The sequence below is a fragment of the Ceratotherium simum genome, chromosome 29 (assembly GCF_057802395.1).
Source record: "Ceratotherium simum simum isolate JZ-2026a chromosome 29, ASM5780239v1, whole genome shotgun sequence".
NCBI lineage: Eukaryota > Metazoa > Chordata > Mammalia > Perissodactyla > Rhinocerotidae > Ceratotherium > Ceratotherium simum.
Genome location: NC_141928.1, coordinates 14,782,141 through 14,898,236, shown reverse-complemented (window position 1 = coordinate 14,898,236; position 116,096 = coordinate 14,782,141). Strand labels below are relative to the sequence as shown.

Sequence of the window (116,096 nt, the reverse complement as noted above, 5' to 3'; positions counted from 1 at the left end):
GGTGCCAAAGAAAGAATGTGGCTTTGGCATCATACACATGTGGGTTCAAATCCCAGCTCAACGACAGGTATCATGTAATCTTGGGCAAGTCACTTCACTTCTCTGAGCTCAGTCTCGTCATCTGTAAAATGGGTATAATGATGCTTAAACCATCAGAGTAGCTGAGTGGATTGAAAGAGACTATAGAAGTAAAGGAGCTGGCACTTAGCAGGTACTCAATATGTGCGTGCTTTAAAGAATAATTTGTTAGCGGTGCATACAAAGTAATTATTCCTCAAAATCACCCCCAAGATCACGTGTCAGCTGAAAACCAGAAGAGGAAGTGGTGACATGTTCCAGGGCCACACTTGGGCCACAGCATCCTGGATCATTGCTACATAAGTATCCCTCCTTAGAGGCTGCTGGATCCTGCAGCCACTCGGGCCCTGTCCCCTGGCTCATCAAGAGCTACCCAGGAGAGGGAGTCAGGCCTGGGAGGGCTCTGTTGGGATCCAGAGTTGGCATGCTGCGGCAAAGCCAGAGGGAGGCCTGGGCCGACTCAGCTGTGCCATGGAGGAGTCCTAGGGGGTCACCTCTCCCCTCCGAGGCAACAGTCACCTCAGCAGAATGATAGAGTTAAACTCCACTGGGGGTTTCCAAACTGTGTTTGCAAACAGAAGGTACATTCATGTAAAGAAACAGACAGACACAAAATTGAAACTAAACTATTTTCAAAGATACATGTATATCTAAACCAACACTTGATACATGGATTGGAAGAGTAGAGGGGGAGGGGCAGAGATGGGGGATGCAACATCTAAAAAAAAAAGAAAGATGGGCCCTGCAGGGGGGATGACCACGTCCACCGTGAGCTGAGGCTGCTGAGCTGCTCTGTGCAGGGCTGTGGGGCAGGGGGTGGGGGCGCTGCGGAAGCCTCTGCATTGGATAGGGCCACTCCACTCGCCTTCCCTCAAGCTTTGGCTTGAACGAACAGTTCTGCTGCTAACAGAAAATTTGGCAACCAGCAGAAAGATGCTCTCTCTCACTCCTCAGATTATGTGGTCGCTTTGGAACCCAGCACAGCCAGTATGAGACCCAGACTTGTGCTGAAGCTGGAGCCCTGTCTCCCTGTCTCCCATCCCATATTCCCTTCGCTTCACCATATCAAATTCTCCCCCATCTTCCAAACAGGCTCTCTGCACCTCCCTTCCTGGCCCACCAACATCTCCTCTTTTGCACCTATTCTGTGAATTTCTCATCTCATAGGATCCAGCTCAAATGCCCCCGAGCCCCGCCCCCACAGCATGTTGGAAGGATCCGTCTGTTTACAACCAGACTAAGAGTCCCCTAGGGCAGACTCCGGTGGGGGCCCTTCTCTGAGCCTGTGGAGCTAGCACAGGGCCCAGCGGAGAGCATGTGTTCAGGAGTGGGCCAGAGGACAGCAGCCCCCCTGATTTCCTGTGAAGCTTAGATTAGAGAAGAAACCTGCCACCGTGCCTTCACAACGCCCAGTTCACTAACTGGGAAAACAGTACCAGCTCTCCAGGAAAGGATGTACACTGTCCAGCAGCCCAGATACTCTGGGGGCCGGGGCCCGAGCCCTTAACCAGAGAGCAGGAAAGAAATGGAATCCCATCGCCTTCTGGATTTAAGTGCCAGCACTTCTACTTGCGTTAACTTTATTTATTACACAAATAAGACATTTACAAAGCACAACATGAAAGGTATGTAACAAAACAGACATTGGTTTTACAAAAAAAGTGCTTACAATTTTTTTTCCGTGTGTGTGTGTGTTTTCCCCTTTTGTTTTGTATTTAAATAAATAGTCTTGATGGCCTGTACATTCCCAGGCTGCTCTAACAGGCTAGTGGAGACATGTCTGAACTGCAACATGCTACGACCACGTGACCCACGCAAGGAACAGACCCCAGGGGGAGGCTCAAGGCAGAGTGGGTGACCCTGGGCAGGGCTCGGCTGGCCACTGACCACATGGTTGTGCTTGGGGCTTTGATCATCAGGAGCAAAAATAAAAGGAAGGATGAGAGCCCTCCAGTCACCAGGGATCAGGCTTAAGCTGCTCCTGTTACCATCAGTACCCAGCGCAGGGCCTGGTAACAGTATTCACTGGATGAGCCCTGGACTGAGCTGCACTGACCACATTGTGAGTGATGCCTTCTCTTTGCCCTGAGTCAGCTGGAACCGTCTTCAGAAGGGACAGGAAGCAGGTTCCCTTCTTGGGCTGCACCCCGTGCCTAGCCCTCCCCCTGGACCCAGAGCAAGAATGGCATATAGGTTTTCATTTGAAGTGCCAGCTTCAAGCATTTGGATTCTGAAACCTTATCCAGACTCAGTGAGATAGACGGTGCTGCAATCGATTAGTGATGTCTGCCACGGGTGAAACCAGGGACAGCAGATACATATGTACCATGACCTTGCTGTCCCTGTCCCAGAGTCTCCTTCCAAAAGCAACGTTATCAGGTTAACCAGAGCAGGAAGGAGGACTTGGGCTAAAACATGCTTATTAGCAGCCTCTAGTGGGAAATGCATTGGGACACCAAGTAATTCTAAAATTACAGGACAAGCTTGGGACAAATGGGCATCCCCTGAAAACATAAATCATGGTCTTGTGCAGCCCAAGCCCTTTTGTTTGAGGTGGAAGAGTTGCAGCAGTGTAGGGAGGATGTGAGCACAGCTGTGTCTGGCCTCCATTCTCAGGAGTGGGTGGGGCTGGCTCTGGGCAGGGCTGGTGGAGAGGCCCAGAAGCACCAGCTAGAATCCTGGGCTTGGCACACTCACCTAGGCAGCGGCACCCTCTCCTACTCAGAGATGGGTCCAGGATGAACATTCTGACTGCCATTTCCTTGGGCTCTGTTTCCAAGCCCCCCATGAGCGGTCCCCCCAAAGAAGACGTGGCCCAAGCACCCCTATCAGGAGTCAACAAGTAGCCAACAAGGGCCCCCGATTCTAACCTGCCCAAACATTCAGAAATGTCATCAAACAGATCAAACACCTTCTCTGCTGTGTCTCCAGTTATGTGCTGGATAACTAGGTGGGCATTACCCCACACACCCCAGGTTTTCTCTTTCCTCTCCTTAAAATGGCTAGTGCCTCTCCCAGCCCAATGTGCCACATCCTTCTCCTTGATCTCCAAACCAATGAGGATCTCTGTTCCCGCAGCCCCTGCCCATCCCCCTGCCTCTTGGTCTGAGCAGGCCTCCATCTCTGCCCTATTGGGCCTCTCAGGGTTGGTCACTGTCTCTTCTCTCTCTGAATTAACTTGACATAACCAGACAGATGGAAATGATAAAATTAGAACATAGCTTTCCTTTGGGGACATCCCACAAACACTGTAGAGTTTTCCAGACAAAAGCAACAGAGTGGATAACATTGGGGGTTGTCGCATATTCAGAATTCAGAGATGGTTCCAAGGAAGTAGTAAATAAAGGCCAATGGGGCAGGAAAGAAAACCTGTAAATTAGGAGGCTGTTGGCGTCACACAATTCAATTTCACCTTTTGCTATTGTAATCAGCTTAAGTTGAAGATGACTCTTGTCTACGTGGGAAAAAATGGGCTGTTCTTTTCACCCTGATTCCAAATTTCAGGGAGCTCTGCCTTCTGAGAGGAAGACTCTGCGGTGCTCCTGGTGGGTTCTGGTTCTCAGCAGGAGAGGGGAAGGCCAGGCCCAGGGGCCCAGCTGGTTGCGGGCAGGATGGCGGACGAGGGGTGGATGTGGAGCAGGTGATCCCTGGCAGCGGCTTGGACACTGGATCAGCGGCTGAGGGGGAGCTGTGAGGTGCCCATGGACAGATGCGGAAGGGCCGGCAGTGTTAGTACTGAAAAAGGATGACCTGCAAGAGGAGGGCATGGGAGGTGGCTGAGCTGGGGGCCGGCCCCACCCAGCAGCCCCCCAGAGGTCTTTGAAGGCATGGAGAATGAGGGTGGCTCAGGGCCCAGATCTGGGTTCAAATTCTGGCTCTGTCACTTACTTGCTGTGGGACCTTGGGCAACTCACTTCACCTCTCTGAGCCTGTTTCCTCACTGTAAAACGGGGATGACAAAACCTCTCTCTCAGAAAGGGGGGATTCAGTGAGATACAAGAGCAGCAGCAAATGTCTCAGGGGCACTGGACACTGCACCCGGCACCCGGTAAAGTGCCGTACGTGCATTATTTCATGGCAGCCTCATCTCCACTCCACGAGGGCATCCCACCATTATGTCCATTTTACAGGGGAGGACACTGAGGCTCAGGGAGGTGAAAATCAGCGAGCCCACAATCACACAGCTAGGAAGAGGTGGGCCCAGCACTGCAACGCAGGCCTGGCTCCAGAGCAAGCTCTCTTCATTACACCATATGCCTCTACCTCTCCAAGGCCACCACAGTCATTGACGCTTACTGCACACCAGGTGATGGGGCAAGCACTTCACGTGCACTCCATCTCCACAGAGTGGAGAGGCAGGTGGCTGCGACGTGCCAGGTGCCTGATGCACAGTGGGTGATCAGGGACGATCTGCCCCTTTCCCTCTCCCTCTTCCACCTAAAGCCTCTCAGCGCCGCCAACACAGCCAGTCCACTGAAGCTCAGGTCAAGGGTTACTGGCTGTCTGGTCAATGGGATGTGCCTTTTCATAGTAAAGTGTCAGGAGGAGGTTTCAAGTGGCCCAGGGACATCAAGTGGGTACAGCCGTATGGCTGTTCCATTTTCTGATCAGGAATGTAACTTGCCCACATCGGTTATCACAAGGAGGAGGCGGAGGAAAGCCACGAGAGTAATCAGAGTAATAACCAGCATCTCCGGAGCCCTTTCTGTGTACCGGGCTCTGTGTGAGGCTCTCTACATACATTATTGCATTTGCTCTGAACAACAACCTTTGCTTGTGGGAACTACTACTGTCCCCATTTTGTAGATGCAGGAACTGAGGCTCAGAGAAGCTAATTGTGTTCCCAGGTCTCAAAGTGAGAAGGTAGAGCTGGGATTCCAAGTCTTCCTGACTCCAGAGTGCAGTGCTCATAGCACATTGCCTCCCCACTCACCCAACCTTGGGCAATGCTCTCCTCTGGCCTCTGGGATGCCTGGCTTTGGGCTCTTATTAAGATAAGCTCTCTCGAGAGGGATGACTCTGGTAAGATCCTTCCCCTCTGTGGGTCTCAGTCTCTCCATCTGATCAATGACAGGTTGGCCCTGATTTCTAAGAGCCTTCCAAGTTCTGAAATTGTGGGATCAGGGGCCATGACCGGGAAGAAATGTGGTCTGGAAACTCACAGGCACGTGTGGCCAAATGGTGATGTGGCAGAGGCACAGGGTTCTACCCCTGAATGCTCAGAGCACCGTTCTCCTGGCCAGGCCAGCGCTGGTCTTGATGAGTGGGTTCAGGGGCCTGCCCGGGGGGCACTGAGTCTCCTCAGAGCTACGCTGGCTCAGGCCTGGAGGGACCTGGGAGAAAGCCCATGCAGTCCTGCACGGACACAGCCCAATAGGCCCCGATTGGTCAAATAGGTTTGACAAGATGTGGACACAAAAGGTTTCTGGGAGCCGGCAGGAAGGCCCGACAGTGCGAGGGCGGAAGGTCATGAAGAAGAGGGAGATATTTTTCTGCAGAGCTGCTGGATAGCAAGTTGGAAATGCAGCCCAGCAAGAGAGAACTCTGACTCAGCAGCCAAACCCAGGGCCAGAAACCTTCCACAGCCAAAGCTGCCAGACTCCAGACCAGCTCATCCCTCAGGCTGAACCAAACATAACCACAAGCTTAGCTGAGCAACCAGGAGACAAGGGCTCATCTGCAAGCGCTGAGCCCAGCCCCAGACACTTCCAAGGCTCCCTCTGCCCTCCAGATAATGGCCAAGCCCCTCACTCAACAGTCCAAGCCCTTCATTATGTGACCCCTGTCAGCTCCCTCCACCTCCCTGGGTCTTGGCCACACTAAACAGCCCGTAGTCCTTCAAAGCCAGGCTCCCCCATGCCTCTGTGCCTTGGCACGTGCTCTTCCCTCAACGCAGAGTGCCCTTCTTCTCTCTGCTGCGTCTCCCCTAGAGCTCGTCACTCCCTCTTCTGGGTCCTCGAAGGCCGTGCTCATCCCTCACCTCACCTGCCTTGTCATCCTGGAGTGTAGCCGCCTCCTGCTCTCAGCCACACACCTCCTGAGGACAAGGACTGTGCCAGTTTGTCTCCGCAGTCCCTGTGCCAGGTCTGACAGGACGAATGCCCTCCCGCAGGAGCGGGCAGCTCTGAGGCAGGTCCTAGGATCGAGGCCAGCTCTACCCACGCTCCCTGTGTGACCCCGGGCGAGCTACTGCTCTGTCTGAGCCCCAGTTCCTGCAGGTATGAAATGGAGTCAGTCATAATCATCCTCCCAGGGAGGCTGTGAAGGGTGAGGTTAGAGAGAGCACTGTGTAAACTGTAAAGTGCTGCAGAAAAGGAAGTGATTACTGAACTAGGCAGACTTCAGAGTCCAACAGCGCTGCATCCCTGGACAAGTCGTGTCACCTCTCTGAGCCTCTGTTTCCGTATCTTTACCATGAGGACACCATCCTCATATCCACAAAGTGACTGGGAGGCATCAGATAACATGTGTAACGTGCCTGCCGTGAACAGCAGCTCTCACTGTGAGCATGACAATCTCAGGCGGAACGTGCCTGGGGTGTGTTCACCCACCACTGGGTTCTGTGGGATTCTGCGCTGAGTCCTACCATTTACTTATAAACCTATCTGTCCAACTAGGCTCTCTGTACCTCCGCACCATATACTTTTTATACCATATACTGTGTGTCTTCCAGCACAGAGCCTGGCACACAGTAGGTGCTCAACCAGGAGGCAGAGTAAGAAGGGCTGTCCTGGAGGAGTGGTCCCCACCCCTGGCTGCCTGTCAGAGTCATGTGGAGTGGGTATTACACTCACAGATCCCTGGGCCCGATCCCAGACCTCCCCATCAGCTCTCTAGGAATGAGGCTGGGGAATCGGCATCCTTACAAGCAGCCCGGGTGATTCTGAGGCACACCAAGACTTCGCTCTGTTGGACTGGAGGGGCCTTGGGGGCCCTTCCAGCTCCAAGGCCCTGGCCCTCTCTCCCTGGTCCCATACCCACTGACTCCTGGGGGCTCCCTGCCTCTCTGAGAACCGCTACAGTGATGTTTCTGAAGGACGCTCCAGGGCCCCGCACTGCCCCAGGACAAAGTCCACACTCCTCCACCTGGCAGCCCGAGGCCCCGCCTCTCACTCTTCTTCCTCCCAAGCCTGTGCCAACGACACCAACTTGCTCAGGGTTCCCTAAGAGCCATGGTGGTGCATGCCTTCCCTGACGAACTCTGATTCGGCCTTCAGGCCTGGGCTCAGACCTTGCCTTCCTCCAGGAAGTCTTCCTTGTGTCTCTCCTGAGCTGCACCTGCACTCCCCAACTCCCTTGGCTCCCCTGTCACAGTTTAATCACACTGTGGTATAACTGTTGGGGTGTGTCTCGCCCTCCAGACTATGGCCTCCCCAAGGGCAGGGTCCATGCTTTCCTCACCTCTGTGCTCCTGGCAACTGACTCGGGGGTCCCGGGCACAGACAGTACATAGCAAATGTCAGCTGAATAAACGAATAAGTGGATGAACGAATGCACAGGTTCTCATTCAGGCTCTGTGACCTTGAGCCACCTGGGCCTCAATGGCCCCATTTCTAAAATGAGAGGGTGCCTTAGAGCAGTGGCTTTCAAGGCTGACTGCGAGGTATCTTGGAGCTGAGAGAGAGGTGGTGGTCCTGTCCCTCTGCGGTTTCACCCACAGCAGCTCCACTCTCCTTCATCTGCATTACGGGTTATGGAAAAGATGAAACAAAGGGTTCCAGTGCATAAAAACAAAGCTTTCAAGCCACTGGACTCGTGATGGCTAAGCACCCTTCTGGATGTTGAGTCCTGATGCTTGAGACAACTAGAGATCCGATTCCACAAAGGAGGCCTTGCCGGTTGACTAAGGTCACTTGCTGACCTGCTATCCCTGGGCCCCACTGGCTCAGGATATTCACTCCCAACAGACAGGAATAAAAGGAGGAAGCAGGAGGAACCAGTGAGACAGTGGGAGGCAGGGTGGTGCGTGATATAAGCCCTCCCTGGAACCGCAAAGTTTGAGCCAAGTAACTAAATTCACAAGTCTGAAAAAGAGAAGGCCAGCTGTTGGTGGGGGCACTGCCTCTGCAGCGGCCGCGCACACAGAACACACTGGCACCTGCTCCACTGACTGCCTCGGGGGCACAGTGGGGGCCCGAGTACGCTGGACAGAGGGGGTCTGTCACAAAGTGGTGTGGTGCCTGCTGAGTGACGAGGAATGCTGCCAGAAACCCATCCCCGGCAGGGTGGCTCGGACCCACCAGACCCAGCCTGGCACCATTTACCTTCTCACCCCGGTTGGAGAGCGGCCCATCCATATCGGCTTTGAGGTGGACGGGGGGCGCGGTGTAAGGCAGCCGGCAGTGCACCTGCCCGCACTGTACCTGACCTGTGGACGAGAGGACGCCTTGGAGCCCATCTCCCAGCCTCCATGCAGGATCCCACCTGCCTGTGCTCCACAGGCTGGAGCCCTGGGACCAGTTTCACCTCCGCCACTTACCAGCTGGGTGGCCCTGAGCACAACTTCAATAGGGTTGGTTGCAATGCTCTAGGTGAAAATCTTTGTAATCTATAATGTGCTGTATGATAACTGTCCAGCTCACTGATAAACACACACTCAGAAATGAATATGTACTGAACACCTCCTACGTGCAAGGCTGTACCCCACCTATGAAGATCCTCCCTTCGCGCCTTGTACCCTCTTATCTCGCAGGTATCACCAGGGCTTTACCCCCCCTACCTCCTCGAGGAATCTGCACTCATGTCACCTTCTTCATGACGCCCTCCTCGACCAGCCTATTTACAATCGCAACCCAGCACCCACGCCCACTCCCACTGCCCTCCTTCCCAGCTTTATTTTCCCTCCCTAGCACTTACTATCATCTGACTTAACGTATACTTTTATTGTTTATTTGATATCTGTCTTTGCCAACTAGATTGCAACTCCAATGAGGGCAGGAATTTTTGTCTGTTTTCTAGATTCTAGATCTTTGTGGATTTCCAGCACCTAGAAAGAGGCATGGCATCTAGTAGGTACTCTTTATATTTGTTGAACAAATCTCTGTACCCTATTCCCACACCTAAAACTGTGGGGGAAAGTCCATCCTTATATCTGACCCAAATCTCTCATGCATCAGCCTCTTTACCACTACAGTGGAGAAGTCCACGGCCTCTCTCTTCCCTGCACTTAATCCTCTTTGGTCACAGGGGAAAGAGCCCTGTACAGAGACTTAAAATTGATATGTAACTTGGGACAAGCCTCTGTGCCTTTCTGAGCCACAGTTACCTCATCTCTAGAACAAAGTGACTGTATAAGATTGGGGATTCTTAACCTGGGATGTTCTAGGAGTACGTAAACAGCCTGAGATTACATGGGAAACTCGATGTGTATGTACATTTTTCTGGGGTCTGGTTCCAATGCTTTTTATCAGGTTCCAAGCTCTAAGTCTCCAGGAAACTCAGCATCTTGTGAATTTAGTTAATTGCAAAGCAAACTGCTGAGGTGACCATCAGTCATGCAGCAAGAGGCAGCAGGTCCAAACACCCTTGACACCTCCTACCCCAAGCTGGGTTCCACCTCAAGGGGAAGAGGCGTTAAAGACAGCCCCTTCTCTAGGCATCAAAGACAGATCCAGGCTTGGTCAATAAAGTATGTGGGCAGAGTCCTGGCATGACTCTGGAGGCCACAGCCCTACTCCCAAGGAGGTCACCTAGATCCATTACCAACTCCACAGCAAGTGCAGGCTGGTAGCCCAGGCTCCTGGTACCTAGAGAGCCCCTGGTCCTTGGCACTTTTAACAGATGAACTAGATCTTCAACAGGCTCTGTGCAGCCTGAATATAAATCATTGTTTATAAAAGAAAGAGAGAAAAAGTCCTTTCTACTGAGCAGACAGTTCAGAAATGGAACAGAACCAAGAGACATGGTTTCCAACTGGCAGCCTGGTGCAGTAGGCAGGACTCTGCACTCCCAGCTCTGCCAACCAGAACCACCACCACCATCACAAGAGCAGCTAATTCTTACCCAGCACTTACTAAACGCTGAGGACTTTAAGTCAATGATCTCATTTGATGTTCACAGCACTGCTTTGAGACCGGTATTCTTATTGCCCTCATTTTTACTGAGGAGGAAACTGGTATTCAGAGAAGCTACGAAGCTTGCTCAATGTCACACAGCTAGTAAGCAGCAGGGATGGATTTGAAGGCCAACAGTCTGACACCAAAGCCCACACACACTTGATCGTTAAGGAATACTGGCTTCCGCTAACCTACTGTGGGCCCTTGGTTTCCTCCTCTGTGCAATGGGATAGCGATCTCTGATGTTTAGAAACATGGTTAATACAGTGTCCGGCCCGTGGCCGGGGCTCAGTACACAGCAGTGCTCTCTTTAACCTCCCTTCTCTTTCCCTTTTACTTGGAGCCAGAGAAGGGAGGATTCGAGTTTGTGGGTATGTTGCAGCCACTTCTAATTTTTCTGGTCATGCCTAGCTTTGAGGAAACAATCAATGGAAACAACCTCAAAGCAAAAGAAAATCTGTGATCAGCACCTGCTCAACAGCAAATTCACTGAATGCTCATCCCCCAGGAGGCACAAGGCTACTCCCTCTCCTCCAGGTTCCTGCTCAAAGGTCACTCCACCATGACCTGCCCCCCATCTCCCCACAGTGCTCAGTCCCCACTGACATGCCTGCCCTCCCTCCTTTATTAGTTTACTGTCTCTCCACCCACCTCCCATGGAACGTGAGCCCCAGGGGCACACAGGCTTTGGTCTATTGCGTTTTACGTTGTATCCCAATGCTCAGGACACAGAAGGTACTCCAAAAATATTTACTGAACACATGAGTGGATTCTCACAACCCTACGCGGTAGGCATTATTAATGTCCCAGTTCATAGATGAGGAAATTGAGGTTCAAGGAGGTTAGATGACCTGCCCACGGCCTCACAGCCCGAGGTACTCACTGTGGCCACATTGGCCTTCTGCAACCCCACATGCACCCGTGCCATCGTGCATTCTGTGGCAGGCTGTAGGTCTGCCTACATTCGGTTCCTCTGCCACCCTACTTCCCCACTCCCTGTGTCTCACCCATCCTACCCATCTTTCCAGTCTCAGCTTGCTGAGAGGCGGCATCTCCAGATCCTCCCATCCAGCACCTTTCCTATAGGAATCATCGCAATTCAAACCACACGCTCATCTATCTGGTTATTGTTCCATGTCGTCTCTCCCACCAGGACGCAGGCTCCACCAGGGCAGGGACTTTACCCATCTTGTTCTTTCCCTAGTCCTCAGGCCCTAGTACAGAGTGGGTGCTTGGAAAGTATTCTTTGAATGGCTGAATGGCTTGATTCTGTTAAGGATCCAGCCCCCTTGAAGCAGAGCCAGGGAACTTAACCCCTGTCTCCAACCCCTAGATCTGAGTGTCTGCGGAGCCCACATCTTCACCCACGAGGCTCCGTAAGGCCTCCCCACGCCTCCACAGCTCACGCGCGCTCCTCCGTGCTCCCCTCTCCCGCAGGCCGGGGGGCCTGGGTGTCGCGGTCACTTACTCTCAATGTAGCCGTGCAGAGTGACCATGCGCGCCCGCTCGGGGCTGCTGAACGGGGAGTAGTGGATGTCGTCGGACAGGGCGGAGGGGAGGCGGGACGGCGGCGCCCCGGAGGGCGGGACGGGATGCTGAGGTGTGTGCTTTTTATGACGCGCCCGGCAGTTTTGAAACCACACCTGGAACGACAGCCTCAGCAGCCTCAGCCTCGTGGACAAGGGCCTCACGCGCCGCCGGGGGACCCCAGAGCGACTGCCTGGTCGCCTCCCGAGGAAGGGCGGCCACGTGCGTCCTGGACCGGTGGCTCCGCAACCCCGCAAAGGCGCTCGAGGGCCCGCCCCCAGGTCCTTAGGCCCCGCCCCAGACCCGAACGCCCCGCCCCCCGGCCCCACCTGGATGACCCCCCGGCCCCACCTGGATGACCCTCCGGCTGAGGCCCGTCATGTCCGCAAGCTTCTGCAGCGTCTGCGCGTCGGGGTTGTTGTCCTGCGCGAACTGCGCCTGCATAACCTGCCGGCGCCGGGGGGCGGTGAGGCTCGAGCGCGGAGGTCGCCAAGGCCCCGGGCCAATCAGAGGCTCCAGCCCGGAGGCCACGCCCCAGACAGCTACAGCCCCTCCCCGCCACCCGCGGGTCCGGACGGAGGGGGCGGAGTCAGGAGCCCCTCTCAGCCGCGCCCACTACTAGGTCCCGCCCACCCTGCCCCTCCTGGCCCGCCCGGGTACCTGCAACTGCTCGGCGGTGAAGGACGTCCGCGCGCGCTTGGCCGGCTTGGGCTGACTGTCCTGTTCCGAGGGCACTGCCCCCTCCAGCGTGAGGCCATTCCCTGGGGGCGACAGAAGTGGCTGACCACGCGTCCCCATCTCTTCTAGTGGCAGCCTGGAAAGGACGGGGGTGGGGGGAGCTGGTCCCTGGAAGGGTCAGGAGCGGAGTTGGCTGGGGGCGGGGACCCCAGGGTCCTAGTCCCTGAGCTCAGTCTTTGGGGAAGGGGCTTCCACTTCTGAGGGTCCGCTCAGTACCAGACGCTTCTCTTTCGGTGTGCCCTTCATGTCTCACAGCCCTGAGGACGGGCGACATTATCCTCGTTTTACAGCGGAGGAAACTAAGGCTGAGATAAGCAACCTAGTATTCTCACAGCTGGCTGACGCTCGCGCCCCGAACTGGGCTCCCTCGTAGCTGAACTGGGGAAACCAAAGGCCAGTGGAGACAGAAGCAAGCAGGTTACAGAACTGTGATCCTAACTTTGTAAAAACAGGTGGAAGCAAAAAGGTTGAAACGATAAACACCAAAGTGTCAGCAGTGGTTACCTCTGAGGAGTGCCATTATGGACATTCTACTTTCAATATTTCTGTAACTTTTGAGGTTTTTACAAAAATCATATGTCATCTTATTTCCCTAAGGTTTAATTTTTTAACTGGAGTATGTTAGCTTTTCTCTTTCCACTTATATTACTATATTACTTTTGCAGTCACACTAAATATATTCCCATTTTATTTTTTAATACCTCATTTTTCTGAATACAAAGGTAATGTATGCTCCTTATCAAAAACTCATAAAACTCAGATAGCACAAAGAAGAAAATAAAAATCACCAGTAATTCCACCATGGTTCACAATTTTTTTTTTTAAATTAGGAAAAATACTATGTTGAAAGAAAAAACAAACACTCCAACACACATATATAGAACAACATCTGGGAGAATATATACTAAAATATGACGGGTGGTGGCATTTGGAGTGATCTTTATTTTCTTCTTTGTGCTTAACTGTCTTTTCTCAATTTCCTATAATGGGTATGTGTGTGTTTAAGTTTAAAAAGTAAAACAGTAGCCACAATTGAGGGCTGGTCAGTAAAGGAGATCTGAGGCCTCAAGCCTTCAAGCTCACCTGCATGGTAGCAGTCTGGGGTCTCACCTGGCTGTGAGAGCTAGTATAACTGACAAGGCTGTGCTAAGAGTGGTCCTGGTTGGTCCAGGTATTGAAGGAGCCTGGGGTCACTGATGGGTCATGGTGTGGGGGAACCTCTGACTCCCGGGTTTCCATCCAGGTCCACTGGGCTAACTTGGCCAGTTACTTGCAGGTAACTTCATAGTACCCCAGCTTCACTTGCCCCCCACCTAGGCCCACTTAGCCTTGATCCTGGCAGGAGAAAGTGGTGGCCCTGGTATGGCCATGGCCAAGAACACTATGGGGATTCCTGACTAGTCCCCAGGCTGGAAATTGAGGCAAGGTGGTCCATACTCCTCCTCAGAGGCACTGGGGATGGGACAGACACTTTGTGACTCAGCCCTTACAATCCCTGGAAGACCTGGACCCTGTGCCTGGGCCTACGTGTGTGGGGAATCACAGTATCAGAGCCAGAAGAGATTTAGGAATCTTTCTAGTCTAACATCCATCGGCTGAGGCCCAGAGAGAAAAGGAAACTTCACGTGCCAGAAGCAAAGCTCAGATCTCCAGACTCAAAGGCCTTTCTCCTTACAGTCCAGGATGAAACCCCCATCCTTAAACCTCTGGCTTGGAGCTGCTGGAGTGGGAGTTGGGAGAATAGGGTGACATCATCTCTCCAGGACTGGCCCAAGGCTGGTTGCAGGCAGCTGGAGGGGAAGAGCCCCCAGGCAAACCAGAGCTGTCCAAAGGTGGAATAGGCTGCCCCATTATGAGAATCATCTCTAGGGTTCGTTGAGTGTCTCCTGGCTTTACAACACATCGGCTCATCTATCTTTGAGAAGGTGTCCTATCATTAGCCTCATTTTACAGATGAGGAAACAGTTGCAGGGACAGGCAGTGACTTCTGACTCCGGAGCAAATGGTGGAGCCAGAAGCGCATGCTCCGTGCGCAGCCCCCACCCCCGCCGCTGCCTCCAGGCGATAAAGGGAGCGCTAGTCCCTAGCGGAGTGTGGACATTCCCTGGGGTGCTGGGGAGGGGTGGGGCAGGAGAGGGCTTGGGGCAGAGGTGAGGCAGGGTGCTGGGCGGGGCGGGTTGGGTACCGTTCTCGGCCGCCCTCTTGAGGTTCTCGATCATGGTGTCGTAGTGGATGCGGCACAGCACCTTCTCCTCGACCAGGCCAAACTCCTCGCCCGTGGACAGCTGGCGCTTGCACGAGAAACAGGCGAAGCAGGCCAGATGGTAGGCGTTGCCGCGCGCCCGACGCACCCAATCGCTGGCGTAGATCTGTCGGCCGCACCTTGCGCACTTGGTCCCAAATCGGCTGCGGAACATCGGGGCAGGGAAGGGGGTGGCGAGGCTCAGACAGGCCATCTGTACCCGCCTCCAAACCCCAGTGGCCCGCCCGTGCCCAGGTTCCTGGCCTCAGGGCCTTGGCTCGGGAATTTTCCTTTGTCTGGATCCACCACCCTCTACAGCCAAGTCCCACCTAGAAGGTGAGCTGGTGGATGGTTTTTATTTTCTTCTTGGTGCTTTTCTGAGCTTCCCAAATTTTCTGCTATGATCACTTACATTTATATAGAAGATTAATCTTCTCTTTAAAGCATATCACGTCAAGGGATAATATTAAAATACTAGGGAAAATATAAAAATATTAATAATAATAAGCAAATTGTTGAGCACTTTCCCCATGCCCAGCCAGAGTCTGTGTTTTATATTCATGACCCCAATTTTCATTTTGCAGATGAGGAAAATGGGGACCAGAGAAGGAAAGTAACTTGCACAAGGTCACACAGCTTGCAAGGATAGAAACCCTAGCCAGTCTGTCTCCAGAGATGAATAAACTGTATCCCCCGGTATAGTGAAGCTCTCAGTTTCTTGGAAGAATAGACAGCTATGTACTTCCTGGCTTTGTAACCCTGGGCAAATTGTTGAACCCCTCTGAGTTCTCATTTTTCCTGCTCTGAGCTGAACTAGATGACAACAGCAATGACTACCACTATTTGTTCAGTGCTTTGCAGTCTGTTAAGTAACCAGCTAGTCCCAGACTCTGGAGCCCTGTGATAGTCTAACAGTAAATGTCAAAAACACAAAAAAGCCCAAATCCAATGGCCCCTTCCCCCTTAAGCCTTCCTTGATTCTGCCTCTTCTCCTCCTTCCTCCTGCTTTGTGGTGTGGCTACTTGGGGGCGGCTCCCGCCACCACCAGACTGGGAGCCCCTCCAGGAAGCAGCAGAGTTTATTTCGCCCTGTCCCAGAAGTCAGCCCCAGGTCTGACCCCTGAGCACCAGGGAAGACTTGTTCTTTACGTGGATGACTCACCCTGTGACCCTGTCCCAACCCTCAGGACCTCAGTTTCCTCTGGGGCACACTCTTATTTCAGGGAATGGTGCCACCACTCATCCAGCTCCTCAAGCTTAGAAACCTAAATCATACACTCCTCCCTGTCCTCAACTCCACATCCAACCAACCATCAGGCACTGTTGGTTCCCTTCCCTAAGTATCTCTGGGACCCATCTCCTCCTCTCCTTCCATACTGTTGCTTTCCTCAGCCAGGCTCACATTATGTACCCCTCACTGCCAGTCTCTACCTGATCTCCCAGTGCCACCCTTGCCAACCCATCCTCTACACAGTGGCCACAGCGAAGTTTCCAGCATGCACACTGAATCCTGTCCCTGCCCTGCTTAAAATCCTTTGGTGGCTCAACTCTACCCTCAGGATCTGGCCCAAGATCCAACAGACCACATCCTCTCAGGCTCATCATCCTCCCTAACCTTCCTCCAGATCCCCCACCCCACACCCAAGCGTGAGTCCCACTCAGCCTCAATGGAAGTTCATTCCCCAGGTCTTTATGGCCCCCTCTGAAGCACTTTCTCACCCCGGGCCTTTGAGGGGCTGTTCCCTCTTCCCACGTGCTCTCCCGAGAGAGTCCCACGGCTGAGCACCGTGGGAGCTGGGAACCAGATGGGGGTCTGGTTCCTTGGCTCTCCTTTCCATCCCTGGCATTCCTGGGAGAGGACCAAGATTTGCCTCTGTGAACCCAGGGCCGGCACACTTCCACCCGGAGGAGAATTCCGAAACGCCTGTGAGTACGTGGAGGAACCAGACCAGCAAACGCGCTCTGGTTACAGCTTTGCCTGCCTTGCAAAGGCAAGCAACTGCCGGTTGAATAAACGGTCTTGAGTTGAACTGAGCGCGGAGCGCGGAGGCCTCGGCCAGCCCCGGCTCTCAAACGTATCCCCGACGCCACTCTCTCCGACAAGGAGTGAAGAGAACCCTGCCGCCCACGGCGCGGTTAGCTTAGGCAGCGCTGCGCGCCTTTGCCGGTCAACCGTCCCCTAAACAGAGGCAGTTCCCGACCTCGGAAACTCAGCTCCCCTAGGGGAGAGCCCCGCACAGCCTGTGGTCTCTGTTCCCAATGTCTCAGTAAAGGGTAGAGGAAACCGCTTTGCCCACCTTAGCCTACTCCCGCCGCGGGGCCTATCCCGGGTTCCGATGCCCAGCTCCCGATTGTGAGCGCTTTCTGGCCTCCCAGAGGAGGAAGAAGGGCCAGCTGTATGCAGAGCCCTCGCTGCGGTCCGGGATCCTGGGGTGGAACTCTTTCATTGCACCGCCCCAGTTTCACCGCAACCGCGCGAGGTGGGGACACTGGCACCCACTTTGCGCACGTGGAATCAGAGGTTCAGAGTGGAAAAGTGACTTGCCCAGGACCACACAGAGTGTGGGGCCGGGGTTGAGGTTTTTTCCGAGGTTCAAAACGGCCCTAGGCCCTGCGGAAGCAGCCGGACGGGAGACGAGTAGAGTTGAGTACTGGATGTATGAACAGGCAAGGGACCTGGTCTGATCGCGTCGCGTCTCCTCTCCCGACCGCGGATCCTGGAAACTCCCGCGGGCAGGGCCTGGGACCCAGCCGGCTCAGGAAGGTGGGGAATGCGTTCCCAAGGAGCGGGAAGAGCTGGGGAAGGGAAGGTCCCGGCCTTCAGAGGCCAGGTGAGAACGGCTGCGTCTCTCGCCTGTGGTCTCCGCGCGGCCAGGGCCTGTGCGCTGCGCCAGAGTGTACGTTCCCGAGTCCTTGGGCTTGGCTCTGCAGGATTCCTCGTCCCTGGCCAGGAATGCGTCCAAGACTCCCCGCGCACCCCTGATCTTCCCGCTCCACGAGTCCCGGACGCCCGACGTTCTGCGCCTACACTGGCGTTCACAGTGCTTCCATCCCCTTGCTCCCAGGCGGGAGCCGCTAGTGATCTCTGAGCAACTTTGTCACTCTCCGTGCGTCATCCCAAATGCGAAGAGCTGTCCCCAGCCCTAGGATCTCCCTGCGCTTGCCGTAGCTCAGCCCAGTTAACGAATTCACCCTCGCACTGGATCCTTGCATGGGGGTGGGGCGTCATTATGCAGTTTTGAATGCGTTGCGGGCCTCTCCTGAAGCGCGTCCCCCACCCAGGGCAGGAGTCAGTGGCACAAACAAGGGGCAGGAGGAGGATTACGGATCGAGGCTCTGACAAACCGACAGACTCCTTCCCAGGCGGGCCGCGGGGTCCGAGCCGCCGGATTCCGGAAGCAGCGAAATCGGCGGCGGAGACAACGAAACCTCAAGAAAGGGGTGTTCGGGAGCTGCGAAGGGAGGCCAAAGGGATTAGGGGGCGCCGATACCGCCCCTCACCCCAAGCAATGTGCGTGCCCTGAGTCCCGGCGCGCCGGTGGGGCCAGGGCGCAAAGGACAGAGGCGCTTTGGGGATGGAGAGGTGTCCGACAGATGCGCATCCTCGCAACTACTGCAGGGAGCAGGGTCGGCATCTCCTTGCTCTCTCTCCCCTGAATAGGGAGCAGAGATAACTGGGTACTCTTGGCTGTGCAGAGGGAACTGTGTGCCCTTGACCAAGTCAGGCTCACTCTGCCGGCCTCCTGCCGCTGGATACCGAGTAGGCGCTGAGTAATTATTTGTTGGATGAATGAGCCTCAACGAAAGAGCCCATCGGAGCTTCACTGCGACCTCTTCCCTTATTATTAAGCTACCCCTTTTCTGCATGAGGAAACCGAAGCTCAGAGTGGGGAGGCCAATGTTAGTTACGAAGCTAGTGAGCCAGAGTGCTAAAATTCAAACCAAGGTTCACTGTGTTTTGCGTTCAGGACGCTCACTTGACGGCCTTGGAGAGATTCTATGAGGCAAACAACGGGATCGCAGGTGGAGCCCTTCCTATCTCCTCTGCTCCTTCCCTTCCGGGCAAACCCTTAAGCCCAAAAAAACAGCACCAGCAATTAAGAGGTTAAAATGCCCTGTGCCTCGGAGGTCCCGGCCTGAGGCCCCTCCCCCGAACGCCCCTCTACGCTCTCCTCAACATCTGTCCCCCAACAGCTGGCGGCCGCTGGGCCGCTCTCTGCCGCGGTGGGGGGCCGCTTCCCAGCTCTGAGCCTCCCCGGGGACCCTCGCTTTGGGGGAGGGGGAGGGTTCTCCCGCCGGAGCCCGCGGTCGGAGCTTGGGCTCAAGGCGGAAGAAGGAAGGCTGGGGGCTTGCCCTAACTCACTTGGGCCAAGCAGGGGACAGGAACTTCAGCCGGCAGCCCCCGTGGCCCAGCCCAGGGCACTCTCTGAACCCCACCCCCATAAATGGGAGGAGAGGTAGTTAACCCTTTACTCCCCACTCCCGTGGCCAGGAGGCAAGTGGGCCAGGGACCATGGTGACCTGATCCTGGCACAGTTACTCCGGTCACAGCCTCTGAGGAGGTCACTAGTGCTCCCAGGGCCCACCTAGGGAGAGTCATATGTCAGAGCACACAGTGGGTGCTCCCTGTGTGAAGCCAACCAAACGGGGCAGGGAATCTTAGGGCCAGCAGAGGGGGTCTTTGCCATTCCATGGGCCCCACCTTGCAGAGGAGCTGCTGGCATATCTCACCTCTAGAAGAGTATTGAACGTTTAGACATGGAGATGGTGGAATCAGGCAGCCATGGGGCTTATCCAGACCCTGCCACTTATTAGCTGTGTGACCTCACCTTTGAGGGCCTCAGTTTCCCCTCCTATAATGTGGGGATTATGAGAGTATCGTACTGACTGGGTGGACCTGAGGATTCAATGCCATACAACATGTAAAGCGTTAACACGGTTTCTGGCTTAGAGAAGAGCCCCACACATTCTCAGGAAGAGTGTCCTCACCCCTGCCCAGCCCCTCTTCCACTCTCCCTCACTGTGTGACCCTGGGCACATCACTTGCCACTCTCCCAGACCTTGGTCTCCCCAACTATACAATGAGCACGGTGCTCCAGGAGGCTGAGGGAGCCAGGAGGGCGCTGCAGATCAGCCTGTGCCCCCTTTGGGAGCAGCAGCTGCAGGTCGGTGGATGGGGGGTAAGCTGTCTGGGGTTGTGATTGCTGAGGCCATGGAGATGCTCCCAGAAAGGAACACTATTTTTTCCCCAGGACTTTTCTTCACTTCTTGAAAGAAAATAAAAAGAAAAATGGTCTTAACAAAAAAAAGTGAAGAAATTAAAAACAATATCACATTTCCCTGGTGGTAATTTTTTTTCTGCTAGGACTCAGGGAGTGAGGGGAGGTGGGAATCTGGTTGAACCCATAAGGGCTGGTGAGGTCCCTGTTTGGAGGGAGAGTTGGAGAAACTGAGGCAGAGAGGTCCAGTGACCTTGCCAAGGGCACAGAGCCAGTAGAAAACCAACCCCTCTCAATAATGCAACAGAGCAGGGGCAGCCTGGGACCTCCGGACTCCCCCGACCTCCATGCTCTGCAGCCTCCCGCCCTGGAGAGCTTGGAGTGCCTTCCTAAACTTCTGACTTCCTGAGCCCCCAAGGCCGCCAGCTCTGCCAAGGGAGACTGAAGGAGGGTCTACAAGATGGTGTCAAGGAGGGGCAAGATGTGGGATAGAACTGAGGAGAAACCCTCCCTTGGGGGATAAGACCAGAGGCCACAGGACCAAGAGAGCCCTCAGTGCTTCCTCCATGGGGTCTTGATCACTCCCTCCCTCCCCCATCCCCATTGAGAGATCTTGATCTTGACCTCTTTTTGGACAAAGTACTCCAGTCCATATCCCATCAGAGTCTTGACCCTGGGCTTCAGGAAACAGAGGGCTGGAGAAACTCAGCACATGGGCCCTCCTTGAGCCCCAGCTCTAGAGAGGGGAACTCTGCCTCCCACACCACCATTCATGCTCTCTCCAGGAAGAGCTCCCTTATAGCAGCCACCCGGAGCCTGGGCTGCTGCTCAGAGCAGACAATAGTCCCCGCCTGGCGCTCTGCTGGCTTTTTCTTTCCCTTTTTGTGGGTTTTATTATTTTTGTTACAGGTGGGGCTGCCAGGGATGGGTTATGCCCGCAGGGAAACCTGGCTGGGGGAGAAATGTTCAGAAGAGCCACAATTCTTCCCTCATCCCAGGGAATGCGAGCTTTGATTCCCTTTATTTTCTTAAAATGAAGAGCTGTTTTAGTTTTGCTTTTGGGGCTCTCGTCACTGGAAAAGGATTAAGGCTCAGGGAGCCTGCAGCCCAGAAATGGCTTGGTCCCATCCCTGCTCCCCAAACTGCCTGAGGAAATGCCAACAGGGGATTGTGCCTGGAATCCACCGACAATGGTGAAAATGGGGATTATTGTGGCACCCATAGCACCTGCCATTTAGGGAGCATCTACTGAGCCTTCCTCCATTTCCTGGCCTCCTTGGCAGCCTAGAGAGATAACCCTGGAAGTAAGACACTGAGAGCAGAGAGATGCAGTGATCTGCCCAAGGTCACACAGTGATTCAGTGTTGGCCTGATGAGGCCCAGTCTCTGCCTCTCCCCATAACAGCTACACATCCCATCCTTCACTCCATCCTCCATGCTGGAAGGGGGGCTCCAGTGGAGGCTCTGAACAGTGGGGTCAGGATGTGAGTTTTGACCAATCCTTGAAGGTCTGGTGAAGCACAGCATCCAAGGAGGCTCGGTCCAGTCTGGGCATGACCTGGGACTGAAGAAGCAGCTAGGAATTGTGGTCAAGTGGCTCATAGGGCTGCCAGGTCAGTTGTCACCAGGAGAGCCAGGAGAGGGGTCCAGCCCCGCCTTGCTCTCCAGGAGAAGGCCAAGATATCATCATACTGGGTTCCCTAGGCTGGAGCCCTGTCCCTGGCTAGCTGAGGAGCCCAAAGAGCCCCTAAATGACAGCTGGCTTGTTTTTTACCAACTGGAGTCAGGCCTAGAGTAGGGAGGTGTCTAGATAGGGACTCTACCCTCCATTTCCTGCCCTGGCCAGCCAATAGGACAGTGGGGCAGGGGGAGGAGATCTCACACTCTGGTTACACACCACACAATGATAACCCTGCTCTGAAACACACACACACAGCAGTCCACAAATCCACAAATCCATGTTCACATCACACCCTTGAGCCCTGGGCGCCTAGGTTAAGACCTTAAGCAGGAATGCCCTCTGGGGGGTGGTGGGAATGACAGGATTTCAGAATCCTCACCCTCTCACCTCCAGATCCCTGTCCAGATGTAATCTCGTCCTGCCCACCTTGCACAAAACATACACACACACACCCCGAGTCCCAACATGCACACACAGACACACACTCTGGACACTCATGCGTGAACTAAAGGACAAATGCTGGTCATAAAGGAACACCACGCTGCCCACACACCCCTGACCCTGCTCAGTGATACATTTCCCCAAGGCCACTGCACAGATCCAACCACAGATCCATACACTCACACACACTCCTTGCACCCTGAGTCCTAGGCCACCTGGTAGACCCCCCCCATGCACACCCTTTCACACCCCTACACAAAAGAAGAGCCCACCTCTTGAACCATGTTTCCTATGGTTTCCCCAGAGTACCCCAGCCCAAAATGCTGCAAACTTCCTCCTAGATTCAAGGTCCTCTCTTTCCAAGTCCCCAGAGACTCAATGCCAGGGGGACGGGGCTGGGCATCGCCTTCCACCACAATCCCTGACTCTCAGGGGATCTTTCTGGGGCTCGAGTCTTCAGGAAGACTGAAGACATGACCTCTCCCGAGGCAAGGATGGGAAGGACGTCTGTGGGTTGGGGGGAGGCGGGAGTTAGGGGAGTAGCTTTCTCCATTTCCTGAGAAGCCCCTTGGGAACAGGCGCCCATCCCAGCAACCAATCCCACTCCACTTTCTTCGGACTCCGTAGGCCTGGTGGGCCGCATCAAGCCTGGTACACGCTTCCCGCCGAGATCAGAACAAGACGGCTGTGCCCCTGACCTCGCAGTGACCTCGACCCCATGACCGGGTCAGGCCAGAGCCGCGTGGTTGGAATCAAGGCGCGCGCAAGCGGCGGAGACCTCGGCAGGAGGATGAGCCGGGCTGCTGTCGAAAGCCGCTGGGACGCGGCACTGCAGCGCGGAGAGCGCAGCCCAGAGTGATCCCACTCAGGGCCCTGGCTGCGGCGCCCGACTCTCCCCCTTGCTGTCCCCACGGCCCAAAGTCCGAGCCTAGACCCAGGAGAGCACGAAGCGGGGACCTGAAGCCACGACAGAGCTGCGACTGGAACAGGCGCCTGGGACCCAGGCAGGACCCCAGACTCGAAATGCGACACTCGAGCGACGCCGGGATCTGAACTGAGGCGGAGCCGGAGAACGAGGTTGGGGCTTAGGACGAGGCGCTTGAATATGGGATTGGATCTGAGAGCGATGCGAGACTAGTGCTTGGGGCCGCACCAGACCCGAACCCAGAGCGGAGCCGAAGTCAGAGCCGGGGCAAGAGTCTGGAGCCCAGCTCAGGGTCCGGCCGGGAGAGACGCCGGCACGGCTGGAGTCGGAGTAGGGTTGGAACCCAGCGCCGGAGCGCACTGGAGATGCAGCCAGATCGCGGCTGGGAGCTGAACGGGTCAGGGCCAAAGCCGGGACATCAGAACTCGACCAAGACGCTGCAGGTCGGAACTGGAGCCTGAGACTCAGGCAGGACCCAAGACGGAGCCAGAGACGCGACCAAAACCGAGTGTGCCGCAGGAATCGGAGACGGATCTCGGGCCCGGACCGGTGCCGGCACCCGGGCGCGGCCTGGAGCTCCTCGTTCGTGGCGCTGAGAGCCGGCGGGCTGGGCCAGCGCGGCGCGCCGGGAGTGCACTCAGGACGCGGGGGCTCCGGAGCCAGAGACCACGCGCCGCAAAGGCGGCCTCCTCGCGCTGGGGGCCTGCCTGCGGCCACACCGCTAGCCTGGCGGCCGCAGCCTACCTGAAGTAGTCCATCTTGCAGAAGATTTCCTTGTTCTTGATGTAGCAGCTGTTCTGCTGCCTCAACGACGTGCGACACACGGAGCATTCGAGGCACCGCACGTGCCAGATGAGGTTGTTGACCTGGGAAGGGGGCGGAGTGGGAGGTGGCTCAGCGCGGGCCTCTTTTCACGCCCGGCCCCAGCCTCCCCGGCCCCATTTGCTGACAGAGACGCTGGAGCTCTGAAGGTGCGTGTGACTTCCCCATTTTTCTTCTGTAACACTGAGGCTTGGGGAGGTAGAAATAAACTCTTCCCATTTTTCAAACGGGAACCCGGGGGCGCAGAGAGAGGCTAGGACTTGCCCAAAGCCCCGGGGTCAGGCAGCCGCTGAGCCGGGACTCGGAATTAAGTGGACCTGGTCCCGGCGTTGCTTCCCTGCAGCCCTCTGGGCTGTAACCCACACCTCGCCAACATACACGCAACACCCCGCCCCTGTCTCACCTTGAGCAGATACCGGTCCAGGATCTCGAGGCCGCAGCTGGAGCAGATGTTCTTGCCGGCAGACGGCACGGAGGAGGCAGCAGAGGGCGGTGAGCAGACAGATGGCGTGCTGGGCGTACAGGGGGAGGCCCGACCCTCGTCCTTGTCCAGAGAGCCTGCCAGGGCCTCGGCGTCCGACTGAGCCTGCAGTGGGGGAGAGAGTGAAAGCCGAGCGCTAAGCCGGGTGCCCAGAGTTGCCGCTGCCTCAGAGACCGATCTGGGGCCCCACCGCACCAAATGACAACGAAATCCCCTCGAGACGCCGCGCCATGGGCTAGAGGACAGGAATGGAAGGGCCCTTTGGAGAGGAAGAGACGGCCCCAACTTTTAACACGCATGTCCTCGATGCCGGGAGCGGTCAAAGCCCACATTCCTGGCTGGAAAACCGAGGCTCAGAGAGGGGCGGCGCCCTCAGGGAGTCCCCCAGCTCATGGACAGCGGTTCGGGGCCCGAAAGCCGGGCCAGGTCCCCAGGACCGGGCCGCCGGGGGAGCGGGTACCGAAGGCAGGGCCGAACGAACTCACCATGGCGGGTGGCGCGGTCCCTTCAAGGCAGCGGGTGGTCGCTTTGCAGCCGGACCCTGGCTGGGCCATCACCTGGGGGAGGGGGGAGGGAACGCAGGCGGCGGCGGCTGCAGAACTGGCTCCGCGCAGCCTGAGCCCAGCGCCTCCCCGCGCCTGTTATATAAACCGGCGCGGAACAATGAGTCCTAACTTTGTAGTGGGCATTTAAAGCCCTTCCCCACAAAAGCGGTGTCTCTCTAATGAAGCAATTTGAATTTGGATTGGATTTTTTCCCTCTCTCTCCCCCTCTCCCTGCACTTAACCCGTGGCTCTTGAAGTAATCGCTTAGTTCCCTTGCAATCCAAGCCTCTGAGGGGGGAAAAAAAACACGCGCACACACACAAACTACCTGCAATTAGAAATTGTCGTGAATGCCCAAGATAAGAGGTAGCCAGAGTGTCAATTCCAACTGTCAATCAGTGAGATCCATCAGGCCGCCCAAAGAATTGCAAATTTGATTTTTTAATGGTAGTAATTAAAAATCGAATTTTTTCTCTCTCCACACACCCCCCTTCCTCGCTCCCTTCTCCTCCTCTCGGCACAAAATGCAAAAAGGGGAAAAGAGAGAAAGAAAGAAAGAAAAGAAAAAGGAGATGGAGGGGGGTCGTTTGAGGAAAATAAAACCCGGAGCGTTGGGAGCATCAGCCCGCGGGCCCTGCGCGCGCCGAGAAATTGATGTGGCAATATTGACACACATTCAGGCGCCTTTCGAGGGCCAGTCAGAGGGAAACCCGGAGCAAAACGGGGGCGAGGTTGGGGGCGAAACGCGACAAAAAACCGAAAACAGAGGCATCCAGGAGGAGGAAAAGGCACCCTCCAGAACCTCGGCGCGCCCGGGACCGGCCCCGCGTCGGGATCCTCAGCGTTGCGCCCGCACAACCCCCGGCGCCTCGGCGCTATCAGCGCCTATTCAGACGGACAATACCCGCCTCGCCTCCTCTTGATTCGCCTGTGTCTTTGCTAAATCGCTTTTTGAGAAATTCCTCCAACATTTGCATAATGTGTTCCCGCTTTCCTCGACGCCCCCCCTCGCGCTCGCGCGCGCTCACACACTCACATACACACACTCACAGGCGCACCCCCGCACCCCTCCTCCCTGTGGCTGCCCGCCACCCGGCCCGGCCCGGCTGGGTCCCGGCCCCTGCCCGACCCTGGCCCGGGCCGCTCACCCGCTCGCTCGCTCGCTCACCTGGTCGGTGGCGGGGCCGCCCTCGGCCGGCAGCCGGCAGCCCTCGGGCAGCGCCGGGGCGGCGTTCTCATGCTTCCAGTACATGGGCCGGGGAGCGGCGGGCTCAGAGGGCGCGCAGCGCGGAGAGCCGCGCCGAGGGGGGCCACGGCCGCAGTGGGAGCAGAGGCTGAAGCAGGAGCAGGAGGAGCGCGGAGGCGCCGGCCTCGCCGCCCCGGACCCGGCCCCAGCCCCCGCCCCCGGCCCGCGCGCAGCCCCGGCCTCCCTGGCTGCCGCCGCCGCTGCCTCGGAAGAAGGTCCCGACAAACTTGGAGAGGCCCCCGCCCCCTCCTTCTCCTCCTCCTCCCCCTCGTCGTAGTCCTCCTCCCCCTCTCCCTCCTCCTCGTCCTCCTCCCCCTCCAGCTGCGGCGGCGGCCGCCCTGCCGCTGGAGCCCCGCTCGGTTCAAGATGAGTCATGCGTGACCAATCCCCTCCCCGCCAAGGGAGAACGACACACACAGCGAGGCAGCGACCCAGAGACACACACACACAGACGTATAGACACACAGAAACTCAGAGCTGCTGACAGAGAGCTTCAGAGACACGCTGACGTACAAAGGCACCGACCGGCAGGCACACATCCACACAGCTCTCACTACTGCCACTTCCTCAAGGGGCACCCACAGCCCTCAGGCATAGCCCCACTCACAGGTACAAGAGGGACCCATGGGCACGCATCATCCGCCGAGATGGATTCCGTATAAAGTCACACATTATACTCTGTTGATGCAATCCCATGCCTGGTACATTTGTGTACATACTGATGTAAATGATGACCTGTTGACGTCATTTACAGGAGCATAAGGCTTCGGCACATGCTCTCACACATCTGCACCCATACCTCTGCTCCGCAACAAGCAGAGTGCACCGGATCCTAAGGACTGAATGGAATTGGGCTGGGTAGGAGAAAGCCATTACTGGGGATGGGGGGAGGTGTTTCCCTGAATTCTCCTGGGAGGGATTGCCTGGGACAACCCCCTCCCCTTCAGGATTTGCTGAGCTATCCAGAATAACGCCCGTCTCACCTCCTCTAGGGGTCCACTGATAGTGAGAGAAAGTGGGGAAGGCAGGGAGGCCCAGGCATTTAGATAAGAGACACAGCCCCCCAATACACAGACACTAAATTCTCAAACTCAAAGACAGAGCCCTATGTACAGCAACACCCTGCAAGTTACACACACAAGGGGTCACAGCCTCAGCCCTCTCCACCACACACAAATAGCCTAGAGAGACACATGTAAATATACATCCTCTTCTAAAAACAAATATGCACACTCAGACTTGGATCCAGCCCTATAGACACCATGAAACCCCACCTCCATGCCATCACACATACCATCACCTCCCTAATTGCCCTCATTTACAAATGTAAACACCCCCCACACTGTTCTTACACTTGTACACATGTCTAGACTCAAGAGAGCACAGGCTCCCTCAGAGCTCCAAACCTGTGTAAAACCTCGTGTCCTCCACTCAGACACCCACAGACATGCACACACATCCCTACAGATGGCGAAATAACCATTTATAGGCAGAAACAGCATACACACCACTGCAGACACAGGATTCCGATAGTCACAGCCTCAGACATGTGCACACACAGGCACATCCTAGTGGACACAGGCATACAAGGACGTCTGCACACCAACATAATACTAAAGACTCACACCTGTAGCCCTGATGGGTACAAATATCTGTTCCTTTACAGACACCGAGATGCACAGAAACAGCCCCAGCCCCAGCTAATAGCATCTCCCACCTCCTGCATTCCAGTCATTTATTGCTCTCAGACACAGAAATTCAGAGTGAAAAGTTTTTCTCTGAACTCTTTTACACTAAGAGAGCAATTGCAATGTGAAAGCTGGTGAGGTGTGTGCATACACACACACGTGCACGTACATACACATGCACCCTCAAACATCCACGCAACCACAGACGAACAAATATCCTCCTTCACAAATATCTCTTTTGCACATAATAAACCCAGCTGCTACTCCTGGGTACTTTAACCTCAGCGTTTTACAATTAGGGCTTCATTTTCTTTTCACAATAACCCTATGAGGTAGTGTCTCTTATTGTACCCAATTTACTGAAGAAGAAACTGAGGTTCAGAGAGATCGTGTAATATGTCCAAAATGGTGCCACATTGCTAATAATTGCCAGAGCCAAGAACTCAAAACCAGATTCATCTGACATCAGAGCTCATATTCCTGATTTCTAGGCTACATAACATGACCACATCCACTCTCTGCACACACACACACACACATACGCATTTTCCAGATTATCTGTCAAAAGTCCTGGATATGACTCCTGGCCTCACCACTTATGGGTTAAGCTTGTTTTCTCATCTGCAAAATGGGGATAATGATAGGATGACCTTTATCTCCTTCTTCTCCCTCTCTTCTGGGGGGCTGGAGGAAGTGGGAGGTCATTGAACATTGGACAATGCCGCACATATGTCAGATGTGGGAGTGCAGAAGGACTCCAGGAAAGAAGAAGCCCATGAGGATGGTACTGGCTTTGCCAAACTTCTCAGGCAAGAGATGTAGAGGAGGCTGGAGCTGAAAATGAAAGCACAGATGAAATTTGGGTAGATTTTGGGGAGAGAAGAAAGTATTTCAGGTAGAGAGATGACTGTAAAGATTCGAGGCTGGACAAACAAGTTGTTGCACTCCTATGAGAAGGAATGTGAAGGATGCGCTCCCTGAGTGATAATAATAATAGAACTACTGTTTATTGACATTGATGTGGCAAGCACTGTTTTACATGCATTATCCTCTTTAACCCTCGCAGCAGCCCTGCAAGGAGGTTATATTATACTTATTTTATAGTTGAGGAAACGAGCTTACAGGAGCCTCATTTCAAGCTCTAGCACTCAGACTTCAGGACCCAAACTCTTACCTACTATGCAACTCTGCTCCTGAATGCTGATTAGATGCTCAGAAAATCCAAACTGGAATAAGAAGCACTAAACCCAGTAGTGAACACAAATACTGGAGGCAGACCACCATGGTGCCAACCTTGGCATTGCCCCTTATTACCCGGGTAACCTTGGACAAGCTGTTCAGCCACTCTTCAGTCTCATTTCCTCATCTGTAAAGTGGCAATGATAACAGAGTCCACTTCCTGTGCTTGTGAAAATTAAGCAAGTGGTCCATGTAAAAGGGCTCAGAATCATGCCTGGCACACAGAAATCAGCCAATAAATATTAGCCATCATTGCAGTATGGACTGGCTGCATTTTCCAGTTATTACCCTACTAGGTGCCACACCAAATTTTTAATGAAGGAAGTCAGGGCATAAATTAACCAAATAATCAAATATTCTCCTGAATAACTTACCTAAGGAAGCTGCAGAACCATTATTCCAACCCAGGGCTTGCCTGACTTCAAAGAGGACAGAAGTGAAATTTCTTTGGAAGAGAACTCTCTCTTCAGCAGGAAAGAGAGTCCAGATAGGGGTGACCTTGGCAAAAACACGATTAGCAAATTTATTTCATTCCATCAGGATTTTCAATTTCTTCCTATGGGAGATTGTGGGCAAGTCGCTTAGCTTCTCTGAGCCTCGGCTTCCTTACTTGCAAAATGGGGATAACGATACTTACCTCTCAGGATTGTGGTGACAATTAACTATATATTAAAAACTAATATTTTAAAACTGTTACCTCTATTCCTGGCACTGTATAACCACCTTCCATGTATAATGTCATAAGTAGTCTACAATGTCATCAGCATCCTACATGTACAACGTCCTGAGTACCCTACATGTGTAACATCTAGTTCTCACCTGGTCACTAAGCAGGAGGTGGTCATCTCATCCTCTGAGTCTAGGTCCGAGATTTGGGTCTAAAAAGAGCCTTCATTAGTAACTGGATAATTCTGTGGGAGCGCCCCCAGCAGTGGTTCCGCCCTGCAGGGGAGTAATTCTAGGAAGGTAATGTGAGCTGGGGGAGGCGGGAGACCCGGCTTCACGTTTATTTACTCTGACAGCTAAATTGGTGAGCAAGGGGGAAAATCAGATGAAAGCCATTTCAGAGTAAATACTAAATGCAAAACTTAAACCCAGGTTGTGACAGATGGGAAGGGGGCAGTGGGAAGAGACACAGCCAGCATACCCCTCCCCAGCTCAGGACTCTGGCCTCACCTTGTCACCTTCCTGGGCATTTCCTGTTTGAGTAGAGGAAAGAGCACAGAGTGGGGTTATGACTGCATGACCCTAGGCAAGCAATTTACCTCTCCTGGCCTCAGTGTCCTCCTCAGTAAAATGTGTGTGTGTCGTTTGAATAGATAACTGGGGAAGTGATGGAGAGAGCATTAGCCTTGGAGTCAGATACACCTGAGGTCAAATCCCAAGCCAGCCACTTCCTGGCTGGGTGAACTTGGAAAAGTCACTTATCTGTACCCCAGTCTCCTAAACTATGGGAATAATATCAAACTCAGAGGAATAAATGAAATAATCAGTGCAAAAGGGCTTTTTAGACCTCAAAGTGTACTGCAAATGTGAGCCACTATGGTCACCCAAAGTCCCTTTCCAGTTCTGACATCCACCGTGTAAGTTCATGTCAGCAGACACTTAAGAAGCACTCACTCTGTGCCAGGCTCCAGGTGAGGCACAGGAAACACAAACTGTCCCGGTCTTTGCCCGTGAAGAGCCCAGTCTCCTGGGAGAGAAGAGAGCCAGCATTTGCAATGCAGTGTGACAGGTGCTACACAGTGGGGAGCACAGGTGCCAGACAGGCAGGCAAGGAGGAGGGGCATTTAACCTGGCTTACAGGGAAGGTATCAGGAAAGGCCTCCTAAAGGAGGTGACCTTTCAGTGAAGTCCTAAGGGATGAGTAAACATGAGGCAGGCCAAGCCTGAGGGGAGTTGGACCAGGAGGGACAGTGGGTGCCCCGTTAGTGGTTTGCCAGGGCAATGTCAGGAGATGAGGCTGGGGAAGTAGGTAGGAGCCAGTTCGTGGAGGGCTGAGCTCTGAGTTGAGGAGTTTGGATTCGTCTTGAAAGCTATGGGTCTACGAGCCAAGAGTTATACAGGCAGCAGCATCTATCTCTGCAGATGCACCATGGCACGGTGGCTAGGGATTTTGGGTTTGGAGTCAGGTAGGCTGAGTCGACAGCTGACTCTGGTTGTGGGACCTAAGGCCACTGACAAACTCTATGAGCCTTAGTTTCCTCAGCCACAAAATAAGCATTAACAGAGAACCCATTTACAAGTGCTGTGATGATTCCAAGAGACCAAGACGTATCTCCAAGTTAAGAGCTTGGCACTGGCCTGGCATCCAGTATGCACTCAGTCACTCAGTGCCATTGTCATCTGTAAGAAGAGGGTGTAATAGAGCACAGGAAGCATGCACTAAGTGGGGAGTCCTCAAGGGGCCAGATGTCCCTTCCTTAGAGAATTCTGCCCTGACCACACTATTTGAAGTAAATCTCTCCTATTAATCTTTTTCCAGCAGAGGGTAGATAAGACTTAAGAATAGGCTGGACTGGGATAAGCCTGTATAGCATGCTAAGGAATTTCAACTTCAAAATATAAACTCTGATGGGCCATCAAAGGCTTTTAAGCTGAAGATGACATGGTCAAATCGGGGGTTTGGAAAGATGACTTAAGCAGTGGCTTGAGGATAGATTTGAAGGGGATGAGTCTTTCACTGCAACCTGAAGATATTGCAGTAATTTAAGGGATAGGTGATGAGGGAGCTGCAGGGACAAGAATGATGGAAAGAAGGAATCTAATGAAAAGTTAATTATTATATGTCACTTTACTATGTTATATATGATCATATATTATACACATTCATAACTATATATATAACACATCCAGTCTTCTAAATAATCTTTACATATTAAAGCTATATATATGTTGTTATATAGGTCATATATTACATATAATATACAATACTAACATATAATATATGTATAATATATACATATATAATACTAATATATAATATGTATTATATAATATATATGTAATATATGATTCTATACAACATTGTATATAATTCTAATATATAAAGTTGATTATTTAGGAGACTGGATATGAGGAGTAGGGGAGGGAAAAATGTCAAAGATAACTTGCAGGTTTCTAATTTTTTATTTACTTTTTCTTTGTTATGTTGTTCCCAAAGACATGGAACCTGGGAGCAGTTGGGGAGGCGCAAGGGGAGAATAATGAGCTCAGTTTTGGTTCAGTGTACCAGGTAATATTCAGGTGGGATGCCCAGGAGTGAACTGGATATATAGGTCTATAGCTCAGAAGAGAGGCTGGAACCGGAGGAAGGAAATTCTGGGATCTCAGTGCAGGGCTGGCAGTTGAAGCCACGGGAGTTGAGATTTTACAGCGTCTAGGATTAACTCCACATTCAGAAGAGAGTTGACTTGTTTGCTTTCCGATGTCAGGGAAGCAACTTGTCTCTGAGGTTCATCTTATTTTCAATGAGAATCATTTTTTTAAATTATAAATTAAATTATAAAGCATATGTATACAGTGATAAGTTAAGTTCTAAAACAGTCAGGTATTTAAGAAGCAGAAAGACAATTAACTGTCTTGGGGGAATGAGGTTGGGTAGGAAGATATCTCTTAGACAAATGGGTGGAGGTGTGCAGAAGGGACTTTCCAGGTAGAAGGAACATCTTGGACAAGGACACGGGGAGCTGGGAGATTGGATCGGATTTGGGGTGTACAAGTCCAGTTGGGGGGGAATGTATATTGGGGCAGATGGTAGAAGGGCTCACACGCCTGGCTTATCCTGTGGGTACAGGTATTCTGAAGTGTCTTAACTCCTCTTGTGATCAGCTCTCTCACCTCACTGGGCTTTGTTCTTCCTCCAACACTTTTCTTAAACCTTTTGTCTGGTTTGTGTTTAAACATCCTTCAGCGCTCAGCTCAGGTGTTGCTTCCCCCGGGAAATCATCTATACTCTCACCTCCATTTCCAGCTTGGTTTAAGTGCCATTGCCTGCTCTCCCACAGCTCCCGAATCTTCCCTTTATCATGGCACATGGTGGTGCACAGGGACCACGCCTTAACATATTTACACCCCCCACACCCGGCACAGGGCAGATGCTCAGTATGTGTTTGAGGAATGAATAACTTTCCTTTTGATGAGGTCACCCACCAGAAAGCTTCTCAACAGGGAGAAGCCTGTTTTCAGAAGAAGAAAGCAATGTGTTTTATTTTTTAGGGCTAAACTTTTAATTCTGTTTCTAGTTTAGAAAGGTCACAGGGCATATCAAAAATAAAATGCCACTCTGTATAATCGGTAATCCCAGCCAAGACTGACTGACTGCAGAGGAAGGAAGATACAGCCCCATGTGCCGGGGTAAATTGTGACAGGTCTGCTTTTTTTACCTGGGATTCGAGTCTCTCTCCAGAGACCACTAAGGAGAGTCTGCCTGAGAATGAAACCAACCCAGAGGAAAACACAATCAAGAGACAGACAGATTCCTGACCATATATCCGAACACCTGGACTTTTCAGTTACGTGAGCCAATAAATTTCCTACTATAAGGTAGTTGGAGTAGGGTTTTTGTCACTTGAACTGAATCCTGACTAACCTGCTCACACAGCTTGGGCTAGAAGTCTAACTGAGGCATATCTGATGCCAAATCTCTTTGGGCCTTGGTTTCCTCATCTGTACAATGAGAGGATTCACTCTGCACTTGTATAGTTTTTTCAGTACAGTGATGCTACTAGGCTTGGAGAGCCAGCTCTCTACTCCAACAGATGTATAACGGGTCAGACATCTGATAAGGAACTGACAATACCCACTGCACACCATTCTATTGCCTGTGTTGCTTTCATTCTCTGCAGTTAACACCAGAACTTTGGACACCACAAAGATTTAGAAAGACATTTCCACTAATGGAATAGAGTTTAAAGCAGGGGCTGGCAAACTTTAAAGCGCCAGGAGGTAAGTATTTTAGGCTTTGTGAGCCACGCAGTTTTTGCTGCACTACTCAACTCAATTACTGTAGTGGGACAACAGCCATAGACAATAAGTAAATGCATACGCATGGCTGTGTTCCAACAAAAAATTTATTTATGGACATTGAAATTTGAAATTCATATAATTTTCATGTGTCACAAAACAGTATTCTCCTTTTCCTCAACCATTTAAAAAACGTAAAAACCATTCTCAGCTTTGTGGGCTATACCAAAAGAGGACACAGGCCAGTTTGCTGATCCAACAAACACCGCACTAGGTGTCTGCAGGCCTGAGTTCGACCTAATGCTCTCCCATTAACTGTGTGATCCTGGCCAAGTCCCTTTGTCTCTCTGGGTTTCTGTTTTTTTTCCAACTAGACAATGAGGGGGCTATATGGTATAGCCTCTCAAGGCCCTTCAACTCTCAAGTACTACAATTCTGATTTTTCACCAACAAATATTTATTAAGCATCTATTACCAGACCATTGTTTTAAATGTTGGGGATACAACAGTAAGTAAAAGTTTCTGCCCACATGGAACTTACATTTTAATGAAAACAAGAGAAAATAAATTTATATATAATGGGTAGCGAGAAGTGCTCTTTAGCAAACGCAGAAGGGGAAAAGGATTGGGAGTGACAGGGCTGTGACTTTAAGAAGGGAGGTCAGGTAGCCTCTTGATCACTGACATTTGCACAGAGGTATGAACGAAGGAGGCAGTGGGCTCTGTGGAAGAGCCAACATGAAGGCCTTGTAAAGTAGGAGCCCCCCTGTATTCAAGGAACAGCAGGGAGGCCAGGGTGGCCGAAGCACAGGGAATAAAGGGGTAACAGAAGGCTATAAGGTCAGGCAGGCAGTCAGGGACAGGTCATTTAGGGCCTGGCAGGTCTTTGGGTTTTATTCCAGGTATGATGGAAAGCCAACGAGAGGGGAATGACGTGCTCATATTTTAAAAGGATTGCTTTCGCTACTGTGTGGAAAATGACTCTCAGGAGGCACTAGTAGAGGCAGGGAGATAATTAGGAAGGTACTGCAATAGTCCAGGCAAGAGATGACAAAGCCTTGAACAAAAATGGTAGTGTTGGAGGTGGTGAGAAGTGATTGGATTCAAGAAGTATTTTGAAGGCAGAGTTGACAGGATTTGTCGAAGGACTGGATAGGAGCAGGAGAGAAAAAGAAAAATAGAGGACAAATATGATGGGATCAAACCATATTTTAGGAACATGATGATTACAAACAGGAAATATTTAACATTTAATTTATAAGGCAAGAATTAATCCTGTTCTTTTATATAGTATTTTAAAAACTCACAGATATATGTGCTGATTCAGAAATTAACTGTACATAGCTCAATAAACAAGGGACAGGGCTCTAGAACATTTGGTTTAAAAAAACTTTTTTTTTTTTTTGTGAGGAAGATCAGCCCTGACCTAACATCCATGTCAATCCTCCTCTTTTTGCTGAAGAATACTGGCCCTGAGCTAACATCTGTGCTCGTCTTCCTCTGCTTTATGTGGGACACTGCCACAGCGTGGCCTGACTAGCGGTGCGTTGGTGCGCACCCGGGGTTCCAAACCCGGGCCACCAGCAGCAGAGCATGCGCACTTAACTGCTATGCCACCAGGCCGGCCCCGGTTTAAAAAACTTTTGCTGTTGAATTTTGACATGCTTTGAAAAATCTTTCCTCATCTGATCCTCCTCCCCAGTACAATACTGCCAATTACAGAAAATCAACTGGTTAGGGTTACATTTTGCATTTGATAAAAAGAGGAGCTGAGATTAAGAAGATTGTTCACGTCTCTCTCCTGAACATTTCCCTCCATTCTTCGTGCTTGTATAAATCAAAATGATAAGTGACATAACTGTAGCCAAACAGTAAACCAACATATAATTTTAAAGTACAGGTAACTTCGTAACAAAGAGTCAACCAAGTTAACACTTGTATTTTACAAACCTGTCACTAGATTGCTTTCAGCTTATTAATGACACATTTACCTCTTTTGAAACCTCTACTTTGAAAGAGGGACGAAACACAGTAGGATGTTCTCAGGGACATCCATTAACAACTTCTTTTCAAATAGTTATTTGCAATGAGAACAGCTGGTCTCTTTTCTCATCTCTAATCACAGAAGTAGGCATGCATAGAGAGTGGAGAGAATTGCCTCTGAGGTCACCTCCAGCCAGAGCCTTCTGCAGAGAAGGCACTTAGGAACAGCAGCCCTCCTGGACACACTGGCCCGAGTCCTGGGAGGAAGCAAGCCTACCAGAGAGCTGCAGTCTTTATTCCAAGAACTGGAAGAGAGAAGACACAACCACACAGACACTGTCGTGCATTTATTCACACGGAGGAATAAGAATCAGTACAAATAATAAACATTGCTTTAAATACAAATAAATAGCTCTGGTTTCTAAAGGAAACAACTCTAGATAATTCAAAGTTAAGTATTTTCTAAGTTCCTATTAAAAATAGAAGACTATTTTGCATTAAGTAAGTCCTACTCCACCATAACCCTTTGAGGACTTAAGGATAAAATGGTGAATTCTATACTCTAAGAAGTCACCAGAAAAATGGGAGATAATGTTGCCACCTCCCTGATCTATCCCCCAAATGGAAGGAGAGTTACTTGTATCATAGACAGAGCTAATAAATGCAGAAAGTATTTAATATCTAAAGATATCTAAAAAGATTTACCTTGGGAAAGGTGATAAGAATTTCTCTGAACCAGTCCTGTGAATTCTGAAACCTCACTACGCTGAAGTTTGGGTTCCAGTGTCTTAAATTCATTTATGCTCATAGGAAGACTTACATTCCAACAAAGAAAGCTTCCTCTTGCTAGGAACAATAATGGTAAACAGTCTGTAACCACCAGGAATGGCCCTAGCCTAACACAATGATTTACCTGGTAAAGAAGCAACAGGGCTGCCCAATGTAACAGTCTGTCAACCTGGCACCAAAATGACCAAACTTGCTGACAGAAACACACTCCCAAGTCTGTTGATTTATTTTTCTCTCTCTATTGTTATACTTATAATGTTCAAAGTGGCAAAAAATATCTGGGGAGAACTATGTTCTACAAATGAAGGATCATTTTAAAGTCATACAGTCTTTCAAGCCTTTGTTAAAAACAACATAAAACATGAGGTCATTACAATCTTGGTGCCAGAGTAGTGCCTGCTCCATTGACTTTCTGTGTCCACTGCATGTCCCCTCCTCACCCCGCACAAGACAATTCAATTTCTTCTACTCGGACCCCTACACAATTATTAATAAATAATATGTTTGATAGAGATCAATATAGCAACGTTTAGGTTTTCAAAGAAACTTCACTTTTCTATTTAGATTGACCATGATATAATTCCAAATAGAACATTCTCATGCTATAAAAACAATCTCATGCAATAAGTGCAATTTTAAAAGTCCCATGTTAATAACAACATGTGGTATTATAGAAGGCAAGATTATTCAGGTTTTTAAAAAATGATCACTATAGAATAAAAGTTGGATTTCCAAACAGAACTTCCGTTGTGGTATAAAATGATAAATTTGATTCTACAGTTTTGTCTATGCAAACAATTTTAAGATATACACCATGTTTTCCTAATTGGGATTTTGAAACAATAAGCATAATTCTTAAACAGATTACCACAATATTTGCTCAAGGAACCGGCTCCTTTTTGCCAAGAATTTGTGTTTTTAATCCAGTTGGAGGGATTTCCATAGTAAATTCTGGAACAATAGTTCTGAACATGATTCAAAATCTGTCACTTCCCTCCCTGTCTCTTACTTTTTCTTTATGTTGTAAAGACACCTGAGCACAGAAAAATGCTTTTTTTTTTTTTAAGTCGGACATTAATAAATTTAGTTTCCTAATTTAAATAGTAACATTTTTTGATTGCCTTTCTCTCTGGCACACTATATAATGTTTCTGGAGTTACAAATCCAAACAAACCAGCCAACTAGAGCATCCCAGTGTTCAAATCACAATTTTGGATACAATCCTATTTATTCTGGATGATGCTCAATTCCACACATACTTCAGGGAAGAAATAGCCATAAGAACACCCAAAAATGTTATGTTACCAAACTTAACACGTGACTGTGCTCTGTTGGATAGTACCATTCACATCTATAAAGTACAAAGGCAGAGGATTTCATGTGTGGAGACCAATTTGCTTTTGCTGCTACAGTAATTCATAACCATCATCTTCGAGATTTCCAGGCTGTTCTAGAATAAGGAGTAGTCCTTTTTTTATCTGGTGGTTTAAAGTAGGAATAAACAGGTGCTGCCGGATACTCTGCATCAGGATTTTCTGCCATCATTTTCAGCTTTGCTTCAATGGCCTTTATCTTTGCAGTGACACTGGATAAAGGATAGCAGAGGATCAGAGTGGGCCGGGGTGCATTCAGAAAACACTTGTGTATTTCATCTTCCTTGTGCCTCTTATGCAAATCAGAGAAGCAACAAGATACTCAAATATGAACATGCAAACATTTCATATTAAACACACACAAAAATAACTAATGCTCTCATTTTAAGAAAGAGATCAAGTCTGAACCATCTACTAAGTTTTTACTGTAAGTCCAGACACTGTTAGGAGTACTTTGCACATCATTAGATTTAATCCTCAAACACAAACACCTTTCAGCACCTTAGTGCTTGGCAGATAGTAGGCACTCAAAAATAATTCGTGTAGGAATTGAAAGTAGGGTCTGGAAGAGATATTTGTACACCTATGTTCATATCATTAGTCACAATAGCTAAAATATGGAAGTAACCCAAGTGTCCATCGACGTATGAATGGATAAGCAAAAAGCGGTATACTGGAATATTTTGGAATACTATTTTGGAATATTATTCAGTGTTAAAAAGGAAGGAAATTCTGACATACGCTACAACATAGATGAACCTTGAGGATATTATGCTAAGTGAAATAAGCCAGTCACAAAAAGACAAATACTGTATGATTCCACTTATACAAGGTACTCAGAGTAGTCAAAATCAGAGAGACAGAAAGTGGAATAGTGGTTGCCAGGGGCTGGGGGGAGCTGGGAATGAGGCATTACTGTTTAATGGGTAGAGTTTCAGTTTTACAAGATGAAAAGAATTATGGAGACGGATGGTGGTGATGGTTGCACAACATTATAAATGTATTTAATACCACTGAACTGTATGCTTAAAAATGGTTAAGATGGTAAATGCTACGTTATACATTTTTTTTTTTTAAAGCATACGCCTTTTTTATTTTTTTAATTTAATTTTATTTATTTTTTCCCCCAAAGCCCCAGCAGATACTTGTATGTCATAGCTGCACATCTTGCTGTATGTGGGACACGGCCTCAGCATGGCCGGAGAAGCAGTGAGTCGGTACGCGCCCGGGATCCGAACCCGGGCCGCCAGCAGCGGAGCGCGCGCACTTAACCGCTAAGCCATGGGGCCGGCCCTGTTATACATCTTTTATGAGAATAAAAAAATTGGAAAAGATAATTTGTGTAGGATTGAAGACATTACCAGGTGGGTAATATTCCTCATTTTGCAGATGAAGAAACCAAGGCACAGAAAGGTTAACTTGCCTAATGTTACATAGTTAGTAAATGGTAGAGGTGACACTGGAATACAGTCAGACTCCAGAGCCCATGCTATTAACTGGTATACTACCACCTTTTGAATCACTAAATAATAATAGAAAAAACATCCTGGAAATCCTATAATACCTGTTTTTAATGACAAATGTGTGTTTATAAAGGCTATCATTTACAGAGTGCTTACAATGAGCCAGGCTCTGTGCCTGGCATTTTACTTATATTGTTTCTAATCTTTGCAATAATATTGCAGTGGGTATCATCTACATCTTATAGATAAAGAAACAAACGCAGAGAGGTAGTGATTTGCCCAAGGTTCACACAGCTAACAAACTGTGGAGCCAGGATTCAAGCCCTTGCTTTTCCCTCCCCATCAGGCTAGGAGCTGAGCAGTCCCGTAGCAGAGAGACATGCTGAGGAGACACTGCAGAAGTTGTGAGGAATTTCCCTCTGATGGAGGTCACTGCTATCCTTGGACAAGAATGCAAAACACAGGCAGTGGTATTTTTTGGCCCATGGCTCCCTTTATTTTCCATGCTTGATGCTGTCAGTGGTCTAACAGTCAGGGAGAGAAGCTTGGAAGGGAATGTATACATGGCCTTTCAGAGATCCTCAAAAGATATACATCTGCTGCACATACTCATAATTTTTCAAGGGCAATGTAAAATTAAAAAACTAAGTTATAATAAAAAGAACACTGAGGCATTACCGAGATGCAGTCCCGCACCTCTTCCATTAATGGGACAGCCAACCATTCATTCTGTATGAGTCACAGGGAAACAACCTTCCCTAATTAAGCATAGAAATTAACAGAAAGATGTAAGCTGAAGTTCTCTGAGTTAAAAAAATAAATGGAAAACACTAGGTTATCTAGTAAAAAGTGTAACATGAAGATCACCACGTATAAATGCAGTCGTCCCTTCCCAGCGGGAGTCAGATTTCATGAGAACCTCCACAGAGACCACTCTGTGATCAAGGAGCTTCAGTCTTATGGGGAAAATAGCATAGTGGATACAAGTACCCAGTGAATCTACAGAAATCATGCTAATGTTTTTTTTTTAATTTCCAGGACTCCAAACAATAAAGCACCGTAAAATTAAGAAATATCAACGATATTAAACTTAAATTAGTAAGTATAAAATTAATTTTATCAATTTTATCACTTCTGAAAACATTTCAGGATCACATTACCCTGCAGTTTAGTGAGATGTCTGTAAATCTGTTTTGTTTGGTGCAGATAACATATTAGAAAGGTTGTTTTTTGTTTTTCTGTCTGGCCCTCCATTCAAATAGGCGTCATTTTCCTGATTTCGTGATTGAGAGCTGACTTCTAATCCTTATAAAACAGTGAGGCTCCCTCACGTTTCTTTCCTCCTCCTCTAGAACAGGCTTCAGAACTGTGTTCCTGCATTTACAGCACGGAGTTTCTTTGAAGTAGTAACAAAAATGGGAATTCTGAAGTCCAGCAGACCTGGTTTTGAATCTGGACTCTGCTATCTGCCACCTGCGTGATCTTGGCCAAGACATTTTACCTCTCCAAGTTTCAGTTTCCTCATGTGTAAAATGAGTGTAACAGTACCTTTACCAGAATTTTTATAACTAAATGAAACATGGCATGTAAAGTGTTTAGCACAGTGCCTGCTTCATAGTAAGCTCAAAAAATCCTGGCTATTGTTATTGTTAAAATTTCTCCCTAAGCTACAATGCAAAAAAAACCCAAAAACCTCTAATTCTGCTCAACCATCCACTTAACTTCCTCTTTCTCTATCCCCTTAGTTCCTTCTGTTTTGAATTAACTCCAAAGAAGTAACTGACAATTTGTACATACTAGAACCAAAACTGTTATAGGTGCTGAAACAGTACATAGAATTAAAGTGCCGCAAACTAAAATCTGGTACAAAGGAAGTCATAGTTGGGGAGGAATTAGTGTATAGTGACAAATGCTGAGGAGACTCAAGGCCTTAAGAAAACGCCTGTTTTCAGGGTAAGGACCATGTCTGATGTACCTTTGTGTTCCAGTGCCAAGCACAATGGCTGCTGTGTGGTAAGTACGCCAGCCTTGTTTTGAGTGAATGAACTCTATAAACGGTAGTACACGATCTTGGAGGTATGGGAGGAGTGCAAATGTATCCATTCTGGAGATGAAGGGAACACATCTCTCAACATGTCAAAAGTTAGCAGATTCTATTCTAATTAAGAGTCTGAAGATTGACTAGAGAATGAATGAAGGCTTGGAATGAAGAAATGGTGCAAGCTCTGGAATACTGGTTTGTGTCTTTCTACAGCACACCATCTTACCTCAGGTTAGACTGAGTGGGCTCAGTGCTTGAGGATGGCTCAAGACTGATAGGAAGGATCTTATCATTCTTGTTATGATCGTATCTCTGGAAGAAAGAAAAAGGCAAATTACTTTCACTTGGAAAAAACCAGCCCTTTACTCTCGAGCATGGGTTCAGAAACTCCAGCCCCACCAGTGTATCATCAGCATATTTCTAGACAATTTTAGGATTGCTTTACATTTAGAACTAATGCAAAACTCCACACAATTTTGGCCTAAAAGCTCTAAATTTAGAAAAAGAAGTTTAGAAGAGGCTTCCTATCTAGCCATTAGTCGTCCTTATTTGGTAGGGAAAGAATCTCAACTTTCAAATTCACAGATGGTACAAATACACAGCAGGATTGTCCTCTTACATTCTTATTCTGTCACATATCACCTCTTACAATATCTATTTAGCTTTATTCAAAACACTTTAAAATTTTGCTAGATTTTTGCCAAGTACCAAGGATAATATTCAACTCTTAAGAGGCCTGAGTAGAGAAAAAAAGTCATAACAGCTTTCAGCCACTGATATAGAAAACATTCTTCCGTAAAAAAGTAGCTTAATTTGATGTCAGATAATTATATACTTCTTGTAAAACGTAAACATAATATTAAAGAGCAATCAGGAGCCTCTGGTCAAAAAGACTCGTAGGAGAGAACTGTGGGGCACAGAGATTCTCAAATGAAACACAGGAACGAAGGATGATTTCTCTTGTGTGTCTTTTCGGTGAGATGCAGAACAAGAAAACGACAGCCAATTTGGCAAATGAGCCTTGATTTTCTTTTGAGTAAAAAAAGCATTTGGTAATTCTCCTTGTTGTTTCTATTTTTAAGGCAATGTGTTCTAGAAATTGAGAAGGCTCTGTGATCACCTGAAATTCTCATAAGGATCCAAAGTATCTGAGCTCAGTTTGTCAGCTTGGACACTGAGCTCAAATGTTTAACTTCAGTGACTCTTTATTGGGAAGCTTGTTGGGTAGAGAGTGTCTGATCAAAAATCACGCTCATATAGCTCAAGATTGAGGCTCCAATTTTAACTGTCACAAATCTTTTTGCAGGCAGGTCTGTCAAGACCTCACCACAGAAGGAAGAGAATCAACTCTTTGGATTGCTCCAGTCCACATACTTCACCACCTCTGTGCTGGCTATAATAGAATGCCATTCATTTTTTTTTTCTAATGGTCGTAGCTTTTCCCGTGCATTTCCCAAGAGAACAACTACAAGATGAACAAGGCAGTTTGCCGCTTCTTGGTCCTTGGAAACAATACAGACACTGCAAAGTCCCACAAATTACTCTCGAAAATCTCTGTAGTAGGATGTCAGTGCTTTAAGCACTCACACAAACGACCCATTTCTCAAGCATTTAGAATAAACATATTCAAACTCTCTACTGAATTGAGAGGATGGGAAGAGTCTAATAATGCCTAAAGCAACTAATTTTTAAAATAAATACATTTTTTCCTCCAAAGAACCACCCCCACCAAAAAAATGATAGAGGTCTGAGTATACACATCAACCACATGGAAAAATCAATCAAAAACAGAATCTGTGCGTATGTGGAGGGAAACAACGAAGGAACTTAATCCCTCCTGAGATGTTTCTCAAAAGAAAAATCTGGCAACACACATGGTAAATACAAGTAGGAGACCTAAGCATGGCTGTTCCAGATGTGAAGAGGCTGGGATACAAATGGGTAAGTGGACAACTGTCATTTGGCAGACTCACGTAGGACAAGCTTGACGTTGTCTTTCTAACCTGTTAGACTTACCTTTACTTGAGCATGTGCCCATCGGACCACCAGCTTCTTAGACAGAGCCAGCTTGCCATTGAGACACTGGATGGCTTGTTCTGCTTCCTGTCCAGGAAAGGGACTAATGTTAGTCAAAAATTCAAATGCCTAACTAGCTACACGTATTCTCATAGGGCCTCACTAGCTTTGATGGCTGCGTTTCTAACCAAACTGCTTTTGGTCAACAAGTGGCGAAGAGTTTACAATAAAAAAAGGCCAAATTACAAAGATGGTATGTGTTTTGTAAAGTCAGTTAAACAAAAATTCAAATCCTGGCTCTGTCACTTACTGGCAGTGTGATATTCGGCAGGTCACTCAGTCTCTCCGAATATTAGCTTTTTCACCTGTAAAATATGGATAATACTACTTGTTCCTCATTGGTCGTTGTGAGGAGTCAGAGTGCATGCAGAGCATGTGGTAAGCACTCAACCAGTGATAGCTAGTAGTCTTGTTCTTCTTAGTGAGACCTTTCTACACACTTCTCTTAGTTAGGGCAGCACCTACTATGTCCAGAAGTTGTACTCCCCCCAGGGACTCTGGAACTATATCCTGGACTAGGGTTTATACTCCCTGGATCCAAAGCGAGAAACAGTAATGGTTTCAAAGGATATGGGAATGAAGGAAACTAGGCCGGAAAAAGCAGGAGTGAGTCAAAGAGACTGTGAGCAAGGTATTTGTGTGAGCCAATCCACGCACCTGGCTTTCTGAGCCAAAAGTTCCCTGACCCTTTCCCCATCAGATATAGGAGCAACAAGGTTGAAAGGAATTCCTGAAGCTGGATAATAGGTACTCTAGGACATTCCCAGGAAGCCTGGCTGTAGTTTTCCATCCTGCCAAACCTTCTCTGCTCCATTTGTATCCATGAGGCATTCGGCCAAGTGTAACCCACGTTTACTGCGGGTGAAGAAGCCCTTAAGGAACAGGAAGAGGAACAAGGAGAGTCTATCTGAGACTGCAGAGTAATGCCAGCAGGCACTCCAGTCTGGTTTCACTGGTGATTCTCTTATTCCCCTGGAGTTCGCCAGCATGCCATTGAGCAAATATTTACTGAATGCCCGCTGTATGTCAGGCACGAGATAGTGACCAGCATCCTCACCTCACTCTAGCACACAAAGTTGGAGGGACAGATAAGAGACCTTTTCTTCTCCTAAGTTTCATTTAGTGAGTGAGAATTTACATGGCACTCTCTATTAATTCTGTAGCATCAGAGTAATAAGATGCCAGCAGGGGATGTTTTAAAAAATAATTTCATATCTCAGTACATTGTTTCAAAGTTCACATATTCAACATTATTACTAAATGCCAACTACGTTTTCTTATGTACCCTCATCTAGTCTCTCAACTTCCTATAAGTTAAGGAGGGTGTGTGTTTTTAATCTCCATTTTTAGATAAAAATTGAGGCCAAAAGAGGTTAAGAGACTTGCCCAAAGTTAATAAATAAAAGAGCCAGAAATAGAAGCTGGGTTTTATGACTTCTAGTCCAATGTTTTTAAAACAACATCTGCCCCAACATGACCACTGATTTTAGATGTCTGTAAAAATCCTCATCACACACTATCATTAAGGAAGAATAAAGTATTTAAAAAGCTAACCATATGGGGCATTCTTTTAGTTCCCTCAAAAACACTTGAACAATTAACATTAGAACAGCAATGTATCACTTATTGCCTATGACATTTGCAAAAATTAGAGCAAATGAAAAAATCTCCAGCACTGGTAAGGACAAACAACCCTCTCATACTGATACATCATTTCTTGAAGGCAATTTGGCAGTCGCATTAAGAAAAAATATGCATGCCCTTTGTTGACACAACTCCATTCCCACAGATGTAGTAAATATGCACGTAGAGCTATAAATACATTCGCTACTGTACTATTTACACTTGTGAATCACTGGGGACATCCTAAATAGCTAACAATTGGAAATTAGTCAAATAACTTATCATATGTTCATATAATCAAATATTATGCAGTCATCAAAAATGATGTTGATTAGTTTTTAAACTGAAGTCTAAATTACATCTAATAAATGCATAAATAGTCAAGATACAGATCAATGAATTTTTACATATACATAAATATATATATAGCTACACTGGTGAAACCACTATATCATGATACAGAATGTCATCTTGATGTGTATGAGACGAGAGAAAAATTTTAATATACTTTGAGTGGCAAACAGGACAATAAGATCTAATTCATGTGTTATAAGCTGTACACGTGTTTAAGCGTGTGTGTATGTGTATGTGAACGTGAAGAAAGAAGAAGAGACTAGAAAGATATATAACTAAATATTAACAGTGATTATTTCTGGGTATTGGGCTGATAAGTGAAGTCACTTATCTACATTTTCATCTATAATTGACACGTATTACTTTCATAATAAGAAAAACATCCAAATACAATCATTATTAATAAAACAATAATTAGACAATGTTCTCACACATGACTAATAAAATTATAGAGAGTACTAAGCAGTGTCTATATTTAATAACATTCAAATGCAATTTATCAATAAATGTCCACTCCAAGGACTAAATTTTTAGTACAAGAAGATACATGTATATTTCACGGTTGAAGCTGAACATTCTCTTCTTCTACATATATTCAAATTTGTATGCATTTGTTCTGAGACATTGAGAAGAAGGGTACATTTCTAAGAAATCAAAATAAAAGAGTTTGTGGGTGGCTCACCACAGACAGGGAGGGCTTCTGTACCACAGGGCAGAACTACTGAAAGAAAAGGAGGCTTTGTTGGCCAGCCACTAAAGGAACAAACAAAACAGAACAGGGAGGAGGACATCCATGTGCTTAATGTGGGTATCCCAAAGCATCTGGTCAGAAAAGTAGGTCACTTGCCTCAGACCGTGAGCCTAGGGAGGGCAGATTTTGAAAACTGTTCACTAATCCATTTGTTTGCTCAGGATCTCCTTTAGGACCCAGAGTGAGGCACCCAGAGATGAATCAGACATGGCTCCTGCCCACAAGGAACTGCTATTCTAGTAGTCAAGAGAGATGTACGAGTAATCACGAGAGAGGATGGTAAGTACTGGGATGGCGGAGCTCAACTACCTGCTTAGTTTCGAAGTTAACGAAACAGTATCCTCGAGGCTGGCCCTCCAAAGCACCTGATTTGTGGAAGAGGAAGTCAAACTGCTTGACCGTGCCAAACTTCTGGAGGAGCTTGAGGAGGTGGTATCTGTGGAGAAAGAGCAGCCCATGAGTCCATGCTGGAAATCTTGTTGGCCACTCAGCCTGAAGTGTGAGATAAAAGCAGGAGATAATTTACCCCAGGGATAAAGCCTTGCACCCCCGCCCCCTGCCTTCCTCCATACTGCAGTCTTAGTTTATTTGGCAAAAAGAGTTGTTTGCCTCTATTTGGAATGGGAACTAGAATTGTCATGGCTATGCGTCTGTCCAGCACAAAAATACCAAACAAAAAACCACACCTAACAAACAGCTGTCTGGCCCACAAGCATCATTTGTTTTTCTTTGGAGAAAAGCTCAAAAATAGTGTTGATTTATTTATTTTTAATTTCTTGGCAATGAAATAGTATTCGTGAACAACCACAACTCCATCAGAAACACACACGCACTCCAAAAGCCAAAGCCTACCCTATCTCAAAAATAAAGTAACAAAACACATACACGTTCACACAAACAAACATACAACCCTGGAAGACTTCCTTATTAGATTGCATAGTTAATCATTAGCCCCAAATTGCATTTGTGAGAAACTCTGCCAAAACCAAACCACAGCTAGTAGCACTTCCATAAGTGCTTGCGAGTTTCCACCCCTGATGTGACTGAACGTTGGGACAATGTGGAGCCACAATGTGACTGAGGCTGGTCTCACACAGGGCAGGGGAACCTGGCCAGTCCTATAAATTATCCAGCCGTGGGTAACTAACCAATCTCAGCTGCTTTAACATAGTTTATACTCTGGAGCATGGAGGAATAAAGACTACAGATGGCCAAGGAAGAAATTTATTCCTGGCAGGGGAGGTTCACCCCAAGCTCTTGCTTGCCACTCTGCCCTCATCCCCTCCTTGGATTCCTGTCTCTAAAACTTATTTGGTTTCTATAGAGCTTCTAAGTTATTCAAACAGATGTGGCCTTAACAGGTTGCTGTGGCCAATCTCAACTCCGACTTCCTGTCATCTGATGTAAGGGTGAGACAAACCAACAGCTCTCCCGTTTCCTTTTCCTTTGGCCTTCCTCCTGGCATCCTCCACGCTATTCAAATGGAGTCAAGGCTTTCTCTAAACAATGCTGTCCCTGTGATACTAAAAAGGTATCAGCCCACATGCTAAATCTGTTATTACTGGGAATTCTACCCCACAGGGAGTCAGCAGAGCTGTCCTTACAGCCACATTTATATTCACATTGTTTTTTAGGAGAAACCCATCAAGATTTTATTCTTGAGTAAGAATCTCCTTTGGGAGGCAGAAAGATAGGAAATGGATCATATGCTATACTAAATCTGAAACTAACGCACATCAACACGAAAGCCCATTATCCTGGATCAGGTGCCTGACAGAGTGGAGCAAGGAAGACATAATACAGGTCTTGTACTTGGGCAGGATGCAAGGATCCCAAGGCATACTGTGGATATTAATCTGGTCTTTAGACCTGTTTTGAAAGGGAAAACAATCGTAATTCTCTAGTTTCCAAATTCTCAACTCCCATCAGGGGAACTCAACTGCTAGTGAGAATGTAGGAGGTGATTTTTCAGGGGAAAGGGAGACACCTCAAGTGCAAATTTCTGGTTTTACTTGATTTTTTGAATAGGCTTACAGCAAAGGTGAGTCTCTCAAATGCAGAGACAGATGAGCTGGAAGAGTCTCCCCAGGGTCTTTAATTCACAGCTGCATCTTCTACTTACTATACCCATTCAAACCTTAACACTGCGCCAGTTACCATGAATGGTGGGTCAAACCCGTTTTTTAAAAAAACAATCTAAAGGCTACCATGGGCTGGTCATCTTTTCATGCTCCATTCTGCTTAACAGCAGGAAGGTAAGGCGATTGGCATTTCCTAGGAAATGTATTTTAATTTACTCAGGAAAAAAACGCCAACACATTATTCTTTGAAAAGCTAACAAATACGTTCTGCCCAAGAAGTGCGACCTTAAGATTCCAGGAACATCTGCTTGGGTCTGTGTCTTTCAACTTCTCCAAGATTTCTTTTCTTGTTTGATAATTTCTTGAAATTATCGGAACACCGAAACAAAAGGAATGAAATGTTTACTATTTTGCTTCCTGGAGATGGGGACTGCAAGCTCTGATAGTGAAAAAAGCCTGAAGAATCTTGCTTTCACATCTGCAAGCACTTTCATCTGCTGCTTAAGGGTGGGAGAGCTCACTACTCGTCAGAGCCTCGCTTCACTTAATGAAATGTGGGCCCTCCAGCCTCCAGGAGCTAGAGAATTACTACACCAGAACCATACATATTTCTGCAACTTAATCAGTGTTTTCGGTAATGGGTCTTTAAAACGGCCTTCTTGCCTAAAGGCAGAGAAGTGATTAATCTACACAATTGGTAAAATGGACATCTATGTGCCAAGAACTGCATCAGGCACTTGGACTATCCAGATGAATACAACCAGGTCCATACCTAACTCTGGTGAAGGCCCTAGGTTCCTGCCTTCAAGGACCTCACATTCTGGTTAGAGGAGAGAGATATGTAATCAACTAGAAAACAGTGTGATGCTTGCACACAGAGGTATGTACATAGCACACATATGAAGAGGACCAATTGTGCAGGGAAGGTGGTGGTTAGTGAACATCATGGGCAAAGACATAAAGGTGAAAAAGAGACCGATCCAGTGGAAGAGAGTGGCGTAGGCAGTGAGAGATGAGGCTGAAAGGCAGGCAGGGGACAGGTGGTGAAGGATGTTGTGTGCTTACTGAGGGAATTTTAATTTGATGCTGGAGGCAATGGGAAGCCAATGAAATGACATTTAAGATCGTTTTTAGTCAAATTTGTTTTAGAAAAAATTTTCTTTATAAACTTATAGAAATTATATGTGGTGAGTCTTTATGTTCTATGCTCTGTACATTATTAAATGGTCTTACTGTGTTTCAAATTTAAGTAAGCAAACAGTAAAGGCTGTTTCATGCAAACCAAGGCATGAAAAGAAGCAAGGGCAACAAAGGAAAAATAAGGAATGGGCAGAGAGAGAAACAGGGGTTTCTTCAGGAGTAAACGCATTGTTCTTACATGCTCATGAGTTTACCCCCCTTGCATTCTAGTTTACCCCTGAAAGTCTGCATCAGAAGGACATTTCCACCTGGATAGCTCTCCACTGCTTTTAAGTTTCCTTAATACACCACAAACTGACCGTCTCCCCTCCACAAACTGATGCCCCTTTCCAGCTATCCCACTGGTCAGTGTGGACACAATTCTTTTACATTTCTCAGGCAAGAAACATTAGGATCATCTTCAGCTCTCCACTCCTCTTCAATCACTTTCTCCATCTCTCAGACTCAACGATGGTCTCCAAGTTCACTGTCTCTGTCCAGATGATACTAAAGGCAGGTCTGTAGCTTATCTTCGACTTCAATCTTTGCCCCTCCAATTCATCCTACATACTGATGTCTAATTTCCTTACTAAAACACCACTTTCATGATGTCAGTCTCCTGCTAAACACTCACAATGAGTCTCTTCTACATGAAATTCAAACTCGTCTGAATAAATTTTAGACTTTGTCTTAATCTGATTGTATTCTATCTGGCCAACTACTATTTTCATTATCATTTAATATGCAACCTCTCTTTTAGTCAAAAAGGTCTTCCTGATACTCTGCTCACACATAACAATCTTTCTTATTCCTACTTATATACCTTTATTTAGGATTCACCCTCCCTTTAGACTGCTCCTTCTTTTAGAATTTCTACTGGCTTTGTTCTCTCTTATACTTCTCCTCATACATAATGCAGTGGCTATTAATTTGGCTTTCTACATAGCACATTTAATATTTGAAAAAGAAAGCAGTATCAACCCTTTTAGAGGAAACCACGGTGTGGAAAACAAATAATGTCTAAGGACATTAACCTTTCCAGCTTCTCTGCTGAAGGCGCTAGTAATGACATTTACAGGTGTTGTTTTATTCTCACAGTTAGATTGGGTCCCCTAGCTATTTAAAAGATGTCCTTACATTTCAAAATTAGAATAGGATACTTTAGGTTATGACTGCTTAATTATGTGGACTATTAGAATATTTGTGCAAAAGGCACTAATTTAAGTAGTGGGAAACTAGCCCAATCATTAACTACTTCAGGGAACTGAGTCAACTCATTTAACTCTTCTTTTCCTATAAAATAGAGAAAAATACTGGGGCCAGCCAGGTGGCGCAAGCGGTTAAGTGGACGCGCTCTGCTGCGGCGGCCTGGGGTTCGCCGGTTCAGATCCCGGGCGTGCACCGACGCACTGTTTGGCAAGCCATGCTGTGGTGGCGTCCCACATAAAGTGGAGGAAGACGGGCACAGATGTTAGCCCAGGGCCAGTCTTCCTTAGCAAAAAAAAGAGGAGGATTGGCAGATGTTAGCACAGGGTTGATCTCCTCACAAAAAAAAAAAAAAAAATAGAGAAAATACTGTTTTCCACTTGCCTCACGAGGTTGTTACAAGCTTAAATAAGAGGAACTAATGCAATATTAGAGCTAAAAGAAATGTTCAGATCCTTTGGTTGAACATTCTTTCTTTATAGGTAAGAAATATGAGGTATAATGTAGTTGAGAGGAATCAGAATATAGAAATAACACGAGTTTGGCATCTGCTACCTCCATAAATAAGAGTATGTCATTATTCCCTTACATCCAAATCCCTAAGATCTATTTACTCACACAGATATTCCTGGCAAGGAACATGGCCCTAAAATGGTCAGTATTGCAACCACAAAGTGAACCCAAATAAACAAGAAGCAGAACATTAGAGAGCAAGACAGTCGGTTCACATGCGTATTCTCTTGATGGGCATCCTACTGTAACTTGAGCTGGACTCAGATTAATAACTAACAAGCATGCACAAACAGAATGACTAGATTTAATTACAAAATAAACTTTGAAAAATTGAGTGAAAAAGTTTTTAACTGCCACTGTTTTACATACCCCTGTAACCATTCATGACAGTAAATATGTACTATAATTTGTCTTCTAACAACAGGTGAGAGAGCATTTGTATAATTTTATTTATTTATTTTTTTCCCCCAAAGCCCCAGTAGATAGTTGTATGTCATAGCTGCACATCCTTCTAGCTGCTGTATGTGGGACGCGGCCTCAGCATGGCCAGAGAAGTGGTGCGTCGGTGTGCGCCTGGCATCCAAACCTGGGCCGCCAGCAGTGGAGCACGCACACTTAACTGCTAAGCCACGGGGCCGGCCCTGAGAGAGCATTTGTATAGTTTATAAAACAGATCAGAGGAGGGATGGTAGAGAGTATAGCTATGTATAGGAAAGAAAGATAAGAAGGGTTTTGTTGAAAGGGGAGACAGCAGGAACTAGCAGCAATCTGTGGGTGGGGTGTCAGTTTAATTATGAAAACTAGGGGGTGCTCTGCAAACTTCTGTCATTAGGAGTTCAGAGATTTGGATTCAAATAAGGCTTTGTGAGCTTGGACTACAAGCCAAGTACCACATGTTCACATCAGTTTCATCATGTAATCCTTCAATGTTTGGGAATGATTTTATTTTAATAATTAGTCTAGGCCCATCGTTACCTACTTTGAGAGGAATGGGATCCAGAAGATCATGTACTTCAAAAACTGAGAAGGAAATCACATATTTCCACAAAAGAGGACCTTACTAAAATGTCAGATTTCTTTGCTGTAATTAAGTAAACTAAATGGGTAATACTAAGCATTTCATGCTTACCACAGCTGTGATTGGTAGTTATGTCTTTAAAAAGAAATTTATTATTATTTAATAAGTTAGTTTGTTTAATAGAGAAAATGTTTTAAGATAAGGAATCCATAGAAGAAAAACAGCAAAAACAATCCCTGGTGATACAGAGGTGGGAAGCCACAGGTACAGCCAGCAAGGCCCTGGTCTGTGGTTTAGTACTTGATGTCTACCTTTGACCTGCTCTAAAAAGAGCAGAGACACCAGTGGGAAAGTTTTGATTCAATGCTCCTGTTAACGTTCTAACTGAAGAAAACATTCATATACTCCAACTTATGACATAAACTGAGATGGCAGATGCCCATTTGAACCTTCCTGTCAAGCGGCAAGACACAATTAGAACATGAGTCTCATTACAGGGAATTGCAGCCAAAACAACATAGTTTCCACGCTGCAGATTTCCATTCAGACAGGCAGAGGTGGGAATGGAAACCACTCTTGGGAGCATCCTCTCGCAGCTTTGGTTTTAGATGATGGAAACAGCTTCTCTGATCAACAGACATTAACTGAGAGGTTGGGCAGATTCACACATTCATCCTCAAAGCCAAAAGGCATCAAGAGAACCAAAATAAATGCACAGTCTATATTTCAGGGCCCTTGTGATCAAGGTAACATAATATGGGGGCAAGACATCTTAAAAACCATTGTGATTTCTAGAGGGACCCACCAGTATCTACATTTAGTGGATTTGAGCTTGAGCAGATTCAAGGAACCAAATTTTCTGTCATGATTCTGATACATTAGTTTACATCCCTTTTCATCTCTCCTAATCCCAACCGTTGTACACACCTCCTCTCATCCCAGACTCAAACAAGGAGGTGCCCTTGTCTCCTCTCCCCTTGCCTTTAACTCTATTCCAAAGGGAGAAACTTCTAGGACTGAGGATACACGCCATGCTCACTTTAAGCACTGACCCCATACAGCTCAATCCACTTACGCTATACTCTCCTGCCACTAACCCCCACCCTGCCCCTACTGAACAACTAGGGGAAGAAAAATCCTCTCAATTCTCTTTGCTGAGAAATTCCTTTCCACTCCAGTCACGTGCTGCAAACGATGTTTCGTCAGGGACTAATCACATAAACGACGGTGGTCCCCTAAGATTAGTACCATAAAGCCTAGGTGTGTAGTAAGCTACATCATCTAGGTTTGTGTAAGTACGCTCTATGTTTGCACAATGACAAAATCACCTAATGACACATTTCTCAGAACGTATCCCATCGTTAAGCAACACATGACTGTATAATGTCCTCAATGCAAAGAACGCAAAGTCAGGATAATTCAATGAGTTTTGTGACCGTGAGCAAGGCACTTACATCTCATAGGCCTCAGTTTTCTCTACTGTAGGATAAGACAGCTGGAACATATCAGAGGTTTTCAAGTGTGCTCCATCGAGCCCTATAAGTGATTTCTAAAGAAAGGGTGGCAGCCTTTCCAAAAGGCTTCGGGGGTACCTCTTCCTCCTTTAATTAGAGCAGCTCTGAGCTTTTACTTTATATATAGGTTCTGATTACTTTAAGACAAGGTTCCTCAGATTTAAAGTTTAAAAACTGCTTAGCATGGCACTTGGCACACAGTAGGCACTCAAATCATTTAATGAATGAATGAAAACCAAAGGAACTGGGGTAATCTCTAAGATTCCCTCCAGCTCTGACCTTCTACAGTTCTATGGCCGCTTAACATGAATTAGAGTCAAGCGGTACCTCTATGCCTGTTTGTGAAGGCACTGTGACTTCTTCTGCTTGTTCCTTCATTTTGAGGAATAAAAGTATGCCCAAGGCTGATTCTAGAAAATAATTTTCTAGTCGCTGGGTGCAAAGATTCATATAGTTGAAAACTGGAGAACATCTTTGGTAGTAGGAAAAAGAAGTATATGGTTTCAAGGATATCCAAGTCTGTGTCTTTGCAGAAGAGCTCAAAAGTAAAAAAAATGACAAGATAATAGGCTATTAATAACATCACACCTTTCTCAAAGATAATCAAAACACAAATAAAGAGCCAAAATATATCCTACATCCCTTGAAAATTCTTCTGAACATCATCACTGCAAACATCCCCATCTTGTAGGTAATGAATTAAGATGACTTAGACTTACTCTGTGATTTTGGGGTCCAGGTTGCCAATCCATAACCGGTGTCCTTCCTGTAGGGAACCCTCTGAAAGGATGGATGCGTTCTCCAGGGGAAGAGTTTTGGTTTCTGCTTCCATCAATCTCTACGAAATACTAAAGGAAATGTGAACATTCAGGCAGGAGAGGAGCAACACTTGTGAACACGAGACTTCAAATTCAATTCAACAAACATTTACTCAAGGAGGGCATGCCCTGGGCAGTCCTTCAAAGGCCTCAGTCATTCCACAACCACGGCCCCAGCACCGGTTCCCTTGGGACAGCTCCTCCGGCAGCCAGAGCGCAAAAGCTTCCATTTACGGTGAAAGGGGCGTGGTTCTGCGTGTAGAAACTAAAGTTTTCCTCTTTTGAAGCCAGAGGCTGACTGGGCAGGAGGCCAAAGTCTTTATTACTACATGATACTCCAGTTCAACAATGGTCACCCAAAATAAGCCTTGGAAAACACCAGAAAGAGAGTCTTCATGACACTGAAGGGGATGGGTGGGGGAGAGCAGCAGTACCTCTCTTCTTTATGGCAGAGGCAATATAGGAAATTTAAGGCCATAGACTGCGGAGTTAGAACTGGGTTTGAAAGCAGGTTGTGTGACTTGGTGAATTACCTGGATGTTCTAGGCTTCTGTTTCCTCATATATATAAATGGAGATAACAGTTCTTATCTTACAGGGCTGTTGTGAAGAGAGAGCATGAAAAATCAGTAAACACTGCATCTAACAACAGTCAGTCATCAATAAATATTAGCTATTACCATGTTTAATATTTTGGGAGAGACTGGGAAGAAGAGACTAACTTCCTCCTTAGTTATTCCAGTTCCACCGTTCACTAGCTCTGTAACCTTGGGCAAGTTACTTAACCACTCTGTGCCTCAGTTTCCTCACCTGTAAAACCGGGGATAATAGTTCGTGAGAGCTGTGTGGATTTACTGAGTTAATACGCGTAAAGCATTAAGAACAGCGGATGGCACCTAAGAAGCATTCAATTAACGTTAGCTTAAATTATTACTAGTCTTAGTTCCTGAAATGTCTCATCTCACAGCCAAAAAAGGAGGATGAGGATTATGATGAGACAGTAGTGGAAAGAGCAAAAATCTTGGTGTCAGAAGACCTGGTTTCAAATTTTGGCATTTCCACTGGAAGTCACTTCTCTCTAAGCTTCAGTTTCCTCGTCTCTACATAATAAACTTTGCCCTGCTTATCACTTATAGTTGCTAAGAGGACCAAAAATGAGACGATAGATGTAAAATAAAGCTTTAATAAATGTATAATGTGGTAGAGAAAGAAAAGATATAAGGGCTGAGAAGATGGCAGGCTGTGTCAGACTTCAGAACACCCTGCTAGAGAAAACAAGTGTCCCATATAACCAGAAGTGCCTCAGAGGTCAGTGCTGCAGGAACTTTTTTTTTTTTTTTTTGTGAGGAAGATCAGCCCTGAGCTAACATCTGATGCCAATCCTCCTCTTTTTTTTTTGCTGAGAAAGATTGGCCCTGGGCTAACATTCATGCCCATCTTCCATCTTCCTCTACTTTATATGGGACGCTGCCACAGCATGGCCTGAGAAGCGGTGCCTCGGTGTGCGCCCGGGATCCGAACCTGCGAACCCTGGGCCACTGAAGTGGATCCAGCGCGTGCACTTAACCGCTGCTGGGCCGGCCCCCAGGAACTGTGTCTTAATAACAGCAGCTGACATATACTGAACACTGCCATTACCTCTTATTCATCTCAGTACAGCCTAGAAAGTCTAGTACACAGAAGCCCCTAGGTAATTGTTTGTTGAATGTGTTTATCTACCCTCACACATATGTATATTCATCTCCTTTCCCACTCACATGTTCAGTCTGTTCAGCAATGTGTGACAAGCAAATACCAACCGCTAAACCCTGCGCTATGTGATGAAAATAGAGAAACGAATAAGCCATAGCCCCTGCTCTCACCTCCTGAGAGAAAGGTGAAAGACATAAACAGAACCCCAGGAGCGGAAACAGGGGAGGAGAAACATTTTGTCTTCTTCCTGCTTTCCTTTCCTCCTCCTTTCTTACAGATCATTCATTCAAAACCAATATACTGAGTTTGTATTTTCTAGGCACTGTCTAGGTACTGGGGACAGAGCAGTGAACAAGCAAGGTCTCTGCCCTCAGGATGCTTACAGTTGGAAGAAGGGCAGGACAAAACAAAAGCAGATAAACAAATGATGTAATTTGTGCTAAGTACTGCAAACACAATTAAGCAAGGTGATTTGACATGGAGACTGGGGTTGGACTACTTTAGAATTTGTGGAGCGGGAAGGCCTCTAAAGGAGATGACATTTGAGAGGAAACTTGAATGATAGGACCTTCTGATTTTCTCATGTCTAAAAACAGCAATGAGAGCAATAGCTACAGGAGGGTACCATTTTTAGTGGGACGAGTGCAGGAGATGGAGCCAAAAGATCTGCATTCAAATCCTGGCTTTTGCACCCAGTTATCGTGTGACGTTAGTATGTCATGATCCCTCCTTAAGTGTCCTCTCCTCAGAAAAGCTTTCCCTAACAGAGCTCCTTGTTAGTCTCTATCACATCTACCTTTTCCTTTCCATATAACACTAATTCAATGTGTTATTTACTGTTTTATCTTCTGTTTCCTTCACTAGAATGTAAACTACCAGAGGGCAAGGCCTTGCCTATCTTGATCATGGTTCTATCCCCAGCACGTAGTACACTGCCCGGCTCATGGCTTGTGCTCAATAGTTACTGAAGGAATGAATGAAGCAAGCCACTTCTCTACTCGGAGCCTCAGTTTCTTCTTCCTTTCTAGAATGGGCACAATTATCCCTAACTCATGGGTCGTTATGAGGCTTAAATAAGACACCATCTGTGACAGCTCAGCACAGCGCTTTTTGAGGAAAAGTAAAGTGTAATAAGAGATCAAGATGGCATACGACTACCAAAATCCTTTGGGTTTGCAATGGCGACAACCCTTTAGATAAACAGAGTTCACGAAACGCTTTTCCGTCTATCCTCCCTGCTGGGCTGCAACCACCCTGGAAGCCAGGAATAGTCATTCGGGGAAACTGAAGTTCAGAGGAGCAAAGGCACTTGTTCGTAAAAGCTAACGGTAACAGCGGGGTCAAGCCTGGAATCCCGGCTTCCCGATTCCTGGCTGCGAATTCCCAGATGCGATGGGTCATTACTCGGATTGTGATTTCCGGGCCAGCGGCGGGACAATCCGGGGCGGGGCCTGAGAACCCGTCTTGCTAGGGCAGCCTCCTCTGTGAACCCTCGAGGGGCCGGCGTGGAGGTGCAGGGGCAGGTCGCGGCCGGACTCACCTCGTGGCCTCGGCGTCTTCCCCTCGGCTCATGCCCCAAAAGCAGGTCCCAACTCCGCGGCCTGTCGGCCGTCTACACACGTCCGCCTCAACGCCGCCCGCTGCCAGGCCGCCCGTGACGCGCTACGCCCGCGCCGCCCCGTGACGTCATGACGCCCGCGCCGCCGCCGTCGCCGCGGTCGCACGAGTCTTTTCCTAGTACCCTGGGCGATAGCTGGTGAGTGGCGTCGGCACGGCCTCGAGGCGCGCGTGGTGTCGCGTGCCAGAGACCTCTACTCAGGGACTCTGGGGGACCTTAGAGGGCCTGTCCGCTGTCCGTCGACGCGTTCCATTCGAGTCCGCCTTGACCTTTAAGGCTGGGGGCGGGACCTGTCGTATCAGAGCGAGTCTCACGGGTTGGGGGCGGGGCTCGTCTCATCAGCTGGGAACTTCGAGGATGGGAGGGGGCTTAGTAAATAGTAGCCGCCGTTTAGTAGCCCACTACCTGGCAGGAACATTTAATTTTCAGAACAATCCAATGGGTGTAGGTATTATTATCCCCCATGATGAAGAAACGGAAGCTCAGAGAAATAACTTGACCAGGGTCATGCGGCTAGTAAGTGATGGAGCTCAAATTCCAAAGCCTCGACTTGTAGCCCTACTCTGTGCCGTGCAGTGGCGAAACAGTTGCCAATAGCCCTTCTCTATTTACAAATCGTTTATCTCACTTGATCGCCCAGGTGTCCCTGAAATAGTATGGTCATCTACATTTTACAGATGAGATAGAGGTCCGGAGAGCTTGATCCACTTAAGGTCGGATACCTAGGCAGTGCTGGAACCACAGGTCTTCTCTCAGTTTGGTGCCTTTTTCCTTTCACCGCACTCTATTGCATTTCTCAGAATCTTGGAGAGCTTTATAGTTGGAAAGAATGAAAACCTGGTCTGGCTCTTCATTTTATAGTTGAGGAAACAAAACCTAGGTAGGAGAAATAACTTGATACAAGTCACAAGTGAGTGGTAGAGCTGCTGCAAATGCTTTTTGAATACAGGGTGGTTATGACTCTGAAAAGGATGATTGGCAGGGAGTGATGGGATAGCTATATTGGAATCCAGTCTTCCTAGCTCTCAGGCAAAAGCTCTGTCTCCACCTTTTAAAGGGTCTCATCCCTTCTTTGGCTGAGCCAGGGACCTGATTCTGTGCGTAGTCAGGGTATAAATACCCTTCTGTCGCACTGAATTTAGAGAAGAACATGTTTTACTATCTCTAAGTGAAAATCTGGCAAACCAAGAGGTAATGGAAGCAGTATTGGGAAGTAGAGCACAGGACCCACTTTCTGAGGCTTAGATTCCAATTCTGGTGCTAGCATTGTGACCTTGGGCAAGGACTTAATCTTTCTAGACTTCCATTCAGGTATTCATCACACTTATTCAATGTCTTCTGTGTTCAGGGACTGCTAGGCACTGGGAACAAACAGTGAACAAGAGAACCATAGAACAGTCCTTGTAGTGCCTCTAGTCTTATGAAGGGACAGTGATCAAATAACTACACAAATATTAACTAATGTTGTTAAAGTAAGTGCTATGAAAAAGTATAGGGTGTTATGAAAGTGGGCTACAGGACATTTGACCTAGAAGTTGCACTGGAGAAGATGGCCAAGGAAGGCATCCTCTGATGCTCAAGCTGAAATCTGAAAGAAAAATGGGAAGTAGTTCATGAAAGAGGTGGGGGAAAATCATTCCAAGCAGATTCAACAGAATGTTTGAAGACCCTGGAGCAGGAGGAGTATTCAAGGAAATGAAAGATCAGTTTGCTTATTTGTAGAATGTGGGTAGTAATCACAACTCTGGTTATTGTGGGAATTAGATAATACATGTGAAAGTATTATATATACAACAAGGGCCTGTGTGTGTGCATACCCATGGTTATAAAAATGTACGTATTATGAGCTAGTATACAGCTGGATTGGGACAGGTTGCTGGGACAATGGATAAGCCATGCCTTTGTAATCCTCATCTAATTCTTTCCAAAATTAAAGTGAATCTTCTATGAAAAACAGGAAAATTCAAGTTTGAGAACGTCGAGTTTGGAAAAAGAATATGTGCTTCAAGTAGTTTTTAAAAATATCTCAACAGTTTGAATAGTAATGCCAATAATTGTATTGAGTGTTTTATATACACAGTGAAGTATAGTGGTTAAGAGCACAGACTCTGGAGCTAGATTGCCTGAAATCAAATCTTGGGAAAATTATTTAGCTTTGTTTTTTCATCCATAGAATGGTTATAATAATAGTACTTATCTCATAGGGTTATCATGAGGCTCAAGTGAGTTAATGTACGCAGTATAGCACTTAGAATTGTTTCCGGCACGTAATTATCACTATATAGGTATTAACTATTGTTTCATTATTATTGTTATAATTTTCTTTTCTTTTCTTTTGTTTTTTTTTGTTTGTGAGGAAGATCAGCCCTGAGCTAACATCCATGCTAATCCTCCTCTTTTTGCTGAGGAAGACCAGCTCTGAGCTAACATCTATTGCCAATCCTCCTCCTTTTTTTTCCCCAAAGCCCCAGTAGATAGTTGTATGTCATAGTTGCACATCCTTCTAGTTGCTGTATGTGGGATGTCGCCTCAGCATGGCCGGAGAAGCGGTGCGTCGGTGCGCGCCCAGGATCCGAACTCGGGCCGCCAGTAGCGGAGTGCGTGCACTTAACCGCTAAGCCACACGGCTGGCCCTATAATTTTCTTTTTAAAGGCTCATTAATATCACCATGATAAAGATGTGGTGGAAACTGTATCTCAGAGAGGCTAAGTGATCTATCCAGGGTCACACAGCTACTAAGTGGGAGAACTGAGATTCCAGTTCAAGACTGCATCCAAAGCCCAGATACTTCCTGCCACATTTTTTCTTGAGTAGGGGTTAATTTTGTTGGATAATACTTGGGCTGCCATAACAGTTCCTTTCCTCAACTTGACTTCTTCTTTGCTGGACTGAGTGTTAATATACATGTCCTTAAGGTAAAGGGTCCAATGGACTGCCTTTATTGAACTTCCACTTTGAAATTTCCTGACTTCTGTGCAGTTACGATCTACGTCTTAAACACTTCAGCGATGTGGTTTATTTATAGAGTTGTCTTCCGGTTCACGTGTACTGGGTCTGCTTTTGGGTGCTGCGTTTTCTGTCAAAGGTTGTTTATTTCTAACCCATTTTGATTTCCTGTTGCTTTGTGGATTGGTATTATGACCTGCAACAGGAACACCAGGAAACCTGTCCTAAATGAAGCAGCCAGATTGAGACCCTGTAGGTTAAAAAAAACACAAAAAACCACACATTATTATACAGCCATATTTGGATATAAGTATGGGTTAAGCATTGGCTATATTAGGCAAAAACCTAGATATAGAAACCTCACTTAGAGCCAAACTTTTGTCAACAGTTTTTCTGAAATAGGGCAGAGCCATTAGTTCCATGGCTGGGGCAGTGACTGTCTCTTTGAGCCTCAGTTTCTATATCGGTAAAATGGAGATTATTATACTTTCCTTGTGGCATTATTGAGAGGATTAAATGACATAATATGAGTAAAGCAAGCAGCCCAGGCCTGACCTCAATTAATAGTAGCTATTGATAATAATTAAAAAAGAGGAAAAAAATATTCCTCCATTTTTTTGATCCAGATCTGTTTTTACTGACTTCATAAACTGATCATTGACATCTAGCATCCCTTGCTATTAAAAATTCCATCAGGAGAAATTATTTTCCTTTGTGCTACTCATTTGCTTTTAAAAAATAATGATACTGACAGCTGGCTTTTATTAAACAGGCACTATATTCCTGGCACTGTGCTAGGTGTTTTACATGCATTCACAATCTCATTTTATTTTTAGATCAGGATTATTTTTCTCATTTTGCAGATGAGGAAAGTGATACCCAGAAAGGTGGAGTGAATTGCCCAAAGTTGAAATTTCCATCCAGTTCTGACTGACTCTAGGCCACCTTATACAACAGTAATGACATGCAAGATTCCTGTATGTGCCTGACCCCCTGTCATGGAAGTCTTTGAAAGGAAGAGTGATAGCTATCAGATCTTTTTTGGAGGCTCCTGCTGTTTGCTAGGCACTCTGCCAAGTGTTTTACCTGCATAAACTCATTTTTTCTTCCCAACCCTAAGAAATAAGTATAGTTATCTCCATTTTACGGTTAAGGAAATGAACGTGCAGAGATGTTCAGGGGCATTTAGTCCGTGATGAAGCTGGGAGTGGATTCCAAATCTTCCTGCCTGCAAAGCCTATGCTCTTATTCAATCCGTTATACTACATCGAAATTTTAGGATGGGATTTTTTCTTTTAATGAGACATGGAACTGATTTTCAAAGATAGTAGGTTCCAGGTATTTAATGCTAATTATTCTTAAATTTTAGCTGAATAATAGCCAGATGTGTGGCAGAAGCTATTAGGGCTTCATTTGTCAGTTAGCTAGGACTGTGTTCTATCCCAGAGGTAGCTGTAGGCTCTTGCTCTTTTCATGGTCAAAGACCTCAGAAATATGTGTAACTTGTGTTAACCCAGAGGAGGGTGGCATTTTCCAGAGCTTTAGTTCTGTGACATGGAAGACCTCAAACCTCAACCATGCTTCAGACTCACATTAAAGTGTATCCTAATTGGTAATCAGTGCATAAGGAACCAAAGAAAATTTTAATTAAATGCTGTTGTGTGAATTTTCCAGTCATTTTATGCCTGTTGAAATAGTTTTCTTATTTAGTTAAAAGTCCTCTTCCAGTGCTCTGCCCTCCCTATTTATAGTATAACTTCATCATGATTTTGTGCCTTTTCTCATATAAGGGTTTAATTAGCATCATTAAAGATTTAGGCTGCCGCACATTTGCTTGACTCTCTTCCTTGTGTGCTACAGGCATTTGGTGCAGTGGAAAGAGCATGGCGATTTGGAGTCTTACAGACAGTGGGCAAGTTACTTCAATCTCTGTGAGCCTCAGTTTCTTCGTCCTGTGAAACAGAGCTAATCATATTTCCTTGTCTGGCTGATGGGAGAGGGATTAGAGATAATTTATTTAAATTGCCTAGCACATAGCTCAGTGTATAGAAGTTGCTTGATAAGTGGTACACATAATTTTCTGAAGTTGTAATAGAGTCTGTTTTACTTACATCTCCTTTTTGTCTTATTCTTTTTAGTAGATGTTCACAAGGATTGTCTTCAGTCATGGCGTTGGGTTTAAGGTGCTTCCGCTTGGTCCCCCCTGCCTTTTGCAACTCTCTCACAGCCTTGACCAGACCTGTTTCAGAAGTTAAGCTGAAGACAGTGAGCGGAAGACAAAATGACCATGGGCAATACGTGGCCTATCCAGCTGTACCAATCCGTCATTTTGCCACCAAGAAAGCCAAAGGTAGAGACGTATGACCTCCTCACCCCTTTCTTATATTTAGCCCTTGATTTATCATAGCTGGGAGGGGTCTCAGAGATATACTGAATTTCTCCCCTTGCCACTTGAGGGAATGGTGTTTTAGATAGTTCAGTTTATTAGCTTAAAAGGTGACAGGGACAGAGATGGTATTAGAACCTAGGGTCTGTTCTCTTATTACCATGCTGCCTCATATGTTACCATGGCTCAGAAAATGCCAAATTTCTTTCTTTCAGATTTAGAATTAGAAGTGTAAGTGCCAAGCAAACCAGACTGCTTGTGGCAGGGATCAACATGTTTTCTCCTTATAGGAAGATCTGTGTTGGAAGTAAAATTAAAACCAGAAGGTTGTTGAGTATGGGGGTATTAGAGCTGTGGATTTAGATGGATGATCTTAATGGTTTGTGTCATCCAAGAATGAGACTTTGATATACCACAGGTCCCAGCTTAAATGTCACTTCCTCAGGGAAGCCTTCCCTGACCTCTTAGACTGGGTCAGGTCCCATGTTGCATGCAGTCGTGTGCCCTGTTATTTTACCTTTGACGTACTTAGCACAGCACTCATTAATAAATTAATTAATTGTAGGATTGATTATTGTTTGTTACATGTCTTCCATGCCGGGCCCTATGAGGACAGGGTCTGTGATTTTCTTGTTGAGCACCTAACAGGGACTGACATGTGGTGTGCATCAAAAAATTTTGTTGAATGAATGAATGAGTGACAGAAGATTGTCAGGCAGACCTGCTATTTGCAGTGGTGGGTCGGGGAGTCCACTCCCAAGGACGATGCTAGAAATCTGCTGCTGAATATTTTTTCCACTGACTTTCCTTTTATGGTTTCATGCAGACCTTCCCTTTTCTGTTAATAGGAAAATTAACAAGTTGCTGAAAGAGCATTACTGCTTAGAAGACTTATATTCTGTAAAAAAATTTGCATTTAATAATTTGATCCTTATAATTATCCATTGAAGGAATTATAATTATCCCGTGAAGAAATTCTTATAGTTATCTAGAGAAGCACAGAGCTAACCATTTTGCAAATGAGGAAACTGAGGTACACATATAAGACACTTGCCCACGGTCATTTTTAGTTAGTGGCGGAACTGGAAACCAAGGTCTCCTGATACCCACAGCACTGCAGTCTTCTGGTGCACTAGATATTAGCTACACCGTGTGAGCAGCACCTTTTCATATTCAATTGGCTCTTGAGTTTTTGTTGTCTTTGACTGCCTCTTTAAAAAGTCAGTTGTTTGACTTTTTCTTTTAGATTTATTGCATTCTTTCTATATTAGGCATGCTAAGCCTTTGTTGATTGTATGTGTTACAAGTATCTACTGTGCTTTTTACTTTGTGGTGTCTTTTGTTGAACATAAGTTTTAAGATAGTCATATTTTTCAGTCCTTTTTTTGTGTCTTATTTAACAAATCCTTACCTATTTCAGGGTCATAAAGCCATTCTGTATTTTCTTCTAAATGTTTTAAAGGTTTTTACTTTCCTGTTTGGATTTTTAATCCATATGGAATTTATTTCTGAACATAATGTGAGGTAGAGAATCTAATTTTAAGTTTCTTTATAAGTTGTGTCAGCACCACTTATTGAGTAGCCCATTTTTTACTCTCAGATTTGTAATCCCTCCTCTGTCATATGTTATGTTTCTTTATATGTATGGTTTTATTTCTGAGCTCTTGATTTTGTGGAACTACTTCTGTCTCCCTGCACTAAATTCCTTACTGCCTGGATCACTGTCGTAAAGTCTTGAATCTGGTGGTACAAATGTTTCCCCTCACCATGTGCACAATTTTTCTTTTTCTTCTTGCTGGCCTTTTGCTCTTCTATATGAAATTTATAGTTATATTGTCAGGTTTCCTCCATAAAGATCTTGCACAGTTCTTTAATCAGGTTTATTTCTCGAGTATATCATCATTTTTATCACTTTCGTATATCATATGTTTTTTAAAGTAACATTTCTGAGAAAGATATGTATATATAGAAAATTGCATACATAAATTGTAAGTGTATGGCTCAGTGAATTTTCACAAAGTGACACAACCGTGTAACCGTCACCCAGATCAAAATATAGAGCATCACTTGTACTCTAGAAGCTTCTCTCGTGTCCCTTTCCAGTGTCACCCTTCCAAAGCTAACCCATAGATTAGTTTTTGCCCTTTTTGAACTCAGTATGGTTTACTTTGTGCCTGGCTTCTTTTGCTAACAATCTTTTTGTGAGATTTGTCCATGTTGTTGCATGTAGTAGTTGTTCGTGCATTTTTATTTCTTTGTAGTATTCTAGTGAATACATATACCACAATTTCTGTGTGCTTTCTACAGTTGATGGACATTTGGGTTGCCTCCAGTTTTGAGCTAAAATAAATAATGCTGCTTTGAACATTCCGGGGCATGAGTTTTCATATAGAAGAGCAAAAGGCCAACAAGAAGAAAAAGTGTGCGTGTGGTGAGGGGAAAGATTTGTACCACTAGATTCAAGACTTCATGGCAGTGATTCAGGCAATAAAGGATATAGTGCAGGGAGAGAGTAGTTCAACAAAATCGAGAGCTCAGAAATAAAGCCGTACATGTAAAGATGTATGTGTTTATCAAGAGGAGGGATTGTGTGCGTGTATTCAGTTTCAGTACATACAGTTCTCCAAGATGGCATGCCAGGTTACACTCCTCCCACAAGTGTTTTAGCTTTCTGTTTGCTTCATGTACTCGTGGACCCTTGGTATAGCAGTCTTTTTAATTCTAGCCATTCTGATGGGTGTGCAGTTATATCTCACTGTGGTTTTAATTTGTATTCCCTCAATGAATAATGATGGTGAGCTCCTTTTCATTTGTTTATTGGCTATTTGGATATCTACTTTCCAGTCTTTTGCCCATTTAAAAAATTGATTGGTAGCAGTTTTTATGTATTCTAAAGACAAGACTTCTGTCATATGTATGTATTGCTAATATGCTTGCCTTTTCACACTTTCAATGGTTTTTTTGATGAACAGAAGTTCTTAATTTTAATGTAGTCCAATTTATCAATCTTTTCCTTTATGGATAGTGTTTTTTGTTTTCTATTTAAGAAATTTTCCCCTTCCTTAAGGTCATGAATATATTCTACTGTATTATTGTATAGAAGATTTATTTTTTCAAGTTTATATCTTTTTAAAAATTATTTGTTCTATTTTGTTGCTCGTGAATAGGAACACTTTTTATCTTGTATCTTGCAACCTGCTGAATTCTTTTATTAGATGTATTGTTTGTATATTCTTTTGGGTTTCCTAGGTTGATAATTATAATACCTATAAATAATGACAGCTTTGTTTTTTCCTTTCCAATCTATATACCTTTTATTCTTCTCTGTTTCTTTCTAACTGCGTTGTTGAGGAAATCTAAGATAATTTGAATAAATGTGATTGATGATAGTAGACATCTTTGTTTTATTCCTGACTTTATAAGGAGCACTTCTTATATGTTAACATCAAGAATTCTCTTGCTTTATTTTTCAGTGGTATCTCTTTAAAGCAAAGATCTTCTATCCCTATTTTACTAAGAGTTTTTATTTTGAATGGGTATTAAATTTTTATCAAATACTCACTGCATTTATTGAGATGATCATTTTTTTTTTAATCTTTTAATCTATTAGTTTGGTGACTCAACATCAATAGCTTTTTCTGATGTTAACCTACTTTTGCATTCTTGGTAAAGCCCTACTTGCTCTTGATATGTAATCTGTATATACATTACTTGATACATAATCTGTATATACATTGCTGGACTTGGTTTGTTAATATTAATTTAGGGTTTTTGAGTCTATATTGGTATGTGAGCTTAGCCTTAATATAACTTTCTGATATTGATAGGCATAGCTTTCTAGTATTATCCTTGTCTGGTTTTTGTATCAAGACTATATTAGTCTCATAATGTGAGTTGGGGAGTTCATCTCTCTCTCTCTGTCTCTCTTCCTGTCTGTCTTATTGGGATGGTCTGTATAAAATCGGGATTATCACTTCCTTGCGTGATTGGTAGGACTTGCCTGTAAAATCATCTGGACCTGGTATTTGTGTGCGTGCATGTGCATGTGTGTGGGTTGACTTTAAATCATAGATTCAATTTCTTTAATGATTATGAGGCTGCTTAGATTTTTTCTTTTTTCTTGAGTTAGTTTTAGTAAATTATGTTTTTAGGAAATTTTTCATTTTTTCTAAGTTTTCGAAGTTGTTGACATATAGTTGTCCGTAATAGTCTCTTAGGAGTATTAAAATCTCTACTGTTTTGATGTGTCCCCTTTTTCTTTCTTGATATTATTTATTTGTGTCTATTTTTATTCTCAGTTATTCTTCACAGAAGTTTGTCAATTTTATAAGCCTTTTAAAAAGAGCTTTTAATTTTGTTGGTCTCTTTTTTAGATTTTATTGATTTCTGCTCTTTATTTACTTTCTCCTATGTCCTTGTTCTTTTTCTATCCTTTGAGCTGGACAGTTACTTTCAACCTTTGTCCTTTTCTTATACGCATTTAAAGTTGTAAATTTCTAAGTACAGCTTTACATGCTTCCTATAAGTTTTTGCTATATAGTATTTTTATTATTGTCATTTCTAAATATTTTTAAATTTCTATGATGTGTTTTTGTTTAGTTTATGAGTTATTTTGAAGTGTTTAAAATTTTTCAAACATATGTTTTTTGGAGAGTTAGCTTAATCTCGCTACGGTCAAAGAATGTGTTCTATATATAGATTCTTTCATATTTGTTAAGATTTGCTTTTGGGATAGAACATGGTCATTTTGTATAAAGGTCCAAGAGTGCTTGAAAAGAATGGGTATTCTTTTATTGTTGGGTGCATGGTTCTATATATAATCATTAGATCAAATTGGGTAATTGTGTTGATCAAATTTTCTATTTTTTTAAATTTGTTCAATTTATCAGTTATTGAGAAAGGTATAATAAAATCTCCTAGTATGATTGTAGATTCATTAGTTTCTCCTTTTTATTGTGAGCCTGTGTTATTGATATTGAGTATATTTAAGCTCAAATCATTTTAGTGAATTGTTTCTATTATCATTATGAAGTGGTCCTCATTATTTCTTTTCTTTTTTTTTTGTGAGGGAGATCAGCCCTGAGCTAACATCCGATGCTGACCCTCCTCTTTTTTGCCGAGGAAGATTGGCCCTGAGCTAACATCTGTGCCCATCTTCCTCTACTTCATATGGGACGCCACCACAGCATGGCTTGACAAGCGGTGCATCGGTGTGCATCCAGTATCCAAACCTGTGAACTCCGGACCACCGAAGCGGAGCACGTGCACCTAACTGCTTGTGCTGCCAGGCTGGCGCCCTCATTATTTCTAATAATGCATTTTGTCTTAAAATCTGTTTTGTCTACACCAGCCTTCTTTTGGTTAATACTTGCCAGGGTTATAATTTTTCCATTCCTATACATTAAACGTTTTTGTGATCTTATGTTTTTGTAAAACCTCTTGTATGTATTGCACATGACTAGATTAAAAAAATGCTGGGGCCAGCCCGATGGCATAGTGGTTAAGTCCAGCACATTTCGCTGCGGTGGCCCTGGTTCGCGAGTTCAGATCCCAGGCACGGACCTATACTACTTGTCAAGCTGTGCTTTGGCAGCGACCCACATACAAAATAGAGGAAGATTGACACAGATGTTAGTTCAGGGCTAATCTTCCTCAAGTGAAAAAAAAACAGGAAGATTGGCAACAGATGTGAGCTCAGAGCAAAATTCTTCCTCACCAAAAGAAAAAAAATTCTTACTGAGAATCTCTAACTTTTAACTGGTCTTTTTGTTCTGTTTCTATTTATTGTGATTACTGAGTTTTTGTATTTCTGTGATTTTATTTTGTGCTTTCTCTTTATTGCAATTTTGTTTGTTTTTTCTTCTTTCCTCCTTTCTATTGGATTAATCAATTTTCTTTGTTCCTTTTTTTTCATCCCCGCTGATTTGGAAGTTATACTTTTTATTTTTTATTGTTTTGGTGGTTACTCTCAATTTCTTTTTTATCTTTTTATGGAAATAAAAAAGCACTTATAGAAAAATGCAGCTGTCACAAGAAAACAGCTTGATAATTTTCACAAACTGAAAATACTTTTGTTATCAGCACCCAGATCAAAAACCAGAACATTCCCAGCATGTCAAAAGTCCTTTTTATGCCCCCTTCTAATAACTTACCACGTTCTACCCCTTGCAGGTAACTATTCTGACCTCTCATGGCATGAATTAGTTTTGTCTGTTGTACCTCAGTATATATTCTTGTATCTGGCTTTTGTATTTTACAGTCTGTATTCTTGTGTCTGTCTCTTTGCTCAAAATTATGTTTGTGAGGTTCATGTAAATTCTTCTGTGTAGTTGTAGATTTTTCTTTCCCATGGCTGTATAATATTTCATCCACAAATACCACTATTTATCCATTCTAATATTGATGAGCATAACTTAAAATTTTTAACATGCATACTTGGTTTAAAAAATCTAAAGTTGCAGGTGTAATTTCCATTGTTTCTAGCTCCAGTTCTTCCTCTTGGAAAGTATAGTGTTATTCTAAATTTTGATCCTTTATGGATAATTTTTGGCTGTTTTCAAGATCTCTTTGTCCTTGATTTTCTGCCTTCACAAGATTTCTAAGTATGTATTTCCTTTTATTATCCTGTTTGGTACTAGTGTTTCTGAATCTGAAGATTCACATTTTTGATCAGTTCTGAACATTCTCAGCCATTAGCCTGTTAACTTAAGAGCAATGAGGTTTCAAGCATGATGGTGACACAAGCAAATAAATGTTTTTAAAAAAATTATTCTGCTGCTTACTGGTTGGTTACACTGGGCAAAACATTTAAATGGCTTGTGCCTCAGTTTCTCATCTGTACAGTGGGGACAATAATAATCTCTGTTCTTCCTACCTCAGAGAGGTGCTTTGAATGTCTATTAGAAGAATGTACTTGAAATTGCCTTGCAAATTATAATATGCTATACGAATAACAGGATCTTCTTACTGTAGATGTTCAATAAAATGTGTGTGACTGAATCTCAATAAATGTTTGTTGAATAAATAAACAAATATAGGATAACATTACTTAAATATTTTTATTCTCTTTCTCCTCCCCATAAAGAAATGCAAGAATATTTGTATTACTTGTGGGAGTGATCTATATACATTATAGAATGTATATGAAAAATCATCATGGTGGTTTAGACATAAAATAGAACTTCATTCCACTCTCAATGCTATTGATTTTCTAAAATATAAGCCCTTGTTGCCACCATTGGGTGGTGGTTAATGTTTCTAAATTACTGTTGTCACTTTTGTCTGTACCAGCCATCCGATACGTTGCATATCCTTGTCTTAGTATTCATTTTAAAATGAATTAATTTATTTCCTATGTCTCCGATTAGATTTTATGGATACCATCTAATGGAAAGTTCATGGATTTAAAATTAGGCAGATCTGGGACCAAATCTTGGCTTTACTATTTCATAACCTTGTGACATTAAACAAGTCACTTTACCTTTCTCATCTCCTGTTTATTTTTTCTAAAAAATAAGTAATTAATTCACTTACGGAGTGCCTGCCATGTGGATAATGCTCTTTTAGGTATTTGAATTACTTAATTTGTATCCTTGTAGCAACTTGGCCACACAGATATTATCCCTGTTTTACGGGTAAGAAACCTGATACTCGGAAAAGTAGAGTAACCTGCCTCCGGTCTTAAAACTGGTATGCATCATAGCCAGGATTTTCACCTGGGGTGTCTCATTATAAAGCCTGTGCCTTCACTAATATCTGAGAAAGCGTTTAGCACAATAGTGGGTACCTAGTTGACACTCAGTAAATGTAGATTCTTTTTTAGGGCAGTGATAACGTTCTATAATTTTCCAGTGCTTGGCATTTTCCCCTGCACATAGTAGGTACTTCTTCACTAATTGTTCATTATCTCTGTTTATGCTGCTATTTTTTTATTCATTGAATGTTGACTTTCTAGCCAAAGGGAAAGGACAGTCCCAAACTAGAGTGAATCTTAACACTGCCTTGGTTGAGGATATAATCAGCTTGGAAGAGGTGGATGAAGAAATGAAGTCTGTGGTGGAAGCACTGAAGGATAATTTCAATAAGACTGTCAATATCAGGACCTCACCAGGTTAGTGACTGAACCAGTGTTTTGGAGAGGGGCGTAGTGGGAAAAGCATGGCTTTGGCAGAGTTGGGTTTTAGTCCCAGCTTTGTCACTTACTAACTGGTGACCATGGGCTGTCACTTTACTTTTCTGGTCCTCAGTTTCTGTGTCTACTTCCTACCTTATGGCTTGGGGATGGGTATTAAAATAAGTGAGGTAACATATGTAATGGTTCTAGCTCAGTGCCTGGCACATACTTCACAACATTTATTTATCCATTCAGCAAATATTTGCCTACTATGAGCTAGGTATTGTGCTAGTACACAGTGGTGAACAAAAACAGGCATGGTCTTTGCTCTCGTGGAATTATACTCTCAAAAAATGAGAGTTTTATTATGACTATACTATAAACACTTCCAGGTATTTAGTCTCACAGTAACTGTCATCTTTGGTCTGATTTTTCCAATTTGTCGTATTTGGCCATTGTTATCCATTACTGGAAACCAAGTGGCTGCAAACCTGCCCACCTGAGGCATTTCTGTACCCCTAGGCTTGACCAGGAAGATTCCGTTTGGGTTAATAACTTCCTGAAAATGGCTTTTCTAAGTGGGAAATGTCAGAACTGTCTAGGAGAACTGTTTGCAGATGTGATGGAAGAAGTGAGTTGTCAGCTAATGGTGCAGGCAGGCAGGAAAAATCCAATTGCTATTAAAGTGGCCTTTTGGAAATTGTCGTCATCCTAGAGTCAAGCCTGGGATCCCCTCTAAAGGTATCTGTGGGAGCTCAGACTGTTCCCACTCACATCTTGGTTGGGATAGCTCATAAGGAAACTAGAAAATATTTCATGAACTTGTTCTTAAGCAAACCAAGTGAAAAATATACAGCTGCATTTATAAACACGAGCAGAAACATACTGAGTTCAGAGACGAGATCCAGTGTGAAACCAGGAGACCATTCCGTCATTTGTCAACCTTTAGACTGGGGCATTTCTGCCTTTGCTGACAGTAGAGTGTGCCATTCAATCTCTCCCAACTGTTTATTTTAAACTTGCTTATTATTTTAGGTATGAAACTGATAAAGTGCTTTGTCTCCCCTGTGCTTTCTGGCCTGTTAACATTCTGCAGCCGAAACCAGAGCACAGTTTGAGAGGAGCTCAGGGAGAAATGTGATACTTAAAATTAGCCAGCAAGCTCCACTCTTGTTGAACTTAAAAAGATGATGGGTCTGGAAAGAGGTTGGGAGTGTAATTTGTTAAATGTTAACCTCTGAGAAAATGCGGGGCAGTAATGAGGCTGAGGGAGATTCTCGCTGGGGACAGATTGAGGGGAAAGGATTTGATGCATTATGTCGATATGGATTTGGGGAATGGGAACCACCACAATTGCATACTGAAAAACCCATGTTGGGACTTCTGTGGCAAAGGATCTTATAACAAATCAGGAAGGCTGAATTAAGATCCATTTTCAGAAGGCCTCCCATTGGTATTTCTTCTTTGCTTCTTTCTCTTCTGGGTTGTGTTTGTGTAATGTTCTATGTAGAACGGAGGCGATGAAGAAACTGGGTGAAACAGGCTGAACTCAGCCAGTCTTTTTTTTGCCAGATTCTTCCATATCATCTTTCAGTACTATGTGAACCAGCAGGCACTTTTCCTCTTACACCTCCATCTGTCTACTAGCAATTTCTATCTCCGAGATGGTTGATTACTTTTAATAGTTGTCTGAGATGCGAGTTTATTCATTTGTTTGTTCTTGTCCTCTTCTTCATCCATACATACATACATTCATTTATTCAGCACAGCATTACTGAGCACTTATTCTGTGCTGATTAATAGGTGCTGTAGATAGGGAAGAGACGTTGTCCCCACCGTCCAAGAACCTAGAGCCTAATGTGAAGGGACAGACAATTAAAGCAACATGTATAAACCATGTAGCAAAGCAGAGTAGTGAAGACCATGGCTTTGGAATTGGTCAGATCTGGGTGTAGATTCTGGCTCCATTATTAAGAGCTCTTGTGACCTTGGGCAAGTTACTTTCTGAACCTCAGTTTCCTCATAGGTGAAATGGTGGAACTATCTCATAGGGTTATTGTGATAATGAAAGCAAATAAATTATGGAAAGCATTTAGCACAATGTCTTGCTCATAGGAAGTGTTGAACAAATATTGGGTACCATCATTATTACAGAAATGTGCATAGGACGCTTGGGAGCTCATAAGGGGGTTTGTAATCCAGCCTAGGAGATCAGACAAGATTTCTGAGATTAGATGCAATTATAGCTGAGTGTTAAAGAATGAGCGGGAGTTATTTGCGCAAAGGAGGGTGTTCTCAATAGAAAGAAAGATATGCTAAGGGTCCTGAGGCAAGAAAGAAGAGACTGTATTAGAGAAACTCTAAGTAAGTGAGTTTGGTTAAAACATAGGAGAAAGTCAAGAAGTAATAATAATAGTTAACATTTATTGGGCACTTGTATATGCCAGGACACAGTCATAAGTGCTTTCCATAAACCGTTTCATTTAATTCTCATAACAACCCTATGAGATAAGCACGATTTTTATGCCTCATTTAGAGATCAGGAAATAGACGCCCAAAAGGTTGAAGGGCTCTGCCCAGTGTTGCACAATCAGGAGGTGGCAGAGTTGGTATTTGAACGCAGGTCAGTGGTCTTCAGAATCATGGAGACTTTTACCATTATATCTCCTGGACTTTTCCAGATTGAAGCCAGTGGTATTGACAACTTTCTGTCTTGTGATGACATTGACTCTGGTTGAGTACTTCAAATCGGATCTTTGGGCCGTAGTATGATACTGCGTTATTCTACCATTAGTTTGCCCAGAAAACTCCCAATTTGTGTCCAAGACCCACTCCCCACCACTTTCTCTTTGTGTCTAAGTTTGAGCCAGCCAGGAGTGGTTCCTACTGTGAATGATAAGGTTTTTCTTCTAGTTCTCATTTGCATAGGAAGACGAGGAGTTGGAGTAATGCCCCCTTTCCATCTGTAACTGTGGCTTTATTTGCTTGCCTTCTTGGTTTGCTGAAAATTTTGCCCCGGGTTTTCCAGAATTCAGATATGGATGGAGATCCTATCCAGGATAACAATGAAATGTTAATAGTTGGTGTTTTTGTTTGTTTTTTCTTTCTAAAAGGGATCTACATGCCAGAATCAAGGTGATATTAGGGAATGGTTCTAAACTAGGTTGCGTGTCAGAATCGTGGTGATCTTAAAAAAAATTGCAGGCTCCCAAGCCCCTACAGAATCAGGAGCTCTGGGGGTGGGGTCCAGGAATCTAAATTAAAGAGCTCCCTGGTGATTCGACGCACAGTCAAATTTGAGTTCCACTGGTGTGTGGGGAAGAGGCTTGATTGGAATCAGAATTAAGCACACCTGAGTTTGGGACCTGGCTCTTGATTGTTTTTCCTTTTGTTACCTCTATGATCTTGGTCCATTAAACCTCCCAAAGTCTCGTTTTGTCATGTGTAAAGTGGAGATAGTAATAGAAATGTTACAGAGTAGTTGTAAGAACTAAAAGTGCTAATAAGAGGTACTTGTTTTTTTATTGTGAAATTTTTGTTGTACATTATTGTTTGTCAGTCACCATATAAATGCATCCCTCCACCCATAAGAGGTACTTTTTTAATGCTTATTTTTTGGTGCCTCTTGTATTCTTGGTTGTTTATATTTAGCCGTAATCCTGACTCAAATCCTATAAGGTAGTTATTTTTTGACTGTGTTGGAAACCAAGGTACAGAGAAGATAAGTAACTTGCCTGAGGTTTCATAGTTAGTAAATGGCAAAGTTGCTGGAGGGGTGACCAACTCTTTCTAGTTTTAGCTCTAAAAGTCCTGTGTCGCAGGAAACCCCTCAGGCCCCTGCAAAGCCACCCTAATTGCTGGTGAGGAATTCCAACCTAGTTCTGTCAGCATTTCACAGCTCTTCTGCTCCTGTGAAAGCCCCTTCAACAGTTTTGCCACGCTGATAAGGGATCCCTAAATATTAGTTGAATCTGAATTAGAGAGGGATTTAGATGTGGGGCAACTAGGGTCCCTCTGAATTCTTAAGACCCTATAATTTTTCTTTTAGGATCCCTTGATCATATCACTGTGGTAACTGCTGATGGGAAGCTTGCTCTAAACCAGATTGGCCAGATCTCCATGAAGTCGCCACAGCTGATTTTGGTGAATATGGCCAGCTTCCCAGAGGTAAGGTGGCCTTGCTGAAAGGGTCCCTCTCCATGGTCTCTTTTGGGATGGAGGAGGCTGGGTCAAGTCAGGAGAAAGTATTCCCTCCAGCTTGGGATGTAACAAGAGAGAAGGCATGTTAAAGGGAACTTAAGGATAAGGAAAAGCTCTCTTCCTGTTTCTAAATTCCTATAGAGGTCAGGCAAGTAATTTGAATACTGAAACAGGCCCCATCTAAGAAGAATAATTGTGGCAATGCAGTGATTGGCGCTTGGCCAGTGTGGAGGGGGCTGTGGTAAACTGGAGAGCCTGTGCCCTGTCTGAAGGGAGCAGCCTCTGCCCAGCTCCTGCTGATCATTGCCAGGGAGAAATGTAGGCCTGGTAATCACTGTTACCAGGTAATGATTTTTATTTCTGGAAGAAGCCAGTAATCCACATTTTTATGTAAGATCTTTGTTAAATATTGATAACTAATTCACTTTTTCTTTAAGACTGTGAGACAAAGTGTATTAATGGGCCATATTTGGCCTGTGGGCCACGAGTTTGTGACCTCTGCATTAGTATTTGGAACAGACCCTCCAAGAATTCCTGTTCCTTTCAAACTGAACTGACCGTTGCAGAATATTCACAGAGCACAGTGCCTCCAAGGCTGGAAGGTGGGTTGCATTAGATCATTGCAGCCTAGAGACTATGATTTCAAGTCTAGTTGTGGAAGATAAATGGACTTTTCCTTATTGGTCCAGTTGGGATTGACCTGGATTAGGAGTCCTTGAGGACCTGGAATCTGGTCTTGTCTCTACTGCCAATGGGCTCTTTGACGCCCATTTTCTCATCTGTTAGTATGAGGTGAAGGAATCTGAAGTCCTTTCCTATTCTGATTGTCTGTTTCAGTAGTTCTATCCCAAATACATAGATCAAAGTTGAATCTGCTGGATGACAAACTGGTTTAGAGATATGAGTAAGGGAAAGCCTTTGCTATGAAGAAACTGTTTCAAATTAGAGGGCTCTTGTAGCTAATGTGCCAGGCACACTTGCGGAGGGCTATGCCTCACCACTCCCCCATTTCATTCTCCATACTGCAGCCAGAGTGAACTTTTAAAAATATATACTGAATCATGTCATACCCGTGCTTTAAATTTATCAGTGGCTTCAAATAATCTTTAAGAAAAAGATTATTGTGGCCTAGAAGGCGTTGCATATGGCCCCTGCCTGTCTCTGTAACTTGTCCAGTCTTGTGCCACTGTCGTCCTTGCACACTGCTTTAGCCACGCTGGCCTTTCAGTTCCTCAAACACCCCGCACCGTTTGCATCCTCAGGGCCTTTGCATATGCTCTTACCTTTGCTTGAAACACTCTTGCCTGGCTAATTGCTACTCATATTTTGGATCACAGCTTAAATGTGACTTTCTCAGGGAAGCCTTCTCTAATCTGCCCAATCTAAGTTGTTCCTCCACACTAACCTCTCTTATACAGCACGGTTCTTTTTCTTCATTGCACTTATCGTTAATAGTTATACATTTATTTACATCTTTATTTTACATCTCACTTTCACTGGATTGTAAGCTTGGACTGTAGGGATCATTCTAACTTGTTCATTGTGTCCAGCACCTAACCGTGGCTGGCACATGGGAACACTGAGTAAATTTTCCTCAAAAGGATGAATACCTGTCATTAGGTTGATAGAAGGAAGGCACTCATTCCTGGTGTTACTGAGGAGCAGAGAAACAGACGAAAAGGGAATTGTCAACTCTTTCCCTTTCTGGCTCCCTGTGAACCGCTGAGACCTCTCCACCTTATTCATCTAATCCCACAGGCACTGCGGGCCAATTTAGGGAATAGCCTCCTAATTACACAGCTTGAAGGCCTCATCAGGCAGATTGCTTTTCAGAGCCAGCCACTTCTGTTATTAAATAGCAAACGGCATTCACAGAAGAAGCACCTGATTGGCCACCAGAGCATCTTATGAGGCAGGAGGAGGTATTAACAGCTTAATTTTTTCTTAGGAAGTTGGAGTATATCTTCATTTTTCAACTAAAGCATCTTTGCCATTTCTGCAAGTTGAAATTCTGTGGGTTTTTGAAAAAACCTTTACAAGCATCTCAGTAGAGAGGTTCTTTACAAGGACAGAGTGAGGAAGTGTGAGTTACGTTGTCTTTTGAATTCCTTTATCTCATCTGGTGTATATATTAAACAAAGAGCTCTAACTAAACATTTCCTTCCTCCAGTTTAGAAGCTGTCCATAGAGTACCCAGGTTCATAGCTTCAAAATGCTGAGCTAATCCTCTCTGTGTTTATGTAATTCCTTTCTGTTTCATATGTGGTTGGCTTTCTTTCCAAACCTGAGCATTTCTGTGTCATGCTGTAGTGACATGATGCAGATTTACATGCATAATCTTTTCAAATGCATTGAAGACAGAAAACTGTGTTGCATTTGTTTAACATGTGTCCTGCTTGATAAATGATACACACAGTTGCTGCCTTCCATAAACTTGCCTGCAGCTAGAGTTAATGATGGGAAAGAAAAGAAGGGAGTAAAAACCACAGCATGATTTGAACAAGGCAAATGGAAAAAGAAATTCTACAGGCTCCATTATTGCTCTTGTGGAAGAGAGAAAGCTAATGTGTGTTGAGTGTCTGCTGTTGCCAGGCTACTTTCTCATGTTTTGTTTCATGTGAGCGACACAGGTACTCTAAAATTCAGCATTATTTATTCCATTTTATAGATGAGGAAACTGAGGATCAGAGAAGTAAAATTTCTCTCCCAGGTTCACACTGTGGTGATAAAGCCAAGATTTGAACGTAGGTCTATTTGACCCTAAAGCCTGTGCTCCTTTTACCATTCCTTCATTAATTCCACAAATATGTATATATATATTTTTTTTGGTGAGGAAGATCAGCCCTGAGCTAACATCTGTTGCCAATCCTCCTCTTTTTGCTGAGGAAGCTTGGCCCTGGGCTAACATCTGTGCCCATCTTCCTCTACTTTATATATGGGATGCTGCCACAGCATGGCTTGATAAGCGATGCGTAGGTCTGCGCCCGGGATCCAAACCTGCAAACCCGGGCCACCGAAGTGGAGCATACGAACTTAACCACTATGCTCCCGGGCTGGCCCCTCAACAGATATTTTTTTGAATCCCTGCAAGTTACTGGTTTTTATTTAAGGTGCTGGACTTCATTGATGATTAAGACAGACAGGGTCTCTCCTTTCATAGATCTTACCTTCTAGGGACTCACTGGGATATAAAGAAAATGGAAGGCCGGTAATTAAAATGGCCCTAACAAAGTGGACTTAAACCCAAATTGCCAAGGGCTTGTTCACTTATCTACAAAAGTTTTATCGTGTTTTGTCCGTTAGCATAGATTAGCTAAAGAATAGCAATAGCAGACATTGCTAATTGATCACAGCACTTTTTCCTGCCTGCCCCCAGATGGAGTCTATGATCTTTCTCAATGCAGTATTCCCAGCAGCCACAGCCAGTTGGTCAGTGTTGCCGTTTGAGAACAGCGATTTGCTCTGGGGTACTGGTGAGCATACCTCAGTGAGAGGATAAAGGCTAAGTTAAGAGAAAGAAATTGATAGAAATATGTGCCTTGTGGCTGAACCATGAGTAGTTCAGAAGTCATGTTGGGAAAATGACTAATTCCCTGAATTTCTGCATCCTACCATATCAAACTAAAATATACTTATTTAGAATATTTTAGAAGAACTACCTTTTTTAGTAGGTTTCTTTGCAAAATGAAACCTCTCTTGATTTGCATTTTTTCTGCATATGAAAGAACACTGAAAAAGTAAAGTATAAAATAAGTTTTTGGAATTATGTACATGAAGTAGAGCAAGGAGATGAGTTTTTCTAACAGATCTGAGCCAGTTCATTAATATAGTCATTCAGCAGGCTTTTACTGAGCTCTTACCGTGTACCCGGCACTGAGCCTTGTACTGGAAAGATGTAAATATCAAGGCGTAGTTCCTTCCCAGCTTGGTAGCAGCAGTAGCTGCTCCTGTGCCTACAGGGGAGGATTATATGGAAACAGTTGGGCCAGACTGGGAAAGGGAGGTATGGTGAGCAGCGAGTTTATCAGTGATTCAGTGAGAAGCTTCAGAAGAGGAGGACTGGGAGACCTGAGATCAGGCCACCCCTTCAAAGTGGAGATTCTTTAGAAATCTGCATTTCATTTTACTAAAGAAGAAGGCAGTTCTTTTGCAGAGGAAAATTTCATTTCTTTATCCAGCTCTTTTATTTACCTTGGCCTTACCCTTTATACACCAGACTTAATTCCAAATTATTTTTGGCTATTTAAAAAAAAATCAAATCCCATGTGCCACAATTCCCGACTACTTTGAGCTAGGGGATCTGGAAGAAAATATAGACAAAGTAACATCATTGGATGGAGAGTTGAGGAGCCTAGAGTCTCGTCTTAACTCTGCCAGTAACTGGCAGCATGATGGCTGAGGTCCTCACTCCACTGCTCTTGGCTCTCAAGGAAGACCATGTCTGTACTTAGGGATGTGACCTTATCCAAAGGTCCCTGTATACATAAGGAAGGGCCTGTACTTGGTTATGTCAGAGATCCCTTCCAGCTCCAGTAGTCTGTGGTCAGAGGTACCATTTTAGGAATTCACTATTTTAAGCAGTGGCCACACTGTTAAATTCTGTCTACAGCCTCCCAAGGTGATGATTTGTCTGCATGTGTGAGTGTGCAGACGAATGGTAACACGTCATGTCCTTGTAGAATTAAGGTCATTTAAAAATGAAATGGATAAACTTTTTAGGCACTCCCTCAAAAAACAAGACAAAACCTGGAAAAGTAAAATACACGTGCAACAAACCTCATTCATTTAAACCAGAAAGTCTAGGGAGGAACTCAAGGCCAAGAATTGGCCCCGTGACTCCAAGTGATGTGGATTGGCTCTGGTCAAACCTAAAATTCTTTTGAAAATGTCAGAGGCCTTGTTTTATGAATTCCACATTGTTGTGCCAATGAAAGTTTCCCTCTTCCACACTGCTTTCTTTCATCCTTTAGGATTGTATACCAGGTGTGGTTATAATGTTGCTTGAAGTGAGGTGAGGCACTTTGGGAAATCAATGTACAGTGTACTGCCTGGCACATTGGAGAGCAAGACTGTGTCAGAGAAGACCCTGGAGGATGTCAGACAGGACAGCAGTGTATCAGCTAAGCGATGACTGCAACTTAGCCTCGTTTTGGGGGTTTGTGCGTTCTGACCTTTATATAAGAAATTTACATAGTAATGCTCCTTTCCTGGTTGTTACTGTGTGCCAGGCACAGAACAACAGCATTGCTCGTGTTATCTCATTTAATCCTCTCTGAGGTACCATGTGGTCTCAGATTACGAAGTAGAGGCTCTGAGAATTCAAGCTTGTTACCCAGGGTCACATGGTTAGCAGACCCAGGGTTTGAACCAAGATCTTTCTGACTCCAAAGCCCATGCTTTTAACTAGTACGCCATACTGTCTTTCCTGGAGCACACACCAGCAGAGACTCATTGCTCATTCCAAAACATAAGTGAGTGTAGATGCGAATGAGTTAAATTTATTTACTCATTCCAAATCGGCACTGGTATATTTTGAGTGTAAAATGTCAACTGGAATTTTTAATGTATAAAATCTTTCATCTGTCTTTACACCAATCTTTGCACAGACCAGCCCCCCTCCCTTGAGGATTTATTGTGGTTTTGATCTGTGTTGCCTCAAACCATTGAAATCTTTTCAAAGAAGCAGAGCTGTTTTCTTTTTATTTTTTCCTTCTCTTTGCTTTTTTCCTCCCGCAGTACACTCGTACCAGGAGTGGACATAGTTTGCTATTCAGCTTGATCAAAGCACTCTACACCAATGTAACTTCCTGATCTTACTGGTAACAGAACTAAATGTTTCCATGTTCTGCCAAGATGGGTTGCCAGTTATCGACAGAGGGCTTGCATCTGGTAATAATTATTTACTAATTCTGTTTACCTTTTGATCTGGTTTTCAGTGTACAGCTGCAGCTATCAAGGCTATAAGAGAAAGTGGAATGAATCTGAACCCAGAAGTGGAAGGGACGCTAATTCGGGTACCAATTCCCAAGTAAGTTTGGCCGAAATGCACATATTTTGATGCAGTGGGGCAGTTGTCCTTTGAAGGAAACTAACACTCCATGGTACTTGTAGGCCAGTAACTTACCTTACCTTACCTCTCATCCTGGCAAACTCTGACGTCTTTTGAGATCCACTTGACTGGTTCAGAAATATTTATTGAGTGCCTATTATGCTCTAGGGGCTGGACATGCAGCAGTAAACCTGGCAAAGTCCTTGTCCTCCTGTATTTTACATTCTCGTTGGAAAGATAAGACACATGAATAGATCAAGTCATTCCAGATAATAAAATGCTATGATGAAAGAAAGCATTGGGATCCAGTAGAGTGACTTGATGAGGGTGATGGTGGCAGGGACAACTTCAGCCTGAGAGGCCTCTTTAAGGAGGTAACATTTTCGCTGAGAGCTGAATGATGAGGAAGAGCTAGCCTAGAGGAAGAGCTTTCCAGGCAGCTTGTACAGCCAGCACAAAGGCTCTGAGTCAGAAAAGACCTTGACACTTGTATTCTCTATCCCATGTTCCTTGAAGAGCTGTTTGTACGTTAGTCCCTGCTTGTTGAAGAATTTTAGGCATAAGAACAGAATATTGTTACTTGTATAAATATATAGAACTTACAGTTTTAAGTGAATAAAAATGTATGTTTATTTTTAAATTAAGAAAGGAAAGAAATGACAAGACCTTGGCATGTTGGAGAAAGAGAAAGCCAGTGTGTCTGAAACTCAGTGAAGGAGGGAGAAGGTGGTACAAGAGGATTGGGCTAGTGAGTAGAGGCTGATGGTTTGACTGGCCGCGGTGAGGAGTTTGGGCTTTATTCTAATTGTAATGGGAAGCTGTTGGACGGATTTAAGCAGAAGAGTGACCCGATCTGATGTTGACTTTTTCTCTGGCAGCTGAGTACCAAATGGGATTTAGGGGGACAGAGCAGACATGAGGAGAATAGTCAGGAGGCAACATAAATCTTACCAGACTCCATTGCAGGTAGAATTAGTTTCTCCTTCTGCAATCTCATTTCTTAGATATCTTTAAGTCTTTATTCCTACACAGTGCCTCACATATAGCAAATCCCAAATAAGTGTTGGATTAATTCAGTCAGTCATTCAACAAATATTTGTTAAGCGCTAACTACATGCCAGGCACTTTCCTAGTTGTTGGGATACAGCCGTAAACAAAGCAGACAACACAAAGTCCCTGTCCTCCTGGGGCTTACCTTCTAGTTGAGTAGACACAGCAAGTAGAAAAGCAAATACGTAATGTAATGTCACGTGATGATAAGGACTATGAAGAAAACTAAGCAGGATAAGGCGATAGAGCTGGGGGTTTTATTGTAGACGGGAAAGTTCAGGAAGGAAGTGACATTTGAGCAGAGACCAAAGTGAGATGAATGAATGAAGCTTCCAAATAACTAGAAGGGAAGTAGAGGGTAACACTAGTCGAGAGTCTTTTTGCGCCACGCATCACCTTGTATTCCTTTACGTATATTGCTTCATTTGTCACACAATTCCTGTGAAGTAGGTTTTTTCCAGGTGTGGAAATTTTGCCTCAGAGAGGTAAAGTAATATCTCTGAGGTCACACAGCTTATGCTGCAGCTGGAATCTAAACCCAGATTTAATTGATTCTGAAGCCTGATGATGTACCCATGCTGGCAACAAGAAATAATCCCAACACTGAGAGTCCAGGAACTTTCCCCACTGAACTTTTTTCCTGTCTCGTAGCCCGAAAATGGCCGTCTTATTCCATTGTGTTCTTGGTACTCTGTAAGTCAGAATTAACCCTCTGCTTTGAAATCATTGGGAGCAATATAACCTAGTGTTTTAAGAACCAGATAGGCCTGGGTTCAAGTCCACTACCTGTTTGTTTGGTTAGTTAGTTGATTTGCTCAGCAAATTTTCTACAAGTGTATTGTGTGCCAGGCTCTGTGCTAAGTGCTTGGGGGTGTACAGACCTGATGTTTGCCTTCATGGAACTCACAGGCTGTGCCAGGCCCCTTGTTTATATTACCTGCAGCTTATGTGTGGAATTTACAATTATCTACAGTTTATAGATGAAAAAATTGAAATTCAGAGAATTAAGGGACTTGCCCAAGATCACATGGCCAGTAAGTGGCAGTCAGGGTTTGACTCCTGAGTTTTTCTGTTACCAGAGTACAGGCTCTTTCTCCCGCACTCTCTGTGTAGATGGGTAATTCAGCAAAGTGCCAAGTGTGCTTATGGGCGTTAGAAGCAAGACTTGGAAGTGGAGTGGATAGTAATCAGCAGGTTTATTTTTTGGTTTTTGCTCTGTCTGTGAAATCTTGGAAAAGCCACTTAACTTCCCTGAGCCTTGGTTTCCTCATATACCAGATGAATGGGTTGTTCTCAGTGGCCTGCCAGGTCCCTTCTAGGAGAGCTCAGAAATTCTGTGATGCTATGAATTTGTGCTGCTAAGTACTCGTTGCTGACTTGGATTCTTCTTAGAGTGGCCTGATTGTATGTCATATTTTTCTTTCAAAGATCTGGTTGACATAACGTGCACTTCTGCAGCCCCACAGGAGTTAATGATTGCCCTTGTGCATTGTATATAAGTTCGAAGGATCAGTGAGTTAACTTGAACTTCCAAAGACTTGGAGATCTGTTACATTATATTTTACCTTATTTTTTGTTGGTTAATGGGTGTAATCCAAGAGAAAGTTGACGGACCAAAACCGTCTGCTCCTGCAAACCTCATTTTTTATATACTTTCTTCCCTTTGACAAGGTGGTAAGGTCATGAGGCCCCTTACTGAATTATACATTTGGTAGTTTTCCAGATAAAAAATGAATGATCTGTTCTTTATTATGGAGGCTGTGTCATGTGAGAGGATAAAGGTTGCTTCAGATGTAAAGAGGACCAAGGTTTCTATTTGATTTTGGCAGTGACTTCCATATGACTCTGGGTATGTCACCCTAGCAGTTGCTATCTTCTAGTTCCTTATTTGTAAAATAAGTGAAATAATACATAATGATATGTAGAGATTTGGTGGGATTAGTAGAGAAAATAGATTAATTAGTATGATTTCATTAGATGAAAGAAGTTATATAAATATAAGATACTAATATTATTTCAGTAAACTTTTAATTTTCTAGATATATGTAATTTTACTTTAGGAGGAAGGAGTGAGGAAGGGAACTAATATGTTGGGTACCTACTGTGTGCCAGAAATTATTGGTGTTTGACATATGCAGGGAAAGTGGAAAAGAGTAATGGTAAATTTGTGCCTTGGTATCACAGAAGCATGAAATTGAGTTCTGGCTTTTCTTTGATTTTGGCAGTGACTTCCATATGACTCTGGGTATGTCACCCTAGCAGTTGCTAGGGAATCAGAAGCATAAGTTCCTAGGATCAGTTTCTGATGATAAAATATCAAGTTTTGTTCTAGAGTTCTTTCCCTTTTTAGCTGTGTGACAATGGCAGCTGTCTTCACCTCTCTGAATCTCAGAGAGCTCATCTGTAAAATATTTACAGGACTTGCCTTATATGGTTACTGGGAGATTTCGGTGAGATACTGTATACAAAGCTTTGGCTGTTTAGCAACAACCCGTTAATGCTAGCACATGTTCCTTCATTCCCTTTCATAAGTGGGTAGGAGCATCATTCCCATTCAAGGATGAGGAAACTGAGATTCAGAGGTGAGGCATTGGTTCCACCTCACACAGCTGGGAATTGGCAAAGCTGTGAAGAGGAAAATAACACACGAAAGCTTATGTTAGGAGTTTGGGAGGTGGGAGGGGATCAGAAGCATAAGTTCCTAGGATCAGTTTCTGATTATAAAATTTCAAGTTTAGTTCTAGGAAAATTTGCCTTTCCTGATTGATCATGATTTGTCCTCTGCCTAATGGTAGTCCACAAGTTTGCTTTTTTGCCTTAACCCTGGATGCTGAGAGCTAAGTTTTATTTTCAATTGCAGCAGATCTCAGCTCAGACCTCACCCTCTTTACACTCCTCTGATTCTTATATTCTTATTGAAATGAGTCTATTGAGTATGTGACTTTTACTGTAACCTGCCTCTGATCCTTTTGGGAAGTAGGTGGAAGATAAATCCTAAATAAATCTGGGGTTTTGTTTGTCCCCACTGACAATGTGTATAGTTTTGTTTTCTTCTCTGGCCAGTATTCTTTCATTTAGAGAAGTCAGTCAACTGGATGGATTCTTTGAACGTTCCTGTTAATCAAGATTCACTGAGTTTCTTCTATTTTTCTTTCCTATTTATGTAATCAAATTTTAGGTACTATTTATTAACCACCTACACTACAAGTGTAGTGCCTGGATGTGCCGTGCTGAATGCTTTATAGTTTCTCCTTGAATTCTCACAGCACTACTGTGAGGTCAGGAGACTCTTCTTATGCCCATTTGACAGATGAGAGACCTGAAGCTCACCGCAGGTAATGCCCCAAGTCGTGAAGTTACTAGGTGAAAGAAGCAGGATTAGAGTGCGAGTCTTTTTTATTGCCTTTTCCCCTGTTCTTCTCCTGATAGCAGGTCTCTCTGGAACATCAGCCTTTCACTCCTCAATCAGGGACCCTGAAAAGTTTTGAGCAGGAGTTCACTTTGATCAGTCCAGATTTCTGCCCTCACCCCATTCATACCTTCATCATGCCCCCAAACAAACAAACGAACACTCCCTTACTCATTGTTTTAGCAAACATCACTGAGAAAACCACTCGAAGTAGAAGGAGGCTGCTTTGGTTTGAAAGCACTGAGTTCATGTCTGGCTTTAAATTAAGTGCGAGGAATCATGAATTCACTGAAGAAATAAAAGTACGTGTGATTGACTCATTCCCCACCGAGGTTGCATCCTTCCTTGATTGTCCGCCTCTTTATTTTTCATCAGTGTGTGCATTGGGTTTATTTTAAGTAGAATTAAATAAAAAATTAAAACACCTCTGTCCTAGTGTCCCTAGGGAACCACTTTTAGCACCTTGATTTTCTGGATTTTTTTTTGTATGCAAATTCAAACACATGTCTATATCTCCTTCTTCACGTTTCTTGTAATGATATGGGATTATATTTACATACTGTTCTGCGTTTTTTTTTAAAGTTAACAATGTATCATTACTCTCTCTGATGAGAATTCTTCCCCACTCTTGTTACGGGATGCATAGTGCTTGCATTTTACATGGAGCATTAACTAGTTCCCAATTGTTGAATATCTTGGTTGCTTAAAAATTTTCTCTTTTACTGACAGTGTTATAATGATCCTCTAAGGCTTTGCTTCCTCTTCTTCTGCTGGGAGCGGGAAGTGGTAGGGGGACTGTAATTGGGGAGATGTGAATGGAATGCTGGGGGCCTTGGTGTAGCTGTTGCTGCTTGATCGTCTCGGTGCTTGTTTGCAGCAGCTGAGCTTCCTAGAGACAACCATCTGCAGCGCACCCGAGTGACCCCTCCGGTCAACCTCAGACCCAAATTGATGTTTGAATGGCTTTCCTAGCTCACTGCATGGCAATAATAATATTAAGCAAAGTGACTATTTACTGAGTGCAAACTATATTCTAGGATCTATGCTGTATTATTTAACTTATTCTGTTATTCCCTATTTTTTATACATGAGCTAAGTGAGCCTAAGGGAGGTTAAAAAAGTTGCTCGAGATCATTTAGCTAGTAAAGATAGACTTGTGCAGGATTTAAATGTGGGTCTGCTTGACTTCAAAGTCTATTCCTACATCTGTGGACTTCTAAGAGCACTTTTTGTTTTTGTAATAAGGGGCAGCAATTGGTATTTTAAAATTTAATTATATACCAATCCAAACCACGTGGAACATAATTTCCAAAGCTCAAATCAGGATGCATAATCTGAAAGTGAATTTGTGTGTGACTTTTTGGTGTGAGAGGCAGTCTAGAATATAGAGTATTTGTTGTTGTTTTTAAATCAACTTTATTGAGGTGTAACTTACATACAAAAAATGAACTCATTTCAAGTGTACATGATGATGAGTTTTGACAGATATATGTGTCCCTGTAACCACCATGTCAATCAAGATGTAAAACAATTCAGTCACCCCTAAAGTTTCCCTGCACCCCATTGCAAGTCAGTCTCCCATTGTCCTCTGGCCCCAGGCAACCACTTAACTGCTTTTATGAGGATATAAAATTTTTATGTTGAAATGTGAAACTTCTAAGACATTCATAAATTTATTCAACAGATATTTATTGAGCACCTACTATGTGTCAGCCATAGTTCCAGACTTGGAGGATACAGCAGTGAACAAGCCAAACCAAACCTCCACCCTTATGACCTTCTACTGGGGAGATGGACAGTACACACACATACAGTGTATTTGTCAGATGGTCATATTTTTCTCTCTGTGGAGAAAAATAAGGCAGTGAAAAGAAATAAAGGATGTTGTGGATGGGGGTAGTAGGGGTGATGCAATTTTAAGTAGTGTGTTCACAGAAGACATCAGGGGGAAGGTGATATTTGAGCAGAGAACTGAGGATGTGAGAGAGTGAACTGTGCCTATGTCCAGCACTAAGGCAGAGGAAGCAGCAAGTGTGAAGGCCTTGAGGTGGGAATCTGCCTGGGGTGTTCAAGGAATAGCAAGAGTGCTCGTGTGGCTGTAGCAGAGCAGTGGAGGGGAGAGAAATAGGAGATGAAATCAGAGTGAATAGGGAGGCCATGATCTCATAAGGTCTTTGTATTAGTCAGGGTTCTCCAGAGAAACAGGACCAACAGGATATATACGTATATGTATATATAAAGAGATTTATTATAAGGAATTGGCTTATGTGATTATGAAGGCTCACAAGTCCCAAGATCTGTAGTCGACAAACTGGAGACCCAAGAGGGCTGATGGTGTAGTTCTAATCCGAGCCTGGAGGCCTGAGACCCAGGAGAGCTGATGGTGTAGTTCTAATCTCTCTAGCCCACACCTGTGGGTGGGCCGCAACTCGAAACTTACATATCTAACAGCCTACTTGACCTCTCCCCTTGGATGTCTAGCAGTATCTCAAATAAATACAGACAAAACCTGCTCTTCCCTCACACCCAACCTGTCCTCCCACAGTCTCCCCGATCTCAGTAAACGGCAGTTTCATCCTTCCAGTTGCTCAGGCCCAAAACCCTGGAGTCATCTTTGAGTTTTCTCCTTCTACATCCACAAGCGATCCGTCAGCAAATCCTGGCAGCTTTACCTTTAAAATATATCCAGAATCCGGCTGCTTCTCACCAACTCCGCCATTATCACACTAGTCCAGGCCACCATCGTGCCTCGATTACTGCAATAGCTCCTGACTGTCCCCTGCTTTCACTCTTGCCTTCCTACAGTGTAACTCTCAAAAAAGCAGCCAGAAGGATCCTTTCAAAAATCTAAATCAGATCATGCGACTCCCTAGCTCAAAACCCTCCAATCATTTCCTATTTCATTCCAAGTAGAAATCAAAAAACACAAGGGCTTTGGGATTAGACAGACCTAGGTTGAAATCCCTGTTCTGTCACTGTCTGGGTGTGTCAACTTGGGTCCTCAGAGAAGCAGATGCCAGGATAGAATTAGAGGTGCAAGAGATTTATTGGAGGAAAGGTCTGTGAAAGAGACAGGGTGCAGGTCTGCCACTGGTGAGGAAAGGAAAAGAGGAGGATTGGGTAGAAGGAGACTCCCCCCAGGGCACCTCTTAGAACGTCAGCCAGGCTCGTGGGGCATTCCTGAGCCAAGATTGCGCGTTACAGGAGTCCCTCTGCCATGTATGGTGTTTGTTGGCAGCAGCCCGGGGAATGTGTGCACTGCAGTGATCTTGGGCAAGTTGCTTTAGTTTTCGAAGCTTCAGCCTCCTTATCTGTAAAATGGGAATAATTTCTATGGTTTTGAGGAGTAATGGGGTATTATATGTGATGATCCTAGTGTGAGGCCTGGCATGTCAGATACTTAATAAATTTATATTCCTTTTTCTTATAGTATTTGTTATTATCTAATTCTCCTGTTTAAGGAGTTCTTGGAAACATTCTTTTTCTGATTATTTGGGAGTAAAACCAATGATATTTTGTTTCTGTTTGGTGTTCTCTTTTAGTCCTTAACACTCTCTTTCCCTCTCTTTCTTATTAACCGCCTCCCCCAACCCCACATTCATTTTTTTTTTTTTCTATCTTTTCCTCCATTTTGGGGACTGGGAGGAGTTGAGACATTATGTTGTAATTATCTTGGAATTTAAGTTGCTCAGGAACACTGTAGTTTGATTGTTAATGAGCACTTGGTTTGTTCTCTGCATATGAATTATGGTGAACAAGACCTCCTGGAAGGTATATCCCAAATAAGAAAATCTGATGACTAGTCCTGCCTATGGTGTGAGATTCGCTTTGTGTTTCTGGAAAGGCCAAGGGACCTTGGCTCTTCTTGATACCCGCAGCCCAGTGTACTGCTCCCCAAGGCCTCACAGTAGTTGGATAATTACCATCATTAGCTCCCACTTTTCCTCTGGGCATCATTGGGGATGATAGACCTTATGCCTGGACCAGGCTCCTTCCCTCATACTTTGTTCAGAGGTGACAGCATGGAGGAGAATTCTACTTGGGATCAGACCAGGGAGTTTCACCAGATAACAATCAAAAGCCCTGAGTTACAGTTCTCCTAGCCTGAATTCTCTTCTTAAGTGTTTTTTTCCCACCGCATACTGATGTACAGTTTCTCATGTATGATGACCAGGTTTTTCCAGGGAGAGCGAGCTGGGGAAGGCAGGCAGAGTTAACAGGGAGGGTAGCTGCTGTGCAGCCACGGAGAGCCAGAATTGATAGCTGGAGGAGCCAAGATTACAGTCAGAAAACCTCTAACAAGAAAATCAGTAAAAAAAAAGGTGACAATAGGCTAGTTATTTCAACTCTCTGATCTCGGTTTCCTTATCTGTAAAATGGGATAACAGCAACATTTACTTTTGTGAAGAGTTATTGGGAGAAACTCCTGTGAAGGATAAAAGGGAGAGGGAGAGGAGTAGACAGGGAGAGCCTTTAGACAATGACGCAGGTCTCACACCATGAAGAGAGGAAAGAAATTCAATAAGTGAGAAATAATATTATTTTTTAAATTGTTATCAAGTTAGCTGATGTTATTGAGCATTTCTACGACTTTTTCTGCATGGTGATTATTGACTGTTTTGGGGGGCAGTCACTGCTGGTCCACAGGTGAGGAAGAGAGGCATGCTGCCTGTCATGGAGCTTTCTATTCAGAATACGAGTACTGTTCATTGACGAGAGCCAGATAGGCATAGGACATTTTGTAACAGCTTTCTTGAGATACAGTTCACCCATTTAAAGTGTACAATTCGATGTTTTTTTGTATATTCAGAGAGTTGTGCAATCATCACCAGGGTCAATTTTAGGACATTTTTCATCACTCCACAAAGAAACTGTGTACCCACTAGCAGTCACTCCGTGGTTTACCCCCAACACCCCCCAACCCAGGGATTTCTCTAGGCAACCACTAATCTACTTGCTGTCTCTAGAGATTTCCCTATTCTGAACATTTCATATAATTGGAATCACACATATGGTCTTTTGTGTCTGGCTTACACTTGTGTCTTTCACTTACCATAATGTTTTCAGGGTTCATCCATGTTGTAGCATGTATCAGTATCATTTTATGGCTGAATAATATTCCATTGTGTGGATATACTACATTTTATTTATCCATACGTAAGTTGGTAAACATTTGGGTTGTTTCCTCTTTTTGGCTATTATGAGTAATGCTGCTGTGAGCATTATTGTACAAGTTTTTGTGTGGATGTGTTTTCAGTTCTTGTGAGTATATACATATGAGTGGAATTGCTGGGTCATATGATAACTGTTTAACTTTTTGAGGATCTGCCAAACTTTTCCACAGGGAGTGCACATTTTCCAGTCCCACTAGTAAATATATAAGGGTTCCAATTTCTCCGTCTCCTTGCCAACACTTGTTGTTTTAGTTATTATTATTAGTATTGTTGTTTTTATTACCACTGTCCTAGTGGGTATGAAGTGATATCCCATTATAGTTCTGATTTGCATTTCCCTAATGACTAATGATGTTGAGTATCTTTTCATGTACTTGTTTGCCATTTGTATATCTTTAGAAAAATGTCTATTCAAGTCCTTCACCTATTTTTGAATTAGATTGTCCTTTTGTTGAGTTGTAAGAGTTTTTTATATATTCTGGATACTAGACTCTTATCAGATATATGATTTTCATCTCTCTCTTTTTTTAATTGTAAAAATAATAACACATTTATTGCAGAAATTCAAATCCTACAGAAAGATAAAAAGTTCTTTTACAGTTCCCCAGGTATTCTTCCTAGAAGTAACTGTTGGTGAGATTAGTATGTATCCTTCCAGATTGTAAAAGATGCATACACGAACCTATATATATATATATGTTTAGTTTACATAAATGGGAGTAAATATCTGCAGTACCACAATTTGCTTTTCTTTGCTTAACAGTATCTTGTGTACATCTTTTCATGGTGATCTCGTTTTTCTGGCTGTAGAGAAGTACCCTGATGGGTGTAATACAGATGAAGAAACGGGATCACAAAGTTTAGGTACAGTATGGAGATTCCTCAAAAAATTAAGGGTAGAACTACCATATGATCCAGCTATTCCACTGCGGGGTATTTATCCAAAGAACTTGAAAACACCAATGCGTAAAGATACACGCACCCCTGTGTTCATTGCAGCGTTATTCACAATAGCCAGGACTTGGAAGCAACCTAAGTGCCCGTCAAGGGACGAATGGATAAAGAAGATGTGGTATATATACACAATGGAATACTACTCAGCCATAAGAAACGATGAAATCCAGCCATTTGTGACAACGTGGATGGATATTGAGGGTATTATGCAAAGTGAAATAAGTCAGAGGGAGAAGGTCAAATACCGTATGATTTCCCTCGTTAAGTAGCAGATAATAACAACAACAAACAAACGCATAAAGACAGAGATTGGATTGGTGGTTACCAGAGGGGAAACGGGGGGAGGGAGGAGGGCGAATGGGATAATTCGGCACGTGTGTGTGGTGATGGGTTGTAATTAGTATTTGGGTGGTGAACATGATGTAATCTATGCAGAAATAGAAGTATAATGATGTACACCTGAAATTTATACAATGTTATAAACCAATGTTACTGTAATAAACAAAAAATTTTTAAAAAAAAGGAAAAAAGTGAATAAAAATCTTTTTATATTTAAAAAAAAAAAGAAAGTTTAGGTAATTTGCTCAAAGTCACAGATTAGTAAGTGGAGGAATCATTATTCAGATCGAACCTGTCTGCTTCTGAAGCCCATGTTCTTGCCACACTATCACATTGCTCTCAGGGCTGCTGACCTGGAGCCCACCTCCTTCCAGCTCTGTGGCCTCCTTGTCTAGCTTCCATATCACCTTGTGGATCTTGTACCAGAGCTGGTGTGTATAATGTGCACATTCCATGAAATACTGCTAATACCCTTTTCTTATACAACCCACATGCATACAGACCTTTAGCAGTCTTGAAAAGAAAAAAAAAAATCGGAGAACTGCCTAATGACCTAATTTGGGCTGGGGCGGCCACAAACTGCATTTGAGCAACTGCAGCTGCTTTCCCAGCCCTTTCATTCCGGCCGCCTGCTTGCCATCGCTGCTTTCGCAGGGCCATTCATTCTGCTGGATGAGTTCCAGGACATTGTTCTTTCTACCTTCCAGGCCCGGGCAAACCTCCATGTACTTTTAGGATGCGTGCCTTGTCCTCTTCAGGGTTGCTTCCCACCCAGCTTGAGGCTTTTTAGGAGCACCTCCTGCTATTTCTAGACCCAAGTGTGTGGATTGGGGGCTCCCTCTCAGCACATATGTTCTGGTTGAAACACACAAGAAAGTGCAATCAGAAATCAAGAGTGGAGCGTGAGCTAAGGAGAAAGTTGCCACCAACACCTGCCGATAGGACAGGCTCCTCCTCTCCCTGCTCCTCCTCTGTTCTCCACCCTTTGTGTCCTGCACCTGTTTATGGAATCTGGCAACTGACTGCTGTAGGTCAGATCACTATTCCATTGCAGTCCTCTGTAGATTCCCTTTCTCCTTTCTCCCCACTGTGCTTGGACTTGTAGGGGAACTGCAGGGGCAACAATGGACTGTATATCTAAGCAGACCCTAATGTAAGAGCAGTGCTATTCTGATCACTCCTGTGAGTAAGAATAGCTGCCTAGATTTGTCTAGCACCAACAAGGGAGATCTGGAATTCAAGGGTCAGGCTGAGCTGGGCCCAAATCCCAGGTCTACCAGGAACTTGTTGGGTGGCCTTGGGCAGGTTACTTGATCTGTGTGAGCCTCCCTTTTCCAATCTGTAAAATCCAAGTAATAATACCACTCATGTCATAGGAGTGTTGTGAAGATTCCCTGAGCTAATGCATCGAGAGTGCATCAGCTCAGAGGCTGGCACGTGGAAAGAGCTCTGCATGTGCTAGTTATCGTTATTATTACTGAAGGGAAGTGGATGACATCAGAGTCAGATGTCTAGGCAAATATACATGGACCCTTAGTGTGATAATAATAAGGTTCTTCCTTATCTCCTTACCTTTATTTTCTTCATAGCAGTTATATGTCATTTAAATACTTATTTGGGGGCCGGCCCCGTGGCTTAGCGGTTAAGTGCGCGCGCTCCACTACTGGCGGCCCGGGTTCGGATCCTGGGCGCGCACCGACGCACCGCTTCTCCAGCCATGCTGAGGCCGCGTCCCACATACAGCAACTAGAAGGATGTGCAACTATGACATACAACTATGTACTGGGGGTTAGGGGGAAAAAAAGGAGGAGGATTGGCAATAGATGTTAGCTCAGAGCCGGTCTTCCTCAGCAAAAAGAGGAGGATTAGCATGGATGTTAGCTCAGGGCTGATCTTCCTCACAAAAAAAAATACTTATTTGTTTAATCTCTCTCCTTCGCTAGAATGTGGGTAGGAGGAGCTGTGTCAGTTTCATTCATTGCTGTAACCCTAGCCCCTGGAACAGGGCCCAGCATGGAGTAGGTATGCAATAATGCACTCAGTGTTTGTGGAATAAGGAATGTGAGCACTCACTATGTGCCCACCACTGTTCCAGGTGCTATTTATATCTTAACTAATGTATTCATAACAATGTTTTGAGGTAGGTATGTTATTACTACTCTTTTACAGATGAAGAAACTGAGTCACAGGGGAAGGGGATTCTTTGTGCCCAATGTCACATAGTTAGTAAGTGGAAAAACGGGCAGTCTTTCTCAGAGCCTGGGCTTGTAGCCATCATGCTCTGCCCTCTCTCAGTAGGAGATATCACCATTATTTTTATTACTGATGTCATTGTCAATTTTTAAAATAGTCAGTACCTACATATGCAACGTTCTTTAACCATTGTTTTTCATCTGCTCCTAACACTAAGTGTGGAAGAAAGGTAGCGTTTTTATTAGCCCCCTTCATTTGACAGTTGAGGAAATAATAACAGATAATGTTTATTGAACACATCACTGTGTGCCAGCACATTTATTGACTCTTTTAATCCTCACAACAATTCCATAAGTTAACAGTATTATACACATTTGACAGATGGGAAAACTGAAGTAAAGAGGTAACATTACTGGGGGCCGGCCCAGTGGCATAGTGGTTAAGTTCACGCGCTCCGCTTCAGTGGCTTGGGGTTCACAGGTTCGGATCCCAGGCATGGACCCACACACCGCTTACCAAGCTGTGCTGTCGTGGTGTCCCATATAAAGTAGAGGAATATGGGCACTGATGTTAGCCCAGGGCCAATCTTCCTCAGCAAAAAGAGGAGGATTGGCGGCAGATGTTAGCTCAGGGCTAATCTTCCTCACCAAAAAAAAAGAGGTAACGTTACTTGCCCAGGGCCATACAGCTAAGAAATGATAAGTCTGGGCCTCTAACCCCGGCAGTCTGGCTTCAGAGGCGGTTCTCCTAAATGCTTCACTAGACATCCTGCTTTACGATTCAGAGGGGAAAAGTTAATTGTCCACAGTTACCCAGCTTGTAAGTGGCAGAGCTGGGATTGGAAATCAAGTCTGCCTTGACCACCAAACCTGTGCTCTTTCTCCTGTACATTAGAGTTGAGGCAAGAGTTATCTCCACTTTATCCTTGGACTAGGGTTCCCATCCTTCCGGGGTGACAGGGAAGAAGATGAGTGACTTAATCAAGGTCACTCACCTGAGAATGTAGAGCTGTGGCTCCTGACCTCAGCCTCCTTTCTCTTTCTGTCTTGCTGGGCTGTATTTCCTGATGGTGTGTCTGGGTTAGCCAGGCCTCAGTCACAGGACAGTCCTTTGAAAGCATCTGTCCCCAGAGAGAACTGTTTCTGCTGGTGGTAGAAGTCCTTCGAAGGCACATGTATGATTTCCTTTGGGCTAAAAGGACACCTGATGTCTTTATGAGACATTAATGTATGTAAGACAGGCTGGTGAGCTGGGGAGGGCGTGTGGCGAGGAAAGGAGGGAGGGGGAAATTGTGTAGCTAGAAGCATAGGAAGTCTGGCTGGGCTACACAAACAAAAACATTTCCTTCAGGGCCAGCAGCCCCAAGGCATTGGGCATCGCCCACCAGCAAACAATAAAGCAGGGCATGTGTCTGTTGCCGATTGCAAGCCGATGCACCTACTGAGGGGAAGTCTCCCAGGAGCCCAATGAGGAAGCGGCAAGGTTTCTCTCAGTGGAGCTGTCCGAGATGTGTTTTGATGGGCCATTCCCTGGAAGCGTAGCTTCCTTCGTGTTCAGCCCATCTTGCCCAGCTGCTGGAGCAGAACTCATGCCTCCTCCTGCCCCCTCTGCATGCTGCTCTCCTCTGTTCCTGCTCTTTCCCTCTCTGCTCACCATCCACTCAGTAGCCCAAGCTCCAAGCGACTAAATCCTTTTTGACTGTTTTCTCCCTCACCACTCACATCCTGTTAATCCCCAAGTCCTGGAGATTCTGTAGTAAGGATAAGAATGCAGCCCCCCTGTACTGAGCTCCTAGAGTGCATACACGCTGGCAGTGTGCCAAGCACTTGCCCCAGTCATTTCACTTAATCCTTGCTTCTGCCCTCTTAGTAACATTCCCATTCCCATTTTATACACAAGGAAGCTGAGTCTGGAGACTAAAGAGCATGTTCACAGTTCTGAAGCTAACAAATAGCAGAGCTGTGATTCCATCTTAGGTCTTCTTGGCTTTAAACCATGTCCTTTCAACTTTTAAAGTCCCCTTTAAGTGACCAAAGGTCCTTTTGAAGTCGAGTGTCTGATATATTATAACTGGGTTTTACTGTGATTGCCCAAGCTGAGCAGAGCTTCCTCTAATATACACCTGGCGAATGGCTTTGTACATGTGTCCCATTGTCATTGAAACAATAGGAAGTATCATTTCAGTCAGTGGGATTCTCTGCTGTGTGAGTTACCAGCGGGGCATGCCCTCTGCTTATTGTTCATGGGAACATGCTCAAGGAATTTTGCAGGAAGGCCCCCATCCAGGATGTTACTGGAGACCTGCCTGGTGGAGTTTGTACAAACAACGTGTGACCCTGCCAGCTCAGCCAAAACCCCTGCCTTGTGCTGGGAGGCTCTCTGACCCCAGCGGAAAAGGCTGCTGTCTTCGTCACCCCGCCAAGAAGCTGCTTGTAGGGTAGGTCCTGAGCTCCCTGTCTGCCTGCCTAGAGGCTCCTGGGCAGACTTTCGCCATGTGCTTATATCTGCTTTGTATATTGCTGTCTACACAAAATACAAATCTGATCATGTTTCCTCGGCCTCACTCAAACATCTGTGGTATTCCGTGTTGTTCTTAGGAACAATCTACTAGGACTCCTTTTTTTGAGTTTTTTTTATTATGGTAAGGCATACGTTAAAAAGTTACCATTTTAATCATTTTGAAATGACAGTTCAGTGGTATTAAGTACATTCACATTGTTGTGCAGCCAATCTCCAGAACTCTTCATTTTGCAAAACTGAAACTCTGTACCCATTAAACCTGATCCCCTAGGTCCCGGTAATTGCTATTCTACTTTCCATCTCTATGAATTTGACTACTCTAGTACTTCATATAAGTGGAATCGTACAATATTTGTCCTTTTGAGTCTGGCTTATTTCACTTAGCATAGTGATTTCAAGGTTCTTCCATGTTGTAGCGTGTCAGAATTTCATTCCTTTTAGAGGCTGAATAATATTCCACTGTGTGTCTACCACCTTTGTGTGTGTATTCATCCATCAGTGGACCTACTAAGACTTAGTATGACATTGAAGGGCCTGCATACATGGGCTTGCCCTTGCTGGCCTCTCCAGCCTCCTCATTTGCGATGATCTTTCTCCTCTGTTTTCTATACTCCACCCACGCTGCCTTTTTTCAGTCCCTCAAGAGCAGTATCCTCCTTCTTTCCTGGAAATGTGCCTTCACTTTACACAGTTCCCTCTGGTGGGAATGATCTTCCGCTAGCCTCTCACTCTTACTCATCTTAGCTTAAATATCACTTAGCTTAAATGTCTCCACATTTAGTTCCTGGAGTCCCACAGGAGAGCTGGATCAGACTCCCTTACCTGCTAATTATTTTCATAGAACTCTTTATGTCTTCATTGTGCTTATTACGACTGTAACTTATTGATTAATTGTTTAATGGCTACCTTCCTTGCCAGACTGTAAACTCCTGTGTGTTTAGTGCTATAGCCTTCGTGGCTGGCACAGTGGCTGGCACATAGTAGGTTCCCAGTAAACAGCTGTAGAATGGAATTATAGACTAAATGAGTGAGTGAATACTGAAAACAGAAGATTTCAGGGCTACATGCTGAGAGCATTTGGATTTTGAAATGTACATGAGATGCTACATTACTAGTCAGATCTCAAGAAGTCATCTTGCTGAAGCATAGTTGGTTTGCCCTGACCTTTCTCTGTTGATAAAAACTTTCACGAATAAACTCTTCATTATCTGAACATGCTTCAGTGTCACCTAAACATAAACAACAACAGCAGTAAAGGCAGCTGACGTTTTCCCAATGTTCCTTCTCTGCCAGGCTCTGTACTGTATCCTCTCCATGTATTGTCTCATCTAGTCCTCACGAGAACTCTGGAAAGGAGATGCTGGTTTTTGTTTGTTTTTAGTTTGTATTTCTAGATGAGAAGACCAAGGCTCAGAGAGTTTAAGTCACTTGCTTAAGGTCACTCAGCCAGTGAGTACAAGTGGAGGGGAGTCAGGGTGGAGCTAAGCTTCGTAGGCCTGGGATACAGTGCCACCCACTCCATTAACTGGAATAGCTCTCTTTTTATCTGTTTTATAAATGGGAGCTCTCTCTTGGTTTTATTTGAAGCCAGGGTTTTGTGGCCAAAGAAGAATTTGAAAACTCTGGGCCTGCAGAACAAATTTGACCCTGATGGACCCTTTTTAGCCTCATGCTCTCCTGCCATTATATCTCCCGCCGTGCTTCTGCCTGGAATGCCCTTTCCTTTCTTCTGCAGCTAAGTTAGTATGCATCTCTAGGCATTTTCCAAATCTCAAGGCAGAATGAGTTGTGCTTTCTGCATGCTCTTCCCACAGAAGGTCTGTCACTCTGTCCTAGCAGCAGTCATACTCTTTCTAAGTAATGGTTGGCAAGTTTGTTTCCACCACTGGAATGAGCCTCTGGAGAAGTTGGACCAGGCCTGCCTCCTCTCTGGAGCTCCTCAGCCTGGCCCAGGATCTGGCATGGAACGTAGGGGCCTCAGCCAGTGCTTGATGCATGAATGCACGCCAAGTCCAGAGTGGGTGCTCAGATCAACCAGCTGAGTCCAGAAGCCTGGAATACAAACTAGTGTGTACTTGCAGAACTCCATGAATGTGAGATGGAGATGATCAGATGTATTAATCACTGGTTTGGAAAGGAATTAAAATATTTCCATAATATAGTGTGTTTCTTTTCTAAAACAGATGTGCCCTTGTTGTTTCATGAGGAAGTAATTAAGTGTGTTTGATTAAAACATTCATAAACACTGTCATTTATTTAAGGCTACTATATGCTGCCATCTTTATTGGTACTTTATATATGGTGTGGCTGCTTCTCCCAATTACCCTGTAAGGTGTTTTTATTATCTTCATTTTAGAGATGAGGAAACCGAGGCTCAGAGAGATTAAGTAGCTTGCCCAAGGATAGTTAGCTTCTGAGTGATAGATATGGGAATGAAACAGGCTCTGTCTGACTTCAAAACCAGTGCCTTTCCATCACCCTAACTGCTTGTGATCTTGTATTTTAGATACTTTTCAGCTCAACACCCCGAACCAGCAAGCACATGCCCTTCTTCCCCTCAGCCCTTCCTGCGCTTGGCATCCCTCCTCCACCGCCCACCTTCCTCCCCTCCCTGCACTCCTCTCTCCATTTCCTTATAGTATCTTTTTGATTATTGCCTCTATTTGCATCCTGAAATGGAAATATTTTTGTCAGTGTCAATAATTGGATACTATTATATATGGAAACTATCTGGTGTTAATAGTGTAGTGATGTCACAGTTACATTAATAAATACAAAATAATACATTTTACTAAGGCTAATCATATGTTACGATTTTGTTTTCTTTATACAGCCTTTTACTCTTAAGATTTTTTTCGAGTCTCAATTTATATTTTTTAAAATGTGTGGGTTTTTTCTTCATGTAAAATATAAATAAAACAATGTAGTGAAAACGGGAGTTAGTTGGTTAGATAAATTTTTTAATTTTATTAAAGATTGTCTAAACAGTGGGATACCTATTTCAAATTGTATATGAAATATAAGATTGAAATACTTCTTGTTAGAGACATTTAAGAGGTTTCTTATAGACTTAGATTCATTTATTTTCTACCCCTCCTAGTATTTCAGCAGGATTAAGTTTTTTGAATCAGTGGATCAAGTTTTAATTTTCCTGTTCCTTCCTTATACTGACATATGCTTTGGCAGAACAAAAAAGAGACCTAAACATGTCAGCGTGATTTTTGTTCAATGAATTAAAAACCATAAAAGTAACAAGATCTGATCCAAATCCCTAAACTCCTGACATGGTGGTTTTGTCCTTTTCAGTCCCAAGATTCATATTACCGACTTTGAAAAGCTTTCTGCCTGGAAGCAGAAGTCATGGCAGCAGTGCATAATTTATTTGAAATAGATTACAAGGCGTAGGCAGCATGGAGTAGTGGAAAGAATACAGGCCAGAAAGATCTGGATTTGAATCCCACTTCTGTCACTTAAGCCCATGTGCAAGCTACTTAACATCTGTGCACCTCAATTTCCTCATGGGAAAATAGGGGTATTAGAATCTAGTTTGAGAGTTGTTGTGAGGTAATATATACTTAAAGGACTCACCTGGATTTGGACTTAATATTGGTGGTAATCAGGATCATTTTTATTTTGAGAATACCTTCAAATAGCTGACTCTAGGAGAATTTATTTATAACATAGCTGTCTACTTGGTCTTCAGAGCTTATCCTTTCTCAAAATTCTTTTTTTTTTTTTTTTTTTTTTAAAGATTTTATTTATTTATTTTTCCCCCAAAGCCCCAGTAGATAGTTGTCTGTCATAGCTGCACATCCTTCTAGTTGCTGTATGTGGGACGCGGCCTCAGCATGGCCGGAGAAGCGGTGCGTCGGTGCACGCCCGGGATCCGAACCCGGGCCGCCAGCAGCGGAGCGCGTGCACTTAACCGCTAAGCCACTGGGCCGGCCCTCAAAATTCTTTAATTTTATTCTCTTCCTATCAGGGGAAAAATACCAAGTAGGTGCCACTACATCTTCAACACCTCCTTGTCACTGTTTCACACACACAGAACATATACCCAAAACTTGGGATTGTCCTTACTAAGCAAGAAGCACATTGATTTGAGGGTCATGGATCATGTGCCGATGATATCTATTTAGGGACCCAGGGGGCAGAGCAATTTTTTCATACTAAGACCATTGGCTTTTGAGACATACCAGCCTGGGTTTTACTTTGTATAAGATACCAAACTTCTTTGTGCCTCATTTTCTTCATCTGTAAAAGAGGTTCATGATCTTCCAGGACCCTCTGTGATAGGCTTTCCAGCCTCTTTTCTTGTTACTCCCTTCTTTCTTATCTGTGCTCCAGTCAGTCCCTCAGATGAAATATGATCTCTTTTCAGCTTAAAACCTTTGTACATGCTCTTTCTTCTTCCTGGAAATCCCCCCCAGTTGCGGCAACTTGCACTCATTCTTCAGATTGTTGTGTGGTGTATTAGTCAGGACAGGATGTGCTGTGCTGTAGTGACAAGCATCCCCCAATCTCCATGGCTTAAACAACAGAAATTTATTTCTCACTCATGCAGCATGGTGGGCTCTGTTCATCATAGTCACTCTGGAACGCAAGTGGATGGATGCTCCATCTCGACTAGTACTGCGGCCAACAGAAACAAATGTGATGGGGCATAGACTGGCTCTTAAAGCTTCTGCCCTGAGGTGCCACCCATCATTTCTGCTCACATTTCATTGGCCAAAGCAAGTTGTACAGCCACACCAAACTTCAGAGTGTGACCGGGGGGGACATGCATTCCTACTGGAAGGAATAAGAGCCAGAATACTAGTGAACAGACCTAATGACCACCACAGTTAGATATTATTTCTTCAGGAAAGTCTTCCCTTACTGCCCCCTCCCAAACTGGAACAGCTCCTGGTGGTTATCTGAGCTGCTGTGTGCTCCGATGGCAACGTGTACTTCCCCACTTCCCTTACCATAGCACTTCATGCCCTGTTGTAAATGTCTCTTTACTTGTCTGTCTCCCTAAGAGCAGGACAAAGGTCTGTCATGTTCACTGTAATACCCTCAGTGCCCAACACTGGTTTTGATAGGCACTCAGTATGTACATAACGAAGAAATGAAGGCAGGACAAACATGCTGGGCTACTCTGCTTGGTTGTTGTGATGATGAAACGTAAAATAGGAATAATAATAACTGCCTCACACAGTTGTTGTGAGGATTAACGTATAAAGTGCCTATCCCAGTGGTGTATAGTAGGCCCTCAGTGTGCTCATTGTTGTTATGATGAGGACATTAATAGTCAAAATAACTGACGTTTATTAAGCACTTAGAATGTGCCAGACACTCTCATGGGTCCTTTGTGGAAGTTAACTGGTCCAGTGGTTCTCACATGTTATGTCAGGACTCATGGTCAGTGCTGAGGTGATTGACAAGTAATTTGCTATGATAATAGTTAAGTCTGAAGTTGTTACTTATTTGTTTTGGGTGATTTAGAGATTTAGAGATCATGCTGTTTCTACAGCATCATCGCTCGTTTGCATTGCTTTCTTTAGAAGGAGAAGAAAGGGGTGGAGTTATAGCTAATAATTGCTTTGTTTTATTGAGCACTTAAAATGTACCAGGGTTGGTGCTAAACAAATTACATGTGTCATCTCATATAATCTTCACACCACCCTCTTCAGACAGGTGCTGACAATCTCCGTTATATAGATGGGAACTCTGAGGAGGGGAAGTCAGTTATTCATCTAGTCAGTGGCACAGCCAGGGTTTGAGCCCAGGTCTGCCTAGACTCCCTGGCTCGTGCTTTTAAGCAGTACTCTTACTGGCTCTCCTCAGCTAACTCACAGGAACTTTATTTGATCCTGAGTATCCCATGGGCACGTGTCAGGTTGTGAGGATCGTCCACCAGAGGTTACGGTTACAAACTGCTGAGATAGTGGACAGAGTGATGATGTTGATTGTTGGCCAGCAGTAACACATGTAGGACGATTTTATTGAATGTTCTCTTGTCTTTTATCAGAGTAACCAGAGAGCACAGGGAAATGCTGGTGAAACTGGCCAAACAGAACACCAACAAGGCCAAAGATTCTTTACGGAAGGTTCGTACCAATGCAATGAATAAGCTGAAGAAATCAAAGGACAAGGCCTCAGAGGACACCATTAGGCTCATAGAGAAACAGGTACTGCCGCCAGCAGAGGTCGTGCTTATGTATCCAGCCAGGGAGTCACTTGTTCATGTCTGAAATGAGGAAAATTAAAACAGTGCCTGTGGTTCCTTCAATGACATTGACGTGATCAGCATTGACTGAGTCTCTGTTCTGGGCCCAAGCCTGTGCTGGACCCTGGGAATATGGAGGAGGAGAAGATGCTCTTGACCTTTTACTACGTGCCAGGCTCTGTGCTGGACACTGTACATCCCTTCATGTATGCCCGTCACTATAAAACTGTGAGGTAGGCAGTGAGGAAACTGATGTTCAAAGAAGCTAAATAACTTACCCAACTTACTGCTGGTAAATGGTAGGAATGGGATCCCAACACAGGCACACTGGTTTCAGAGCCTGTTCTCTAACGCTCTCCTGCCTGTGGTTGGTTGGTTGGGTGCTGAGCAGTGAGGACTTAACAATATTCTCAGTGTGCTGAGTAGTGGCACTTGAACAGGTCTTAAAGGAGCTACTGGAGTAAAACAATGTGACAAAAGAGGGATACCTGGGATTTGAACCTAAGATGAGACTGGAGAGTGGATAGCGAAGACAGAGTGACCAGTTCATAGAAGGCTTTGTATACCAGGTTGAGGAGTCTGAACTTTAACCTATCCAGAGATTCCCACGTTGGCTATGCATCTTTATCAGTCATCTGTGGCCACAGTAATGCTGCATAACAGACTACCTCAAAACTCAGTGATTTACAATATCCAGCATTATTTCTTATCCTGGTTTCTAGGTCAGCTGGGATGTACCTATTCTAGGCTGGGCTCAGTGGGCTTGGCTCCAGATTATGGATTGGGGTCAGTCGTCTTCTTAATCTTCTGGAGTCCACAAGCTTCCTAGGGCCTCTTTTCATGGCAGCAGCAGACACCAAGAGCATAAGCCCAACCAGTGGAGTACGTTTTAGGCACCTGCTCTTGTCACATCTCATTGGCCAAGCAAGTCACATGGGCCAATCCCAGTATCACTGGGGCTGGGAAGGATAGTTGTTCATGGAGGTGCGTGGGAGGGAGTGAATATTTGTTGAATAATAATCTAATCTACCACAGCATCATAATCACTTGAGGAGCTTATAAAAATACAGGTATGTGGGGCCCCACCCCCAGAGAGTGAGTCAGTGAATCTGGGGGGGCCTAGGAAACTGCACTTTAAAATGTTCCCCAGGTGATTCTGATACAGTAACTCCCTTGAAAGGTTTTTTTTCCAGACAGTAAGAGGATCACATCTGTGTTTATGAAAGATGACTATGGTGGCTGAGTAGAAAACAGATTGTAGGGGGCAAGACTGGAGGCAGGGAGGCCAGGAAGGCTGTTGCAGAAATCCAGCTGGGAAATGATGATGGCCTGAACCTGAGTGGCACCAGTGGAATTAAGATAGAAAGAAGAATTTACCAGTATTTAGGAGATAGAATTTATAACATTTAGTGTAATATATAGGGCTTGCCCAAAGCTAACTCGTCCACAGTAAAGGCGATATCTTAGTAATACTGAACAGGAGCATGGAGTAAAGAGGGAAGAAGCAGGGTGCAGGAGAGTTGTTAGCGGGACATCTGGAGGAGGCCATAAATTAACTGCTGACTTCTTCTGGACCAGCAGTTAGAATGCTAGTTGTAGACCAGCCTCAGCAGTCACCAAGGGGAGAATTTAATAGATTCCTGGGCCTACTCCTGCATTTTCTGATTAAGTAGGTCTGCCCAAATGTGTATTTTTAAAAAGCTCGCCAGATAATTCAACAAAAGTAGACATGGAAGATAATGACCTACACGCCTTACAATGTACCCTTGTAATGGCACCAGTTAGAAAGAGGTTGTTCTGCATTTCATGTCCTGGGACCTTGGAGAAGTTACTTGACTCCTTGGAGTCTGTTTCATCTGTAAAAAGGGATTGGTAATTCTTACCTTGAAGGGTTGCCCAGGGTATGCTAGAAGCACTGTGAGAGTATCTGACACTGGGACCCGCAAAGCTCCCTTCTTGCCTTCTTTGTGTCTTCCTCTTTCCCCGCAGCAGCTAAAAGAGGTTTGTAGACTAGGCTGGCCTTTTCTGAGCACTGAGACTCGTAAGAGTCTGGTCCCTGGCCCCAGCTGGGCCAGCTCCTTGTCCATCTCCCAGGGGATTCCATCTCTGCAGGTGACCCTTGGCCTTTTCTTACTTCCTGGTGGTAAGCCTGTGGACCTCTGGGGCCTGCCAGGCACTCCTCACTTAGCAATTCCGGGCATTTGCCTCAGGGACCAGAGCCCAGGCTTCTTGAAAAAGAAAGAATGATCAGATAACTGGTACTCTTGATAAAACCTGCTGGAGAAAGACCTTGCAGGAAGCCTTTAGCACCTGGCTTTTCACCTTCCTCTTCAGATTAGACTTTTTTCTTCAGTGCTTATTACTACTGTTGATTATTACTGTTTTTCAAAATGAAAATAACTTTATTAGTTTTTTCTGATACTAAACTAATAGATGTTTAGTATAAATTTTTTAAAAAATTAAGAAGAAAGTAATTGAAATCTCATCACCTGGAGATGATCATTGTTAACATTTTAGTGCAGACCTTCAAGTTATCTCTGTAAGCATATATATCATATTACAAGAAAAAAGATCATACTGTATGTATTACATGATACATCCAGTGCAATAATCTTTACTGTTAATACATTATCATTTAAATACTTGTTCTTACCATTATTGCTAATAACTTCATTTACTGTCATATGGTTAAGTTTGAGTAAGAAAATATTCAGGAGACAGCCTTGTGCACGCTTCATTTTGTTCTTTTTCCCCAACAGAAGGCATGGATCTGGAGTTTTGGGTGTGTTTTTTGTTTTTGTTTTTTTAAAAGGTGGGGGCTGATTGTTGCTTTATCAAACAATTTTTAAAAATTTATTTGTTTACTTTGTTCTGATTATCAAAGTAATGTAGTCTCATTGTAGAAAATGTAAGAGTTCAGAACACTGTTTTAAAAAATGGGGAAGATTTCACCCCATAATTCACCCACATTGCAGAAGCAACTGCTCTTAACATTTTGGAATATTTCTTCTTCCTCCTTCTTAACTACATAGTTTTTAACATGATTGGGAACATGTAGTATGTATACAATTTTGTATCCAGCTTTTTATTTTCTGTTTAGCATTAAAACCATTAGCATTTTCTTGTGTCTTAAAAAACCCTTTGTAAACAGCCATTTCTAATGGTTGCAAAATAGTCCATCTTGTGGTTATACCATAATTTACTTTCATAAGCCCTCTTGTTGGACGTTTAGTTTGTTTAAACTTTTTTGTTATTATAAATAAGGTTGCAGTGAATATTTTTATACATAAATCTTTGTTGAGATGATTTCCCTAGGATAGAGTCCCAAGTGTGGAATTACTGCACAAAGGGAACGCATATTTTTAAGGTTTTTGGTACGTACTGCCTAAATTACTTGCAGGGTTTTTAGAAGCTGTGTGTTTTTAAAAATTTTGCCTTTTCTAATCCCTAACATTTGAACCTAGAAGTTTTTAATGTAAGCTTAAAATGTTGCTTATCTTGGAAGTATTGCTTTTACTTCCATACTCTACAGAAAAGAGTATTTTATTCTTTGTATAAATCCATACAACCTTTCTAGAGGATAATATGGCAGTATATACCCAAATCCATACATTTCTGATTCAGTGACTTAGGAATTTATCCAAAATAAATGGTCAAGAATCTTGTCTAGAGATGTCTGTTGATGTTTTATGTATATAATAGTAGAAAACTGGAAACTCTAAATTTCTGACAGTGGGAAAATAGTTTTACATCCATTCACTGGGATCTCGATATATAGACAGTTGGAAAAATATTTTCAGATATGGTAAATTTTGGGGGGAATTTATTTTTTTAAAAGGTAGTTTACATAATAATATTGTAATGATTCCATTTTTCACATAAATATGAAAGGTTTCATGTACATAAAGTTGGCAGCTTATCCACTTCACAATGTTCATGTGGTCATTTCACGTAATGGGATTATGAACAATTTTAATTTATATTTTCTTTTTTTAATTTTCCAAAATTATGTTGAGGTCAGATTTTTTAAAAGTATATTATAAAAATGTTTCATCTGTGGTGTATAAGAATGAAATGATTCAGCTGTAGGTTCCAACCCTGCATTCGTGTCTGACCTTAACCCCCACCTCCTCCAAACCAACCCCAACCCCCAGCCCAGGCCAGCTCTGCTGAAGAAGGACCAGGGTCTTCCCACTTGGGACTCTCACATCTGCCAGCCTGCTGTTTCACCTTCGCTTTAGCTTGCTATAAATGGGCCTGCTGAACATTAAAGCACTTGGCAGAAACCACCAGTAATCTGGCCAAGATCCTTTCACTGCCGCCCTTTTCTGAGAAGCAGAGCTGCTCTGAAGGATGCTAGTGGGGCTGAAGGAGGGAACGGCTTCCTGCAGACCAGGCAGGCAGGGAGGCTGGACTGAGTGAGGCAGTGGAGCAGCACCCAGCGGCATCGTGGGTGTTCTGAGCCAGGCCTCAGGAAGGATGACTTGCTACCCAGGTCTGTCCCAGGTGTGTACTCTGTGCTCCTGCCATCCCCCTTTTCTGTCTCTGCCTTTCATTTTCCTGAACTGGTAAGGAGCAAATGTAATGATGATGATGATAATGTTGATGATGATGTTATAATCTTTATGAGGCAGTATATTATAATGGAAAGGGCCCTTGCTTTGGAGTCCAACAGGCCTGACTGATTGAAATCCTAGCTCTTTCACCTCTCAGCTGTTAAGGTCAGCAAATGGCTTCAGCTTTCTGAGCCTCTGTTTCCTCATCTGTAAAGTGGGAGCAGTAATGCCTATCTCGTAGGATTGGTAAGAGGACCAAATGACACAACGTGCTTAGAAGTGGCCAGGATGGTTGCTAGTCCTCTGTAATTGTTTGCTCTATTTGTCCATTCAACTCCTCTCCCCAGCCTTGTGACTTTGAATAGGAACTGGGATTGACTGTTGTAACAACCCTGACAAAGTCTGCCTGGAGTGAGGACGGACTAGGCCGGGTGCTGTGGACTCCTCAAAGGGAGTAGCAGCTCTACACTGGTGGTCAGGGTGGGGAGTTCTTGGCTCAGTCACTTCAGTGACTTTTGATGTGGGCTTGGGTAGATTAGTTAATGCTTTACTCCCCTGTAAACTGAGGATAATACCTGTCTCACCTGCCTTGTAGAGGTTATGTGAGGTTGTTGGATTTGAATGAAGTAACAGAGGACAAGACAGTTCCGCATGGTATGAACTACTGTGCAACTGTCAGGTGAATAATTAAATATTCATAATGTATTAAAGGGAGATAATAATAGTATTTCTACTATTGTGTAAATTAATCTACTATGTAAATTAACGCATGTGAAGTTTTTAGCCCAGTATCTGGCGTGTAGTAAATACTCAGTAAGTGGTTGCTGTTGTTGGTATCATCGTCGTCGTTGTTAATCATCATTATTTTAAGTCTGATAAAGATGGAAAAGATGAACTTGCAAGCAGACTGTCCCCAAGGGCACTTTGTGCCTGTAATATGGTAGAAGGTTAGTAAATATTTTCATTAATTGGTTAATTTGAAAAGTCAGGAAGTGATAGTAAAAATGAGAGTAACACAAGCAGCATTTGCATAGCAAATAATCAGTTTAAAATGTGCTTGCATATTCATGATTTTGTTTAACCCTCACAACTACTATCTGAGGAAGGGACTAGTGTCCCCATTTGATAGATGAGGAAACTGAGACTCAAGGTGGGGAAGTGACTGGTGCATTATCACCCCACTGAGAATCTAACCCAGAACCCACGATATCAAATTGTTACCCTAGGTATTCTTCCTCCTGCCAGTCCCCGTCCCTGTCCCCAAATTGCCCTCAAAGCCACTTTTCCAGAGGAGGCTTGCAGCCCTTGTTCCTGGCTGTCCCTGGCTGCCAGCCTGCCGGTGCTGGAGTGCTGCTAGGCACCATGCCACACCCCATGCAAGGCAGCTGCTGGGGAGCGGGGGCAAAAGAAACACCTCAGGGGTTTGCGCCAGCTGAGTGAGGAGGGACCAAGCAGCCATTCTGAGCCCAGTCGCTCAAAGCACCCAGCTGCCCCAGGAGCTTTGCTTTGCCAGCTAAAAAATGTGCAGCTGATGCTGTGGCGGGAGCTTGGTGTCTCCCTGCCTAGAACCAATTGCTCCAAGTCCTTTTTAGTTTGTACCCTTTCCAGCGCATTTATTTCCCAGTTCCTGGCCAAGGCCTGTGGTCTGCAAATAAAGATGTCAAACAGCCGCTGTGCTGCTGAACACACAGATCCTGAGCACCATGCTGCCCCCTTCAAAGCTTCCTGACTAAGGCCTCCTGCCTTAGGTCCCATGTAGACATGGGAGGGAGGCCGCAACACTTACTAAATAGTATTGTGTTTTGTTTTTCATTCTTAGAGGGAGTACATGTTTATTGCAGAAAATTTGGAAAATATGGAAAAAGCACAGAAAACTTGATTCATTTAGTAAATATTTCCTGAGCACTTGTTATGTACTAGATCTTATGCTGGATGTGGCAGATACAAACATGGATAACACATTACCCATCTTCCTATCGCTAAAAGATAATCACTGTTAATATGTGGACATGTTTCCTTCCAGTTTTAAACAATACAGTTTCTTTTTTTACATGTTTTTACATATTTGAGATAATTTCCACTACATATATACACAATTTTGTATCTTGCCTTTTCTTTAATTCAGGGGTAACATGAGCATGTTTCTATGATATTATAAATAATATCTTGAAACATTGTTTCTTTTTTTCTGATTACAAAAGCAATCCATGCTTGTTATAAAACATTCAAATATTTCAGAAATATATACTGGCATGTTATTCGCATTTATACCCTCTCCATGAGAAGTAGACGATCTTAACCATTTTTAATGGCTATATGTATTCAACTACTTCCCCGTTCTGTCACTTTAGATTTTCTGATTTTTCATTATTAAAAATAAACTTAGATAAATATCTTTGCTTATAGAACTTTAAATTTTTTCTGATTCCATTCATGTGATAATTTCCCAGTTGAGAGATTTTTGGGGTTAAGAAATGGTATGAACATTTCATCAATTTGAATTCCTATTGATGGTATATGAGCTTATCCATTTCACCGCAGCTTCCTGCCATTGAATATTGTAATTAAAAGCCACAATAACAAATTTTGTTAACTATGATAACTGAATTATGTCTTGTTTTAATTTGCATTTCTTCAGTGTCTCTTGAATTTTCCATGTTTGTTAACCAGATCTACTTCATCATTTTTCAAGACATTTTTTCTGCTTAACTACTGGGATCTTAAAATTCTTCCTGTCAGTTAGCATGAGGACTTCATATACCAGATTGTCTTGAGGTGTAGGAAATTCTAGACATTTATTAAGGGACAGATAAGCCTGGCTTCTCTGTATTCTATAATAGTAGTTAAGAATTTGGGGCTGTGGAATCAGACAACCTGGGATTAAATTTTGTCATTGTTACATTCTAGCTGTGTGTTTTGAACAAGTGATCTAACTTCCTCAGTTTCCTCATTTGTGAAGTGGGGATAATAATTCAGTCCATCTCATGGAGTCACTGTTAGGAGTCCGTAAGAGTGTGTATATAAAATTCTTAGTGCACTGCTTGGCTGGGACTCAATTAATGTCAGCTTTTGTCACCATTATTATTTCCCTGATGACCTTTCCATAGTCCTGGAATGTTTGTCCACCTACTCGTTCCCAACCAGTTATCAGGCTGTCTCATTTTGTGTTTTTTCAGATCAGCCAAATGGCCGATGACACAGTTGCAGAGATGGACAGGCATCTGGCAGTGAAGACCAAAGAACTCCTTGGATGAAATCCACCAGGGGCCAGCAGTACTCCAGAGCCCAATTTCCGGTGGATCCTATGGGTGGCAAGTTGGCACCTCTCAGTGCCTTCCACACGGAAGACTGTCACTGTGCAGTTGTCAGTCCTTGTGAGGCCCAGCCTTCCAGTAGGACACCCAGACTTGTCCATTCTCATCCTCCTGTCCCCTGTCCACCCCATTCTGCTCTGGGCCTTCTGCCATGGGTGGCCCTCAAAGAATATTTGCTGCTGACAGAGGGCCTTTATTTGGGGCATTTCCCTTGACTGTGACTTCTCCAAGCGACAGGACCAGTGGCAGACTTAGCACCACCTGGTCCTCATCTTGGGAGCCTCCTTTTCAAACAATTAGTTGGGCCCTGTCCCCAACTTTGAACTCTGCTTGGGCTGATGTGGGCCTTCACCTGTGGCTGGATACCTTTGCTAAAGGCCTATTTTCATCAAACAATAAAATCTAAATAAATTGGAAAGAATAACAACCACGAAGGAAAGGATAGAGTCGGTCTGGATTAATGATCCCTGAGGACCTGTATGCAAAGCAACCAGAAAACTGAGTCATCTTCACATGTGCTCTTTCCTCTGCCTGGACCATTCTCCAGCTGCTCACCTGGCTAGTCCTGTCCATCCTTCCCGTCTCAGCTTGGATAGCACTTCCTTTGGGAAGTCTTTCTTTTCCCGCTACCGAGGACCCCTGTTATTGGTTCTCATAGCACTGTTTACTGCTTGTATCTGAACCTTAATTGTTCTTTTTGATAATTAGTCTGTATGTCTTCAGGATCCTCAGAACTTGGCATAATGCCTGGTACATGGTAGGCATTCAAATGTGTTGTGAATGAAGTGCGCGTAGTAGCTGCTCAGTGAATGCTGGCTTCTTTTCCTTTCTTTCCATTCTTAAAAGGGTCATTCTGTCATTTTATGTTCCTGCCTTTGTCCTCAACATTTACCTGGTAGTGAGTCCCCCAGAGCCTGCCTGTTATTGACAGACAAGTGGTTTGTTGTGGCTCATCTTTGGGTACTGGGTTAAGATAGTTTTTTTCCCCCCAATAATTTTTTCTTTCACTCATTTGTTCCTTCATTCATTCATTTATAATATAGCCGTTATGAGAGAGATACAGTTCTAGGCAATATTTTAAATCTTTACAGTAAACTCGCAAGATGTGTATTATCTCCATTTTACAAATAGGAAAACTGAGACTTGACAATATTAGATAACTTGCCCAAAGTAACAAAGCTAGTTAGTGATAGAGGGTTTCATTTTTCATTGTCAGTCTCATTTTACAGAGAGGGAAGAGCTCAGAGAGGTTAAGTTTCTTGCCCAGGGTTACACAGCTAGCAAATGGCAGACCTGGTGGGGCCGGCCCGGTAGCGCAAGTGGTTAAGTGCGCCTGCTCCGCTGTGGCGGCCCGGGGTTCGCCGGTTCAGATCCCGGGCATGCACCGACGCATTGCTTGGCAGGCCATGCTGTGGCGGCGTCCCATGTAAAGTGGAGGAAGATGGGCATGGATGTTAGCCCAGAGCTAGTCTTCCTCAGCAAAAAGAGGAGGATTAGCAGATGTTAGCTCAGGGCCGATCTTCCTCACCAAAAAAAAAAAAAAAAATGGCAGACCTGGTACTCAAATTAAAGCCTGATCTAGACCATGTGCTCTGCCCTCTGCATCCTGCTGCCTTCACAAACAGTGAACAGCAGCTGTGTGTCAGGTCCTGTGCTATGTGCTAGGAATACAAAAATGAGTAAGCTGTGACCCCTGCCTTTGAGGGGTACATGGTACACTGGACTGAGTTGCTATTTATAATGTCTTGGGTGGAAGGTAGGAAGTTCATTGCAGTGCTTCCAAATGTCTGCCTTTAGAGTGGAACCCATTTGGAAGCAGCAGGGCCTGTCTGTGTTCCTTCAAGGCAGCGTCCAACTTCTCTTTGCTGTTGGACTTCTCTCAGGTTCTGTCCCGTGCTAGAGGAATAAGGGTTGTACCTCTCCCTCTGCTTGCAGTGGTGGAGCACACTGCACAACAGTCAGCGGGGACTCAAGGGCAGAATTAGGTCAAAGATGAACGAAGCTAACACAGTCTCCAGCCCCGCTTACCTGTCCTGAGTCAAACCCTGTTCACCAGTCCTGAGTAGCCATCACACGATCGGAAGTCAGCTGGGGGAGGACGGGGATAGAAATAGCAATCAAGGAGCCTTTTTGGGGTAAGCCACATGGCAGGGCTTTGCAACAGTCTTTCGTGAGTGGCCGAAATCCCCCACTCACTCCAAATGTGCTTCTCAAAGATGCAGGATTTTTTAATAAACAGAGGAAATGATAAATTATGTTGTAACTCCACTCCAAAGGCATTTGGTTCTTAACAGCCAAATCCTCTGTAGTCTTTAAATAAACAAAAACTTATTTGGTGAACAGACGGGGGGGGGAAATGAAAGATTTTCTGTAGTTGGGTTCCACATGTCAACAATTTCTCTCCTGTGTGTATGTTGGCCAAAGCCGTATATCATGATAAATGAATAAAGGAAAACCTCGAGCCCAGGGCAGTCAGACAGCTCAGCAAATGGCTTTCAGCTGATTGCTCTATTTCAGTTGACATTTATCAAGGAGTTTCTCTGTTACTCTGTGTGTCAGGGCTGCAGTGGTGGCAGGGACGAGAATGAGACTACCTGTTTGGATGTGCTGAGTAATGAGTCATGCTGGGGCGATTCAGTCTCCCTCCTTCAGTCTCTCTCTTTCAAAAAGAAAAGCTGAGTATGGAAATTCTCACACTTGCCAGAAGAATTAGCCACCTCCTCTCTTCAGTTCAACAGCTTTCAAAGTCCCATGAAAAATACAGGCCAAAGAGAATTTGAGAACTTTCTTTTCTGTTTATTTTTGTATTCTTTCGTCCGTGTGTGTGTGTGTGTGTGTGTGTGTGTGCGTGTGTTGGAAATTACAAAAGACACTGGAATGCGAAAAGTTGAGACCCTTCTCACAACTTTCCAATCTTACTCCCCTTTAATAATTAGATGTATATCCTTTCAGACCTTTCTCTATACATACATAATTTTTAAAAAGCAGGGAGGGAACTATTCTGTTCCTGTTCTGAAGCTTGCTTTTTTTTACACAACAACATATCATGGCCATCTGTCCATGTGTTAACATGTAGATACAATTCATCCTTTTTCATTGCAATATTTCATTGCAGTATTAAGTCATTTCAGATGCATCGGAGTATGTTTCTATTTAAAGATTTTTTTTTTTTTTTTTTGAGAAAAAAGAACCCCCATTCTAAGTTTATGTCTTTGGTAAGTTGTACTCTTCCTCAGCCTCAGCTAACATTTATTGAATGCCTACTGTGGACCAGGTACCATGCTGGACCCTTTACATGTGTTACTACATTTAAACTTCCGAACAATCCTTGTTGGTGTAGGTATTACTACTGTCTGTGTTTACATATGAGAAAACTGAGGTTCAAAAAGAGTATTTAACTTGTGCAAGGTCACATAGCTAGAAAGTGCCAGAGTCAAGTTTGAAACTCAGATCTGACCTTGAAGTGGGTCTTAAATCAGTGTACTTTGGTTTGGAAGTCTTCATTGAGCACTTACTGAAAATGTACCTAGCACTGCTCTGGGCCCCGAAGGTGCTATAAGAGAAGCAGAAAGCTCGCTTTCATAAGACAATGAGAAAGTTATTTCTAATAAAGACTACATGGAAAACAGCACAGTAGCTGGCATGGTAAACACTGAAGAGATGGTAGCTCTTATGGAGATAGTAAAGATGACATATTTATATCTCATCTGCTTGGCAGACTCCTCTAGAATGTGTCAGAACCATGGAGTAAGCAGAAAGACCACCCGACAGTGAGTAATGATGATAATAACAACAATTATGGTATTGACAGCACCAAAAACTAATATTGGCTGGTGCTTTTTAGTTTTCAAAGTACTTCTACGTCCCTTATCCCATTAAAACCCTTGAGTGAAGCTTTGCGTTTCTTTTGCCCTAATATAGCCGATTTTCATGACGTGCATGAAAAGATATGTTCTCCGTTTGGGGGTACAAATTTTGATATGTACACACGAAATGCAGTTTTTGGATTACGTTGTTTAGGTTTCTTGTATTCTTACTTTTTGACCCTTTGGTGAGTCTTGGACTGAAAGTGGTATGTTTCAGTGTCCTGTTTTTAGCATTTCTATTTCTCATGGCATTTCCTGTAATTTCTGTTCTATGAAAGTGCTGCCGTGTTTGATGCGTAGATAGTCTGACTCTTACATCTTCGTCTCATTCAGTGCTTGGAGTCTGAATTCTGTCTTGTCATATATCAAGATCACAGCCCTGGCTGGCTTTCTTTTCGTTTACATTTGTTTGGTGTATCTTTTCTGTTCCTTTATTTTTAGCCTTTCTGAATCATTATGTTTTAGGTGTGTTTCTTTTTTTAGAGTTGAGTTTTGTTCTATGAACGACTCAGAAATTCCTTTTTAAAATTATCTTTGGCCTGGTAGTGTAGCAGTTAAGTGTGCATGCTCCACTGTGGTGGCCCAGGGTTCACAGGTTCGGATCCCGGGCACACACCGACACACACCGCTTGTCAAGCCATGCTGTGTCTGTATCCCATATAAAGTAGAGGAAGATGGGCATGGATGTTAGCCCAGGGCCAGTCTTCCTCAGCAAAAAGAGGAGGATTGGCATCGGATGTTAGCTCAGGGCTGATCTTCCTCACAAAAAGAATGAATGAATGAATGAATGAATAAATAAATAAAATTATCTTTAATTGTGTTAAAATACCCGT

General features: G+C 44.5%; 3 protein-coding genes across 9 annotated transcripts; 1 reads left to right on the top strand and 2 right to left on the bottom strand.

Annotated features, from left to right (window-relative positions):
- Nucleotides 1-3,748: 3,748 nt before the first annotated feature.
- LHX6 (LIM homeobox 6) lies at nucleotides 3,749-26,033 on the bottom strand. Its single transcript, XM_087419159.1, has 10 exons — nucleotides 25,922-26,033; nucleotides 24,694-24,846; nucleotides 24,131-24,313; nucleotides 23,650-23,771; nucleotides 14,584-14,804; nucleotides 12,321-12,421; nucleotides 12,012-12,107; nucleotides 11,602-11,776; nucleotides 8,343-8,446; nucleotides 3,749-3,828 (listed from the first exon to the last, which is right to left on the bottom strand). Exons 1-10 carry the CDS (start codon nucleotides 26,003-26,005, stop codon nucleotides 3,808-3,810), a joined length of 1,260 nt encoding a protein of 419 aa, XP_087275285.1. The 5' UTR covers nucleotides 26,006-26,033; the 3' UTR covers nucleotides 3,749-3,807.
- A 10,175-nt stretch (nucleotides 26,034-36,208) lies between these two features.
- RBM18 (RNA binding motif protein 18) lies at nucleotides 36,209-58,036 on the bottom strand. Of its 3 annotated transcripts, none has more exons than XM_087419158.1 (7): nucleotides 57,905-58,036; nucleotides 55,207-55,272; nucleotides 54,575-54,693; nucleotides 46,654-46,780; nucleotides 43,557-43,643; nucleotides 41,767-41,852; nucleotides 36,209-38,248 (listed from the first exon to the last, which is right to left on the bottom strand). In XM_087419158.1, the coding sequence occupies exons 3-7, from the start codon at nucleotides 54,685-54,687 to the stop codon at nucleotides 38,089-38,091; spliced, it is 573 nt and encodes a 190-aa protein (XP_087275284.1). In that variant the 5' UTR covers nucleotides 54,688-54,693; nucleotides 55,207-55,272; nucleotides 57,905-58,036; the 3' UTR covers nucleotides 36,209-38,088. The 3 variants fall into 3 exon arrangements, with proteins under 3 accessions (XP_087275284.1, XP_087275283.1, XP_004423457.1); XM_087419157.1 differs by having other exon boundaries at nucleotides 54,575-54,703; nucleotides 57,905-58,035; XM_004423400.3 differs by lacking the exon at nucleotides 55,207-55,272 and having other exon boundaries at nucleotides 54,575-54,703; nucleotides 57,905-58,023.
- An 8-nt stretch (nucleotides 58,037-58,044) lies between these two features.
- On the top strand, nucleotides 58,045-115,407 carry MRRF (mitochondrial ribosome recycling factor). Of its 5 annotated transcripts, none has more exons than XM_014782117.2 (7): nucleotides 58,045-58,120; nucleotides 63,071-63,279; nucleotides 71,270-71,425; nucleotides 75,477-75,595; nucleotides 81,565-81,656; nucleotides 103,330-103,489; nucleotides 111,260-115,407. In XM_014782117.2, exons 2-7 carry the CDS (start codon nucleotides 63,096-63,098, stop codon nucleotides 111,335-111,337), a joined length of 789 nt encoding a protein of 262 aa, XP_014637603.1. In that variant the 5' UTR covers nucleotides 58,045-58,120; nucleotides 63,071-63,095; the 3' UTR covers nucleotides 111,338-115,407. The 5 variants fall into 5 exon arrangements, with proteins under 5 accessions (XP_014637603.1, XP_014637606.2, XP_087275281.1 ...); XM_004423402.3 differs by having other exon boundaries at nucleotides 58,068-58,120; nucleotides 63,068-63,279; XM_087419156.1 differs by lacking the exon at nucleotides 58,045-58,120 and adding an exon at nucleotides 62,841-62,860 and having other exon boundaries at nucleotides 63,068-63,279.
- The last annotated feature ends 689 nt before the right edge of the window (nucleotides 115,408-116,096 follow it).

What these genes read in the sequence shown, in the direction of transcription:
- RBM18 (XM_087419158.1), bottom strand. Translation starts at nt 54,687, where the DNA reads ATGGAAGCAGAAACCAAAACTCTTCCCCTGGAGAACGCATCCATCCTT. An exon ending in CTGGACCCCAAAATCACAGA is followed by an intron (nt 46,781 to 54,574) that starts GTAAGTCTAAGT and finishes CTTTCTCCACAG; the next exon opens with ATACCACCTCCTCAAGCTCC. An exon ending in GGGCACATGCTCAAGTAAAG is followed by an intron (nt 41,853 to 43,556) that starts GTAAGTCTAACA and finishes TCTTTCTTCCAG; the next exon opens with AGATACGATCATAACAAGAA.
- MRRF (XM_014782117.2), top strand. Translation starts at nt 63,096, where the DNA reads ATGGCGTTGGGTTTAAGGTGCTTCCGCTTGGTCCCCCCTGCCTTTTGC. An exon ending in CAATATCAGGACCTCACCAG is followed by an intron (nt 71,426 to 75,476) that starts GTTAGTGACTGA and finishes TTTTTCTTTTAG; the next exon opens with GATCCCTTGATCATATCACT. An exon ending in ATATGGCCAGCTTCCCAGAG is followed by an intron (nt 75,596 to 81,564) that starts GTAAGGTGGCCT and finishes TCTGGTTTTCAG; the next exon opens with TGTACAGCTGCAGCTATCAA.
- LHX6 (XM_087419159.1), bottom strand. Translation starts at nt 26,005, where the DNA reads ATGTACTGGAAGCATGAGAACGCCGCCCCGGCGCTGCCCGAGGGCTGC. An exon ending in CAAGAGGGCGGCCGAGAACG is followed by an intron (nt 12,422 to 14,583) that starts GTACCCAACCCG and finishes TGTCGCCCCCAG; the next exon opens with GGAATGGCCTCACGCTGGAG. An exon ending in TCTCCAACCGGGGTGAGAAG is followed by an intron (nt 3,829 to 8,342) that starts GTAAATGGTGCC and finishes CTCCTCTTGCAG; the next exon opens with GTCATCCTTTTTCAGTACTA.